Genomic DNA, 121,896 nt, shown 5'->3' on the forward strand with positions numbered 1-121,896 from the left:
ATCTCTTCCTCCTGCCCAGTCTAAAGCTTTTCTTGTTGCTAGAGCCAGTTAGAGTCTCTTTTGCCTTCCTTTGAATTTTTTATCAGTCCAATTAATCTGCACTGGCCTAAAGTAGTTAATGTCCTGTCAATAGCTGTTTTAAGCAGATTAAGGTCTGGATGAGCACACATTTCCTCCAGTTAAACAGCAGCAAAACTGAAGCTCTCTTTATTTGCACTCCACACCAGATTGAGTCATCTTGCATACCTCATCTCACCTTTGACTGCCAGGACATCCCTCTTTCCTCCTTAGTCACTAATCTGGGTGTTAGGTTTGACCCTCAGCTGATCTTTGATGACCATATAAGCATGATAAGACCATCTATGCATGCAAAACCTCTTTCTAACATCTCAAAAACATCTCTAAATTCCATCCCTCTCTAATCCTGTCAGATGCAGAGAAACTTGTCCATGACTTGATCTCCTCAAGACTGGACTACTGCAATGTGCTCTTCACAGGGATCCCTGGCAGGAGCATCCAGAAGCTCCAGTCCATTCAGAACAGCACTGCCAGGATCCTGATGAGAGTGCGAAAACACAAACACATATCACCAATTCTGTTTTCATTTGGATCATGGCCAAAACATATCTCCAGTCTGACAGTTAATGATGCAGCTGGTTTGTGTGCAGATTCATGTGCTCACATTGACAGATGGGTAGAGGAAGAGCAGCTTAAAATATATATCTATATTTAATATTTAATCAAATTATAATAATCGATCCTCTGGCACTGCAGTTTTAAGGCTAAAGTCTGCATCCGACTTTCACTAAATCGCTATGAATAAACTATCAAGCTTCACATTCCCTTAATGTTATATTCAAACATAATATAACATCATTTGTTTAACACTGCAACGACACACCTGCAGCTCTTTGTTATGAATTAAGATCAGGACTCTGTTAACTGAAGTTACGCTAGAAAAATTAGGGAAAACCGCACTTAAACCTGCACTGCAGGACATTTGTCTCCCCCCTCTGGCAGTGAGAGTAATTACACAAACACTGTCAACGCAATCCACCCCGGTCGACATCCGCAAACAAGTCATTGCTGATTGATGTCAAACGCATCACTACCGGTGCACCAGCGCGGGAAAGTCACCACAGACACCAGATTTAAAAATTCCAGTTTACTGCGAAATACAGAGAGATTTATCTTAGCTTAATCAACATTGTGTGAACTTGTTTGGAAAGGGCTTGAATGTAACGGACATTCGTTTATATGTTAAAGTCCTGCACTCCAGCTTTAACTCCTTTAGCAAGTAACTTCACTTTTGGCTGACATTATAAGTTTGAACATGAGCTGATTATTAAATGTATTTTGTAATTACTGATTTGATTTGAGTAAAACGTCACACAGAGAAGCTGGCAGCTGGTCTCGATCCGCTCATCACCACCAACCCTGTTTTCAGCCATAGCACGCTAACATTACACGCTGAGCTGAGCACCAAATTGCACCCAGCTAGCTGTGAACATTGAGTATTTATCAGCTACATATTTCCCCTATGGAGTTGGTGAAGTTAAACCAGAACTAAGGAAGGATGAGTAAGTTATAAAATATTGGACTTACATTCATCAGGTAGACACATCACAACTCCAAATGAAAGCTGTTTTTTCTTGTCTGCTGGCCGAGGCCCACTTTTCCTAAGTCAAAATGTCTTGTGTAAAAATGGCCTATAAACAATAGCATAACTTCAGCTTCATAAATCCAAAGATAGTTTCCGTCATTTTAGGTAGTTCTTATCACGCCGATGCTTGTTCGCGCTGATGCTTGTTCAAGTGCTCATTTTTCTGGTAAGTTTGTTTTTAATTAGTTATTTGACAATATAAAAAGGGGGTGTGATATCATGATTGATCAATTGTCCAAATGACGTCACACAAGCAAGACAGCAGCTCTTTTTTATTTTGGCTTCACTTTTGCATAGTGGTAGGAAGTGGAGACGCTTGTCCATATTTATATACAGTCAATATTTTGGTGTGTACACCAGAGTTATATCTGCCCCCTTAAACAAACAAACACAAGATTTTTTTTTCAATTAAGAAAAACTATATTTCACTGAATATTAAATTCTTTTGATCAGCCTAGTTTCTTTCAAATAATGGAATAGACTCCCTAACCTAATACATTTTTTAAATATAATTCTTCCTCTGACAATAATTCTGCGCCTTTACGTATTTATCGTGTATTTTGTGGCTGAGCACAGCGCATGTCATTTACGGTTGAGCAGCAAAGGAGGCATTGAGCCCGTAAGCCAATTTTTTTTTCCAGGATGGCGAGGTCATGACCCTCCCTACTCTGCCTCTGATTGGCTATTCTTCGTTGCCTTCGTTGATTAGGTTTAAGTATGAGGAGTGAGATTGGTTAGGGTTATGTTAAGAACATGAGGCTAAGCCAATCAGAGGCAGAGTAGGGCGGGTCATAACTTCACCATCCTAGGAAGAAAAAAATATTGCCGCCTGTACTGAAGTCTTTACGGCCGACAGTTGGTCTCCACTGTGGCCAGACCGGAGCACGTGACAACCGTGGACCCACACAGAGAGAGAGCGAGACCGGCCAGTCTCCATCCCAACACAGCAGCGCGGATGAAACACCGGTCACCTTCAGAGCAGCATCACGGGGAAAAAAGGCCCCGTGCTCCCGCCGCGGCTGCCTCCACCTCACCGCCAGACGGAATGGAGGACAGTACACCGTCAAATCCGCGGGAGCTGACCCAAAACCCCCTCAAGAAGATCTGGATGCCGTGCAAAAATGGCCTTCCTGAAAAACACATTTCTCAAAGAAAGGGTGCGTATGACGACGTGGCGACAAACAACGAGCTATATGGCTATTCTACCGGTAGTTTATCGAGTATCCACCAATATGTCTCACGCGGTGCGTCAAAGGTTTGTTTGTCCGCATTTCCCTTCCGTTGCTCTAATCTTTCCGTTTTGCTAGCTGACGTTACCACAAATACTAGCGCGGGTGCTACAGCGCAGATGAGATGTCTCACTGATGTGTAAGGATTTCACATGATGATCAAAGCACCCAGGAGAAAGGGCTGGTACCGGGGACGTCCACGTCATTGTTAGTATGTGCCAAGTCAAGCACCGGTTGTTGGTAAACACGAATTGTACCCCTGCAGTCATGTGAGTGAGTGATTCGCCCCTGCTGCATTTTATGTTCACTCACATTGGCCACTTTCTGTATGTGGCCAGTGTCTCCTCACTGTGGCCTGACTGAGGAAGGATTTCTGAATCAATAGACTGTTAAAATGCCAACGAAATCACGAGCTTGTGGGTAAATGGGTCTGTGTTTGGTGATGTGTTTCTCCCAAATGTGAAGTGCTTGATAACTTAATAACACAACAGGAGCATAATGTGATCTCCGCATATCGGGGGTGATTGTGAAAAGTGCTCTGTGATGCTCAGTGTCTGTGAAACTCTCACACATAATCTTACAAGCAAGTGCGGCCGTGAAAAGCATTCTGCTCTCTGACCCGGTCATCTGTGCAAACACTGCGGCTTGGTTTGGAAAGTAGCTGTAAGGTCTCACCAGATGTCTCAAGTAGTGCAGTGTTTCACAAGTTCCTCAGACACGGTCTGGTGTAACTGTGACCTCTGCTCCTCGCTGACAACATTCTCAGAGTGGCGTGATGTGACTTTGTCTTCATGGCAGATAACATTGGATTACACACCCACACACACACACTGATAAGGGCAATCTAGTGTTAATATTAAGTATGTATAAATGATGGAATACACTAGATAATGTAGGGGTTGATTTATTCTTGGACTGAGGCATTACACGTCATGCAGTGAGATCACTTTTACATCTTCCATGGGTGTTATGCGTGATCAACACATGACTGAAGCTTTCCTCTCCCTCTTTCATTGCAGTATGTATGACCAACTGTCCCACCCTGATTGTGACAGTGGGCCTTCCTGCCAGGGGGAAGACCTATATCTCCAAGAAGCTGACCCGCTATCTCAACTGGATCGGAGTGCCCACCAGAGGTACGACCTGCCAGGATTGTCAGCCTCAGCCAAAGAGGCTTTACTGAAACAATACGCAATTGTAGGAAAGGCAGTTTTAGAGGATAATAGGTTCAGTATTTGCAAGTTTCAAGCGATCTCAAGTGTCCTCGCCTCTGTTTTTCTTGTAGAGTTCAATGTCGGACAGTACAGGAGAGAGTTTGTGAAGATCTACAAGTCCTTTGAGTTCTTCCGTCCAGACAACGAGGAGGGGTTAAAGATCAGGAGGTGAGAGCGGCTGTCAGCCTTTACAGTTTGTTTCACCTCCAACCATGTGACATGTATGACCCAGTTTGTCTGTGATCTTTACAGACAATGTGCTTCAGCAGCTTTGAACGATGTGCGGCAGTACCTTACAGAAGAAGGAGGCCAAGTTGCGGTGGGTCAAATGTTAAATGTTGTAGCTGGTCAGATGTTTGGATGCTGGTCGGATACGGTACTTATGTTCTTCTTCTGTGTTTGTGTTACACAGGTTTTTGATGCAACAAACACCACCAGAGAAAGGAGGGAAACCATCATCCAGTTTGCAGAGCAGAATGGCTTTAAGGTAACGTGTGGGATCACAACTCTGGGAGGGGATACTGCATTCACTGACGGCCACACTAAGCATGATTGTTCCCTCCTTCTCTCTCCTCTCAGGTGTTCTTTGTAGAGTCTGTGTGTGAAGACCCAGATGTCATACAGGAGAACATTGTGGTGAGTAGCTGTGTTTGTCTGTTTATTTACATCGAGACAAAATTAGTTATTTCCAAGTTGTCCTCAGTCATTCGCTGTTTCTCTGTTTAGCAAGTGAAGCTGGGCAGCCCTGACTACACCAACTGTGACACTGAAGAGGCAGTGGAGGACTTCATGAAGAGAATCAAGTGTTATGAAAACTCCTACGAGACACTGGATGAAGTTCTGGACAGGTGAGGTGGAGCCGGTGTGGAGAGGGAATAATAACAAACCCTGTTATCATTTTAAACAATTCTGTTTAGTTATGAAACTCAGTCACATAGATGATGGTGACATGAAACATTAGTTTGTCTATTTTATTTTTTAATGTGAATTATGTAGGCTAGTCCCCTGTGTCAGTGTTCATTTGATTTTCAAATAAGGTCAGTAATAAATATTGTCTGACATGAAGATGTGGCAGCACGCAGACCATGTTTTTACTTAATCGGAGTACAAGAAAACAATTTTTGTTGCTGAAATGACAAATTATGTACCATCATTCTCTGTAATAGGTTCATGCAGTGCTTCATTTATATTGAATGACTTTATAAACTAAAACTTAAGTAATTACTCAGGCGTTCTCATATCTGTACGCTGGTTTCGGCTCACTCACATCACAGAATGTTGAACGGGAGGTTTGATGTCTCTGTGGTCTCCTTTTTAGGGATCTCTCCTACATTAAAATCATGGATGTGGGTCAGCGCTTCTTGGTCAACAGGGTGTTGGACCACATCCAGAGCCGGATCGTCTACTACCTCATGAACATCCACATCACGCCGCGCTCCATCTACCTGTGCCGCCATGGCGAGAGCGAGCTTAATGTCAAGGGTTGCATCGGAGGAGACTCAGGACTCACGTCTAGAGGCAAAGAGGTACAACAAACAAAAATCAAATGAAGCGATATGAGCAAACTGATCATTCTGGTGTAAATCTGGAGATTTTTTGTCCCTCCAGCCATGTGTCAGTTTTCTTCTTCTTCTCTTCTGTGCAGTTTGCGAAGAAGCTGAGCCAGTTCATCGAGACGCAGGGCATCAGTGACCTGAAGGTGTGGACCAGTCAGATGAAGAGAACCATCCAGACGGCCGAGGCTCTCAGCGTGCCGTATGAACAGTGGAAGGTCCTGAACGAGATCGACGCAGTAAGTGCTGCACTCCTCGGATTTTTACCGTTTGTTGTGCAGATTTAGTTCAGAGTTTAATCAGTGTGTGATGTCATTTTAGGGCGTGTGTGAGGAAATGATGTATGAGGAGATCCAGGATCACTATCCTCTGGAGTTTGCACTGAGGGACCAGGACAAATACCGCTACCGCTACCCGAAAGGAGAGGTCAGTATCTAAAATATAATGTAATGTTCTGTTTAATGATGGGATGTTGTTTCGTAGCCGTTTATGTGTGTTTTGTATGTTAACATAGAGGTAGCTTGCTCATGGACAGTGAGTCTTTGTTTGATATTTGGAATTCCTAAATGACACACATAACCACACACACACACACACACACACACACACAATTAAGCCGTATCCAGATGGCTACCGGCCACTTACACTCTACTAATGAGCCTCAGCCTGGACGAGCTGCCTCTCAGACAGATTTGGCTAAACACCAAATCTCAGTAAACAAAGACTTCACTTTAGTGTGTGCGTGTCTGTGTGTGTCTGTGTGTGTGCTAAATATGTGGGTTCAGGTTGTGTACTGTGGGCCTGAATGCCCACTGGTCTGTTCTCACCTTTAGTCCATTCCATTACCCCCCATTAATCTCACACAGGAAGATGGATATGGACATTAGTTAGCAGCCCAGGCGGACAGTGCTGATGTAGAGCTTTAGGGAATCTTGTTAAAGCCAGAGTTATTCTAGACAGCCTGAATGGATTTTTCCACTCACTAAAATGTTAATCTGCTTACTTGTGGTTGATTATTCAGTAGGATGTGTTTGCCACTGTCTTAATAAAGTAGAAGTGAAAAAGGTGTGCTCTTCCTTTACGGAAATCAAAAAATAGAACTTAAGTTAGAGTTAACTATGTCCGTTGCCGGCTGTGGCTATAATTGTGTTTTTTTTTTTTCTCAGGCAAGATTAATTCATCCTCCATCTGCAATGAAATCTGTTGCTGGTATTGTAATATTCTGCCTGTTCTGACTGATCTTTCTTTGTGTCTCTTCTGATTCAGTCCTATGAGGATCTGGTGCAGCGGTTGGAGCCGGTCATCATGGAGCTGGAGAGACAGGAGAACGTGCTGGTCATCTGTCACCAGGCCGTCATGCGGTGCCTGTTGGCCTACTTCCTGGACAAGACAGCAGGTCAGTCCCTGAAACTGAACCTCTTGGAGGCACAGGTCCTTAATGAGGCACATTAGGAAACATATACAGATTCTGTTAAATCTGCAGTTGTTTTTGCACGTCTCTAAATTCACTTAAGTAGAAGAAAAATAACTCAGTGAGTCAGTAATGATCAGTGATCACAGATCACGCATAGAGTATCTGATGGTGAGTTTTTCCTTTTAGTCACACAGTTGGATTTTCACTCTAATAAAGTGCTCTGTTTAAGATACTGGTTCAAATGTTCTGTACAGTGAAACACTTTGAGTGTGTAAAGCTGGGTGACATACTTTCATAGTGTGTTTCACTCCTGGCTGACAAACCTGATTTTCCTGTTGAAATAAAATAATAAAAGGTCCAGTGTGTAAGATTTAGTGGCATCTAGCGGTGAGGTTGCAGATTGCAACCCCAACCCTGAATACCCCTCCCTCCCCTGTCCCTTCCAAGCATGTAGGAGAACTTACAGTGTCCACAAAACTAGCAAAAAAAACACAAAAGTTCCTCTCTAGAAACATGGAGGTGCAACATGGCGGCCTCTGTGGAAGATATAAGATATAAAGAGCTCATTCTAAGGTAACAAAAACATGATGATTCTTATTTTCAGGTGATTATACAGTTATTAAAACATACTTATCAATATTATATTCTATTTCTGCCAAGTCCATTCCACTAGATTCCACTAAATTCTACAGACTGCACCTTTAAATTATATTTTCTTTCATACTACAGTATATAATATAACCCGAGACAGAGCTGCAACTGTCAGTGAATGGTTAAATGTGGGCTCCTGTCCTCACTGTGAAAGAAATCACACTTTGAGATTAATGTTACAGATTTCAGATAATGTACATCAAACGTTGATGTTTGTCTTCACACAGAGGAGCTGCCCTACCTGAAGTGCCCGCTGCACACTGTGCTGAAGCTAACGCCAGTGGCCTACGGTAAGACCGCTCTCTTATTAGCATATAATGTACATAATGAATCTTTTTTCTATTGAATAGCGATAAGCGTTCTGCTGCCTCCCGCCTGAACTAATAAAGCTAATTGTCTCTCTGTATGTTCAGGCTGTAAGGTGGAGTCTATCTTCCTTAACGTGGACGCTGTCAACACACACCGAGAAAGACCAGAGGTGGGTATAACAACACACTCATACACAAATGAATCCACTTTGTATGAGGTAAGATGCTTCACAAATATGTTGGTTCAGTGGCTTCAGGTGCTGAACATCATGGTTTTTTTTTAAGCAAATCATTCTGATGGCCATGTTTTCATAATCAGTGGTATAAAATAGTAATGAGCTCAGAGCAGGTTTTTGTGGTTGATTAAAGGTTATCAGAACATTACAGAAACGTTGACTAAATGCTTTTGTTGCTTTCACCCTCACACCCTTTAAATAAACATGTGTTTGGGTGGAATATGTTAACAGTTTCTTCCAGGGTTTCAGCAGCACTGAGAAAGTATCCAGCTTCTTCTAGAGAAATGTTTTTTCTGTAGCTGAGACTTTAAAAACATTGAACTGATTCATCTTACTGTACGTCCATAGTCACAGTAACTGGCAGTTATCTGAGTAGGAAAAGCATGCCTGCCGTGGTCTCCCACGTGTTTTGATCCCTCCCCCTCTTTGTGTGTTTTTTTTTTTTACTGAACAGAACGTAGAGGTGTCGCGGATGTCAGAGGAGGCTTTGCTTACAGTGCCAGCTCACCAATGAGGCAGTGCCCCCCCACCCCCACCCCCCCCTCCTTTACCCCCTCAGACGCACAATGTACCTGCCAATCTCAGCAACCTCTTATCTTTCTTCTCCACCTTCCTCTGATTGAGTCCACTCCACTGTTCTTGTCTTCTGCTCTTCCTCCTCACATATTTTAAGAAATGATGATGATGGTAATTGACTGGAATCCAGTTTATAATTTTTTGATAATTAATCCTATGACACGGATCTTGTGTCGCGCGCGTTCTCCCATTTTTGGAGAATGAATGAAAAGCCGGTGAAGGTTTTTTTCTTTTGTTTGTTTTTGTTTTGAACTGATGCTGTACTCCCAACTGTGAAGCAATGAGACTCCAGCAACTTTTCTGTTGAAGCAGGGATTACATGTAGTTTGTTTTCTCAACGATCTTGTCTGAACTGATTTAACAATGTTCATTTTGACTGGTGTCTCATCACTTTATATTTCTGTTTGTAGGAGTGAGAACACACTAATCTTAGTTTTATTGCACTACACGATAGAACAAAGTAGTGCGTTTAATCATTTTGCACATAAAAATCAATTCTATGTTTATTTACTTATGAAATGTCCTCTATTACAACTTGTATCTAGTTTAAGGATGTGTGAAACACATTTTACTATACTGTCTACTGAAGATTGTCAAAGTACAGAAATACTGTTTTATTGTTCTTATTCAACAATGTGAAGGTTCTTATGTTCATATCACTGATCAGAATTCAGAAAAAGATATTTCTGTTTACTGTTTCTAAATAAACTCCACTCAAACAGCGCTGCTGCATTTCATGTATGTGTACCACACTCCCTCTGTGCTTGACTTGCTTGGCATGAAAGCTATTTTCCTCTTTAGTATCTGAAAGTTAGGATTTTGTGTTAAATGCTTTACATTGAGGGTTAATCGTAAGATAAAAAGCGTCCTGACTGATGAGCTGGACATTTCTGACTTGGATTAAAAGAGTCCTACTATTTCCTTCCTGTCCTTGCTATCCTACAGATCATGTTCCTGCTTTTCTGCTGAGCAAACTGAATACTCAAAGATTTACCCATTCATTCATATGCAAAGACTCCACTGGGGTGCATAAGAAAGTGCTGCCATTCATCCGCCTGAACAAACACCTACTGTGTCAAAGACACATTTCTTTCTGCCAAGAGCAAGCGTGATTACAAACTGTATGCTTGTTATTTTCAGCCAGTAATCCTGGTATTTTGTTTAAAGCTTAGTCATTTTGTTGGAAATAAAATTTATATTGCAGCATTAAAAAAAACCCTTACCACAGCCCTCTGTTATTTTGTTTACATCATCAAAATAATACAATAAAATACTTGAATATGACGAAAAATGTCAAGTTGATCGCACTGCCTAAAAGGTGGATCATTTTATGTTTAATGCCGGTTGGATCTGTCAGCAATAACGTAAAGATGTCTGTCAGTCTGCACTTTTAGAAAGCAACATAAGCAAACAAGTGGCAAACACACCGCAGCACACTGACAAAGAGGAACAGAGATCTCAAGTGCTGAAACACTTGAGATCTTGACTATACACAATATGCAACAATGTATCAGGGGGGGTGACAAATGTGTTTGGAGGTGTTTGACATTTAGGAACTAAACACTCACAACAGCAATCTTTAAACATGTGTACACACATATTTCTTCATAAGGGCTCTGACACTGATGCCTTCCTCTTTCCAGAATGTGAACATCCATCGTACAACTAAGGACGCCCTGCAGACCGTCCCCGCTCACCTCTGACAGGATGCTGTTATCCAGCGAGGCTGAAGTCGGACCTCTCGTTCTCTCTCTGCCATAACGGACTCTGTGTGCTGTTTTTTTTTCTCCCGTCCAATGTGCAAAACCTGCTCACACTGGTGACTGTCTGGGTGAAGTGCCTCCTCCTCCTCCTTCTCCTCCTCCTCTATCATACACTCATTTCTCTCTATAACTGTTATGTCTGTCCTTTATAAGGGATTTGAAGGAGCTCAGTACTGTGAATGAGTTCGACCTGAACACTTGTTGCACGGTGATTTATGAATCAAAAGGGGGTTTTAAACACTTGGGTCACAGCAGATTCCTGTCTTATTTGTTACTATGTGTTGCTCTATTCAGTACAGTTTCTGTGTGTCGATATTGTGCAGCACTGAAGGTTACTGTAATATCTACTTTAAAGTATTAATCATGTGGTTTTCATCAAATGATCATGTGACTTCCTGCTACATGTGTATTGTGCAATCATTGATTTATGTGAAGGTGTCTTTAGTGATAATGTGCAATTTGAAGGTTACACACCTATACTTGGGAAATCTATACTATGAAGTTTATTATTGTAAGTAAGTGGTGATTCAATCAATAAATGAAAAGACTGGATCAATATTAATATAATTTTTTTATGGTGAAAACAAACAGTCACTTAAATTTTATACTGATGGGGTAATAATGGCTTTCTTCAGCTGTGTGGTGTACAGGAAAAATACTGTTACTTCATCTGAAACATGCATCACAATAAAATTAAGAGCACTGATTCTGCACACAAACCTTTGATGAAATTGGAAAAAAAAAAGCAACTTAAGCTCAAAGCTGTTGGTGTTGATGTGGGTCATGACTTCAAAATGTACGTCCCAACTCCACTGAGATATAATAAAGATGTGTTATTTTTATACACCAGCCTGTCATTATTTCACTCCTTTGATGCTTTTTTTTAAAAAAAAAATCCTGCTTTAGATTATGTGTTTTCCAGTTAAAAATCACCTTGCCAGGTTAAATCATTTATGAGGGCTGCAACTAGACATTATTTTCATTATCGATTAATCACAGATATTTTCTAGATGAATCATTTAGTCTATAAAATGTCAGAAAATATTGAAAAATGTGCATCATGTTTTCCCAGAGACCGAGTTGACATTCAAACTGCTTGTTTTGTCTGAGCAACTGTCCAAAATTTCACATTTGAGAGGAATTTGCAATTTTTTTTCATTTTTGGTTTTAAAATTTATTTTCAAAATTGTTCATTGACAATTAACTTTTTGCCAATCAACTAATTCTTTCAGTAATTGAAGTATGAGTGGAGGATGCTGTGATGATGATGTGTCAGGCTGATGGTGGATGGATGAAGACTGCAGAACTCCAGATTGGACGAGGTTTGATGGAGATCACATGAAGACTAGCAGGTGAACTCAGATGAAGCTGTGTTATTACATGGTAATGAGCAGGGAGTGTCCAGGAGATAATTTACTATCTTGGCATTTTTATTACTTGAAATTCAGCCAAATGACCAAAAGGTTCCTTCTCTTAATTTGCAAAGAAGCTATGAGTGCAGGTGGTCGAATCAAATAAAATCTCCTCTGCTTCTCCTCGACCAATATCACTTTAATGCTGTTGAACAAGGCAATTAACCTCCAGTACTAAAAGCTTTGTGTGGCAGGTTTTTGCATAACTATAGTGAGGATTTGCATGCACAGCAAATACCGCTGAGGAAAGCATTTAAGTTTCTGTTTAAATTGTAAATGTGAAGAAATACTGAACTACAAAAGAAGGTTCACACATTGTCTGCAACATAAAGGTATTACTTCCCCTTCCTGAAACAGCTGAAACAACACAGTGGCTGTGCATAAGGTGAAACGTGACAAAAGTGCTGACTAAAAACAACTTCCTCAGAGGCAGAACACATTCATTTATAGGTACAGCAGCCGCACGTATGCTCACCATGACTGGCCTAGAGAGATGAACAGAAGACAGATATGAACAACAAGAAGGTATAAACAACTGACTTTTATTATCTTTCATTATTTTCATACATGGGTTTTGGTGGCTGCAGTACAGACAGCTCTTGTTGCATGTGATAAATCACCACGCAGACTATTTTCCTCAAACATGGGTTTCCAGGACATAAAATTGGGAGACAAGTTTGACAGTGACAGTAAAAACAGACTCACATACACAGAATACAAAAACTCGGCCATTTTATTTGCAACGACACACTCTTGCTGCCCCTGTATTCATGGCTATCAACTTGATTAATACTTTAAGGACCCGCCTTTGTTTGGGCATTTGTTCTAAGTGGCAGAAAAATGAAACTGGTAAATATTTCATTATATACAGTCATTGATATTCATGAGTACAGGGAAATACTCGAGACGGGTGCAACAGGTGTCATCGCCAGATTGGTCGTGTTCCTCTCATCTCCACACTGATTGGCTGTTTCCTCCAATAGTTCTCCACTCTTGTGCTGATTGGCCCTTTGAGCTTTCCCTCGGCTTGTGTGGGAGAACAGGGTGACATCGTCATCAGAACTGTGGACCATAAAAAACATTAGTACACAAATTAATTAGAGCTGTGAGTGAGTCTTTTATATGTAGACAAAACTCAGATTACATGTCAGTATCCAAATTAGAGCTACGACAGCAGAAAACTAGTTTCTTACATTCTTGAGGAATTCCTCGGCAACGATACGGGCCCTGGCGTTAACAGACAGCTTCATCTCGCTGATCTCCTTGTCAATCTCCTCCATGAAGTGGATGACAAAGTCCACCAGCTTGTGTTTGTACATCTGCTCCGTGTGGAAGTTAGTGATCAAGAAGCTAATGTCATATCCCTAAATCACAGTGCAAGAGAGGAAACAGAGTAAGAGGGAGTGGTCAACAAATCTGACAAAAAAAGCCATCATGTTATTTAATTGTATGCATTGACATGTATGTTCTAATTATGGAGGAACTTTTAATGTTTCAGATTGTTTGACTGTTTGTCTCACATCAATTGCAAATCTGAACATTTTTGCCTAAAGAGCCTTTATGACATATGCTGTTTAAAAGGTTAACAGTTCCTCATTTTTTATTTATATTCATCCTGTCATACTGTTCAGTATATTGATTCCTCTTTTATTCCATTATATACAACCCAGAGCACCCTTCCCCCCACTCAGTCTCTTACCTCTACTGGTTTCCTCCTCAGAATGAAGAAGTTCTCTGCTCTCATCATCATGAAGCGCATGAACTTGTGGCAAAGGATCTTCTCGATCTCATCAGCCTACAGTCCATCATAACAGAGGTGTTTATTTTACAATGCATACTAGACCAAGTCAGAACATTTAGTAAATAACCAAGAAATAATAATTTTAAAAAAATCACACTGGTTTTGATCACCTGTTTGACAGCAATGCTGACTCTGACAGAGTTGATGGATCCCTCGATCAGAACCTTCTCCTTGTCATTACGACTGATCACCACGGGCTGAAGTAGCAGCTCCTTACTGCTCCTGTAACCGTGGCAAAATCCATCCATCACAACCAAAGACAGGCCTGCTCAGTTTTAAACTATTCCAGATATTGAGGAGCATTACTGTGCATGAAACCCTGATACCCAGGAATGAAAGAAATCCCAACAACATAGAACAAAAATACCAGTTGTTTTAAAAACTCCTTTTCCTCTGGTGGTACTGGGGGGACTAACAGGCTGCAGCACGTCCCTATTGGCCAATTTTACAGCCTTGCCCATGCTTGTGTTATTTTTTTCCCCCCTCCTAGATTTTCTTCTGCAAGTTTGCACGAGTTGAAACTTGTATGACAGCAGCAGATGATCTGTAGCTTGGAGCGCAGCAAGAACAGGTGGAAGCAAAGCAGGGGTACATACCTGACTTCCACCTCCGGCTTATTGTGACGCTCCACCACCTGAGAGGAGAAGTTCTCCAGACAGAGGGCCGCTTGCAAGGTGGCCCTCACAGCGTTCAAGTAGGGGCGCAGAGTCGCTGTCTGAGGAAAAAAGATGAACAAAATCAATGCCTGGGCGGATCACACTGCGGAGCACATTTTATTAGATGATACATTTGTTATTTAAATCAGGGAACAATGAAGCTGCAAACTGCTGAGTGACTCAACCAGCAGGGTCAGCATATGAGGTCATGTTTGATCAGGAAACGAGTCGTATTCAGGGATGAAGTGGCTACAGCTCAAACACAATTATATTCAGTTTGTCCACTTTTTATTTATAATTATCAGCCAGAAAAACAATATATTAATCAGCAGTAAACTAATGCAATTGAATGATTTTGCCTGCGTTAACGTTAGTGGATGAGATGCTTTAAGGTGACCGAGATTGAATATGAAAGTCTAGCTACATCTCTCTGTCTACACTAACGATATTCATACTTTTCCGCCGTCAAATCACAGAGCTTTAGGAGCAGCACCAGTCAGAGTAACGAGGGAAAAGGGGTCCAGGAAGAAAAGACAGCTCAGCTCAATCACTTTAGTTTCTGCAAACCGTATCGAGGATGCTTCGTTCTCTCGTTTCAGCGCCGCCAACCACAAACCCCGCCTGGCAGAAACACGAAGCTAGCCAAATGAAGTCACCTTAGCCGTAACCATAGCCAGATGATATATAAATCTAAATAAGCACAGATAAAGATACATTTGGAGCAGTAGACTTACCATTTTTGTGCTGTGAAAGACGGAAGTTCCTCAGCCACGCCTGTGACTCCTCTTCCGTAAATCCTACATCGTCTTGTAAAGACAAGGTGCGCTCGTTTTGTTTCCGGCTTTTCGTTTGAAGGAAGCAGATCGCTCCACCTAGCATTCACGCAGCCCTTAGCGATCATTACTCCGCACCAGGTTGAGTATTTTTTTGAACAAAACGAGCATACCCTTCGGTGCGTCCACTCCGCTCTGTGAGCAGGAGGCACGTCGTCCACAGGCCTCTACGTCATGAGTCATTTTGACCGTTTGAAACAAGTTTTTAACGAAATCTGTAAAACAACAACGTTATGAGCGAGTTAAACTACTGAACTGCAGGTTTAGCAGTAATATATTTATTTTAACGAACCTTGACACAACATGGTTTATTCCGACGGTACCATTCTCGCATTAGGGTAATCTGTTTACAGCTCGTCATGTTTATTTTGATAGATAGCAATACTTAAAGATTGTCTTCAAATTTATGTAATACATGTTATATTTCATTTTATTCATAAAATTGTTGCTCTGTCGAAAATAGGTCATATATTCATCTGACTCGATTCCATACACCCCCCCTCCCTTTATTGGTTTTTTCCATCATGGACACCATTCACTGACGGTAAATATCCTTTGCTCCTAAACATTCAAAGATATTTCTGTGCTTCCATTTAACATCATGGAGCTCATATATTTTTTAAAAACTTCTACACTTAAAATGTACAAGTGTTGAAGCGTGAGATTACAGCGACCGGTATTAAAATTTTACTGCAATTTTCGCAGTTTGGGCCCAGCGAGCTGGCGTTGTATGAAGCAGCCGCGCGCGCGCGCGCGCGTGCGTGCGTGTTTGATGTGAGTGTGGGTGTGCTTGTGCGTGTGTTTGATTGTGTGTGTATGCGTGTGCGTGCGTGCTTGTGTGTTTTTTGATGTATGTGTGTGTGCGTGTGTGTGTGTGTGTGTGTGTGTGTGTGTGTGTGTGTGTGTGTGTGTGTGTGTGTGTGTGTGTGTGTGTAAAAGAGAGACAGTGGTGCAGACAGGCAGAAACAAAGAGTGAGAACCACAGCTGGACACCACTAAATAGTGTCTCATGGTTTTTTTATTATTTTATTATCATTTTATAACCACACTGTCGGTCTGTTTGTATCAGTTTATTCAGATGCTGCCAGGTCTCTGCAACTGGGCATCATGAGTGAGTTGAAGGACTGCCCCCCGCTGAAATACTATGACTTCAAGCCCGTCGAGCACGTCAAGGTGTGTCCCCGCTACACTGCTGTGCTGGGCCGCTCAGAGGACGATGGGATCGGTATTGAGGAGCTGGACACCCTGCAGCTGGAGTTGGAGACACTCCTGTCCTCAGCCAGCCGACGCCTCCGAGCTCTGGAGGAGCAGAGACAGGTAAGGAGAAAGACAGGAATAATCATCCTCTCCTCCCTTGTTGAGATTGCTTTTCAGTGACTCAAAACCCTTTACTGTGTCTCAGATCCTCACAGACTGGCAGGACAAGAAAGGGGATAAGCGCTTCCTAAAGCTGGGGAAGGACCCGGACCCCGCTGCATCATCTCGCCACAAACCAAAGAAACAGAAATTGGACGGCAAAGGCGGTCATGGTCCAGGTCCAGGCCCTGGCAGACCAAAATCCAAAAACCTGCAGCCTAAAGTCCAAGAGTATGAATTTACAGACGACCCGCAAGACATTCCCCGCACTCCTAAAAATGATGCCCCCAACAGGTCAGCAGCAGCACGTCTTCATAATATATCTCATAGAGGGATGCAAAGATGTGAGATTTTGATGGTACGATTGTAGTCTGAGGAAACATTGTGGTTTCACGGTTTTACGATTATTATGCAGTAAAGTATTACTGCATAATACTACAGATGGATAAATGAGTATTTTGTAATTAGAGGTTTTATTGTATTTTTCCACAACATTTTGGTATTCGGAGCTGCTACACTGGGCTCGTTTTTGTTCTGCTCTCTTGTATTGTGCCTACATTTCTGAACACGATTATCTAGTTTTGCTTATTTTTCCATGAGCCACAGTTATTTTGAGGAACATTAACGTACCATAATGTCAGGGTTTTTTTTGGACAGAAACAGAAACAGAAACACTCAGTGTAGCCGAGCTGTTGCGGTTACAAAACCGTGATGTTTTGAATCGCATTCCTTAATCTCAATTTCTCTGTAGTTTCTTTTGATCACACTTAATTCAAGTTATTGGTGAATCTGGTTTCAGGCAAGAGTGTGGTACTAACTTTAAGATACAGGAGAACAAATTATTATCTTTCTGGGAAGGTTTATATTTGAAATGTTTTTGTTTTCAGATTCTGGGCGTCAGTCGAGCCGTATTGTGCCGATATCACAAATGAAGAGATACGATTGCTAGAGGAACTTCTGAAACCTCCAGAGGATGAAGCGGAGTATTTCAAAGTATGACATAAAAAGCTTTTGGTTATGTTATGTTATGTTATGTCATGTTGTACATCACTTGGGACAAAATTCTGGATGTTTTTAGTGAGTTAAGTAAAATGCATCATTTTAAATGTGTTTACATTGGCCAAAGAGCAGTGTATTGAGCTTTGGTGCTGTTTATGTTAACTGTAGATTCCAGCGTTGGGGAAACACTACTCTCAGCGGTGGGCTCAGGAGGATTTGCTGGAGGAGCAGAGAGAAGGAGCACGAGCCAACGACAAGAAGAAGAGCCTCATGGGAGGACCGCTGTCTGAACTGGATGCAAAAGGTGAGGGAAAGCTGCAGCTTGTGCTTTAAAACGCCAAGGAAAGTGAAGGGACTAGACAATGTCAACCCTCAGTATCACCACCATGATGTACTTTGTTTACTGCACAAGCATGATGAGCCCCTTTCAGCGCTTATCTTCATGTTCATCTAGATGTGGACTCGCTGCTGAAAAAGTCGGAGTCCCAACATGAATCTCCAGAAGACGGCTGTCCCTTCGGTCCTCTCACCCAGCGTCTGCTCCAGGCTCTTGTAGAGGTCAGTATATTGTAGACTTGGTATTGTGCGATCAAGCATCCACACTGGCTTTGAGTGAGACATGGCATCTGAAATATTCATGCTTTAATCTTTTGGGCTCTTCCAGGAGAACATTATATCCCCCATGGAGGATTCTCCTATACCAGACATTTCAGGGAAGGATGCTAATGATGGAGCTGGGACGTCTCCTCGAAGCCAAGGAAAAGCTTTCAGGTATTTGTGCAGCACCTCATGAATGAATGAGATATCTGAAGCAACAACATTACATAGCCAATAACAAAAAAACATTTTCACACACACATGCCATATTTGATGTGGGATAATAAACTTGTGTTTGACCCATTTTTTATCAAACTGCTGTCACTGGTTAATTCTGCTGCTGTAATCTCATGAACAACAAAAACATTCAGTAAACAGAACTGCGTCTCAAAGACCTGCATGTAATGTAAATGTGTATATTTACATATGTATGTCAAGGTGCATGTGAGATTATTTATGTACACACAAGCATACATGTACATTTCTATTCTCCACGTTTGGTGTTGTGATTTGATCGTAATATTGACGATTGTCATATTAAATTCCTTCCTTGACTCGCTCTGGTACAGGTTGGTTATGACATTAACATATTAAGAGGTTGTTTTCCTCGTACCACATAAATATGCACACACACACACACACACTAAGGTCATGTCTCCTGGATTATTTATTAGTTGAGGAGGAGTTTACATTTGTAATAAACACAAATCACACATGGTTGGTTTTAAGGGCTGATTCTGAAATCATCTTATACTGTTTTTAGGCAAAAAATAAACTAGTTGACAAAATAAGGGTGAACTGTTAATCTCAGAATTAAACCAATAAATTAAAGTAAAATAAATGACTTCAGTATTTCTTCTCCAGAATTATATTTCTGGCAGTGTGGTGAAGGTTTTGAAACAGATGTGAGCCTTCATGTTGGGAAAGAAAATGAACAGAAAATATAAATGATCAATTGCATGAATAATAAGTGTGGAACAAATTAAAATTGGGGGAATTTGGACTCATGACCTTTAAAATCCTGGTTATGTCCCTGTGCGTGGCCTCAGAATTGTACATTGATTGTGAGTTTGGTTCGTTTATCCTTTTTTGCACCCTGAGAAAGGAATCAGAGAGAAATAAAGATTATTAAACGGATGAAGTTGACATTTGTCTTATATGTCAATTCATATCTTTTATCCCCCCCCCCCAGTGTTCCTCACACACGTTCTCTGGAGGCGCGGATCAAAGAGGAGCTGGTTGCCCAGGGACTGCTGGACTCTGAGGAGCGGCCTGGACCAGGAGGAGACTCTGAGGACGAGGTTCTGGCAGAGCTTCAAAAGAGACAAGCGGAGCTCAAAGCCCTGAGTGCTCACAACAGAGCCCGCAAACAGGAGCTGCTCAGGTGAGGATGCAGGCTCACGATGGATACATTAACCATGAAGTAAACTGTACGTCCATTAAGATTTTATCCATGGTAAGCTTTTCACATTAACTTTTAATTTGTGTCTGCCTCAAAGGTTGGCAAAAGAGGAGATGCGCAAGCAGGAGCTGAGGCAGAGAGTCAGGGTGTCTGACAATGAGGTGATGGAAGGATTTCGGCGAATCATGGCAGCTAGGCAGAAGAAACGCACTCCGACCAAGAAGGAGAAGGACCAGGCCTGGAAAGCACTGAAGGAGAGGGAAAGCATCCTCAAGTTACTGGATGGATAGCGGAAGCAACAGAAAAAATGTGGAAGGAAGAATCTTCTTTCCACTTATTGACACAGATTGTAACCGTGGTAACAGCTGTTACACGGTCAGTTTACAGCTGTATCTCTAACATGTAAGATACAGTTTGCTGCAGGTCTGTGTGATTTGAGTAGGGACATTTCTGTAGTAGTTTTTATGTCCTGTACAGCAGAAAGCTTATGTGATCGTAACATTCAGTATGCATCTGAGACTTTTCCTCTTTTTGTTAAATTTTTTCTTTGTCAGTTGAATTTTTATGTAGCTTTCTATTTTGTTTACCATTGTAATGTTATGAAAACAATACACATCAATGTTTGAATAAATCATTATCAATTAAATGCTGTTATTGTATGTGTATGAGATACACAAAGTAAAGGCGATAAATCATTAGATGTATCTGCAATTCAAGACCACCACGAAGGAATTTAAGGAGACATCATGGTCCAAGAGTGGTGAAGTTCAGCCACTGAGTAGAAATAATACGTAGACTAACATCACACCACAGTTGTATAATTTGCCGTCATACGTATTTAGTTACATTTGAAACAATGGAGAATTTATTTTGGTCTACAACCAAGAACTCATACTCGAACATGAACAAGCATGGAGACCATTTTTAGCCATGCTAAACCGCTCCAGCAGTGGCAGTGTCGGTTGGTCCAGACTGAAATATCTCAACAACTATTGGGCAGTCATGGTCCCTAGAGGATGAATTTTAAAAACTTTGATGTTCCCCTGACTTCTCATCTAGAGCCACAGCCTCAGCTGTACTAAAACTCTACTAAACATCAGTAAGAACACGTCTCATAGAGCCTTGCATGGCTGTACTCATGTTCTCAAATGGTGGCTATGGGTACACCGAGCCAAATACCAGGGTAAGTTGAGCCAGGGGTTCACCTTACCCCATTGGTTATTCATTGGCATTACAATAATGTGCATTAATATTACAACAGTATTATCACAACAATAGGAGGGGGCAGCAAGACAGCAACCGTATAAGGCCTTGCTATATAGGGAATTTGTCATCTTTTTTGTTGGTTTATATGACGTTTGCAATACCTATTTTTTGTCATTGTTTTTTTGTTGTCTTACTTTTATGTTGAGTCACACAATAATGTGTGAATATGTACATTTACACAATATTATGCCACCTTGTTTTTTAAAGACAACATCCTGAAATATGGGTGGAAGTATATGTTCTAGCTTTGTCTCATTTTCCTTTCCACTACCGTGGACAACTTTTCTAAAGCACCACTAGATGGCAGTCAGTGTCCTTATATCTGACTGGCCAGCAGTATTTACATAGCCTGTGGTTGCCAGCATTTCCACAAGGCTGTTGAACATTGACAGCGTGCCAATGTGGTGTGTGTCTTCATTTGAGGACATCTTCATCCATATTGAGCCCAGGATAAATCAGATGAATAGATAGGATAAAGCTGCTGTGTCTCACAGTCTGCAGCTCTGTGTGAGGGTCACACAGTTCATCCTATGGAGTGACAGGGTCCAGTGCAGTCATCCAAGGGATCTGACCAGGAACAACACAACAGTCAGACACACTGCTCTTTCTCCACACCCTCACATGGTCACAGCAGCAACCACCACACTGCTGCTGACCGGATGACTGGACTATATATGAGTTCAACACATACTGACATGTCCCAATCAATGCTGAAGTTTGCCATTTGGTCATTAGTTCCAACACTGTTTCTTTAAGTATTTTTATATATTAATTAAATGTTTTTTGACCGTTTCACTCAAGATATAACTATCATGTGACTTTCAAAATCATAAGGCATTGGCATTACTGAAATGTTTATAACTGATTTGTATAGGGAAGATGCTACTAAGTTGCTACTTACTGTCTTAACAGACTTTTAGTACTAGTAATAGGTAGCACCTATCATACGTCCCTGTTGAAATTGTAGTACCTTGGTTTTATTTTGGGTATTCTGTAATGTCATGTAAATTGATGTCATGTACATTGAACAGTACAGACACTACACTATGTTGATGCTCATCGAGCTCAGACAGCAGTGGGAGGGCTACAGGTAAGACCTTAATAAAAGTTGAAGTCTCCCCTGTTAATGATCAACACCTTTTTTCTCTTTAGAAATGTATGTGTTGAGTTGAGTATGTGTGTGTGTATGTATATATATATATATATATATATATGTGTGTGTGTGTGTGTGTGTGTGTGTGTGTGTGTGTATGTATATATATATATATTGTAATGGCAAAAGCCTTTTCATAAAACTAACTGAATCCACAATAACATAAGTAGACCATCTTTTTAAAAAATTGTTGAATGATTAAACAAAAGAGTACTCATATTCAGTGTCCCTGAACACTGCTCTGTGCTTGCAGCCAGGCTGTAGGCTCTAACAATGGCCCAATCATCATGTAAAACCCCCTCAGTTAAGGCTGGTGTCCTCTACGCAAATTCATAATGCCATGAGTCCATCTGTATGAAAGCTTTTAATAACATGCAGACCTATTGAATCCTCCTCACAGGTGAATGAGAGGCTGAATGGATCTCTGTGGTGGCCCCTCGAGGCTGGGTGTATCGCACAGGGCTTTTGTTGCATTTGTTGTCATTAGACCTAAACTGAAGGGCAGGTGGGTTTTGTGTTGATACACTGCTCATACACGCTCAATGATGCTCGTCCGCTGTTTGCACATCCCGTATTGAGCTGTTTTTAAAGGCTCAGTCAGACCTTTTGACAGCCCAGGTGGTGCGTCCCTGAGGGTGTCGGTGATCTGTGAGGCTCTAACCTCAGGCCTCAGCTCCTCTCGGACACGTAAGCTCTCTCCTCTCACCATGTGAAATTCAGCTACGTGGTGAGCTTCTTCACTCCTCTCTGTCATGGCCTGTAAACCTTTACGGCTGTTTGAAGAAGAAGGCTCTCCACTGGAGGGTCTGGGTAAATAACTTGAACTTAAGTACTGTGGCCCAAGATGTGCAGCGGCCGCATGTCTGGAAGCTATTTGTATATCTCCTCAGGCATTAATGAGAAGACAAATACAATGTAAATACAGGACTATCATGTGGGAAGGCTGTGTGTTGTGTGTTAACATGTGCACACACATACACATGCGCACTCATCTATGCTACTATCACCCCAGATCTCCTGTCAGTGGGGGCCTTTCTGTCCATCAGCTCTTTGTTTTGTCAGTTTGTATGTTTCTTTCTCCGGGGCTCTCCTCCTACTCCACCTCCGTCTCTGCGTTCCTGCGCTGGAATTGAGTATGGACAGAGAGGCCACACACACATACACACACACGCACACAGAGTGTGTGTGTGAGAGAGAAAGATACATACATAGGGGTAAAGTTATTTAACATAAATCTGTTGATCCTTTGTCCTCATGCTATGTCAGCTTTCATGCTAATGACACATGCAGAACTGAAATCGTGTGTGTGTGACAGAGATACAGACAGAGGTTGAGACAGCTGCTGGGGCTGGCTGGTCCACTGAGAAGAGTCTCTGTCCAGCCAGGCCACGCCTCAGCTCTTCTTCTGCACAGAGAACTATTGTCTTGAGCACTGCTGCTTCCACTATTCTGATGTCATGGTTTGTCCTTCCCCAGAGCGCTACTGTTGCTGTTGTGGTAGAACTTGATAGACCTTTTAGCCCAAAGTCAGAAGCACAACGACTGCATGGATGTTACATTTAACAAGCAAGGTGAGACAGTCACAGGTATTGTGTACACAAAAACACTCCTGTGCTGTCACCTTTCTGACCCCGCTGTAACATCGGACTGGTTTGAATCTTATTTGCTTCTCATTTGCATGGCAGTTGATGCTGCTTTTTTTTTTGTGTGTCTCCTGAACTTGACAGCTCATATGCAAATCAAACTTTTTTGCCTCGTTCAGCCCCACCTGTCTGGGCTTTGCTCATTGCTGAGGTAAAGATAAAGATTCTTGGGTCCCCTTTCCAGCCTGTCATGCCTTCAGGATATTTTGTACAAGATAAGCGCAATCAGCCACAGATAAGCCATTCACTTACAGTATTAGAGACAACAAACCCTGTCAGACAAGGTATGTCTATAGGTTGTAGGGGCATTATAAGCCATGCTATTAGTTGGTCGGTCTGCCACTTTGGTTTAGACTAAAATATCTTAACTAGATGGATTGCCATGAAAGTTTATACAGGTATTGATGGTCCCAAGAGGATGAATCCTACTGTCTTTGATGATCCCCTGACTTTTCATCTGATGCCACAATTATGTTGACATTTTTGTTTTTTAGTGAAATAGCTCAACAACCATTGGATGGATTTCAATGAAATTTGGTTCTTATACCCAGAGTGCACAGCGGATTAGTCCTATTGATCGTGGTGATCCCCTGGCTTTTCCTCTAGCGCCACCAGCAGGTCAAAGTTTTCATTCATCCTGTGAAATATCAATCAGATGAACTGGCAGAAATGTACACAGAATGTACAGAAATGTATGGTTTCAAGATGATATTCTGATGACTTTGGTGATCCTGTCACTTTTCTTTTAGTGCCACTATAAGGTTGACATTTGTGGCTTACAGTTTTGGTAGTTCCCAATAATGAAGTCAAAATTTTAATTTGTCCAGTACTTTAATTTATGACCAAATACCTGCAAAACTAATGACTTCTCCATTAGTTTCAGTTGTACTTTGTTTTTACTGCTAATCAGCAAAAGTTAGCATGCTAACATACTAAACTAAGATGGTAAACATGGTAAACGTTATACCTGCTAAACATCATCACGTTAGCATGGTCATTGAGAGCATGTTTCTATGCTGTTGATGTCCACACTCACAAAGCAACTAGCATTGCTGTAGACTCTTAGTCTTGTTGTCTATCTTGTTGTAAGTGACTATGTTCATGGTAAATGGAGGGTGCAAGCAAAATTGATCCCAATCTGATAACATTTTGTGAGTTCATGATTAGGGACTGCAGACCTACGACACAAGTCACTATATTGTGATTAATTCACAATATAGTGACTTGCTCATGTCTCATGTTTACTCAAGGTTTTATGAGTCTTTTCTTTGTAAGGGCTCAAGTCACACCAAGTCAATGACCAACCCCCATCTGAAGCTTATACTGTAGAAGCAAAATCTCTTTCATCTCTGACTCAGTAGCAATTCTCCTGAGAGCTGGCACAGTGCCACTGCTGTTTGACTATACTTTGTTAGAATCACCAAGCAAAAAGTAAGATAAGAAAGAGGGAGCTATAGGTGGATAGAGCGCACCATGTTAGAGCACAGTTTGTCATTGGCAGTAAATTTGGACAGCAGAGGTCAAAGCTCTTGAAAAATATGCTTTGCTTTGGAGATAAGGCCAGATAGAGAAGTAGGCTATGTAGAGGGGGCATATATGAGGACTATGTATGGATAAATATGCACATATTTCCACACAGATTCAATGCAACAGTGTTTGCCATCAGCTTTAACATATAGTAAGTAAATTGGAACAGGAAGCACTAGAAGAGACCCATCTGGTGGTTGTGGGACATCAGTGGATTACCAGTCCTCTCCCCATAGGGTTGGATGGATAACATGCAACTTTCCTTCTTCCAAGCTGGAGGATGGTGGGGCAGAGAGAGGACATCGCCGGCATTGTGGATAATAGTCATTGAGGAGCGAGGGAGACACAATGAAAAACACTTCTCTCACCACCCACCACTTCTCTGTCTTCCCATCTCCCTTGCATTTCCTCTCCTCTGTTATTATCACCCAGATCAGGCTCACTTTCCACTCGCTGCGATGGAGAGGAGGGCTAGCCGCCCACATGGCTTTGGTGAGAGATTTCTAACAGCAGCAGCACAAGAGGGGGGGGAGAAAAGCCAAGACAAGAGGCCCAATAAAATCCATCTAAATATAGACAGCAGGGCCTTCTTTCCCTTCTCCTTATAAAGAGCTGCTGATGAATCCGGGTGAACGATCTCCCTCACTGTAGCGAGAGCTGATCACTCCCTCCAGGATAGGGAACATAACTGTTGGTGCATGGAAACACACACTTGTACACACAAACACACAAAGCGACTTTGTTTTATGAGAGGGAGAGAGAGGACAGGGAACTAAGTGAGTTTTTTCTATACACAAGATGGCAAATTATGTTTGGTGGAACATACTAAAATAGGAGAGGTTAGAGGAAACCTCCAAAAAGAAATGATGGGAGCAGTGAGAGCTGGGGGAGGTTCCTGGCCAAGTTCAAGACACTACAAAAGATTAAGAAGTAAAATACAGATGAACTTCTGGCTAAAAATATCTCAGAGGCTGGATTATACATATGTATTTATATCAACACAACCTCCATCCTCTGTCAAAAGATGCCCCTTTTTGGCTCTCACTCTGTCTTACTTCTTTAATCCTGTTTCACTTATAGTCTTCATGTTTTTTTCTGAAAAGAGATCTAATCTTGGCTCTGTCATGAAGGACACTTTCCTTCTGAGAGTTAAGATTGACACCATTCTCATGTTTTTGGTTAGCTTAGCTTAGCCCCTGTAAACAGGAGGAAACAGCTAGCTTGGCTCTATTCAAAGATAGTAAAATCCTTCTACCAGCATCTCTAAATCCTACTAATTATCACATTATGTCTCGTAAAAACAACAATTTGTGGGAGATTATTTACAAGTCCAGGTCAAATTGTTCAGACTGTAAATTACTTGTGAGCAACTTAGTCGGAGAAAATGTTCACGTCAGCCCCTGAGTTGTATTATTGAGTCAGAGATATTGGGAATTTCTGATAATTAAATAATATCTCACACTTGGGGAAAAAGTATCAACAAACCGTTGGAAACATGACAGCAAATCCTCCATCACTGGCAGTTAACGCTAACGTTACATCAAAATAAAATCCGATATTAATACTATTAGAATTGGCTAAACTAATTGAAAAGAGCCATACACTGTTTGAGTCTTGTTTCACTTCTAACCACTAGAAATATGTAACTCAATAAAAGTAGCTCATTTAAAGGCATACTATACAGGATTTTCTTAAAAAACAATGTCTCATACAAAAATAATCCCTCTCAATCATCACTTATGACCCACTAGGAGTGTGTGTTGGTGTATGTATCTACAAAGATTCTGCCTTCTGCCTGTATTTTCTTATATTGCTGCGTTTGAGACATTTCTGGGCGTCAACCTCTGGGCAGTGGTCATTGGGACCTTTTCAGGTATAAATACCGACCTTGTCGGGACCAGTAGTCCTCATGGGGACCAAAGCCCGGTCCTAATGAGGCAAAACGGCATCTCTGAGGTCCCAGTTAAGGTTAGGGTTGGAGTTTGGGTTAAGCTATCCACAATGAATGGAAGTCAATGCAATGTCCTCACAAAAGTAGCTGGGTTAGGGTTCAGTGTGTCTGTGTGTATGTGTGTGTGTAGAAGCTCAGTCCCGCCCTCGTGCATACAGGCACAGAGAGCAGAGCAACTGACAAATCCTGCATAGTATGCTTTAAACTATTTAAATGGTGTGACTGCAAGGATAGCAGTGAGGGGAAACATATGCAGTGGCCCAGTGCAGAATCACCCTTAAAACCACAATCTGTCATTTTTACACTTTGGTTTGTACGTATTAAGCAAAGGAGATATAATGTGTTCATAACTGAGCTTTGAAGGGTGCTGGTAGGGGGTTTCCCTTGTTTCCAGTCTCAGTACAAATATGAGAGTGGTAACAATCTACTCTAACTCTGCTGAGAGAGAAGGCATACTTCTTAAAATTAATCGAAAAGTGTCTTTTTTGACCACTTTGTTTTAATGACTCCATCCATCCCACATCCGGATTACCATTGTGTGACTGCATCTGAATTTGAGAAACACCTCTGCAAACAACATTCTTTGCACCTGAAACAGTGTTGAAGCGCTCCACTGCTCAAAAGTGAAAATGCCTTATCAGTTGCAAATGATCTTCTCTCAGGACCTTCTCCTCATGATAAATTAACAAATCAAACATCTGCGTCATCAATGTTAGTGATTTACTCCCATATCCTACGCACTGTTGCTGTCTGTCTGAAGTACGGTTATCATTAACTGCCTGTCCTGTTTTCTGTGGTGTGTGACATCAGCAGACACCACAACCCCCCTTCATTAAACAAAATAGGTAATACACAGGTCATGTACTGGTTAACACAGACCACAGATAAATATTTCTCAACAGGAGACACAGAAACAGGTCACATATGGTACACGTATTGACACAGAGACACCGATATAATGTTAGCTACGCTCTGTGTGAAGCAAACAAGAGGTCATTTTCACAGCTGTCCTTCTATGCCAGTGGTGACAGCAAAAGTTCAGAAGTCAAAAAAGGGGAAAAAAGGTTTACTAGTGTTTTAACATCCTCTTTTACACCTGTTGCTAACTGTCCCCTGTAGTGTGTGTCTCTGTGGCCACACACCAAGACGCTTGTGGGCACACACATTAAATATGGACACATACACATAAAAAGTGGTTTTATTGTGGTTTTCTGAGCCGAGATGGTGCACCAAAGGCAAGCTCAGCAAACACAAATAACATCACACACTGAACATCAGCACTTATTACGTAAGAACTCCTCTTCCACACACAACTCAACAGCACAGTCTGGCAGAGTCAATGTCAAAGTCTGCATGAGAGAGAAAATGGGTATAATTTGTGCATGACCACTCAGTTGCTATGTGTACAGCTGTAGTAGATCGATCTGTGTCTGTTTGTGTGTGTGTGGCTGGCTGTGTCAGTTTGTGGTCATGAAAGCCCCACTGAAAGAGGAAGCTCAGCTGTCAGTAGTCGTCAGGCCTACTGAGCCTCTTCTCTCTCTTTTTCTTTGCTGATCCTGTTGTAGTTAACCTCCCCCCTCCCTCTTTCTTTTTCTCCCTTCCTTCTCTTTTCTGCCCCCCAACAGCAGCTGCCTGAGTTTGAGGTTGAGGTGGAGGCACTGCTCGTAAGTGCAAGCATGTTGCCCAGAGATAAGGAAATGTGGCACAGAACCAACAACCCCCCCTCTGGGCTGAACATACAACAAACACACACGTAGCAAGCAAGTGTCAAAAATATTACGGTCAAAGGTCATAGGATTTATTCTGTGTTGCAATGTTTAGAGCTTGTTATGATATTATAAAGAGGGCTTTGACCTCACTTCACCCTTGGATTCGACGCTTCTCGCCTACTCACCTCCTCTCTGTCTTTTTGTGCTCTATCCACTGCTCTGTCTCACCCCGTGCAGGGTGTTACCCATGCTACATTAGCTGCTCACATGCAGAATGGCACAGAACAAACATCCTCTCTCTGCAGAGCTTGCTGCACATTTAGGGGGGCTTGAAATAATTTCTATGTGTGCGTGCCGACACTGCCAGACTACTGTGGCATGGTGTGAAACGGACATGAGGAGAGGATGTGTGGCTGAAAGCGTCTGTGGCGCCTCAGCTCTGCTTGCCCTTGGGTGATATGGGGGGTGGGATAGGGGTTGTTGGGGATGGGAGGCAGGGGGTGTCTGAGCTTGTGATTACAGCGCAGCTCTGATGGACCTCCCCAGGCTCCGCTTGAGTGAGACAAACTTAGATCACATTACAGAGCGGGAGACTTTGGATGATCTGAGGGAGGACGTTGAGTGAAAACAACCACTGCTGCACTAATAGGACACACATTTATGATTTCACAAACAGGCACGCACATGCATACAAACTACAACCCTCATATCCACAGTCGCCCAGTTCATTGGGATACACTTAATCACTTCACTTCACTCAGGGGTGCAACCTGTTCCAGCTGTTGCGGCGTCTGTCTTTTTGGTTCGTCTCACCAACGAATCAATCCCTCCTCACTCTGATTTACTCTGATAAACTTTACCACAAGTATCAGTCATGTATAAGCCTATCTCCTCTGCGTCATCTTATTATCAGCCCCAGTGGAAGTGCCAGAAGATGCTGGAGGTGTGAGAGTGGCATGGTGGGCCATCAGAGCAGCTGATAGGAAACAGGCCTGCTGTTGGATAAAGCACTTGTTTCTGTCGGAGTCCTAAAAACTCACTCTGAGCCACAAATATCTCAGTCTTAATCACACCCAGACTCACAGTCATGGTTGAGCACTTTCTCATAACACTTTCATTGACTTACGTTAACACCTTACACTATCCAGGTATCATCATTCTTACATATAGTATGTACACATCCTAAAATCACTCTGTGTAGAGACAAAGGGACACATTTACAGAAAAAAGAGCTTTAACACTTTAAGACTCAGTCGTCCAGTCGTACTGGTTGAACCAGCTGAATTCTTCCCTCATTTGAATCATCAGGTTTCTCAGCTTGTTAGAGGTTATTGGGCCTCTGCACTCAATTCAACTGCTTTTGAATTTTTGTTTCCTCATTTCTCTTCACCCATGTCTAGATTTGTAAATTCTTCATTAGTGACTCTATCAGCTACTGTTTTTCTGAGCTCCACTTCCCCTGCTTACAGTTAATCTCATTTGATCTACTTGTCCCTAGTAAGCTCAGGGTGTAATAGACAAACAATGTTAATACACCAAATGCAAACTAATTTGTCTGAAGCAATAGTTTTAACCTCTTCATCTAAAGTCTGTCACTGACAACAACAGACCATCTTTTTTTGTTTTACTGGCTGTCTTTATCTCTGATTCAAACCCGACTCTTTCCAGACCTGTTCAAGTTATCTGGATGGGTTATTAGTGCGGGAAAAGACTCGAGGAGGGAGCATGGGATGGGTTTTGGGGGGGCCTGGTCATTTCTTCTGAGAGCCTGGGTAAATAAATATAGCCTGTATCTGAGTCCTATCTGACACCGCAGCACTGACACTGCCCAGGCCCAGACAGACCCATGTGAGACTCTGACAGCAGGATCAAGAGACAGGACTAGTCAGGTGCAGAGTGCCTGGCTTAGGTTTATATTCCTATTTAACAAGGGACCATTCAAGTGAGTGGGCTGTTGGGCTTGACTAAACATTAATTAGTGTCACAAAAATAATGAACTCATAAAATTGCTCTTTATGAGTCATAAAGTACTAACCTCCAAATGAGATAAAACAAGAGGGGATCTCTGACTGCTCATAACTGTTCTAATGTACATCATCTTAATATTTATATACCGTAGCTTAAGATCCACTTTGTTTAGATGCGGTTACTCAAGCTGTTACATACTGCTTAGGAATCTTAGGCATATACTGTATGTTAACCCCATAAGCAAAACAAAATGATCAAATTGAGGTCCAAAGCTTTCATTAAGTAGTAAAAATAGTGAGTAAGTAATGTTGTTTAATAATACAGTACTTGTAATATATGGAGTTATATTTGCATCACAAGTATGCAATAGGACATTTTGAACAGAGAAAATATTTTTGCAAGTGCATAAATTCTATTTTATAGAGAAATTGTCATCATGAGTTGAGTGTAATATAGCTGAGTTCACTATTAGCTCATTTATAGCATAAAATGATGTGTGGCACACTCTGTTCAACAAAATTAGCCTATATCTTAGATTCAGATGAATTTAGGAGCACATTTCTTTTAAAGGAACTACATTCATGGTTACTATAATGGCAGTGTAGTTGGGATCATTAAGTTAGCAAATTAGTTAACTACTGTTTATCTTGCAAAAGCTACCTGCCAAGATAGTTACTGTTGGCACTCAATAGCTTGAGACTAACTTAGAAGCAGAAATTCATAAAGTTTAATAAAACCAGGTATGAAAACAAAACTGTATGAACCATTTACATGTGGCTGTGCTCAGCATTTATGCACAAATATAAAAGCACAGTAATGTTATATGTTCTATTTTTTTTTCTTTATTGAAATATAAAAACAATTGTAAGTTCTTCTTCCACAAAATGATCATATACAAAATATTCATCTTACAGTTTGCAGAAGAAAAGTAAAAAACAAACAAACAAACAAAAAAACAAACAAACCTGAGCTGGAGGGAGTTACCGTTTATACAAAGAATTCAACAAATAAAATTAAAAGATTTATAATTAAGAGTTACCTTCTTGTATTCTAAACTGTACATGTTTCCAAAATAATATAAAATATTCATCAATATGGTTGTCGATGAAGATACACATGTTATTCCAAGAGTCTCACAAAAGGGCATTTATAAAACAAGGTTATCCAAAAACACAATGGTACTTAATTACACCACCTAAAAGTATGAATACAATTAAGAATAACTTTCTTTTTGTCACTCATGTTTGGGTAATCATTTGGATCTGATGATGATGTGGCCAGAATACATATTTTACATAAAGCTACCTGAGGTCAACTCACTCAGAGTTGTCTTACATGACGTCCAGACCAAGAAAACCTGAGATGTTAACTTGCCCAGTGACACAGTTTGTCTTAGCCTGGTTAAAGCTGAGCAGAGGCCTGATAAGGTGGGACTGTTTTTAGGACAGTTCTGAGGAATCCCTTGACGTCATGAGTTGCACGACAGAGTGAGAAGCGTGCGGAGAGTGAGATTTGACTGAGCCTATTTTGAATGTGCATGTGAAAGAGGGACTGGGGGAGAGGGAAAAAAGTGAGAGACCGAGAGATAGGCCTTATGGTGACTCAGCATAACAAGGTCTGCTGGGCCTGTATGACCTCATTCATCAAGCTGACACTCTGCTCTGTTTCTGCTCCTCTTCTGGTGTGATTCACAAGAGAGAAAGAGAAGAGAAGGAGGAGAGAAGGAGCATGAAGAGAAACAGGACCGAGAGCAATGAAGTGGGAAAGTGTGGTAGAGATGTTAGGGGAAGAAGAAAACACAAATGACAGGCAGAGAAATTGAGCAAATAAATGTGTGAGTGAGAACACAACCAGAGAACAGGGAGGTGAGATAGTGAACGATAAACAGTGACAAAGAGAAGAGAAGAGAGGGGGACCAGAGCTGCCTCTCTGCACTAACAACCAGTAAACACAGCAACAGCAGAAACATCAATTCTGTTGAATGCAAGTATGTTTAAACATCTCTGACATGATTCAGCTATAAAAACCGCAACTTGTCCTTTTTGTTGTTGTCTTCTACGGCGTGTCCTAACACTGCATGGCTTTTATCACACTTTTTTTTAAAGCTTACTTACTGCAAAGCCAAGACATCTTCCCAAACATATCTCCTGAACACAAACACACTCTGCTATCATCAGTGAAAAACAAAAAGCTGATTTATTTTATACATCAATACACCTTCCCTCAGCCTGTTTAAGGGGGACTCCAGCAATTTTAAACATAAATGCTAGTTTACTCCTAATGAGGAGTGGAGCACAACCTGGGAAAACAGTTGTGTTGTGTCTTCTGTGTCTGTAGAGCTGCAATGATAAGTGAATATTTAGTTTTCTAGGTAAACTAAATAAATGAAGTAAACTAGAGTAAACCAAATACTAGATAATAGACTAAACTAGACATTGGAGGATCTCAGCTTTGACTCTGGGAAACAGTGATAAAAAATTTTCACCATTTTTGGACCAAACAACTAATCGATTAATTGAGAAAATAATCGGCAGATTAATCAATAATGAAAATAATTGTAAGTTACAGCCCGATGTGGCTGTGGAGGGAACTGCCTGAAAAAATAACCCTGGTGATGTCATCAGGGTTATCTTGGCTTGGGCTCAGACATGTTTGAACAAGTTTGAACAGGAAGTTGACATTATAAAATGAATTTAAAAGATGTGGGCATTTATCAGAGACGGAGGGTCTAAAAAAAGACACTGTCGGCCTTTGCTGCTTCAATTTTGACCTTTTTTTGACATCTGTCTCTGGATGACACCCAACTTAATGAATGTGCAATACTAAATTGCTGGAGTGCTTCTTTAACAAACCTGAAGGATCAGCCTATGAATCATCATGTGAACGGAGACTCGCTGAAATGATAAAAGATACAAAGGCAGGGTTTCCAAATAATTAAGTGCCGAATTTCATGAGTAAATAGGGTCTGAATGGGTTTCAATCAAAACAAAGTACCACAAACACATCTATTGAACTCAGGGCCATATCGTAAATCATTACTGGGTAGAGGAATTACACCCTAGGTAAAGGACAAAAAGATAATTGATGTGTTTTCGTTTCGAACAACCTTGCCTGTGTTTTGTTCTCCAGGCCTAAGTGGGGTTTAGAAGTGCCACATATTCTAAAGTAGCTGATGTAAGCAAGAACCTGTAGAGATGCTGCTGGGAAACAAACTGAGCTTGTTTAGCAAAGTAAAAGAAATAAAAATAAACTGTTGCCTGCAGTTCAGGGTAACAGGGCTTCAAACCTGAAAGACTCTTTACACAAAACTCTACAAAACAAGCGTGTTGGCCGAGGGAACACCCAGCAACCCTGGCAGGTGGTGGTGTTGTGGCTTGATAAAAGTTTGGGCCTCCTGCTCCCCCTCTGCTGCCCCCCTCCCCCCCCTCCTACAGGATCTAACAGCACACACAGCCTTGATAAGAAGCACACACATTTAACTGAACCCTGTAACCCCCCTAAGGGTTTCACAGTATCGTCACAGCAGGGTCTGCATTTCAGTTGTGTTGTAAATACAGTGACACCGTAATAACACACCCTATAAACACAAATAAGTTGTGGTGAGTGACAGAGTTATGGCTCCTTTTTTACTTTTATTTACAGTCAAAGAAAAAGTCTGGAGGCATTTTAAGTACAAATTCTTTATTTTCTTTTTTTTTTTTGGTACGGCTTCTTTGAAGGGACTGCAAAAGACATTTTTATTGAAAAAAATTTTTTTGTTTTTGATGCAACCAGTCATTGATCTACAAACGGGCATCTACTGTAGTTGCCGTGCACCCTGGCAAATCCACTGACATGGTGACAGGACAAAAACATCATGTGTACGACCCCCGTGGATCTGCAGGCATGCCTCTGCAGGTTAAATGACATCAGTGCCACAACTATAGTCATAGTACAAAAAAAAAAAAAAAAGCTATTTTAACTTAGTACCTCTTATAAATACCTACATATAAATATTGTAAATGTACTTGATGACTGAAAACATTTTAAAATGCTGTACATGAATGTCCTTTTTGAGAGCAACAGTTCGTGACAATCTCAGTGAGGAAAAAAAAAAAAACAAAGAAAAAAATAAAAAAACAACACTGGTGTTTGAGCTCAGTGTCAGCTACCTTCTAACATAGATACACAACACGCTTGGTCCCCACCACCCACATACTGCATGTGATTATCTACATCCATCTGAAATTATCAAGATCCAAGTAAACCAGATTAATATCGGCGGCTGAAAACAGTCAGGCCAGTTACAAAAGTGCTGTCTGCACTTGGTTTTGTGGTGGGGGGAGCACTTGAAAAATCAGGAGATTCAAAAAGTAGTTCTCTTTTTTATTTATTTATTTTTTTTCATTAAGGCCTCTTTAATTAAAAGAATAAAAAAAAGTGTAGTCCTGACATCACAGTCCAGTCTCAGAACAATGGAGCTCCCACAGTCCTGTATTCTGAAACTTTCCATTTTGTGAGGTGAAATCTCTCGCTGTCCTCTGGAGGTTTGTTCATGGGGCAGTGCTTTTCCTCACTGTGGGTAGCACAAGGATGGGACTACAGATATGCTGGGAGGATATGCAGTCTTTACCTTGCCCCCCAATCTCTGACTGTCCCCCAGTGTCTTAAAGCAGCAGTGCCCGCCATATCCAACCCAGATACTCTGGAGTCGGGAGGTTACATGTCCCAGACAGCTCTCAGAACATCAATATGTACCATGGACACACATAACTTCCACTGATTGAGCCAAAAAACATGATAACATTGATAATAATGGCATACAAACAATCATTGACGATGACATTAATACAATAATAAAGGACGATACAAATAATAATAATAATAATAATAATAATTAAAAAAATGAAGTGTCAGCTTCTGGAAGCCCTTGGAAGCGACCACATACTTTATGCTGTTTAGCTTCTCAACCTGAACCTTGACAGTCCTCCAACCCCCCTCCCACACTTGACCCTTTAACCAATGAGCAAAGGGCTCATCCTGATCGAATAGTGCAAAAGTCCCACCCCTTTTTCCTGAAAACCCCTGCTGATGACAGCAAGGTCACCCCGTAGGGCATTTTGCCATCCTCTGTCCAAAGATCTGTGACCACTACTCTCTCCTCCACCACCTGTACCACACCTCCTCTTCTCTGCTCCCTTCCCAGCTCACTGCATGCGGTCGGGCTGGATGTGCTGCTGCGGGGCGTAGTGCAGGAAGGTGGGGGCTGGGCCGGCAGCGGAGGGGAGGGTGGGGTGGACGGTGGTCGGGGCTGTGGCGGCGGTGGCTGGGCCGGTGGTGCCTGTGGGGCTGGTGGCGTAGCTGTAACCCAGGAAGCCAGCAGGGGAGGCGGCGTATGGGTATTGCTCAAAGGCGGCCTGGGCGTACTGGGAGTAGGCTGCGCTGTAGTCCAGGTAGGGGCTGGTGCTGACAGAGCTGGAAACCTGAGTGGGCAGCACCAGGCTGGGCTGCACAAAGGCTTGTGGGTAGACGTACTGCTGGGCCAACCTGCACACAGACACAAAGACCAAACAAGGGGCGTCAGACGGAGGGGCTGCAGCAACAGAGCAGAGAAATCCCAAGGCCTGGCCTCTATTGTTTACATTGCTTCCTGAGGGCGAGTGTGTTGAGAATATAAACTCTCTGTAGGTGTTCTGAATTTACAGAGTTTTCACACAGATATCCACTGTTATTAAAAGACTAAATAGACGAGAGGCAGAGGAGGTTGGGAGGTGAGGGTGACTCAACCCTCTGTGTCAGTTAGTAAAACCTACAAAACCTGTTAGGTAGGGCCTCCTGAGGTAGACGGGAAGGGAGGAGTAGGGGGGGGTGAATGATAGAGTCAGCCGTTACTGGCAGGTTTTCAAGCTCAGGCATCAGCAGAGTGTTTTAACAGCTGCTGCTGCTCCTCACTCGCTGAACACACACACACACACACACACACACACACACAAACACACACATATAGAGACAAAAAAGGGAAGTGTGCAAAGGCAGTACAGAAGTAGCAGTCTCCTAGTTCTCACTTAGTGTGTAAATCTCACACAGACTATCACAGGTGATGATGCTAGCTGGGGGAGGTAACGGTGGCGGGGGAGCTCATCAGGGCTGGATGCCAGGCCCTGCCGGGCCCCACGGGGTGGCTCTCAGATGTAGATGATTAGAGCTGTGGGGCCTGGGGACTACACTGCCTCTCCTTCTCTTTCTGTCTTTGCTTTGCCACTCCATCCATGGAGGAAAGGGGAGGAAAGGGAAGGGGAGGGGAGGGTGGTGGTGGCTTTAGAGGTCTATTTTTACTCTGGACTTGAAGTATCTCTCATGAGTTTGTTCTCTGGAGGGAGGGTGGTGGCAGAGGGTGGTGGCAGAGAAGAGAAGACCCCGCCTTGTCCATATACAGGGTGATGTAACGATGATTTTACAGTTTGGGGGAAAACATCCACTGACACACACCCCAACACAAAGACAAGATAGTCACAACACATGTCACTTTGACTTACGCTCTTCAGCTGCATCTCAGTACTGATAAAAATCTTCCTTTCATGTACTATCATACTGCATTTCATTTTCAGTCTTTTTTTCCCCCCACAGATTCAGTCCAGGAGAAGAACAGGATCAGTAATGAGAGGCTGCCATAAAGTCAACACAGCAAAAGATGGAAGCATGCATGGATAGGGATGTCATCACGCTCTCAAACACACACACACACACACACACACAGCCTCTCCAATCCCCAGCCCCCCCCCCTCTTCCACCCACCCACACACCAGTTACCACTGCAAACCCCAAAACCATGCCATAATAGGGAAAGAGTCACACCGCAATCAGCATAACCTCTTCAGTTCATATCACACACACACACACAAAAAGGGAAAAAGATAAAAAGGCACTTCAATCCATCACAGCACACCGCACTGCACTCTCAAGCCATCACTGGCACCTTGGAGAGAGGCTGGCTGAGCGAGGGGGGAGCGGGCGGGCAGGCAGACATTTTCTGTCAAACCCCCTCCTCGGGACTAGTCCTGTACTGTGGGCATCTTCTGATCCTGGTGCACTGGTCAGCTGGCAGCAGACAGCAACCGTGGCGGAGGGTTGGATAGGAGGATGGCAATGATTATTGTCAGCAATAACAAAAAAAAAAAAAAAAAAAAAAAAAAAAAGGTCCTATTGTGTCATTACGTCAATACAGGGAGTATAAGTGAGAACAGAAGTGCAATCTCTCCATTAAAAATGAAACTGTTGCATAAGCGAGATTCCCTGAAGTTCAGGAAAAATAAAATTAAATATTCACACCTATAATAAGACATTAAAACATACACAAATAGACAGAAGAGGAACCTGCATAAATGGCCTGTTTTTCCCAGCATGAGGAGAACATTTGGAACAAACAGTAGAGCAGAAACAAGTTACAGCAACTCACCCAGACATCTGGCGAGTATAGGTGAAAAAAAGCCATAGTGTCAGTGCCCTGAACACATAAAACCACACTACAGTGGCAATGTAGCCAGTAAGCATAAGCAAATGAAGGCAACCCCCACTCATGAGCGCAATCTACCCTTTGCCCTCGCAGTGCTATTGAGCTACTTACAAAGAGGCATTCACTGTCACACACAGCTTTCAAAGATGACTATACATTAACGCTGTGGGGCATATGTACTTTCACTCGCATCATGTATAATGAGCCTGCCTTCTCTGTGGCCTTGGCAGTGTTTTGCCATAGGCAGTTTGCCGTAATCTGGGCTTAAAATCAAGTGACCATGTATAGGTAGAGTGGAATGGAGAATAATGTAAATAATGCAAGCCTAAAGGGAGGTAAAAAGAGACAAAGCGCTCCTCTGGTGTGTGCAGAGAGATGGAGATGTTAGCTGTAATTTTCTATCTAAAAAGAGAAAAGAGTGATGGGGGACCAAGCCAATTCAGGGACAGTAGAGAACTCCCGGGGCCACAGACATGCCAGATGCCAACTGGATTGTGGGATGGTGGCAGGGGAATGTGGACGATGGCCAGAAGATCAGAGGTCAGCTGGTTTTGTGCTGACGGCCAGTCTGTGTGCCACTCTGCGGATGGCAGGCAGAGACACGAGAGAGACACACTCACCAGAAAAACATTGGATGCTATAATAATCATTACAAACACAGGCCCGGAGTAGCCATGATTAATGAAGGCCACATTATGAGTTAATGTGAAAAGCCTGAGCGATATCACACCGAGCTGCTAAATATTTCTAAACGATAACGCAAATGACCTTCAGCACATGACTCACTGCGACACACAGTGTGAAAACAGATGGGGTGGGGGAATCAAACAACACCTTACAACACTTGTATGAGGACTTGATATTCCTTCCCCTCTTTGTTCAGAGGGATTGTGAATATTCTTTGAAAGCAAGAGGGGGGGGGGGGGGAAGGTGTTTTGTTTGACACCTGTAGAGGTGTGTTTCCTAGGGAACACACTGCCTCATTAAGCATTAGTCCCAGAATACACCCCAATATACCCTCCCCCTCAATCTTCTCTTTAAACCCCCTCCCTTACACCCTCCCAGTCTCACAGAGGTGTCAGTTTTCAGCGTCTCCATATGATACGCTGGTAGTGGCAGCAAATTTAAGTAAAACTCAGTGGAAGAGGAAGAAAAAAAGGATGAAGAGGACATGGGAAATGACCGGGCTGTGGATGGAGAGTGGAGGAGGTGATGCATGAGAAGAGATGAATCTGCAAGCACACTGACAACTCCTCCCCTCCCCATCAAAACAATGTTCCTGGCCTCAGTGACCCCCTCTGGCCCTCACAGTCCAAAGCATCTGCTGACCACAGCTATATACACACACACACACACACAAACACACATACACACATAACAGTGGTAAGTCTAAACCAGCCACACCACCGCTACATGCAATACTCCAGTCCTGCTTAAAATCCTACTTCAGACCATGTCCTCACACCATATGTTGTTAAGGGGTTTGGGGTATGAGGGGGGAGAGGAGGGGCTGAAAGAAAAGCCACTTGTGTGCTGTGCATCTAGGGAGGCCTGCGTCTGTCACCCGCCATACAGAGGCAGGCAGACAGGTGCTCCGTGTGCCTCTCTATGTCTCTGGGGTGGTGGTCATGGGAGATTAGTGCCTGGTGCATATTAGAGGATTTTCAAATCTTGACTGATTTTAAAAACGTGGGAGACTACAGACATAACAATAGATTTAACCGATTTTTTATATTTGAATGGTAAGAACGCACACACTAGATGATTCAGTCAAGATGCAGGACCACACACTTTCAGAGCGGTGATTCCAGGGACTTGGAATCTCACAGAAACTCGCATAATCGAATGTGACTTCAGAAAAAAAAACAAACATGGAGGCGACTGCCATGATCAACTGGTGTGTGCATTGTTTTGCACCAAAAAAAAAACAAAAAAAGAGAAATAAACAGTGGATGAAGTCATGGCTGAGAAGATCGAATTGTTATACATTTTGCAGCGCGAGCTGGAGTTGGAAATAAAGTTTTATTGTACGCAGGTTGGTGACGCTTCTTGGTCATCTCTCTCTCATTGGCTATTGCGGGTTTCTGCTCAATATTCCATCGATGTTCCTTTCACACTACAGGATGTCAAGTCCTGAATATGAAACATGTTTGATATTTAGGTTTCGAAATCAGGACTCCGATTCTAGTCGGTAACATTAAGATTATGTCTGAAAACCTCTCACACTACAGGATCATTTGGACAGATAATCTGTTCAGACCGGCCTCCAATCGGGAACACCCCTGCAATTGTTGGGAGGAGCGAATCGGACCCAAACTCTGTCCAATTACCCTCTAGTGTGGGGCCAACATAAGGGGGTGTAAAAGGCTGTAATACGAGCCAGCACCTGTCAGACCTCAAAGCACCGCTGTGCTCCACGTTTCAAACTCTCGGGGGGTTTTGGTGCCATATACGATTGCTATGGTAGCAGGACATGGGAGGGACTTTCCAGTGTCCTTCTAAGGTCTTGGCACATGATGGGATCCTAAATTTATCATTCAGACTCTATGAGATCTTACTAAAGAGGAAATGGATGATAGAAAGTCATTGCCAGTTCAAGTGTGTCTTTTTGGGTTCAGTGAACTCTAAAACCACTAAATCTTCTCTGTGGACTATCTGCTGCTAGAGCTGCAACTAATAATCACTTTCATTACTGATGAATCTGTTTGTTAATTTTTCAATTAATCAATAGTTTAGTCTATAAATTGTCATAAACTATGAAGAATGTCCATTGTAATAGAGCTAAAGGTTACGTGCTGAAGTTGTTGCAATGATATAAAACAGAAAAGCAGAAAATTCTCAAATTTAAGAAGCAGGAACAAGCAAATGTTTGACATATATGCTTGAATAATGACTGAATTAACCAGAAATGTTGTTGACTGGTTTTCTGCAATCAAATAATGAACTATTCATTTCAGCCCTCGTCATAGTTTAAGACAGAAATTTTGTAGTTTGTATACTTTTATGAGTTTGTATATCTATAAGCACCAAATCTGTTCACAAAACCACTCCATAAGGACAACTTGGCTTTTCTTGAAATCTCCCAAACAGACTGGAGGTCTTGAGTGTAAAATATGAATGGCTTTGAGCTGTAGCTTGAGGGATGATATCTGAGAGCTGCAGGGGGTGAGGAGAGTCATTACAGCAGTGAAATGCTCATTAGCTGCTCAGTAGACCATGGCTCCTAGACGCTATCCAGGCTGTTTCTACAACACAGCCACTTCTAGGAAACCTTCTCGGTGACAGAGCCCACTCAGGGCAGGTACACGAGTCAAGAGGCTCCTGACAGAAGTTAACAAGTGAGTCAAACATTCACCTCTGGAATGCTCCTCTATTATCACAGATATGTGAACAATCTCCCTGGCTAGCAAATCTCAAATATGCTAATAGACAACTTTCTGGAGTTGCACACAGACACAAACTGACATGTACTTTCCAGAGGCCCTGTTTGTCAAAGAAATAGTAGCCCAGTGGCGTTCGCACAGAGCATAATACAAGAGAACACAACAAGCGCCCACTCCCGCTCACTTACCCATACTGCCTCTGGATGAGTGCTGGGTGAATGGGCTGCACTCCGATGGATATGCCTGGAAGATAGGAGGCCGGCTGTCAGACACACACATTTGCATTTACAGAGGAGGACCAGAGAACAATACACAGAGGGCATGAAGAGACAGAGAAAGAGCCTGTTTCAAACTTACCACCAACAAAATGGGACAACATTTTCAAATGTGCAGTAAGCAACAGCAGAAACGTGAATGTATTTGGAGAAACTGAAAGTTATTTGTTATGTAAGTAGGAAATCTGCTGCATATGGACAGTATGGATTGTTGTATTGAACGCAGAGACCGTTTGACTGTTAAACTGTCTGAAATGTTGCGTGATGGGTATGTATATCTTATGTTCTAATCAGCACTGGTTGATTAATACAGGAGCATAGTCATTTCTGTGGTTTTATGGAGGAATAAACCGAGCCTTGAAGTACTTCACCTGTCTGTATGCTACGTGGCTTGGCACCCAGGTAGGCCAGGTTGACATTGGCCTTCCTGCCATCTATGATGGGGTTGGGATCCTTGCAGGCTCTCTCAGCTGCTCCTCGGTCTGTCATTGTTACCTGGTGAAAGAATCACACACACACACACACACACACACAAAAAAATCATTATCTCTCATGTTACAAACCAACCATTGCATGGTGGCCGCGGCTGGTGACACATCAACTACCTAAGTCAAGGACAAAACTAGTTGAAACACATAAAACAGGCCTTGGTCTGTTGGTCTTATCATAAAAATGCCCCTACAGGCCGTTCACAGTCAAGATTCTGTTTCTCTGAAGGAGAAAGGAAAGTACGAAACAAAGCACAATGATTAGGCTTTGAAAACTGCCCACAGCAGCAGCAGCCAGCCACTTGACTGCCACTCAGCCATGGGCAGACCTGCTGAAATATGGATCTGGGAAGAGTAACAAGGAGCTTATCTAATTAGGGACAAAATATTAAGGAGATTGGTATTAGTCCCCCCCTCCTCTGTCCCTCCTGGCATTAGACTAGCCCTTCTGTTTTGATTGCTACTTTCTGCCAACTCAGAAGGTTCAGTCACCTCGCTGTGTGGACCGAGCGGCAAATGTAGGCCACAGGCTTGCATTGTTTAAGAGGACGTTTTTAAAAAAAAAAAAAAAAAAAAAAAGCAGTATGCCTCTTCATAGTGGAAGGATCTGGAACAAAGCCCACTCCAGGGTTTGTGTTGTGAACACACAGGAAGGACTGAGGCTGTGTTTACACTGTGAAGAGCCTTGCTGTGGGGGGTTCAACTAATCCACCTCTGAAGTGTGTTTAGAAAAAAGGTGGGCTCAGCTTTTGGGGCGCCTCCCGCCCCTCCTGCCAGCAACCTTCCCGACTGGAACGCTCAGAAACAGAATTAGCAGGTTGCCTCATGCCACACACACAAAAAAAAAAAGTTTGCAGAGTATAAAGCGCTGATCACTTCACTGCGGGCGTGTGTGTGGCAGCACCCACATCACCCTGAGCCTGTTCGACCTGAAACACCAGCCTCAAACCTCACCGTTTGATAGCAACTAGCCAGAGTTAGAGGGCCGAGGTATAAACACTAAGCAATTGTCTTTCAATTCTGCCTTTAGAAGTAAACATGCACACTTAACAGTTTTCCATTCCTTCTTTGGCCTGACAGTACATTAGTGCTGATGTGTCTTTCCGAGGTTTTCGTAAATATTTGCATTTCTTGCACTGCTTCTGTTCTTTGTGTCAAAGGAAGAATGGCTGTCTTTATCTGCTTGGAACGGGATAAGACACCTATTAGTGAAGACTCAATCAGACATCAAGAGGTTCCTGGGATGTTTTTCATTAGTCTGACCATAAGCAACTGTGGTCAAGGATTCATTTATGATTAATGCACTGGTAAATGGAGCTTTTTCCGCCACACACCATCTGAGAAACTCAGAAGGCAGGCAACAGAATAAGTCGTTTATGTTTTACGAAGTTCAAAGAACTTTCTACGGCTTGGACTGTCCGCGTGCTCTAAAAGATAAGATCAAAGGGAATTTTATCATAAATTTGTAGAATAGGAGAGAGCCAATTTGTTGATATTGGAATTTCTTCTCTTGGCAGCCCAGATTTAGTGTAAATCAAGTGATACGGCCGGCTGCTCAGGTCCTTGTCAATGAAGGGTAGGGTGTGCAAGGTCAACCTCCCCACTTCTCCAAAATAACCATATAAAGCAAGCAAGAAGTGCAGACTGTCTCTCTCTCTCTCTCTCTCTCTCTCTCTCTCCCTCACACACACACACATAAGCCATAAGCCAGGCTGTTGAGGGGTGAGTGAGGGGGGACTTCATTGGGGGTTTAGGTGGGGGGACATCAGACATATGTTGAAATATAATCTCCTTAGTTACCCATCAACTTGTGTGATCCCTCATCCTCATTAAGCTAAAATAACAGCCAGTCAGGCAAAAAAACTGAGATGCTGTGGGCTTAAGCTTCACTGGAGGATTGACTTTGACATGGATCTGAATGATTACACACAGCAGATGTTACCAGTATTTATATTTACTCATATACATAAAGAGGGAAAAAGAGGGACATGAGCACATAAAAAAGGTGATTGTCATGCAGACACAAAAGCACTTCAAGCATGTTTTAATGACAAATGCTTGTAAAATATCTGCATCGCGGGAATAAAGCAAATAAGGAACTTAATAATGGTGTGATACTGTTCAGAGTTGTGAATGAGAGCAGCGCGGATGTGACGGTGCATGACTTTTATCTGGTGCTACTTACAAAGCCGTATCCTCTGGATTTACCGGTCTGTCTGTCCGTTATCACCACAGCCTCGTCAATGTCTCCAAAGGCCTCGAAGTATTTTCTCAGTGAGGCATCGTTCGTGTGGTAGGGCAGCCCGCCGACAAAGATCTTGGTAAAAGTGGTGTCTTTCTGAAGCGATGTGGGATGCATGACGTCCAGAGCTCCGTTCATGAACTGATGCAGAAGCATTGGTCAGCCGGACAGAAGACCAGAGGCACGCTGAAGCAATTCACTAAGCGCTTAATGATGTTCCTGCATCGGTGAAACAAACTCTCTATCACGCTACACGATGTTGCTGTAGTTTGTCCTCTCGTGTTACGACCGTCGCTCAAACTTGTAGCAACCTGATGACATCTATGATTCACGGTGCGTCAACTCCTCCGGTGGTTGCTGCTTTGCCCCTGTGAGAAAATGTGCCGGGACGTTTTATATGCCGTAGACGTAACCCCGCCCCCACACAACTCTTGACCAATCGGTGAAGACTCTGAGTGCCAACTTCGGGTATCGGCCCCTCCTATTGGTCCGCCCACCACTGCGCTCTGCTGCACCTGCTTTTGTCTTTTACAACACAAAGAGAAACATACTGTACGGCAGAAAGCGCGGCCGTCACGGTCTGTCGCGAGATTTGCAAGGAAGTAGTAACTTTAATTTTAACCCACGTTTCAAGTGATTATTTTAACCCAAACCACGATGTTTTCCTAATTGTAACCGAGTGTTTTTTATGCCTAAACCTAACCAGACCTTAACCACAGCGCTGTCACAACATAAAACAGAGAGACAAGGATGTTTTGAAGCGGCTCGCAAGAGTTTTGCAAATCTAGAGTCATCTTGACACGAACCCCCACCACATGGTGCATTGTGCTGCTGTAATGAGGAAGTAACCGGTTTAAAACACCTTTCCAACTTTTGAAAAGTAGCAGTTTAAGTTGTTATTTTGTAACCATGACATGGCACAAACAGCCTGAGGAGAAAGCAAAGATACACAGTGTGCTTTTATTTAAGCCTTAAAGATCCCTCCAGACATGTTTTAAGATGTATGTAAAATACTCTACTTTGAAAAATAATTAGTGTCTGATATGGTTTCTCCACAAAAAAGTTCGAGTATCTTGTCAAAATCCTTAAAATTATATCTAATCCTTCTCCCACATTAAAAATGAAAGAATCTATAAATATGCAAAAAATTCTCATTTCAGAACTTAACTGCTGGACACAAGATGTCTCCTACTTCACTGTAAAGTCCATTCTCAGTGTATGAGTACTCCAAACTATTTATGATGTGGCAAATCCTGCTTTTAGTCTCACCCTTTAAAATCAGATTTTCAATGAGCGCAGAGAGATTTTCCACTTTCAGCAGATGAATGTGAAACTGCTTTCTAGTGTCAAACACTGCACATACTTCATTCTGCACAATGAAACTCAAACATCCAACTGTAGGAACAAGAGGAAAAACATTTTTGAATGGAGGGGAACTTTAAATTTTTACCTAAACAAAAGAACAATGGTAACATCACCGGCCTGATGAATGAGACTGTAACCTTCATTTTAACCAGTTTGCATCACTTCATATACCTATATGGATTCAGGATTATACTTTACAGTCCAGTCAGTCGATTAGTGATTTTACAGTAATCTTCTAGTAGTATTTTCTGAATCTTCCTATAATCAACATATTATAGGAAGACAACATATCAACATATATTATTATATTCTGTAGCATTGTGTTAGGTTACAACACACCGTAAGGGTTGCTGTGGTTATTCCTGGTTTTTGGAAAGGTAATGTCAAAGTCATAAGGCAAGTTCACATGACTGTGTCCCTTTGTGAGTGACTGTAGACTGACTAAAGTACAATATGACAAATTTCATTGGGCTTGCCGACCCAGGCTACCTTCAATTACCCTATCATAAAAGCAAATGATTGGCACATTTTGCAAGAATAAGGGCAAATGTGAAATGTGTGGGGAGTGCTTGTTTTCCAGTTATGGTTTCTACATGTTTGACTACTCACAAACACTGATAACCTCTGTGCAGCAAAGGGCAGATCCAATTGGGTTGAAAGTAACAGGTCACTTTGACAGTTAAAGTTTTGAAAAAACTTGACTGTCCAAAGAAACATTACTCTCACATGTGGTGTTGACCTGGAGCACTTTCTGCTCAATTAGTTTAAAGAAACTGGGTTCAGTTTGTTTGTTTTTCCACAGTGCTTCAGCTGTACTGCTTAAATGATTGAAGAATGGAAACTTATAACATTTCAGGAGCAGTGGGGTGAGGGGAAACAAACACATTTGGACTTAACAGCGGCACCAGTGGCACCCCGTGGAAGTTGAGAGGAGTCGGTGAACTGTGGCAGCAGTATCTTCCCGCCCTCGGTGCCTTGGAGCTCCACTGCTAAGTACCAAGTGTCATGCTAACAGTGAGGTGATACTCTAATGACCTCAATAAAATGGCTTTTAATTCACACCTTCTGCTCTATGAACTGGTTCACTTTTCACACATGGCCTTTGTAGCTGCCCGTGCTGCCTCATTCATATCCTCTTGATAAATCCCCCCTATTTCCAGCTGTGTATCCCTGTCAAAAGGACTTAACCTGGATGAAGAATCCCACTGTCCTGCTTTGATCTTGTTTGTTCTGCTTAGCTCCCGGTCCTCTCTACAGGCACAGTAACTGCTGGAGTTAACACACTGAAAGACGAAATGCTCCACCTGCTGGTTAACTTGGATTGAAACAAGCAGACAGAAGTGGTCATTGTGATACAGATGTTGCTCAAAGTTTATCTTTTTGATTTCGTGATCATTTCCATGTCAGGGACCCACATGATGAAGAGTTTTACAGCTGAAATATGAGATAGTGGTCACGTTTATGGTTTAGCATGCACAATACAGTTCTGAGAATCCCAAAACAATACAATACAGTCAACGCAACAGGTTATTTTTTTTTTTAAACCTACTTACTCCCTCAAGTGGGAATAAACGTTCAAATCTATGAGTATGCAATTAATTATTTATTTTACAAATTTCATGAATGGGACCATGGAGTAACAGCAAATCAAAAGAGAATGAAGAGTCTTTGGAAAGCTGTAAAAAATAAGGAGCTGGATACACTTAAAAAAAAAATCCAAACATCAATATGAATGACAAATAAAGCCCTCCCCTTCTATGATGACCTCTAAGACCAATTGTCACACAGCTGTCATCAACGCCAGGTTGGGTGGGCCCGTCTGATTGGTCCATGCACAGAATGCAGCACCGTGGCATTGGTCCAGGTGTTTGCCGAAAGGAAGGAGTCTGTCTTGAGCGTATACACACACTAAAGCAGCAGGTCTTCCGCATTTCCCCACAAGAGATGCGACTTGGCACGACGAATCTAAAGACAGGAGGGAGCAGTCAGTCACAAAGAACATCTTTCTGAGGTTTTGTTTTTGTTTATTTCAGAAACTGTGTCCCTTTTTGCACAGACTAAACAGTACAATATCACTCTACAGCAGACAAAAATCAATTCATTGTAAACTATTACTAGTCTATGTTCAATAATTTCAGAATCCTGTCTCTGATATCTCCATAATTTAATAAATAACATTCGTTAGACATCTCTTTGAGTACACTGCTAAGCCTCACTACTTTTACAAGGTCAATGCTGCAAAAAGCCAGCAAGCTTCATCCCGAATAATCCTGATTGTACAGGTGCAGAGGCAGCTTGTATACACTATTACAGCAGAAACCACACAAGCCTATAAAGTGACTCCACTCAGTTCTGTACAGCACCATTCCCACTAACAATGGCTACATGTAGAAGTACAGCGCAGTACTGAGATCTGAACCATGTCAGTTGTCACTTCCCACATCCATGCATGTCAGGGACGCTCTGAAAGGCCCTGATGCGAGTCACAAGGGCATTGAGGAAGGGAGGCAGCCCCATCCGGCGACCGTGGTCTCCAGGTTTACAGACAGTGGCTGCCCTTCTCTCACCATTTCTTGTTCCGAGGCTTCAGCTCCTCTGCAGCATTCCTCAGGAAGATGTAGTTCTTTTTCTGGGGGTTGTAGTACTCATGGCCCTGAGGGATTCAGAGTGCCAGTTAATGACTACATTGGAGCACAATCATCAATAAAGGCCACAGAGGAAAGGGAAGCGTTGTAAAGTGGAGTTGTAAAATACAAACATCTGGTCACAACTTTTGTGAAGGCTTTACATCTCCTACCTTTGACCAGTCATAACTGGAAGCATATGCGAAGATGTTGCCATTGTGGTTGAAGCAGCAAGCCGTAATGGGCTGGTCAAGCTGCTCCGAGGTCTTCAACTTGGTTCGGGCGTCTTTGTCCCAGAAGCTAAAGCGTCCGTCTGAGCCAACAGTAGCCAGAGTGCCATGGACAGGATGGAAGGAGATGGCGTTTACCTGATGTGAGGAAAGAGAAATGAGTAGGTGAGACATGTGGAAACATTATGACTGAGCTGGTCAGTTTATCAAAGTTACTATATTGTGATGATTAAGTTTCAGAAATGATACATAAGGGTTATTCAAGGTCACAACACCACCATGTCAATCAAATTATTTTTAAAAAAGGGTGAATATTACAAATCCAAAAGAAAAACACGCTGTTTCTGTTGTTGTGTCACATGTCGATGGTGCAACTGAACAACACACCTGTTAAATGATTGGCTGTCATGTCAATCGCTCTATTATCAAGGGATATGATAGGCTGTTTATGAGCCAGGGAGGGAGCACGTTTGGAGATTGTTCTTGCAATCAAACTTTGCATATTCATTATGTGCTTTCACGCAGTTTGTATTTAATGCATTTAAGTGAAACTATCAAATATTCTATCGAGCAATTTTGTTATTGCTATTGATGAAGTGTCTATCGCTGGTACACATCACTATCGTTTTACTGCACAGGCTTTCACAGTAGAATGTTTACCATGTTCACCATCTTACTTTGGTGTGTTAGCATACTAACATTTGTTAATTACTACAAAACCCTATTCACATTAATATTGATGTCAGATATTAAGCACTGTCCTGGATATCGATATGTGCTCATGGAAACGTTTCCTATAACTGAAAGTATAATTACTGAAAGCAGTCTCTCTAATCATTGAAGTACATTGTTAAAGAAAAAAAACTTTTTATTGTAATGACAGTAATGATCGTTATCTGACCATCATTATGCACAGACATGAATTTCAGTCTTGTTATTTTGTTTTGGGACACAATAGTTGCAGATATTTCTAACCAGCTTGTGAGTGTCCACCAGGTCTGTGAGCCTCACATCTCACGTCCGGTTCTTTCCCTGCTCCGCTATCTTTACGCGCCAGGTCTATTTTTGCCAGACTGGCTTACATGGGACAGAAAGAAAAGATCTTGCAACAACACAAATGTTTACAGGCTACCCCATACACCTGTAGGTGGGGGCGCTGCACCCCTACTGTCCTTGGGGTCATTTATAGGTTGTGTGGAGTACTACTGCATGAGTGAAAAAAGTTGTATAAAGCCTTTTGTGGCGTTATACAGTCTGATGAATTGCTTCAAGTTACGTCACTTTCGTCAACATTATCTCAGAACAACTTACAGCATAGATGTCCTGTGGAGTGGTTGTGTTGGTTCCATTGGACCTGTGGCACTTGAACGTAAAGTTGTCTTTGGCTCTGATAGAGATCAGGGAAACACATTCATGTCAGGTGTTTTACAGCAAGAGCGAAGCTCTTAATTATGTAAACACAGTAACAACAACAGTAACAATAATAATAACAACAATAATAGCAGTTACTGATAAGCACAACATCAAAAACTCATTCACTTGTAAGAAATGGATTGTTTTTGGCACTCACGGGTTTGGAGGGTTGATATAGTGGATGGCCACTCGTCCCTCAATGCTTCCCAGTGCAAAGCCCGTTGGCTTGTTCTGCTTGTCCTTGAATATGGCAACACAGCGGTGCTACAGGATGAGGGTGGAAAAGTACATTGGATCAAAAGACAGTTATACATGAATAATAATAAAATAATATACTTACTACTATACAACTTATATCAAAGAAAATGAATATGGCTGTAGATAAAAAACACCAGGTTAAGTGGCACGATGTATACAGAGTGGGAAAAGAAGACAAAGAGAAAATAGTTAATGGAGAAGGAAAATTCCATGTAATCACCTGATGTTTAAGAGGAGAGTCTATTCTGCGAAATTCAGAGGGCTGGTTCTCCAGCTGGTACACTATCAGGCCTCTCTCAGCTGTGGCAACCACTGCCATGGGGTAAACCTATATAACAGGGTCACAAATGTGTCAAAATACAAAAATACAAAACCACTCAATCCATCATCCAATCAGCAAGAATTAAAATACATCATAATCCTCAAAAGCCACTTACAACGTCTGCACAGTAACATCTCTCTGGCATCTGCAGAGACATCATGGGATTGGGAGAGCGGGTGTCCCAGAACTGGAGTGAAAACCAGAAAGGATGTCATGTTTCTCAGTGCTACATTAAACACCACAAAGTTCAATATACCACTCCTTCATTACATCAATGGACTGCTGAATGCTGTTTTGGAACCAAGTATAATTTCCTATATTGACTTTAATCGACACAATAAATCTATGTTGTAGTCTGTTTGGGAAATGAAAAGCTCAAATTACAGTTACACTGTGCCAGCCCAAAACTTAAGTCTTGTAGCTAAACACCTTTCTCACATGCTCATGAGATCCTAAATATCAAAACTTAAAGGTCTGAGTTATAGTATACTGGCAAAGCTTGTTATGGAAAAGCTGCAATGATTAACTGTTTCAAGTGTTTTCCACTGCACTTTTTATAATCTCCACATATGAAAAAAGCTCTTTTACATCTCACTTATTTTCTAAATGTACTGTATGTATTTTCAAGAACTAACAGATGTGGTGAAGTGGCTGTTGTACCTTCAGTGTTTTGTCCCAGCTGCCAGTCATGATACAGCTGTAGTTAGGGGCTTTAATCCAGTGGATCGCTTTGATTGGGCCGTCATGCTGTGAAGAGAAATTATGTGCTGTGAGATGATTCTGCTTCACTATAATGACCACATAGATGATCTAAAGGTTCTCATCCAACCTGTGCAATCTGCATTGCTTGATTGCTGTTAAGATCCCACATCTTGGCTGTCTTGTCACAGGAAGCAGTGAACACTTTACTCCCATCCTGGTTAAAGAGAACAGCACATCATAAATTATTCTATGGCCTTGCAGACAGTGTCTACAGCAGGGCTAAAATGACTCTGTATGATGAGACTTACATCACTCCAGCATGCATCCAGCACTGGACCTGTGTGCATCTGTTGGGCTTTGGGGACAGTCTGTCCGTTGTCCTGCACCTCCCAGCATCGGACCTGAGCTCAGATAATACAGAGTTAAAGTGAATTAACTTGTTCACATAATACAAACAGTATCTAGTACCAAACATTATCTAGCTTTTACCTTTTTATCTCATTGTTGGCTGCTGTAACATTTTAATTTCCCTTTGGGATTAATAAAGTATCTATCTATCTATCTATCTATCCTCCTGACTCTCAACTGTAATCTTGTAACCTTGGGTTCACTAAATCAACCTAATTAAAACAATAACAAATAACCCTCACATCGTTAGCCCAGGATCCTCCGATGAGGAAGTTCCCTGGCATGGTGGGAGGACTGAAAGCCAGACAGCTAATGCTGTCATCAGGTGGTGAAGTCACTTCAACATCCTGTCCGACAAATCGGGAACATAAACAAAAGGACATCATTAAGCAGTGAGGGGAACAGGTGAAGGCTTTTCAGTGAGCCAAGCTAACAATTTAAGAAATGATTCTGTCACATCTCCGGATAGTTCACCTTCATGGGATTATGGCTGTCTGTCGTTGTGCTTCCAAAGACACCAGTCCCTCCTGTTCCAAACCCGGAGTTTGTGCCAAATAAACTCATGGTGCATTCCCGTTATTCCTAATCTGTATTGGACAGACAGAAAAGAGAGAGGCAACATATCAGTCACATAACAGCAGGATACTTTCATGTAGCTGTCGTCATCTGAAAAGTGCAGCATTACTATCAAAAAAGCCAAAACGTGTCGACAGGTAAACAGACACAGCAGCTGATGCTAAAAACTGACTAAAAAGGCCAATTACTTTTACTACCAGGCTTTATCACAGCAGACAGTTATTAATAAACGCACAATAATACTATGACATTATTGAGGTTACATATTAGCTGAAGACATGTCGACTCACACTGACGGAAACCAGCTTCACAGCTAATGTTAGGGCTAACTACTGTTATTGGCTTCTTAATGCTAGCAAGCTTGTAAACAACTGTGTATGTATGTAGTTTAAACCTGTGTGAAACGGGTGTGGGTGGATGTAACAGCATTATTATTGTAGCCACTGTGTGGGTCACAAATTAAACGCTAGCTAAAATTAGCATCCGCTGTGTTCGCTTAGCTGTTAGATTGTAAAGTATCCTGGGCAGCAATATTTTTGAAACGCCCCATTTACACATTGCGTAATCTGAAAACCTGTCTCGAAACTACATTATTATACATACCTCTCAACTATGGCTACGAGCTGGAGACGCTAAAAATACCAAAAAATAATCCTGCGCAGCAAAAATGTGGCGCTTATTTCGCCGTGTGTCGCAGTTTGGTGACGTTTTGGCACGAGTAAATGGATGTAATACCAGGATTTACCGCCGGGAGGCAGTGTGTGACAAAAAGAAACTGGAGATAAAGTAGCGGTGGGAGGTTTATCCCAGGAGAAGGAGAAGGGCCAGGTAAACAAAACAAACAGTGCTCCTGCTCATCACTTATGGAGGGAAAGTGAAAACAGAATAAAAAGCAGGCTGAGCAACAATTTGGCCAATTTTATACGGAATTGTTGTGCTGCAGAGACAGTTTGTAGTTTCACAGTAGCTCTACATATAATTTTATTTTTATGTCTGTGTCATACCAAACATTTGGTTCATACCACTTGGGATTACAAGACACCACTATTGTACAAAACATACCTTTTCCAGTATTGCATATACAAAGCATGTGGAAAAGGGAAAAGAAAAGAAACACTAACAAAATAAAAACAAAACAAAAATCCAAAGTGAGCTGTTCACAAGAACTGTTACATATGATATTGCTGATTGATATTGATGATATTGCTAAAGAGCTTTTTTCCTCTTCTCCCAGGCTTTCTCCAGCAAACTGGCTAATTTAAATGTTTGATATGTGAACAGCCAACTCAGTCTTTGTACATCCTCCATATTTACAAAATCAATATCTATTTTTATCTTATTAAACAAAGCATTGTGCAGTTCACAATAAAATGGACAGTAGAAAACAAAATGGAACTCATTTTCTATATCATCACATTGGACAAATCTGCTTTTCTTCTTCTGGATTTACATGCCGTCTAGTTTCAACAGTCAGAGATAAAATACCAAAAATCAGCTGGGCACATAGAGATCTTTGCTTTTTAGACAAATTATATACAACATAATTCTCCAACAACATATAAATTATATTGTCCACATATTGACCATAAATTATATTATATACATTGTACCAGTCAAAAGTTTGGATACACCTTCCCATTCAATTGAATGAGAAAGTGTGTCCAAACTTTTGATTGATACACTCACCAGCCACTTCATTAGATACACCAGTGCAATCTAATGCAACCCAGTACAACAGATCTGCCATAAATTCTACATTTATGAAGTTTATACATTTTCAATTTTTGTTGTCATTGTCAGAAAGGTGATAATTCTACTTCATGTTTATTATTGAGGTGGTAGTGGGTGGTGGTGGTTTACTAGAATGTATTATATTGAATGATGTTCCTAATACTTTGTCCACTGCATTAACATACATGAGGGGGGAAAAATATTAGGAACACTTTTCAATATAATGCACTCCGGTACAAAACCACCACCACCCACTACCACCTCAATAATAAACATGAAGTAGAATCATTACCTCTCTGACAATGTCAACAAAAACTGAAAAAGTATAAACTTTGTAAAAGTATAATTTATGGCAGAGCTGTTGTGTTGGATTGCATTACATTAGTGTACCTAATTAAGTAGCCAGTTGGTGTACACAGTATATAAAAAAACAAACAAACAAACAAAAAACCTAAACAAAACAAAACAGTTAGGCCTTAAGTTACCTGACGTGGGAACTATTTTCATCACATGGGCTATTATTCAGCTGCTGTGTGCATTTAAACAGTAGGCGATGTGACACACAGTGCGGTTGCAGCTCCAGTGGGAGACGTAATGAGAACCGTATTGCACTGAGTCAGTGTGCAAAGTTGTCTGACTGTGCAGCAGCTAAACAGTTTGTGCTGCTGCAACAGAGTGTAAAAGCTCCTTCAGGTTAAAAGGATGTATGATGAAGAGGCCGGGGTGGAGAGACAGTCACATAGAGGACCTGTTGGCATGCATCCACCCCGAAAAAGTGTTCTTGAGCAAAACAAATATTTACAACCTTAATGGTTATTATTACAGAGGTAGGACAGTTTATAGATGTTTGTAGTGGATAGAGAGGACTCTTGGGTTTATATTGGGTTGCAGGGATGAGTCATGTAAAGTGACCTCTGCTGGGAAGAAACCTTCTTAAGGGACTAGTCTCTGCTGCCAAGGTAACTTTGAATTACATTTTTGGTAGTGTGATTTTTAGTTTGAATTAATCAATATAATGATTATCCCAGTAGTCCATTTTCACAAAGAAGTTGAAAAACAGAAGTTGAGAAGCAGTTGAGCACATTAGTAAAAGGTCATTTTAGTTTGGTGGCTATGACACATTAACCTCTTCCTTTGAGTATTATGTTCCGATCCAGTCAGCGCTGTCCTAAAACCTAAGTAACACATGTATAATCTGTACTTAAAAGTTGGATTCTTGCTTTGTCATGCATCACCCACCCCCACACCCATTAACCCTCTATTAAAGTAGTCACAGTGAGTGCTTTGCACATTGTTGTAGTAATTCATTGGGGCTATTGGCATGTCCCTTCATGTGCCTGCAACTGCTGCTGCTGATCACCCTCAAACCCCTCAACAATTAGGGTGGGCCTGAGTTTATTGTTTGAGTTCAAAGATGTCTGTGTTGGAGACAGGATTATGGGATTTCCCCCCTTTACCTTTGGACTGATCATTTAGGAGGGGTTGGAGTATTCCATGTGCACTATGTTGAAGCAGCTGAAACCTCAACAGTATTTCACACTGTCTGGATAGAGGAGAAGTTTGAAAATGAATATTAGACACATGACATTTGATGTTGGAGGAGAAATACTGGCTGCCAGGCTATACACTGCGTGCAGAGAAAAAGAGGAGACTGTCTTTAGAATAGAAGGTGTGCTAATCATATATTAATAATAAGATCACTTTCAGTGGCTTAACAATCATGACCAAACAAAGAATCAATTGATTGGACACTTGGATTTGAAAGGTCCACACCCCACCCATCTTATTACCAAGATAGAGAGGTGCACTCCATAATAGGACACTGATCTTTTGTCGCCCTACTTTATTTGACTCATCCCCGCAAACTCTCCCACTCTTTCCAGTCTTGGTTTATCCCGTTCTGAACCCCTCCTGCCCCTCCCCTGACACAGCGCCTCAATAAAACCCATTCCAAAGTTGCCATCAAGAGAAGCGCACGGCTGTATCACACCAGAGGACAGTGCGCAGCGGCAGATGAGTTAATAGAGGGTAGTGTATTTAACCCCCCCACGCACAGGAGGACTGTTTATGAAGGAACCGCATCCCCAGTCTAACTTTGGAATAGTTAGAGCCGCGCGTAAAATTTGGGTAAAATGGTGACAAGCGCCTTGGCGACATTAACGACCCTTCTGGCATGGAGGTGCTGCGTGTTGGCCACTCAGGTCGCCTTCTCCAACTTCTCCATGGACAACGAGGTGCGCTCCAGCTTCATCCAGCGGCGGCTGCGGAGCCAGGAGCGCAGGGAGATGCAGCGGGAAATCCTCTCCATCCTGGGGCTGCCGCATCGTCCGCGGCCGCACGTCCACACCAAACACAACGCTGCCCCGATGTTCATGCTGGACCTGTACAATACAATCTCTACAGACGCAGAGCCGCCCGGATATTCTTACTACAAGCCCCTTTTACCAACCCAGGCCTCCCCCATGGTGACACCACAGGACAGCCGCTTCCTGGATGACGCAGATATGGTGATGAGCTTTGTCAATCTTGGTAAGTTTCCTATCTAACTTTTAAAAACCGTTATTCTATAATGAAAAACGAAATTAAAAAAATATGGGTTAAAAGGTTCAGTCCTAAGATAAACCCTTTATATAATGTGTCTGTGATATTGACAGTATTTCTTTATCATGGCATCACTGACAGCCTCTAACTTTTTAGTTTAGTAGTTTAGTATGATACCTATAATGTATTCATAAAAATGTTAAATGATTGCTTTTCTTCTTCTTTTTGTTATTAGGATTCTTTGCAAGTACCTAACCAATACAATGATGACTTCATCTATTCATCTTGGTCAGAGATAATCTGATTCAATTAAGAATAAGTTTTCAGTGTTTTCCATTTTGTTGTCCAGTCTTCCACAACAGAGAGCAATATGTATGTGTGTGTGTGTATGTGTGTGTGTATGTGTGTGTGCGCCTTTGTGAAAGCCAGGGTGTCTCTGACTTTGTGGCTTTTGGGTCACTTTCTTCACTTGAAATCAAGCATTATGCATTCCGAGCTGTAAATGTTATGACAACATGCCTGTATCCGATTTCCCCAGAATCCCTTCAAAGCTCTGGGGGAGAGGCTTTAGCATGGCTTTGTTTCGCATGACTAGGAATTGAACGGGCATTTCTAAACCCCCGGGGAGTGAGGGAGAAGTTGACTGAGATCAAGATACAAACTGCATCTAAACACATGTTATTGCTGCAGTAATCTCTATTAGTGCAGGTGTGTGTGTGAGTGCGTGTGTGTGTGTGCAGAGCATTCCTGCATCTATATGTGCCTGTTTGTGTGTTTGTTTGAAGGGCGTAAATCACGGGGGGTCACAGGTGGGAGTCAGGGCTTACTCGGACATTATTGAATTTATAAAAGGCAAATCCTGCCTTTGTTTCCCTTGGAGATCCTACGGCAGCTCTGATATCACTATGGTGAAACAGTAGACGGCACGGTGCCTGTGGCTCTTATCCGGATGTGGGGTTCCATCCAAAAGCAACCCTTATCTTCTTTACGCCCCTCTCCCGCCTCAGGGCTTGGAGGAGGGTTATAGGTCAATTGTGAAGAGATGAAGTTTGTTCATCTGAGATACGTTGCCAAGAAACCTTTTACCTTCCAGTCTGATTTTTTGTATGCCATTGAGATTGAATTTAAGGCTGCAAATGAGGAGCCATTCAGAGTTTTTTTTTTCAATCAGCTCATAAATGTGTAGTTAATACAAAACATTTGGAGAAACATTTGGTTAAAAAAACCCGAAAGTGCATAACATAACATTTTATGTCCTCAGTCATGAACTTTTAACTGACAGTCTTTAGCTAATGAGATCTGGAAACGTGGTTTCTGAAAACCCCATAGCAGATTTATGTGGTTCCACATCTGAAGATTTTGATTATAAAGAGGAAGGAGGAAAAAAGACACAATGAGTGTGTATTATTTCTCTCTGGAGCCCAGAGTGGCCTCCTGTGCTGATGATTGTCAGAGTTTTTAGCCCGGGCTCCCACATTATGCTGGAGTGACTCTATCTTGGTGGTCCCTGGATGATCGCTTCAAGACCCAACTGGATTATGGTATTTCCCTTCCAAAGACCACAGCTTCCAGTGTGAGGGAGAGCTGCTGTAGAGCTCCCAGTGCTCCCAGGTATATCCTGCAGGTGGACCACACTTAGAAAAATGTCCAATTATTTTAGATAAATCTGCCACATTTACTCAATATACTTTAAGTGAAAACAGTTCTGTTAGAGGTACGGCTTTCTGAAAAGTATCTTTCATTAGTTTGACATTATTTGAGAGCTTTTTGATAATGTAAAGTCTCTACATACGCATACTATACTATGTCACATGCTCATATATCTAACATGACTGCATATGTTTACTTCTGTTGGAATGCCAAACCACACGCCGTACCCCAGAATCACCAGCAGGAAGCATTCGTCTCATTGTCATGCAACATTACACAAGGCAGCTGCTATTGGACCGCGCATTTTTTCTTTTGTGCATTTGTTAATAAACAAATAGATTCCATGTAGTGCCGAGGCCTACACTTTTATCGGCCACTTAGCTTTTTCTGCAGCTCTCTGCTCTCTAACCCTTACGTTAGACCTGCTTGTTTACTGCTGCTGAAAGTCTTCGCCTGGAGACGTGTACACATGCGTTCAGTATGGGCTTCTCTGCATTGACCAAACACACACCTGCGTAGCATGGGAAAAGGCTTAATGACCAAAAATGTCACTGGCTTTCATTAAGAAAGAAAGAGTGCACAATGCTCTCCCAACAGCTGAAGGAAGACTGTGTTGCTGAGGAACAGAGGGAGTATTGTGTTTTCGAGAACTTGTCCTGCTAAGCTGATCTGTAGGTAGCATAAGGAGATCATACTAAGAATTTCTTTTGCCCCACCAGAAAATCTCATTAACCTTCTTATTATTTATACATCCATGTGCAAAATAAATGCTTTCTCTTCCCTCAGTGGCTCCAGCAGTAATTACAGGGTGACAACCCCTGATAAAATACTTTTACCTAATTTCTGTCTTACAAACTTTATTGACGAACTCTGTGTGAGGCTTATAACTCACTCTGTCACCAACAAGCAGACACAGAGCTGCATTCTGTGGCAGATTTATGCATAGATGCAATATTTGTTTAGCCGAGGTATTTTTGGTTGTTCTAATAATCTGCAAGAAAACAGCTTAGGGTTTGAAAAATGTTGTCAAACCTGTCAAAACACGCAGACATTCATTGGTGTGAATGGGCAGAAAATATTCACTTGAGAAATAGACTTAAAATATAGACTTTAACTTGTAAACAGTTGAAAACTCACAAACGAATAGACAGAGCTTGAGCGATGCATAGATTGACATTAATAAAACTTGAAGCAATGATTATTGTTCACAAAAATCATATTCCATAAATTTTTGTGACTTTTGTTTTTGTGCAGACATAGTGAACCACCCACACTGATGTGTAAAAAAAAAAAAAAAAAACTCCACTTACTATAAAATTGCAATAGGTTAATGATAGCTCCGTGGCTGTGTGGCCCTGCAGTGTCAGGAGCAATGTGAAGTGTTGAAATGCCTCCCAGAGGGAAGTTTGCATATCTGAGGTCTGATCTCTGCAGCTAATGGTCCCTAACGTAAACACACCGAGTCCTTACAAGCAATTATTGCTTTCATAAAAACACCCCTCGTTCCCTTCCAGCATTTAATTGCGGTCAAACAAATGACTCGCAGGGTTCAGAATGCACTGCTCTTAACGATGAGCGGGCTGTGTGTGTTTTTGCGTCGTTAGAAATGTTTTTAGAAGACTGAATCGGTTTAGTGCCATGAAATAAATGTTGTGTTTCCAGTCTGGGCGTCGTGCGTGTGTGGTTGTCTGTGTGCTGAAACAATAGTGGACCATCAGTAGGAACACAGGGTGATGTCATGATGATGTCATGGTGTATGTCAGTGGGCAGGATGTGTTTAAGGTGGCTAATCGCTGCTCTGCTCTGCACACCTTCACCAGAGACCTCCACCGCTCTTTCCAAGGACAAACACATTGACTAATGCTGTAAAAACACGACACTGGAAAGCTTCAGGAAGCTTCGGGGTCTTTCTGACCACTGTTCTGCTGGAAAGTCTGAGTGTTGGAGAGCTTCAGCTGGCGTATGACTGGGTGGAAACCCCACAGTGCCACCAGCTACTGCTGATTTACTTCATCCTCTGCAATCAGAATGAAATCACTGGATAGTGGTTCATGGCAAAATGATCAGGGATGTGTGGGTGGTACAGACTCTGGTACTTAAGACACACATGAATGTGTGAGGCTCTCTGCACTTTATGTGAGTGTGTTTATAAAAGCACACTGACTGCTGCGGTTTTCCGGGCAGTGCCTTACCAGGCCTTTTCTTGTGGTCAGCACATGTGTGTAATTTAAACAGGGAGCCAAACTGAGCCCTGAGTGTGTTTTTCTCCCCCATATTGGCATGTATGGTGAACTTGACTTAAGTGATGTTTAGATCAATCACTTGACTGATGGAAGCAGGATTTTTCCTATTTCTGACACAGTGCTTCCGAGATGTGGGCAGAGGGACGCACATCAGAGGATTGTTTGATTCAGCGACAGTTGCGACAGATATTGCAACCGCTGACTGGTTTACCATCTCACAGCGGTTTGCTTTTTCCTCACAATGTAGAAACTTTCCCTCTGAGGGTCAGAAGTATTATTTTACTGTGAATATGTCAGCTGGGCAGAAAACAATCAACCTTTAATCATGGTGGTATCATAACTGAGTGGATTATAAATGGAGCATTTCAGGGAGGCACATCAAAGCCTCAATCAAATGTTGATTGACAACTTGTAACCTCTTTCACTCTACTAGTAAAAAATCACCACTTCTTCCAGTTTGATGTACACTTATCCCCATATTGCTGTCTCTCTTTTCCTGCCAGTTGATCAGGATCAGGATCTTCTGTACCAGCAGCACCAAAGGGAATTCAGATTTGATCTTTCCCGTATTCCAGAGGGAGAAGCTGTCACAGCAGCAGAGTTCAGGATTTACAAGGACTTCATCCAGGAACGCTATGAGAACGAAACGTTCAGAGTCAGTGTCTACCAGGTCCTGCAGGAACCTCCAAACGGGTAAGGGTGTTTTCTTTTCAGCTCTTGTCAATGTCAAAGTTTACAGGAATTTTATAGTTTGGTTTTTGCCTCTGATTTACTTCATCTTGTACCACACATTTCAGCTTGATCTTCTAAGTGGTGTTTAGAATTAAGTGGCCAGTTCAGCAAATTATTAAAAACATATTTTCTGACTTATTATGACTTATTTTAGTGGTATCTAGACATGGAAATAGTTTTTGTTTTAGTCAATTACATTTTGAGATATCCACATCTGTTACCACCCCAAGACAGAGTTTAAAAGAATTTAATTGGTGGTACTCACAGCAATGTGGTGCAACGCAACAGCCATGTGACTTTCCAGAAACAGTGTATGAATTACTCAGGATAATCCCCTGACTATACTCTCAGCAGTTTTTGTAAAGAAAACTGCTCGCAGTAGCAATTTCTCAACATCTTTTGGATGGATTGCTATGAAATTTTGTACTGACATTCTGGTCCACAGAGGATGAATCCTGCTGACTTTGGTGATCCCTTGACAAGCATGAGGTTTTTTTTTTTTTACTGTTGACATTTTTACTTTTTAGTGAATGTCTCAACAACTTGGCTTGCCATCACTCTTGGTACAGACATTCACATGCACCTCACGAAGGTCCCTTAACTTTCCAGCTAGCATCATCATCAGGTCAAATTTGAAATTTGTCCAATACTTCAGGGGTTTATGATAATTTTTCTGCAAAAGTAATGACACTCCCATCAACCTCAGCTTTAATTTGTGCTAATTAGCAAATGTTAGCGTGCACGTTAAATCCATGTGAAACAAAGAGAGTAAACATGGTGAACATTATACCTACTGAACGTCAGCATGTTAGCATTGTCATTGTTAGCATGTTAACATAAGCATTTAGCAGACAGCTTCACCTAAAGTACAGCTTCACAGAGCCACTAACATGGCTGCAGACTGTTAAATTGTTTAATAATGTGAGCACCGCCAACTAATTCATCTCCATCTTAATGGGGTGGTGCCTGAAATCTTAAAAACCTGAGTGCACATGAAAAACACAATATGCATTGATACCTCTGGTGTAAAGGGATTTGTTTTTTGCAGTTTGAGTGAACTAACCCTTTAAAGCCTTTCCTAAACAACCTACTGTACCAAGCCTTCATACTGACTGCATGTTTCATTGCTACATATGATTATCCTCTTATGTTAGTGACACAGTACAAGTAGTGTGGTTGAGTTTAAACAAACACCTCATGCTACTGTGTGTTTTTCTGTGAAAACTGGTTGTTAGCTTCATGCATACAGATCTGTCTGCTTTGGCTGCGTCGCTCCACATTTCCCAACCGGTTATTTCTGCTGATGTTAGTGTCAGCTCCGAACCTGTTTACACAGACATTAGTGTCAATTACAGAAACAGAGAGGTTCCCTCCAGAGCGAGTTCACTCTCACACAGTCAGAACAGGACTCCCCAAGAGACCAGCATTCATAATATGCAGCTCCCACCACATATAACACCTTCAACCCACAAGATGTCAGTTCACTCCTTTTCCCTCACACAGGTGGTTATGCTTTCATGTTTCTGTCTGTCTGATCGTCTGTACATGGTTCTGTTTTGTCTGTCAGTCTCCCAGCTTCTGTCTTGTTACTCTCACAATGTTTTCTTGTTTCAACCGCATTTGAAATTCGGTAACAGCATGACAAATTTTCTGACTGAAGGATAATTACACTCTGTACAAACCCCTCCTGACAAATCAAAGTTCCACCACCTGCATTATAAAGTCTCTCTACTCCATTTACCTGCTTGCCGCAGCCTGCCGGGGGGGACATGGGTGAATGGAGGGGCAGTAGGTTTAAAGTCCTTCATCGGTGACAGCAGGGCTGACGACGGTGTTAAGGGCAACACCATTGTCATTCACAGACACAAATAAAGGCCACTCCACACAGACGAGCAGGCAGCAGGACAAAGACAGACGTCTGCCTGAGGGTCTGAAACTCAATCTGTAAACATACCTATTGTCTGTGAAATCTACCCTTAAGACAACACATAGTGTAGGATTTTTCTTCTGCGATGTTAAGAAAGTGCTCCTTTGATAATTTTTCAGGGTGTTCAAGGTGTTACCTGTTGATGGGGATTTATACTGGATGTTCAGATTGCTACATATTTTCTGAGGCTGAAATGACAAAATTCAACCTTGAATTTAAATAATTGTTTGTATTATTTTGCAATACATATTTCCTTTCTGCTGAATTAGGTTTTGTGTTACAAAGCCTAGGAAAAAGAGAAAGAAAATACAAAAGACAATGAAAAATGAAGTATTTCTTAATTCTTTTTCTGTTTTGCAAATTAGATTAAGCCTGATTGAGTGTACTGTATTTAGTGTGCAGTCAGAAATAATTCTGTTGGCACATTTCTGTTGTGGTGGCTCAGTACTCCAACACTTTGGTTGACTCACAGCTTTGATTTTACTTTATCTGACAAACAGTGTAGAAATTGTGGCCCTTTTTATACACAGTCTCACAATTTTAGGGGACTGAACATAATTGGACAAGTTATCTGGTTCATATTTGGTTCCCTTACAGTCAATGACAGTCTGAAGTCTATTAACTATGGACATCAGCAGACAATTAGTATTTTCCCTGGTGATGCTCTAGCAGGCCTGTTGTACTGCAGCCATAATTACTTCTTGCTTATTGTCAGGGCTTTTTGCCTTTAGCGTGGTCTTCAGCGAATGAAACACATTCTCAGTTGGACTGAGGTCAGCTGTCTGACTTGGCTCATCTTTTTCTTCCCCCTTAGGGGCTCCGTACATCTACAGCATTCCACTGTTTGGTCATAAAATTTCTTGGTTGCCTTTATGCAATATTTCTGTTGCATTGTCCTAAATTGGGTGAATATGTACAAAAAAATCCTACACTGTTCACTCAGTATGGATGTACAGACAAAAACAAACTACAAACTTTAGTTTTGCATTTTTTTAGCCTATTAAATACTAATTATGTATAATTGACATGACAGCCAAACATACCATTCGCTTTTATGTTGTTTTCCCACCGTCCAGGCTGCCATTGGTTTCTATTAATTTCCATTAGAAATTAGATCAATTTGCAGAAACTTGAGCAAGTTTCTACAAGAAATACATAACTCATCACAGTGGACATTTCATCACTGTTGTGTTTCTGTTATTGTTGTGTGGCAACGCAATTGCAAGCAGAGACGCTTGGAAGTTTTCTTTCTTCATCTTCTTTGATGCTGCATCCAAGAAAACTTCCAAGAACCTGTGATTTCAGTCAGTGTAAAAACAGGCATCTTATTAAAGGAGTACACCGCTGAAAACCTGTGTTTTGATGGGGTAGGCTGATCTGCCTTGACTTAATTATATAATTACATATCATTCTCCCCTCAGTGAAGTGGAGCTGCTGCTCCTGGACCAGCGTGAAGTGTGGGCTGCAGAGGAGGGCTGGCTGGTCTTTGACCTTACCGCCACTAGTAACCTCTGGGTGGTCAACCCTGAGCAGAACCTTGGCCTGCACCTGGTCCTGGAGGACAGACATGGTCAGTCACTGCCATACATTAACTAGCAACAACAGTCTAAAGACTACAGCCTTTGTGTAGAGTAGTGATTTAATGTTACAAAGAACATCATCACATATTGAGTAAATCTGTGTAGTGGGTGCTTACAGAGTTCAAGTCATGATTGTGGTTGTTGTGGTCATTTTAAGATGAACAATTTATTGTTAAGTAGAAACTCAGATGTGTGTTATTGCCATATTCAGTGGTTGGTTGAGACTCATAAGTCTTGTTCCCCCTCCTGATCCCTGTCTCCCCCTGTAGGCCAGAGGAGGAGCCCCCAGCTGGCGGGACTGTTGACGGGCAGTGGACCCCAGGACAAGCAGCCCTTCATGGTTGCCTTCTTCAAAGCCAATGAGGTTCGCTTCCGCAGCATCCGCTCTGCCCACGGCCATAAGGGACGCCAGTCTAACCGCTCCAGATCCCAGAAGACTGTACATGATGCACTAAAGGCAGTGGAGGCTGCAACAGGTGTCTGACCCCTTCAAATCACCATAGACACTAGTCAAGGCCAATAATGACTTTGACTCATTGGCATTTAATACTCACCAACTTAACATTTGCATGTTTTCAATTTCAGATAATCTGGGCATCTCCAAAGAGGGATGTAAAAAGCATGAGCTGTATGTCAGTTTCAGAGATTTGGGATGGCAGGTATAATACAGAACCTTATTTAATTTCACTTCATCTAAGTTCAAAAAGTGACATTTAACTGAACCTTCGTCTGTGGTTTTATCTTTATCAGGACTGGATCATAGCACCAGAAGGCTATGCTGCGTACTACTGTGAGGGGGAGTGCGCCTTCCCTCTCAACTCCTACATGAATGCCACCAATCACGCTATTGTGCAAACTCTGGTAAGTCCCGAACAGTCCCTGATGACAGTCCCTTTTACTGCAGACTCCACTCTCTGTGACAGCTGATTTATGCTTCTTCTAACTGCAGGTGCACTTTATCAACCCAGAGACGGTGCCCAAGCCCTGCTGTGCCCCCACACAGCTCCATGGCATCTCAGTGCTCTACTTTGATGACAGCTCCAACGTAATCCTCAAGAAGTACCGCAACATGGTGGTCAGAGCCTGTGGCTGTCACTGACCGCTCGCCCCCCTCCCCTCCCATGAGTTCTGCAAATCCAGAGGGACACTTAAGAAAGGAGGACGCGAAGGGACCAGATACAAGAGATGACTGACTGCCTGTCACAGAATGAGCTTTAATCTGGGGATTGTATTTATGACCAGCAGCTGAACCGCCCACGCAGTATTAACCACTACCGCAAACCAATTAGAACTGGTCACAGAGGAAGGTTGAACAAAGGATTTTCTTATGTTTTCCTTTCAGTGTGACTTGGAAAGTTTGCACTAAAATGACCCAGAGCAGTTTCTTCAGAAACAAAACATTTAAGAAAGTAAAAAGTTACTCATATTTATCCCTGTTGGCAGAGATTATATAACACAAACTGTATCTGCATTTGAATTCTGTTGTGACCATCAGGTATGACGATATAAAATGTTGCCTGGGTGAAAATGTGCATTTGATAACAGACCTCACAGCTCATACAACTTTGGATCTCCATCTTCCTGTTAAACCACTGAATCTTGTCTTTCGGAACAGCTGGATAAACTTGAGTCCTGATAAAGAAAAAAATCTGTGTTCTGTAACAAACTTAAGTGGTGTTGAACAGGTGTTCAGCAGGCCAGTTGGACCGGATCAGGAGTAAGACATCTGGCAGCGTGTCTGTGTGCTGCTGATGTAGAGGAGCTCTGTAAAGAATGACAGCCGAGACTGTTAATAATGGTGTGTGGGATTGAAAGGCCCGGCTTCTCCTGGTGCAGACATACAGTATATCATCGGGCTTGAGAAAGGCATACAGTCTGCAAGATGTCAGTAATTCATCTTCATGAGACAGACATCAGGTTTTGCACCATCACCCCCACTGCAGCTGCCTTCTGGCATCAGACCAGAGCTGCAGGAGGGCAAAGAGAGGCTGTAATTTTATTTTGTCAGATTAAAGTAGTCGAATAAATTGAAACTATCAAAGAAGACGTAGGTGTGATGTTTTTACCTCATTCGACCTCAGTAATGTTCCTTACAGTGGCATTCACAACACCCTCTGCTAGTCATTTTAATAAATTTTGAGATTGAAAGTTCACTCTTGACCTCACCACAAGGATAATTTAATAGCTGTTCTGGAGCTTTCAATCATGTAACACGATCTTCCTCAACAGAGGAGAAAAATGGGAATTTGAACACGAACAATTGCAAAATGTTAAACTTTATGTATTTCTCCACTTCCTGAAGAAGATTGAGTGATATACTCAAAAGCTCTAGAACAGCTACTAAATGGTCTTTATAGTATTCTGTCAACTAGTAAATTAATCTTTTTTTAGTGATGAATAGTTTATGAAGATTTTTGTAAAACTTTTAAAAAACTTGCAGGAAATTTTACACAACATTTTTATTTCACAGAAAGCAAACTGTTTCACAAGTTAAAGACCTGATGTGTTTGTACAGCCACCTGTGTGCTCTGACTATGATATCAGATCGAGTCCCTGTGGTCCACATTTAAATTTTCTCACATTCAGCTGATTGTCAAAATGTGAACCATGTATCACACTGTACACCATTCACAAATTGTGCCCTTAGAGTACTTAGAATAACACAAGCATCTCCACTTTTAATATTGGGACAAACATTTTAAAAGGGGCATCAGTACAAAAAGCAAAGCTGCTATATGCTGTAACAACCAAGCAAATGAGGCATTCACACTGACATTCACCGAGAAGCTGAAAGCTTCCAGCATAGCATATTACAACACTGCCCAAACACAGATTTTTACCTTAAATAGAAAATAGAGGTAGAAGATTTAGAGCACTAAATCTTGCTGATACAATCAGAAAGAGAGTTGATTGTCAATGTGAATATTCACTTAAACTGAGGAATAATGAATTGCATTAATTTGGAATGAAATCTATCATGTGGGTTCATGAAGAACTCTTACATAATATTAGGCAGAAGAGAGATAAACTTTAAATGATATCATCAGCAGTGAAAGACCTGAGGGAGAAGCTTTCTGTGCTCTTCAAGGAATGTGGGCTGATTTTGTCAGAACTGCTTGCAATCATTTGAACGCTCACTTTAAACTCAACCAATATTCTTTGAGCCTACAAGATCTTTCTCAAGTTCATTGTCACTGGAGCAGCTCTAGGGTTTCTCTCTATGGCAACAAAGATTTACACCTAGGTTCCCCCAGTTTCTCACAAAACTGTACTGAAGAGCTTTTCAACATGTGAATTCTGTCATGACTTGCTCTTTGCTCAAGCTTACTGAAAATGTAATGTTTAACTCAGATTCAACTCACATAGTCAGTATATGATCCCTGACTTACCTTGATAAATACAGTGCTAATATAAGTTTACCTCTAGGGGATCCTGAGATCTTTCCTCTTTAGCTCTTTTTCCTCAGATACAAATTCAAAACACAATCAAGCACTGAAAAAGGATTTAGGAGGTAGAGAGACAATAAATATAGGCTGAATATAGCAGAGCTTAAAAGAGACTGACTTGCTCCCCTCTTCACTATATGCAATTGGTGCCTGGACCTCGTAGCTCAGGGGCTGAATAGTGTCTCCTCCGGACTGCCTCTGCCTCCTTCTTCTGCCCCCTGGCTGGACTCTCTGGCCCTGGGGGAACCTGGGGGCTTGATGCCTTTAAAGACCCACACTCTCCCTCTGATTTCCTGGGTGAGGTTTCAGCCTCCGGGGTGGCTGACGGTGAAGGCTGGGGGGCTGAGACAGGGGTGAGAGCCAGGCAGACGTCCCCCACACTGAGCTGGCGGCACTGCAGGCCACAGAGACGGGCAGTTCTCTGAGGGCTGCAGGAGGACCAGCCCTGTCCACGCACAAAGAATGGATACTCCACATAGACGTCCACCAACTCCTGGAGGAGAAGAAGACACAGCAACAGTGCGATTAGAGAGAAATGCAGCTTGTACATTTACCCACTAGGGGGTATTGTTGTTCCAGTTTGAAGAGATTACTTGTGCTGATTTATGGTGAGAAAAGTCTTTAATGATTTCATACCCTTTTTGAAACCACCCACACACCTAAGATATAGAGAGACCTTTAGTTTAAATGCAGTCTGGTACATATCAGCTTATTGTTTAAAGGATAATGATGCTGTCATTCTACTTATATTCTGTTATTGTCAACAAATCAGATGAGAGGAGACCAAAACTAAAAATGTGTTAGTCCATACTACTTCCGACTGAAGATGTAAATCTTTAGACATGCGTCACAAATACATAGTTTCAGTTTTTTACAAGGCTAGGTTATCTGGTGAAATAGCCGGGTACTATATTTTTTGGTGAATGCAGCTCAAACAGGACACTGCATTTGTTGGGGACAATTTTCTATTTTCAGGATCAATACACATTTGGTGCTACTATGTATGCGGATCAATTAATTGTTGGTTTTGATTAGGACTGCAACTAACAATTATTCTCATCATTGATTAATCTGTGATTATTTTCTTCATAAATTGATCAATCGTTTTGTCAGTGAAATACAAAAAAAATTGTGACAAAGTGGCATTCACAATTTCTTGGTGACATCTTCAATTTGCACCTTTTGTTTTGTCTGACTGTAAGCTGTAACCAAAGAACATTTGGCACTCTTGCTTGAAAAATGAGTTTAAGAAATGTATTACATTTCTTTCGATCAACTAATCAATTAATCAACTAATCGTTGCAGTCTTAGTTTTGGTCTTTTAATGGGCTTTGTTAACAACAAGAACCACCACCAGCCCTATCATTTCACATGTTATAGTCCAAGCTTGACTACAGGCCTTTTCTCATTAAAAATTTGATGATGTTAGAATTTGTACTATATATCTTAACCCCATTCATCTAAAAGTGATGGAACATCAAGTTCAAAGACTGTATACAGTCATTTCCAGTTGCAGCATTTGATAGATACACTACTTAATGAGAATAAAGACAGCTGCTGGTGGAGGGTCAGCTGTGAATGGTGTAAAACAGTGAAAGTGATTTTCCTTTTCTTTCCCTCTCTTGTGCTTCACCTGGGACTGCTGGTCATGCAACAGGATGAGGAGGCGTGAGATGGAAGAGGGGGAGGCAGAGGGGGAGATGCTCTGCACTGTGCAACAGCTCAGGCGCAAGTCTGGACAGGCCAGTGAACCAAGCAGGAAATCCTCCGTCTGCAGGTGTTCCACCCTTCTCAGTCGCCCGTCCCTGAGCTCGATCAGAGAGCCGGCCACAAAGTGAGGGAGCAGCCAGGGAAAACGGTTCGGAGAGGAAGAGGAGGAAGAGGAGGACGAGGAGGCATTGGTTCGCTCGGAGGAGGGGAGGGCAGGAGATCTTGATGCATCCTCTGTTGTGGACGTGCATGTGTTGTTTAAGTTATCAGGAGAAACTCTTATGAAGGAATGTAATGACGGTCCAGAAACAGGATGTTTGAGAACCTTTGTTGATTTGTGCAACAAATCATGTTGCAGTGTAAGGTCCCCATGTGGAGAGTGAGGTAGGTATGTACTCAACGATGGAGGACTTGGTTTTTCAACTCTTGGAAAATACTCGTCTCTTCTGTCTTTTCTTCTCATATAAGGTCCTTTATTCCTCCCGTTGCTCTGCCTCTCTGTGATAAAACTCTTGTCCCTTAATGTCTTGAGCTGCTCCCAGCTGTATTCTCCACCCACCCAATGGAAACCCTCAGTGACCGGGGAGACTGGGTTGAATCTGGAGGGGTGGTGTGAATGGCTCGGGTGGAGGCTGATTTCTCTGTGGTGGCTGGGCAAGTGACCGTGGTGCTGATAGTGGTGAGAAAAGTCCCATCCAGGATGCAGGGGGTTGAACTCCCTCCACTCTGCCCAGCCATGATGCTCCCTGAACGCTGAGAGGACGTGAGGTTTGGACCTGGTGGATGCATGTGTCTGCATCCATGGTTGATAGAGTGCAGGAACCCGTCTTGGTACGGGCTGGAACGGGCTGGTGTGTTTTATCTTAAACTCACTGTGGCTCTTGTAAGGGTAGGGCACCTTGAATGTTGCAGCATCACACTGCTGCTGCTGCTGCTGTGGTGTGCTCTGTCTTTGGTCCCTCTTTTTGAGTGGGAGGCTGTCCCTGTCTGGGACAAGAGTCGGGTTTGGTGTGAAGTTCATTGGCTCACACTCACTGTCACTCACACTGGCGCTGCATGCTGTCCTGCAGAAGTTGAGGAGGTGTAGTGATCATGTGACACAGATTCCATTAATCTCTTGGCAAGCATTTCAGATACATGGGTCCAATGTTGTCACGATCTGAAAAGTAGAAGAAACACATATTGGTGTGCTTTCTATCCTCACAAACAAGGCAGCGAGATGGAGAAAATTATGTTTTTTATTCAGACTCTCTGTCTGTCACTGTCTCTCTTTTTAAAATATGCTTAAAGGACCAGTGTGTAAGATTGAGTGGCATCTAGTGGTGAGGTTGCAGCTTGCAACCAAATGAATACCCCTTCCTCCTCCCCTTCCAAGCATGTAGGAGAACCTATGGTGGCCGTGAAACTCGCGAAAAACCCAAAAGGCCCTCTCTTGAGCCGGTGTTTGGTTTTTCCATTCTGGGCTACTTCTGGGCGGTGCAACATGGCGGCCTCCATGGAAGACAACCCACTCCCTATGTAGATAAAAAGGGCTCATTCTAAGGTAACGAAAACACAACGATTCGTATTTTCATTCGATTACACACTAATTAAAACACACTTATGAATATTTTATTACATTCCGTTCCATTCCGCTAGATGCCACTAAATTTTACACACTGGTCCTTTAAAGGGAAACTCCACCGATTTAGGAATACTACTGCATATGTGAAAAAAGTTGTGTAAAGCCTTTTGCCTTTTGGCTCCAGAGAAGCCTAATAAATTAATAGAAGTTGGTCGGGTCTGAAGACTTGAAAATGAAGAAAATCTGGGGTTGTGTAGTTAGAAAGAAGTGAGGTTACCAGACTTCTGTGGCCTACTCAAGGCCGCAGGTGGCGAAATTGCCTGAAATGCTACAGATTTGCCTCTGTGTGTACATGTAAACTGACTTTGGTTTATATTCATATTGCCTTAAAGAGTTTTAGCATTTTGAAACATAGATGTACTGTGTGATAAATCTATGATATAGTACTACAGATTCTGTGATACATTACCACAGAATTTATCTCTGGTTCTGCTGCATTCGATTTTGCATCTTTTTAAAAAAACTGTCCATTGAGAGTGTCATATGTGCAAAATGCTAACTTGGTGGAGTACTATTCTAATAAATGACAAAACTTTTCCCCCTGAAACTGCCACCTAGTGAGATCATTGTCTGTAAAAATCCCTTCAACATCTCAACAGTAACTTTTCCATTAGCTCCAAATTAAAGCTTTCCAATGACCAATTGCTGGGGTATTGATAGGCATTAGTTTGATGGACATCTACCAACTCCTTTGTAAAAAAAAAGACTTTTGTAGCCTGCTCAAGGCCACAGGTGGAGAAATTGCCTGAAATGCTACAGACTTTCTCCTGCATGCACATGGAAGCTGACTTTAGTTTATGTTCATATTGCTTTAAAGAAAAAGCATTTTAAAACATAGGTGTCTCCTACAACTGGCACACAATCTTGCAGGAGTGCTCAGCAGCCCTTGAAATTGAACATTGCCTTGAAAGGTTATAGCATATGAAACCTGTGACCTAGGTTTGATGTCTTTAGCATGTTTATTTTCAAGATATTTCATAAAAAACAGCTCTGACACGTGTTTTTCCATTGCTTACTATGGGACCAAAATTGCTACAAACATTGGATCACTACCAAAAGTCAGAGTACACTTGTTCTCTGGAGATGTAATCCAGTCTTGTAACTTGGTTGTTGAAACCTGCTTCAGCTCCACCTCTTTGCCCATTTTGGATTGGCCAGGAGTTAGGCGGAGTCAGGCACTGCCAAGATGGTGAATGCTGGAGCCACTTTGAGCTTTAAAACCGCTCTTCAGAAAGCTATAATGTCACAGTGGCTGCGTCCATATTTGCGTCTATAGTTTTGACAAGGAAGAGGAAAAAAAGACAATATCTCTGGTTCTGCTGCATTCACCTTTTTTTTTTTTTTTTTTTTTTAAAAAAAAACAAAACAAACAACAACTGTCTTTTGTGAGTGTTATACAAGTGAAATGTACTCTTCCATCTGAATCTGCCATCTGGTGAGATCACTGCCTGTAAATATCCCCTCGACATTTCAACAATAACTTCACCATCAGCTCCAAATTAAAGCTTTACAACCACCAATTGCTGGGTATTGATGGGGATTAGGTTGATGGACATTTACCAACTCCTTTGTAAAAAAAAAGTTACTATGGTAACAATGTACTGCACAGTGTGGCTGGTGAAAGAATGAACATAGTGAGAACAAAGCAAAGTAAAAGAATGGGAAGGGTGTAAAGTTAGAGGTTTGATTTTATTGCTAAACTTACCTCCTTTGGGTTAATATTATGTTACTATGTCAATCAAGCTTCCATAGTAATATTTTCCACTAGAAACAAAGCAAAGTGCGTGTATTCAGTTTCATGTGCACAGATACAAAACACTAGATGCAACTTTACATCATAACTCATTGGATAGCCATCCACCATCTTACATGGGTATTGTTTAAAATCATAACCTATGGGCAGCAAACTATGGTTGTCGGCTGTACAGAACCTAAATGCCTTACTACAAGAACCAAAGACACCAGGGAGGTTGGCATCACTTTCCACACGTCAGTATAGAGTAGATGAGACATTTATTTTTTATATAAAGGTCAACTAAAACTACAAAAAGTTAATAAACTAGGTATTTTTTACTATTAACTACCAAGTAACGTTAAAGGTTCAGTGTGTAAGATTTAGTGGCATCTAGCAGTGAGGTTGCAGATTGCAACCAACTGAATACCCCTCCCCTTCCAACTGTGTAGGAGAACCTATGGTGGCCACGAAACTCGTGAAAGGCCCTCTCTAGAGCCAGTGTTTGGTTTGTCCGTTCTGGGCTACTGTACAAACATGGCAGTGCAACATGGCGGGCTCTGTGGAAAAGGACCTGATCCCTATGTAGATATAAAGGGCGTTTTCATGTGATTATACACAAATTAAAACATACATATGAATATTATATTCCATTTCTGCCAAGTCCTGTCCACTAGATGCCACTAAATTCTACACACTGCACCTTTAATGGACCAGCTGAGTTCTGAATTATTGCTGATTGCTAGCTCTCAACAGCATTGATCTATTAGTTAAACAGATAAATTATATCCAGCAAACATTGCTTTAATGTTAGCTACGCTAAGAGCTTAGAGCTCAAAGGTAATGTTTAGTAACATTATAAGAAAGTTATTATTATTACCCTAACATTTGACTGCCAAGCAGCTGTCATTCAAATGTAAAGTACACATACGACATGTTAATGACAAAGTGAAGCACTCATCTTCACTCCTAAATACCATTTCATAATATCTCAAGACAAATCCAGCAAGCCAGCTACGCTACATCTACACAAAAAATGAAGCACAGGCATATCAGCACAACATCAACGTTAGCCACATCCTTGACAGGAACACTAACCAACCACACAATCAGTCAACATATTGTTGTTCAAGGCCAAGGGGTCACGCTAAATGTTACATGTTCACCACATCCAACTAACCCTAAATTAGCCACCTTGAATCTAGCAGTCATCACTTGTTGTCAGCTTACCTCATGAGTAGACAACATGCCTCTCTCCCTCCATTGCTCTGTGCCCAAAATTTAAGAACCACTGAGAGAGAGAGAGAGAGAGAGAGAGAGAGAGAGAGAGAGAGAGAGAGAGAGAGAGAGTGAGAGAGAGAGAGAGAGAGAGAGAGAGAGAGAGAGAGAGAGAGAGAGAGAGAGGCATTCCCTGAGAGCAAAAGTATTGTTTTTTTTTTATTTATTCCTGAATTTAACTATGAATTTGAAACAATTAAGTATTTAGCCATGTACTTTAGGATATCAGCAATGTTAATGAGTATTTGCCAGTGAGTTAGTGTGTGTGTGTGTGAGAGAGAGAGAGAGAGTTATTACAGTAAGTGTGTTTCTATCTTGTATTTCTGACTGTAATTGTCTGCCAATATAGGCCATGATACTGAATCTATTTAGGATTTCTACGAAAGATATTGCTCAATGTAGTACATTAGTAGTGTAGACAGTTCTTAAGTTCGGGCAAAATTGAAAAATTAAAATTATTGTATGCAATATAAACGCACAATTATGAGATTATCTTCATGATTGAAAGCATGATTTGTTCTTTTGGAGTTATAATAATCAAAATTTTACCAGAATCTTTTCTTTTGTAGTTCATTCTAGACAGGCATGGTTGTCTTACACTCATTACTTTGAATAAAAAACGATATTGGTGTATTGGTAGAAAAATAAAAGGATTATAACATAAGCCTCTTTCACTATAGGATTCAATTACAGCAAGTTTAAAACTGGACCCAGGTAAGATGGCTGCCATATGGTTCCATCCCAGAATGACAAGTAATTACGACACATCACGTCTAGTGTTTTATATCTATGGTTATGTCGCTAAACAGGGGCAGGGTGTTAAACACACAGCCCCTGCCTGCATCTTTCTAATGTGACTGAAGTGATCTCCAGCTCCTCAAGCTATTCATCTTCCTTGCGTGCATGAACAGTAGTGAGTCAGTTTGCTGAGGGGCTAAATGAAAAGAAAAAGACTCTGCAGACACATTATTTAGACGAAGTGATGCGGGGAGGTGAAGAGCAGCGCAAGACTTTTACAGCCCATCAATGCAAAGCTCAGCTGAATAGTATTATGTCTTCATCATAGCTGAGCACTGCCACTGAATGGACCTCTTTCACTCTTCCTGACTTGCATGTATGTGATATGAGCTTTTCCTCTATCATGTGTGTGTGTGTGTGTGTGTATGTGGGATCAGACAACACCCTCACACTGACATTCCCGTGCGAGCACTCATTATACCATGAGGCATAAATAGATAAGTATTTGTCAGCTAAATGCCTCCAGTGTAAATGTAAATTCATTCAAATGACTCTGAGGTGTGGGCGACTTACTCAGCGCCCGGCACACAGGTATGGTCAGATCATGACCCAAACAGGCCCGCGCTGGAAGCTTATTCAGGCTCAATCGCCTTATGAGGCGATCAGTTCACTAGGGGTCACTAATCTATGGAAATGAAATGTATACACAACTGTGTTTAGTGTGTTTGGTGCCATCCTGATAATGATAATCTGCACCGAGGACAGGGTTATTTGCATATCAGTAGTGACAATATTGCTCTGAGTCAGCTTGATGTTTCTATCTATGGAGCTGTAGCGCAATACAACCAAATTTAACCTCTGGCGCTGAATCTCACAGACCACAAAGAGTTCCTCAAACATGCATGCAGAGTTAGACTAATACACATATCATAACTGGATCTTTTGGTGGTGTAAAAGAGGAATATTGTATGAATTTCTCTGCCACATATATTTTAAACAGGTTTCATGCCGAAGACTTACTTACATGTTCCTCCATCCATCCGTCTCCTTGTGCATCCAGGCGTCCTCATACTGCAAGTCCACCCATGTTCACAAAATGAAGACGGACCCTCCTCACACACCTGTCTGGCCTGTGTTGTCCTCACAGGCTGCAGGTGAAAAGGGAAAAGGAGAGCTGAATGAGCAGAAACATCCAGACAAGCTCAACAGACTGTCTATCAGACACACTCTCCACCTTTTCTCTTCTCTTCTCTTCTCCTCTCTCTCTCTCTCTCTCTCTCTCTCTCTCTCTCTCTTCTCCTCCTACTCGCTTTTACATTTTACACTCCCACTCCACTCAGTCAGTCAGTCCTGTTAACCTTTCTCAGACAGATTTGATGTCTCTCCCTCCCTCTCTTTCTTTCTTTCTCTCTCTCTATCTCTCACATCTGAACTTGTTCACCCTGTGTTTGCTGCCGAGTAGCACTCTCAGCCTCTCTTTCATTTGTAATCACCCTCCTCTTCCTCTCTCCATATTCCACACACTCTCTCCCTCTCTCTCCGTAGCTCTCTGTTGTTGGGTGTATAATTAGAAATGAGACTGCTGTGCAACTCCTCAGCTGATGGTAGGCGTATGACTGCCTGATGGCTTTGGCGTTGTGCCCGGTGTAGTGAGGGCGGAAAACCGTTGCTTTAGACTAGCCTGGACACACACACACACACACACACACACACACACACACAAACACACACGCACATGCAGAAAACAGAAATGTTGCTATTGCATCTGCAATTTGGTTGCAAATAGCCCATAGCAGATCAGATAGCCTTCACATATCACTTGTTGTTGTTAATTCTTCATGCTGTTTCTCACTTCCTGCTTTCTCTAACGCGGGTCCTCACCTCAGGGGACACATGTGGACTGTCAGCGTTTCATCCTGACTGAGCGAGACGCCAAAGAGAATGAATGCTTTGAAATGGCTAGTAATTGCTTTTGACCAAAGTGTTAAAGGTCAATTTTAAGTACTAAAGCAGAAAAAAGAAGGCCTTTCATGATTGTGCAGACAACATAAATGATGTCCCCTCACCCTCACCCACACCCTGCCTGCCTGCTTTCTATATATTCTCCTTCACTTTCCTCTGCTTTCTTGCTTCTCTCTTTCATCTCACTTTAAAACACAAGAAAGAGAACTTGGCTTTTGCTTCATGGACAGTGAAGCAGCCTCGGTCCCAGCTATTGATTTTGCAGGGCCTCAGCAGGTGAACCCCCTAGTCATGAGAAAGCCCACGCATAATTTAGACTGAGGTGAAGAGGATTTCTCACTTTGAGTCACATCATGCTTCCACTGCCCACTCTCTCTCTCTGTATCTGTCTTTCTGTTTTATCTCTTGTCCTCTGATGTACACTCACACACACACACACACACACACATGCTGGAGAAAGTTCACGGCATGGTAAGACGGGTGCATCGAAGGCTTTGCCACAACTAGCTCATGAAAACCACCAAAACCACTGACATTTACAAAGAGTATGTTTTTATTGATTGAAATCGCCAGTCACTCCCACCACTTCCCAACTGCTACATTAAAGCCTGTATTTGCAGTTGCACTTGCAGCTTGGCAAAGATGCCAAATGTTCTAGTAGAGAAAGTTTCCATGCTTACTGTGTGCACTTGTGGGCATAAGCATATAAAAGTTTTGTTGTTCTTTTGTTGTCTAGTGTAAAGAACAAATGAACATTTCCTGTTCAAGAGTTCTTGTGGATGATCAATAGGTTAGATCTTGAATACATTTTGTTCTGATTGTCACTAACAGATTCTTGCAGTGACTCACTCTCTAATCTTTTCCTGCATTCAACTGAAGCCTTTAAAAGCCTTTCTCAAATGCCAATACAGTGTTTTGGAAAAAAAGGCAATGATGTAATGCTGCTTTGTGAAGCCTCTGCATGCAAATGTTGTGTAATAAACAAGTCTGGTTTAGAGGAAGTGAAACTGACATCTGTTGTCCACTAGAGGGTATCTAGGACACACAGATGTTAAGATATTATACTGCAGCCTGATGGTTAATTCCTGACTCTGAGCTCCAGTAAGTGATTCAATATGTCTCACCATTTGAAAATTATTTTGAGGAAATGTTATTATATTGTTTCTTTTAAATTTTCTCTAAATCCTCAAAGATCTAACATGAAGGACTAATGTAAAGTTAAAAATCAATTTGAACACTGAAGAAACGTGAAAAAAGTCTTCACTGACAAAAGTAACAGCAGTATAAACTAAGTAGATGTTTTTCCAGATGTTTTTTTGCTGAATATTTATCTATAAGATGTCTAACAATCCTACTTAAAAAAAAAGTTTATACATTAAAAAAAAAAGTTTAAAGTTTAAAAAAGAACAGAACACACATTTGTATGTGTGTGTGAATATATATATATATATATATATATGTGTACACTCAAAAGACAAAAGAATAAACAGATAACAACAACCAAAACAACAATTTTGGTCATCTTTTTTTTTTCTATACAGCTAGTTACACATTTTATCTGAATTAAATAAATCATTTCTTAAGTCTCTCCTTTCAGTTTATGCTTCTGGAAAGAACAAGTTGTTGTTTGTGAAGGGGAAACCTGAAAAGGCTTTTAAATTGCTCTGTTGCATCAGTGTTAAAGAACAGACACAACAATCACAATACAATACATCAACAATGTTGTTGATGATGTTGATGTTTGTGTGCTGTTCTGTATGAGGAATGTGTCATAACTGATAATGTCAGGGACTTTAGTGCAGTAGATGAGATTCTTCAGTGTTTTACCTTTTTATTTTGAATATTTCAGAATTCTGAGTATCTATTGAAATTGAAGTTTTATCTTGAGTAATTTATTGTCGTTTTTTATCACTGTATTTATGAGATGTATGATGTGTAGTACTGTTGAATTATTTGTTACTGTACAGCAGCATTACTTTTTTGTCCAAGGCAAATTTCCCTCTGTGACAATAAAGTCTTGCCTTACCAATAACAAGATGGATATTCTGTGGCAGTAAATGTAGCATTTTCATTTTTCAGGGACATCACTTGACCCTGAAGGTGAAACAGAGGGTTTAAATCTGCAACAAAAAAAAGAAAAAAGGAAACAAGAGACAGAAAGGGAGGAGGAAGGGGTGTAAGAAGACAAAAATAACAAAGGCATGTGCCTGTCTCTCCTTGGTATTTTCCACTCTGTTACATAAAATCCCTCCTTCCCTCTTCTCAATCCTTTCCTCGCTCTCCCTCTCTCTCTCTCTCAGCTCCTCCTTCCTCCCCGTCATTGGTCAGCTGGTCGGCTCCACAAAGCCACAAACTTGTTCTCGCCTCATCCAAGTGGTTCAGAGTCCACGCAGGGAAAGAGGGAAGGAGGGAAGGAGAGCAGTGTGGCAGTCAGCATCAATCACTTCAGGGCACTTTGAGTGAACAGAAGAGGCAGGAGATGATCGGCAGCCTCTCTGCTGAACTCTCACAGGGCTGACTGGCCATCAGAACACTGATTATCTCTGATTGATTATCTCTGTTTCCTCCGACTCTCCAGCAACATGAGCTCATCATCGGCCAACCTTCACAACAAACGCCTACCATGTGAGTAATTTAAAAAACTTCTGTTTTGCACAGTCTCAATGGATGTGGATGTTTTGAGATGTAACCATAAAGATGTACCGGTTTGCTCCATTAACACAGTTTTTATTTTTGGATATGGAGCAGGATGTTAGAGAGAAGGAAATTCCTCTCCATATTTGGTACACACACACGCACACACAGAGATTGAACATTTAAGGCAGAAAAACTCAAGCTACAATGACAGCTTGTGTGTGTGTATTGTGCAGTGTGTGTGCCTGTTTGTCTTCCCACATTATATTAAACATGTCAAACTGATGTCAGTTAAGTGAGGAAAAGGCACAAATGAATACTTTTTGTAACAATGTCTTTCAATTTTCATTAATTGTGATTGACACTGAATTTATTCACAGCTCCTTAAGCTGTATGTGTGTGTGTGTGTGTGTGTGTGTGTGTGTGTGACAGATAGATACAATGTGGAAGCAGGTGTGACAGATCAGCCAGTGTGTTAAATAGCGGCAGCTGTGTTGATGTTGTGATGAAGTGACTGGCCAAAGTGCTGTGCCAGCCAAAATCAGACAGGAATGTTGAATCATCACGCTGAGTAATCTTCACTAATACCAAGTGAATAGGTCACACTCTCTTTGCACGAGAACAGGGATGCATTCCCACACACACACACACACACACACACACACACACGTACACACACACTGAGGCAAGCTTGGATTGGGGCCACTGCAGAGCTCCATGACAAAGATCTCTTATTTCTAATAGGATTGTGCCTGCAGATCTCATCAGACCAGACTGACTGCAGCGGGGTCTGCAGCTTGTTGCACAGACGCACCAAAGCTGACAGGACGTAGGCCCACAGACCTGAAATTGAATTAGTCCCAGTGAGATCAGTGTGTGACTTCATGAGGCTAAAAAGGATCAGGCAGCTACTCCAAAGAAGACATGTCCCATCTGTTGCTCTGCCCCTGGCCTCTGTGCCTCTGTAGTCCGCTCTGTCACATCTTGATTATTGTGGGAATGTGCCAGAAAGCGGCACGTCGGTGTGCTGCGGAGTGAAGGACTGACCAGCTGTTGAAAGCATGTTACAGACTTGGGTGCAGAAGGAATTGTTTCTATTCTCCATGTATTCATAGCCCAGTCCCTTTGGACATGACCCAGATAAGGCTGAGGACGTGGATGCTGTTTAATGAGCAAATTACAGGGCCAAAAATCCATATCATGTACTGTCTGTATCTGTAATTGATCACACTCTGAGGGATACATAAAGTGCATGCTGCTCTACAGTGGCTGCTCGCCGGAGCTTATTGTCTGAACAAGAGGAGCTTCAAACGGGACCAAAGTGTTCTCCTTCTATCTCTTATGAATAAAGGGTTTGACAGTCAAAGTTGTGCCAGCATTTGGATTTTTATACTTCTCATTCTCCTGGTTTGCTTCTCTTGAGCTTGTAACTACCACTGAAGACAGTGAGGTCAAGTTCTTGGCATTTTTGGGGGAATTTGTTTTTTTTTTTTTATCTTGCATTCTAGTATTAAGATATATTTTATCAATATTTTATGGTTAATTCCAGTATTTTTAGACTCAATATACTTAAATCTGATTGCTTTTAGGCCAAATTTAAAGTTAATTGCTCCTAACAAAAGTTACTGCAGCTTCTTTGTTGACTAAAAATTGCTACTAATTGGTTAGGGTGAGCAAAACTACCACAACAACAACAACAACAAAAAACCCTCCCAAAAAACAAAACATCTAACTGAATAATGAAATGAAAATAATATGGCAATTCAGCCCAACTATCATTCTAATTAAACAGTCAACTGAATAAATAAAATCTTAAGAAATCTAATTAATATTTTTGGTGACCAACTCACTGTCTGTATGTTTTAGGACCAAATGTATTTCAGTCAGGTTGAACCAGGCGTTATTTCTCTCCCAGTTTCTCAAGTTTAGATCATACTTTCACAGTTTACAGACATGTTACATAAATACTGGCACTATCAGGATTATATGCAATTACAACAGAAACGTTTCCTTTGGGTTTAGTGTCAGAGGAGGAATTATTGATAGCTGTCGTTTCACAACCAACCCACAGACATTTGCTGTGATTAAAATCCCAGTCACTGTTGTTGGAAGCGAAGAAGTGTTAATACAGTGTTATGCTCTTTCAGAAACAGCAGGTATACTAACAGGATCATCGCTCACCAATGTGAGAAGAGCTCACATGGCGCAAATATGCAGGTTATTGTATTACAAACAATACCCCATGGCATGTCAACACTTTAAGTTAATTGTATGTGTGTATTTGTGTGTGTGTTTATCCTTAACAACCTTGAATGGATGGCTGAATAAGGTTCCCATCAATTCATCCCACCTCTTAGCTGGGCTGCCCCGGGGACACAGACCAGCTCCTTTCATTAGTTCTCGAACGAAACCATCTACTCACTGTGCAGCTGAATCCTCTGTGTATAGAGTTAAGGTCTTACATCAAAGTGTTCAGGGCTCTACACAGACAGACAGCAGCAATGTATCATGTGAATGAATAGTCCCAAATGTGTATCTGTAAATGTGTCTTACAGCCCCTTGTGGGGGTCCTGACCCCCAAATTGGTTTCCAACCTGAGGGTCAGGACCACCACAAGGGGCTGTAAGATATCAACCACTGCATACTGATGCATACAGGTTCACAAGGCATACTTAGGTAGTCATGTTATCATACTAACATGTCATTTCCAGGTATTTGGTCACAAACCAAAATATTGAACAAATAACCTTTTTGACCCGATGATGGTGCTGGATGAAAAATTAAGTTTAGTGGATGACCGACAAATCGACAGACAGACAGAAACAAAAAACACAATGAACAGGAAAATAAAATTGGTCACAGTAGACTAAAATATGATAGCAGTTGAGAAAATGAATCAAATAAAGCATTACATTCAGATAATGAACTCAAAACACTGTTAAACATATACTTGTCGAATTCAAGAAGGTTAAAAAAAGATTGTAAAAATATGTATTATGGTTTAAATGGTCAATAAATTATGATGACATGAAGTATACAATCAAATCTTACAATCCGGCAACTCAGCGCTACAGTAACTTAATGTCAGAAATGTGTTGAGTTTAACTAAAACCTTTCAACAGTTCTTGCGACTTAGTTTCCTGCACAGTGATGTGATCATTATTGGCTTGTTGAATTGCTTGAATAATGGTTTAATCTTATTCTACAGTTCATTAGTTACCAAATCATGTTGGATAAGGGGATTTATAAATGTGGCTAAACCATGGATATGTCTCTACTTGGTCAGCTGGTGAAGCCTATTGTGTTGATCAAAACTCATGACAGTCTGCTTGTGGGCTTATGGAGGGCAGTGGGACAGGACACTGACCTACAAACAGTCCTATTGTCAGTCTGGGTGTAATCCAGGGAAACAGAGGGTTAACACTGATGTCATTGTTGTCCTGACAAACTGGGCTGATGGTGCTGAACGCCGCTTTGTCCTGGCAAAAACAGCCAGATCTCCTATGCAAATGAAAAAAAAAAAACACACACATGCATGGACTCAAATTTACAGATAAACCAGATGGACTCACAAACACAAATCAGCAGCTGCCATTAATAATTTACTCTTGTTGCAACTAGAGCTAGCTAAATTTCAGCTTTTGGAGAGAAAAAGCGGAGTGAGAGAAACTGTGACAAAGTGGGTGAGAATACACCATTTGTCCCTACTTTCACCATCAATGCCACATAGCTCACAAATTTAACCATGCTTGGTAATTGTTTGTTTAGCCACATGTTTATGATCAATCTGTAACTTGCAGACACATACTATCCCGGGTTTGTTTGTGGTTTGCATTATGTTTGGTTACAGTTCACATACCAGCAACATTTTTGGTTAAAGTAAAACACCGACAAGTATTGTTAAGTTTAGTTATTGTTTATTGGGTTAAGTCTGCATTTCATAGTTCAATTTTATTCTTTCTGTGTTACTTACCATACTCACCATGTGCTCCACAGACAAAAGGAGGAGGCACCCAACAATGGCCTGTATTTATACACTGGGTGACATCATTGGTGATGTCACTGGGTTGGATAATGTGGCGGGGGTGGTAGTTAATTATGTTAAGTGAGTTATTTACTGTGATTTTGATCAGTGTATGTATGGTTGGAAGTGTGTTGTGTGGTGAGCTATGATGAAGTGTTTCACCATGGAGACTGGTAAGAGTGAATAACTTTATCTCTAACCTGTTTTAGCAGAGACATGGGATGCACCTGCAGCAATGGTACAGCCCAGATTGACTCTGATGGACTGCTGATGGAAGGGTCTATTTAAGCAGTTGCTTTTTGGCTGTCGGGGGGTTAGTACATCAGTGTGTAGCTGTGTGCACATGATGATGAGTTAATATAAGTTCAGTTGATATGAGTTGAGTTTTGATCAGTTAGGCCAAGTTAACTATTTAGTTGTTTTTTTGTTTTGTACATAATTTTTTTGTTTTTTGTTGTTTTTGTTATATGTGTAGCATGGTGCCACTTTTTTGTAAATAAATCACCTTGTGATACATGAAGACGGTTTCCTGTGTCTGCCTCCTACCAAGTGACCAGCCACTCCGGTCAGGCTACACCACATTTGGTGGCAGTGGTGGGATCCAGGCCAGTAGGAGGCAGCGAAGAAAATGTCAACCAGACAAAAGAAACCTCAAGCAACTGAGTGTCTTCCAGAAGTGTCTCAAGATGTCTGTGACCAGCAGGGGGCAGCAGGTGGTCAAGCCCAGGAGAAAGAAAGTATGGCTGAACTGACAAGTCTTCTACGATGTCTGATGCAACAGCAGGCTGACAGCGATGTCAGGATAGATCAGGAGCGCAAGCGACAGGAGGAGAGGTGGAAGCGAATCCAGCACCAGTTTGCCCAGCTCCAACATGAGGTGCAACAGGACCGCCAGGATCGTCAGCAGCTGATGGGAGATTCAGCAACCCCATCCGCCCCCTCTGTAGAGCTTACAGCCGAGCCTCCTCACATCCCAGCGATCCAAGGCAGGCCTGAGGTTGATCTAACACAGTTGGCTAATGGAGGACAGCATTCCAGTCTGGTGAGGCTTCCTGGCTGGAAAAGCCCCAAAATGCAGCCATACAGTGAAGGTGAGGACATTGAACATTACTTAATCACCTTTGAAAGAATTGCTCATGCCTGTCAGTGGCCTCAGGAAGAGTGGGCTCTTCACCTGGCTCCACTGCTAACCGGTCGAGCCCGTTCTGCTTATGTGGCTATGGACATTGATGACACCATGGATTATGCAAAAGTAAAGTGTGCTGTTTTGAAGAAGTTTGAAATCAGTGCAGAGACCTATCGAGTGAGGTTCCGTTCCAGTGTGCCGGCAGAAGAGGAGACACCTAGAGAGCTGCAGGTCCGCCTTAAGGACTTGTATGACAAGTGGATGGCTCCCAAAGAAAAGACAAAGGAACAAATTGGAGATACCATTATCATGGAGCAGTTCCTCAAAGTCCTGAATCCTGAGCTTCGCACCTGGATTAAAGAACGGAACCCAAAGACCTCCAAAGAAGCAGCAGAATTGGCTGAAGCTTTCCTGGCTGCCCGCCGTCCATCAAAAGAGTACCTCCCAGCCAAGTCCCGCCCACCCACACCTTTGGGTAAGCCTATTGGTGGGAGTGACCTTAGAGCCAGAAACACAAGACATAGTTCCTTCCCCTCAAATTCAGCTAAATTTGAGCCTAGAAACAAAGCCCTCTTAGTGTGTCACTCTTGTGGTCAGACAGGTCATTTTAAGGCAGAGTGTCCTAAGGGCCATGTTAGTAAAAACTACATGTGTTTTGCTCCCAAGTTACTGGTCAGTGAGCCGGGGAGGGAGGAGGTCTCAGAAGGTCAATGTGAGGAGCTTACAATAGGTGTGTTAATTGAAGACAGACCCTGCGTAGCTCTTCTAGATTCAGGAAGTAATCGCACCCTAGTCAGACAGGATAGTCTCCCTAGGGATGTTGTTTATTGTGGAGGGACAGTGGATGTTTTCTGTGTTCATGGTGACAAAGTAGGTTACCCCATAGCTAAGGTAGCTATCCAGGTTGAAGGCCAACTCTACTTGCTGTCAGTAGGGGTATTTGAGCAACTGCCCTATCAGGTTGTGTTAGGCTGTGATCTTCCCATCCTTGCTGAATTGATAGCTAAGCAGTCTCGTGAGGCTAGGGCTAGTTGCACCAGTGAAAGTTTGCTAGCGGTCACCAGGTCCAAAAGTAAGCAGGAACAGGCTAGTTCAACAGTGGCATGGGAGGAGTTACCGTTTGCAAAGGAGGAAGTACCTGGGGTTGAGCACACCAAACAGCTTAAGGAGAGGAAAAGCAGGAGCCAGAGGAGACAGGACAGAGTGAGGGGGACAAAGGTAGCTGAGCATGTGTCTGAGCCTTTACAGTCTGACCTTTTTGCCATTTCTAGTGACATTGCTAAGCTGCAGAGACAAGACCCCACCCTTACAACTTTGTTTTCTAGATGTGTGCCCGAGTCAACCCAGGTGACAGGGAGAGAAAGGGAAGCATTTGTGGTCAAGGGAGACATGTTGTATCGTCGTAGTCAGATTGGTGATCAGCTAGTCATTCCCCAGAGTTTGAGGCCCACAGTCCTTAACCTGAGCCATTCAATCCCTTGGGCAGGACACTTAGGACAGGCAAAAACATTCTCTAGGATGGTTCCTCGTTTCTATTGGCCCCAGCAGTATGCTGACACAGTAAAATATTGTCAGTCTTGTCCACAGTGTCAGTTAACAGCTCCAGGCAGGAAAGGAGATAGGGCTCCCCTGATAAGTATGCCCATCATTGATACACCCTTTTCCCGTATTGCCATGGACATTGTAGGCCCACTAGAAAGGAGTAGTGCAGGCCACAAGTACATATTGGTAGTCTGCGATTATGCTACAAGATATCCTGAAGCCTTTCCTTTGAAGAAGATTAAGGCCCGCCAGATTGTCAACTGCCTCATTCAGCTGTTCTCCAGAGTTGGAATCCCAAAGGAGATCATCACTGACCAAGGCACCAATTTCACTTCAAGCCTGTTGAAGGAGGTGTACAGGCTGCTGGGGATTCAGGGTGTGAAGACCAGTCCCTACCATCCCCAGACAGATGGCCTCGTTGAGCGCTTTAATAAGACTCTTAAGTCCATGCTGAGGAAATTTGTGAATGATTCAGGGTCAGACTGGAACCAGTGGCTTCCGTTCTTGTTGTTTGCATATAGAGAAGTCCCACAATCATCAACTGGGTTTTCACCTTTTCAGCTGCTGTATGGACATTCAGTGAGGGGTCCAATGGATGTCCTGAAGGAGGCCTGGGAGGGCCCCATGCCACAACAGCAGTGCAGTGAGCTCTCATACGTCCTGAAGATGAGAGACAAACTGGACCAATTTCAAGAACTGGCCAATGGTAATCTGGGCCAAGCACAGGAGCGACAGAAGCAGAGGTATGACACGGCTTCTAGATGGAGAGTTTTCCAGGAGGGCCAGAAAGTTCTCCTACTGCTGCCAACGGCTGACAGTGGCCTCCTTGCCAAGTGGCAGGGGCCATACAAGGTCACAAAAAAGACAGGCCCAGTCACATATGAGCTCTTTTTGCCAGACCGCCGGAAAAGGCATCAAGTCTTCCACGTAAACCTTCTGAAAGAGTGGGTAGAACAACCAGAGCAGCCTACATTGATGACATTGTTATCTTCAGTCGGACCTGGGAGGAGCATGTGCAACATCTTGGTGATGTCTTCCAACGCATTCAGAGTGCTGGTCTGGTAATCAATGCCAAGAAGTGTCACATTGCTAAGTCTGAAGTCCAGTACCTGGGTTATGTGATTGGAGGTGGAGGCATTCGGCCTCAGGTAGGAAAGGTAGAGGCGATTGCAGCTGCAACACTACCTAACACCAAGAGGAGGCTACGGTCATTCTTGGGGTTAGTAGGCTGGTATCGCCGACTCATCCCCAACTTTTCATCAAGATCTGCTTTACTATCTGAGATGACTCGCAAATCAAGCCCAGTAAAGGTTAAGTGGACTCAGGAAAGTGAGAATGCTTTCAAAGACTTGAAAAACTGTTTGTGTCAAGAACCGGTTCTGCAATGTCCAGATTTCACTCTTCCTTTTACTGTTCAGACAGATGCTTCTGGAGTAGGGCTTGGAGCTGTGTTACTGCAAGGAGGTGATGGAAACCAGTTGCCTGTGCAGTACATCAGCCGAAAACTCTTCGCAAGGGAAATGAGGTACTCAACGATTGAAAAGGAAGCTCTGGCTATTAAGTGGGCTTTAGACACTTTGAAATATTACCTCATTGGTAAAGAGTTTGTTCTGGAGACTGATCATCGTGCTTTGCAGTGGATCCATAAAATGAAAGACACTAATGCTAGAATCACCAGATGGTATTTATCTCTCCAGCCTTATCGTTTTCAGGTCCAGTACAGACCAGGAAATAAGAATGTCATCGCTGACTTCCTGTCCCGTGACTCTGAGGAGTAACGGTCTTAAGGGGGGGGGTATGTGACAAAGTGGGTGAGAATACACCATTTGTCCCTACTTTCACCATCAATGCCACATAGCTCACAAATTTAACCATGCTTGGTAATTGTTTGTTTAGCCACATGTTTATGATCAATCTGTAACTTGCAGACACATACTATCCCGGGTTTGTTTGTGGTTTGCATTATGTTTGGTTACAGTTCACATACCAGCAACATTTTTGGTTAAAGTAAAACACCGACAAGTATTGTTAAGTTTAGTTATTGTTTATTGGGTTAAGTCTGCATTTCATAGTTCAATTTTATTCTTTCTGTGTTACTTACCATACTCACCATGTGCTCCACAGACAAAAGGAGGAGGCACCCAACAATGGCCTGTATTTATACACTGGGTGACATCATTGGTGATGTCACTGGGTTGGATAATGTGGCGGGGGTGGTAGTTAATTATGTTAAGTGAGTTATTTACTGTGATTTTGATCAGTGTATGTATGGTTGGAAGTGTGTTGTGTGGTGAGCTATGATGAAGTGTTTCACCATGGAGACTGGTAAGAGTGAATAACTTTATCTCTAACCTGTTTTAGCAGAGACATGGGATGCACCTGCAGCAATGGTACAGCCCAGATTGACTCTGATGGACTGCTGATGGAAGGGTCTATTTAAGCAGTTGCTTTTTGGCTGTCGGGGGGTTAGTACATCAGTGTGTAGCTGTGTGCACATGATGATGAGTTAATATAAGTTCAGTTGATATGAGTTGAGTTTTGATCAGTTAGGCCAAGTTAACTATTTAGTTGTTTTTTTGTTTTGTACATAATTTTTTTGTTTTTTGTTGTTTTTGTTATATGTGTAGCATGGTGCCACTTTTTTGTAAATAAATCACCTTGTGATACATGAAGACGGTTTCCTGTGTCTGCCTCCTACCAAGTGACCAGCCACTCCGGTCAGGCTACACCACAGAAACCAAAAATAAAAGTGTGACAGAGAGATATTATTGTCCATTTTACCAGTGTGGCCACCTGTCTGTTCCACTTGAGTTCAAGGTATTTCCTGTTTTGTGATAACTGGGAAAATAAATATGGGTCCTGCTGCAGTTATGCAATGCTGTTACATGCCTAGAAAATGCAGTAGAAAAACATAAAAGTAGGAGGAATAACTTAAGAGCATGTGTGCTGAATGTGCTTAAATATCATCTTTTTAATGTTGGTGATAATTTAGCGCTGCATTTTATGGTTACAACCTCGCTCCTGCAGGTTAGAGTGGGATAAATCTACCTGTAGCCATCCAGTCGCTTTGCCATTCCTCATGAGATACCATTAATTACTGTAACAGCCTTTGCAAAGAGACTGATCCACTAATGACCAGCTGTAGACTGTTAACTGCCTGCTGCTGCCGGGGTCAATGTTGCGCTGGAAGGTACGGAAGAGACACACAGTGAAAATAACAAGACATCCTCTTTAACTAATGAGCCCAGGCAGAATTCCTTCCTTGCCTCCATCCTCTCCATCTCTCCCAACCCACACCCTTGTGTTGACTCACTTTTGGATAACCTCAATCCGATCATACTTTAGATTTTTTAAGAAACCCTCCTCCTCGTTCTCTCTCTTTCTGCTAGTCCTTCCTGACCTTTCCTCCTTCTTCGTGCTGCCTTTCTGTATTTACAGCCGCTCACTCCATCTTTCTGCACCCTCACTCTCACTCTCTCTTGTCGCAGTTGGGATCTCAGCCATGTGAAATAAAATCTCTTTCCTCCAAGTGGCTGGGTGGAAAGGCCAGCCAGTGTATTCAGTGCCTCAGCCCAAACAAGTGTTACTTGGAGAGTTTCAGGTCTGTCCCAGCGATCAGGGATCATGCCTCATCTATTTGATATACAACCAATGTGTTTTGGCGAGGAAGAGAGGGACACAGAGGGTCTTGGGAAAAGCAGTAAGTCTGGAGTTTTTTTTGCTTTAACCACTACAGTGTTATTTAGAACTAATGGTGGGATGGCTGAGGCAACACATGGAAATATGGACCACCACCAGAGCCATTTAAACAGGGATGACCTCATCCATTTGTATAAGGAAACTACTTCTCAGAGCCGCAACTTTCTTGAATAGAATCAAACTGAGAGTCTGGCGAGCCGCTCCATAATATGCTCAGACAACCAAAAACAACTGGATCATGTGGAGAGACACTTTTCTGTGCTCCATTCAGCCCTGACCTTCCCATTCCCACTGTCAGAGGGGAGTCTGCCTGTGACCTCACTTTTACATTCAGCACTGAGATGGGCTAATGGCAGCCTGTGGGTGACACTGAGCCCTTCCATTCCGTCATTTAGCCCCCAGATCAATGTGTTGCCTCGGCTGGTTGTGCAGTTGGTGCTTCTGAGTCCTGTCCTTGAAAATGTGTCAGTGGGGGGAGGCACATGACGTTCAGAACATGCAGATACTGAAAAGATATACAGAGAGTCACCTGATTTGAAAAATGTTAGAAAAATATATAGTCAAATTAAGTAAAGTAGAGCATTGAATTATCTCTTTATCATCATGTGGCAATGATGCATCATACTGTTTGGCAGCTGGCCCTGGGTCGTATGAGAAGTCTCATCATGACACAGTTTTCACGGAAATGTAACAAAAGTAAAAAGAAAAGTGGTAAAGGACTGCAGAATAAGAGGAATTTAACAAGGATGCAGCTCTACTGGCCAAATGAAAGGCTGAGTTTAAGAGTATTCACCCTCCGCTACATCCAAACTGATTTCCTGTAACTGGCATCATGTCTAAGGAGTGCAGGCCAGTCCCGTTCCCTTACATCTCTGTCTTTGTCAAGCTCTGAATGGGCTCTTTCTCTCTCTGCCCCCTGAGCGGAGGATCTGGGTTTGTCTTTATGTGGGGAGGCAGAGAGGCATGCAGACACGTCCGGGCTGCTCTGTCCGTCTCCATCTCTGTCTTTCTGTCTGTTCCAGTCATTCTGCATGTCCAGCTGGTCCTCAGCCCTGATCTATGACCTTTTCTTCCTCAACTCCCAAAGCCCCCAGAGGAAGGAAGGAGGGCGAGACAGAAAGAAAGACAGAAGGAGAGACAGGCAGAGAGAGAAAGACAGAAAGAGAGACAGAAAAGACAGGAAGAGAAACAGAACGAAAGACAGTAAGGACAGAGAGACAGACGAAGACAGAGAGAGAAAAAATACAAAGAGAGAGAGGCAGAAAAAAGACAGTAAGACTGAAAGAGAGACTGAAAAAAAGACTAAAAACAAAAGAAAAACAGAAAGTGAGACAAGCCTGTAGGTTGTTTATCCCCTCTCACCCTCTCTCCCTCCTCCCTCTTGAAGCCACAGGCCCTTCAGACGTCTTGTGGTATGAAACTAAAGACTCAGGGTTGTGGCAGGGCTGCAGCAGACTGTGATCTCATCAGCAGTGGACACTGTGCCCATGCTTTTCTTGCGACAGAGGATTTTCCCGTGTGAGTGGTTGCGCTAATCAGAGGTCACCAGGGTCGTCCGCGGCAAGGGGAGCCGCATCGATCAAGGTGATTCAATGGAAAAAAGAACTGGTTAGGGAAGCAAAATCAATGTGAGGATATGCATCTGTAGCTAACCTTTAGCTACTCCATGGGCCTCAGCCTTTAAGTAGAAACAATCAATGCTGTGATCAATCAGTGTTTCACTGAGTAGGAAAAAAACAACTTTGGGATGAGCATTTTGCTTAAACCTGTAGCTTGTAATGAAAAGCATCATTTTCTCAGAGAATGTTGGAGCACAAACATGCTGTCTAACCCCCGTCTGCTCTGCTTTAAAAAGAAAAGGAATGATATTCATTCATCCAAAAACAAATCTTGTCTTCTCTCTGACATGATGTCCTCGGCCGGTCATATGAAACAAGGGGCTCTTTTTCATTTGAGCAAACATGTCAAACAGGCAGCTCCAAATTGTTACTGACATCTTGCTTTGTCAGCGTGGCTCCCTTTGCTCCCTTAAGACTCTGTAGACAATAGCATTTCTGATTGTGTAACAGTGCAAGGAGAGGAGAGTATCACACACATTTACACACACAATTGACAACCTCACACACACATAGACAAAGACAGAAACACTGCATAGACAACTACCATAAAGATGACTACACGACAATTTGTAGTCACTTGCCTGCCATTTCAGTACAGTACCATCATTCCTTTTTAAGATTGCAACTAGGAAATAGCAGTTGTATCTGGTGACTCATTAATTGTATATTCTAATAACTAGCAGACACACCTGTTTTCTGTCTGTTTCATACAGAGCGATGGTTGAAATGACTTAAGCTTCCAAGAAGAGAAGAGGAGTAATAAATCACTATAGTTAAAGGGGAACCCCATGAAGAGTACGACTTAGCCTGTGAAAACAGTTGTAAGCGACAATGTCCTTTGTGGCTTTAGAGGGAGAGATATGAGAGGGATAAAACTTGACTATTTAAAACAATTACATTCCTCATGAAATTCTTTTAACATACTTGAATGACTGATCTGTAGGATCTGGTGCTTATGGAGCTTTTGACCATTTTCTTTTAACATTTAATCTTGTGTCAAAGGGACAATGGATCACATTTTTTATGAATATCTTCTGCTGTAAAAACTAAAAGGAAGGAAATCAAGTGAAAAATATCAGGGATGCCAGTATGATCCAACAAATGAGAGTTTGCAGAGGGAGAGTGAGATGAGCAGTTAGTTAGAGATGAGAAGGATCACATCCTGTCTGACTGGCCAGCAAAAAGCCCTATGACAAAGTTTTATATATGCTTATCTTTATCTAGCTGATTAGAAGATGAATCATTCAGACCCTGCAGCACACACATGATGTCGTACAGTGGAGTTTTTGCATGTTTGAGACAGTTAAATAATGTTACAGTGTCTTAATGGTTCAATTCATTTCCTGATGCCCCAAAAAGCACATGATCCAATTAATGGCTCATTTTCAAATATGAATAATCAATTAAAGTATGTAAGAAAACCTCAATTTGAAAAAAAAAACAAAGCACAATGATGCCAATTCATCTCGTATTTCAGCTCCATAACTTGAACCAAACACATTACAGTGTGATCACTGTGTGAAGGCAGATATTGTCAACTCATCACTTTTTGCGGCCAATTTGCTTGTAGATTCTTGTGTTTTCAGTCTGTGGGGACTCCCGCCTATGTTTCCGGGCTCTGTCTACGCCCACATACTGTACGCCCATAGCTGGTGTCAGCCGGTCCAGCCCTGGGGATTGAGTTGTCCTCTTCCTCTCTTCCCTCCAAAGCTGTCTGATCCCAGAGCTGGCGAGGCCGCTGTGCCCAGGAGGCAGGCTGTCAAACAGGGCAGAGCAGAGCTGCCGTGACAGGCGTGTGTCCTGCCGTTACCGCAGACATGTGCCTAGGCTCGACTCATGGGGGGGGGGGGGGGCTGCTTTCAAATTTATTTAAAGTGTTAGCAATTTTATCCTGACTGCAGCAGTTATCAGGTAAATAGTTCATTATGAGGACATACCAGAGAGGTTGTGTAAAAAAAGACAGTCTCTTTGTGTTGCAACAGAGAATCCCTGGAATTCTTCTCTTTCCTGGTATTGTAAAGATCCTGAGCTGAGTGTCTTTCTATTCTCCATCATTCACTGGTGTATTTATAGAGCTGCTGTGAGTGCTGCTCTCAACACAGACTAGATAATCTTCACATTATTCCCAGTTTAGACAAGGCTTGAAAGAGTCATCCAATTAGCTCAATTCCCGGCCTGTAGGTTGTAATGGCTCCTAAAAAATCAGACATTGTTCTAATGACTGTGCAACACATGGATTCATAGTAAAGAAGGAAATGGAGCAGAAATGCACTTTGTAATGAAAGACTATCATTTGTCGGTGCAGAGTAGGCTGAAATATGCAACATGTACTTTTCCCTGTAAACTGAATTTAAAGCAGTAGTTTGAGTTTTGGAAAATATTAAATTATTATAAATTGACTTCTTTGTGGAGTCAGACAAGAAGATACCACTCTCTTATCTGTACGTTAAAAATGAGGCAACAGCCAGGAGTTTAGCTTAGCTTAGCACAAAGAATGGAAACAGGGTGAAACAGCTAGTTTGTTGGTGTCCGGAGACGACAAAATCTGCCTAAATACATCTCTAAAGCTCACTAACACAATTAACAACTTGTTGTTTTTATGCTTCAGTCTTTGTACAAATGAAACAAACAAGATATATAACATGTGGTGAGCTTTTTTGTTAATTTTGGACGGAGCCAGGCTAGCTGTTTTTCCTGTTTCCAGTCCGTATGCTAAGGTAAGCTAACTGTCTCCTGGCTGTAGCTTCATATTTGGTGTACAGACATGACAGTGGCGCCATCATGTAACTCTCAGCAAGAAAACTAATTTGTCTGTTTCCAAAAATGTCCTTAAACTCAGTTGCTTCCTTTGTATTTCTATCTATCTATCTATGGGTTTTGTCTTTACATTCATAGACAATGTAGGAATCATTGTCTCTTTGCCCTCATTTGTGTGTTTCTTTCTCAGTAGTGGCCATATTTACAGTATTTACTGAGCCCAGCATTTTTCCTCTCCTCATGCCTCTTCCAGTCACACTGCTGCAGTTCACCCCTTCACTCACACGTTGGATGTGCACTCAGCTTTATTACAGTGATGCTGATGGGGGGGAAAATGGGATTGCATGGTATCTTAAACCAGATTAATTTAGCAAGAGATTCGACGGCTCGCCTTTGCAAAGCAATCTGTGGATCAGCACAGATTTAGTAAATGTATAGGCTAGAACAGTTTGTTTAATCAGTGTCCTGGATAAACAAACAGTTTGTTTTATCAGACAAAGCAGTGTGTTGGTGGAATTAATCATTATCCACAGGAATGAAAATTCAGAGGAAAATGGAAACAGATTGTTTACAGTTAAGATAACAACAGGATATTTTACTACTTGTGATATATGTGATTGACTTTTTATCCTTGCTGTGTTACATTTCAAAAGTCAATCTAAGAGTCCAGAAAAAAGGGAATTCCACCTCCTTACACATCTCACTTAAAGCTCAATGCCTCCCCCTTCTGGCTACCAAAATTTGACTGTAATATAGATCTCAGATCGTGTGTCACATTATACAGCACCAGGTAATCTCATTGACCAGCACCCCAACAGTGCCAGAGTGGAGGAACTTCTCTGTGTTTTGACTAGGATGCAGCCTTTTATGCTGTCTGGCCTTGAGGCTCCAGGTATCAGGTATAAAACATCATGAGCTGGTATCTAAACTTCTGTCCTGCTGTTGTGATTTCCAGCGGAGACCGAGCGTGGCCAGAGGCTCCCAGATGTGGACGCAGCACAGCAGCTCAAACTGAGAGAGAGACAGCGTTTCTTCGAGGAGGTCTTCCAGCATGACGTGGACGTCTACCTGTCCTCGGCGCACCTTTGTATCAGAGACTACAAGAGACGTGAGTTGGACCTGTAGTATTTTTATAAACCAATACACAAAGATGCACAAATGCACATACATAGAGTGTAGAGATGCATTTAATTTCTAGCTTCACCTTTCCTCGCAGCTCCCATTGGAAGCATCTCGTCCATGGAGGTGAACGTGGACTTGCTGGATCAGATGGAGCTGATTGACATCTCTGACCAGGAGGCTTTGGATGTCTTCTTCAGCTCTGGGGGGGAAGAGGGGGTCCTGACCTCACCTTTGCCAGGTATTGAAACTAGGAAGAAGAACAGAAATAACAAAAGATAAAGTAGCACATTGCATCCCTAACAATGTTTTTTATGACTCACAGTCCAAGGAAACAACAACAATGACGAAGTCATCAGTAACGGACTCTTTCAACATGTACTTGAGGGTCTTGACGCCAAGTCCCGCATGTCTTCCACATCTTCTAACTCCTCCTCTGACAGCCAGATCACCAATGCCAATGGAGGAGACACCCCTGTAGTCGGGTCAGACGATGAAGAAACACACACCAGCACAATCAAGCGGAGAGCCGCACCCCCAGAGACAGAGAAGGTGAAAACTCAGACTCCATCATCATCTTCGTAGGACGCACTCTCCCCACAATGATCTTCACCTTCATCACAGTATTTAACACCTTGGCCAGAGACGAAAAGTCGACTTTGCAATGTGAGCTTTTGAAAGTGGCCACTCCACACACTGGCTCTAATCACTGTTACTGTTCCTTGATTTAGGAGTTGTAAGTGGGGTTCTGTGTGTGTTTTGGAGGTGGGGACAATGAACTGTAAATATGAAGATTTCCTTTTAATTCTCACCAGTTTCCTTTCCTGTTTTGGCATGTTTCAGAGGACAACATCTGTTCCCCTGTTTCTGACCTCACCGGACTTGTAGTTGATGTATGATGTTGATGATGTTTCTAAATTTTGTACAGTATTAACACAACCCAGGACAGTAAAACAATGACGGGAATTAAACATAATCATTGAGTCGTGTATGACTTTGGGTAAATTTGGTTCTGATCATTAAATGTACTGTTTTTTGAGGCAACACATTGTCCTGCAAATGCAAATTCTGTTTTCTGGCTCTAATTTCAAATTAATCTCTAACAAGATTTCTTTGTTTTACCAATAAAAGAAAAGAAACTAAATTCTTGAAACTAAGAAACTAAGTTCCTGGTCATTTCAAGTTGTGTTAACATGTGTAGATAAGTGCTCTTCCGGACAGCATTTAAATATGATGCCTGAGGGAGAGCAACGAGCTGAACCTGCAGGGCAGCCTCATAAAATGATCTCTAACTATGTCAAGTTTGCACACTGCTGGAACCACAACATGTATGTTGAAAAGAAGAGAGGGAAGACTTTTTTCAGATACCACACATCATGTACAGTACAAGGAAGATTTCAGAAAGATTTCGAAAAGTCAGATACCTGCATGAATCATTCAAGTATTAAGAAAGTTTTGATTAAACAGTGACGTGTCAAAGCTTATTATCACACGCTCACGCACGCCGTAAACTGTGATTATTATATTCATGTATGTGGGTGTGTAAAGCAGAAAAGGCAGGGTCTTGTCTTCCTTTTCTCAAATGTCAGTTAAGCCATTCCAACACTCGAAGCTGGACGTACCGAACTCGCATCATGCTCGGCTTCTTACTCCTGGTATGTAGCAACATCAATTTACATTCTTTCTGAAATGACTGTAATTGGAAATGTATACAATTATGGTATTTAAATTTTATAGATATAAGTTTCTGCTACAATACAGTTTTACTTAAACAGTAATATTTCTTCTTTCTTTATTTGTTGAATGAAAATGTGACACAATATTACTTTAGGTAATAAGTTAAGAAGGTTTATTATATCACCTATAAAATCATTCTTAAGCCTGTTTTTTTTTAAAGTTAATGTTATTTTCTAGCAATCTGCTGGTCTATAGGTTCAAGGACAGTTGATCTTTTAGTTTTGGTCAATGTCTCCCTGTGAGAGAGTTTAGATCAGTCAGTAATGGTATAACATCGACTCATTTAAAGCATTTATACAACAGGTGAAAAAAATCATTAGGTACAAGGTACAAATTTATGACGTAATACTGTGCTGTGGAATTTCCCGCTCCATTTCACAAGAGCTGGTTAACCATGTATGCGGAACTATGCTCGCCAACTATCAAGTTTATTCCCAAGTGTAGAGATGGCACACATTATAACCCCCCCTCCCTCTCCACCTTCCCCCACCCATCACCTCGAACAAACACTCCTACTTTGCATGCTATGACTTTCTTGTGAAGATCATGTTCCTCAGGTTTTGGTTGGTCCACTTTCAGATTTATTATTTGTCAAGTGTGACATGTTCAGAGCTGCTGAGCCGTCACAGAAGATCATGGATCATTGACTCCTTTACAATTGAGGAGGGGCAAACAGGGCCATTTCCGTATGTGCTGGGCAAGGTGAGAAAACCACTGAGTAAAGAAAAACTGGTCACACTGTGAAATCACTTCCTCTAAGAAGTCTTTGCACACATTTTCAGAAATGCAACTACCAAACATTACCATTTGTAAGCAAATCTCTTAAGACAATCAATTCTTTAACTAGTTGTCTTTACCTGTCTGTGATAAGCTTTAATTTGACACCAGCATTTTTTTTCTTCAATTGCTATCTCTTCATTCAAAACGTAGCTCATTAATTCTTACATATAGCAAATGCAGGATTCCAAAAGCCAACTGTAAAGTGTTTGCTGTTGTGTTGTAGGTTAGTATTGCGCGTGACTATCGAGTATACTTTGATCTCTATGGGCAAGGAGTGGATGAAGAGCCAATAGGAGTCCTCTCCATTCATAAAGAGTCTGGCAACGTGTCTGTCCACAGGGCTGTGGACTATGAGGAGAAGACAATGCTAAAGGTTAGACTCCACATGTATTACATACCAACATCTAGTTACATCAACTCATTTCTTATCCTTACTGGTGTAAACTTTACTTAACCTGATCTCTGTGACTTACTCTGAATCATATCATTCAATCTGTAGCTAAAATTTGAGGCCAGAAAGACAGATTTATCAATTGACACTAAATTAGGCCTTGAGATTTCCATACTGGACATCAACGACAACCCACCACGCTTTCAGAGGGATCTGTATGAAGTCAGTGTCAAGGAAGAGAACATACAAGGTAAAGAAACAATAAACCATATGCCTCTACATTTTTTACTCCTTTTTTTGGGAGCAGTCTAAAGGGTTTTGTCATTTACCAACAGGATCCAACCTCTTGACTGTGCTAGCCCATGACAGTGACCAGAGTGGGACACCAAACTCAACTTTCCATTATGAAATCAAATCTGTGTCTCCAAACCCTCCAAACACTGAATTCTTCATTGATGAGTCTGGAATGATCTCATACAAAGGATGTTTGGACCATGAGGCAAGTCTCCCTTTATTTAAAATGTCAGGATCATATGACACATGCAGTACATACCTAGATTGAGTAATAGTACCAATCCCTGTTCTGTGGGGTCTGATAGGAGAATGTAATATATGACATGTGGTATCTGTGAAAGTATGTACAGCATACTTCTGTATCCTATGTGAACTAAAATGAGTTGCAGGGTGAGTGAGTTTATCTATATGTGTCTCAGTGACACCGCATGTGTTGTTATATCACATTTTATGGATTTATATCTAAAAAAGGATACATGTTAGAACAAAATGATGAAGCTACTTTGCAAGGAAATGGGTGCAGGATACATTTATCAATATGGAAGAAAAACTATTAATCAAAATTAATTTGCTTGTATTAAGGTGGCTGAAATGTTTACTGTATTGGTGGAGGCAAAGGACCATGGTGAAGTGGTCAGCCTTTCCAGTTCAACCACTGTTGTGGTTCATGTCCAGGATGGCAACAACCACCTCCCATCCATCATCGGACAAACAGTAAGCAGTTGTCTCGGTTAAAACATGCTCAACAACATCACAACACACACTTGCCTTTAATGTTACAATGGTGTATAGTGTCATCACATATTGCTGTTACCATCTGAAAATAAGACACAAAATCAAGTTTTAGCCATCTTTCTGACTGTCACTCATTCATCTGTTGATATTCTACAGTGACTCTTCTATGGCTTGATGTCATTGTCTATTATATTATAATTGTCCATTGAGATTTTGCAAGCAAGCAGAAAACCAACTATACAAAACATGAAAAAAACAAAACAAAACAGAGTAATGGGTAAGTCAAAATAAAGAAACAAATGAAATAAAAAAGAAAAGGTTAATAGATAATGAACAGAGAAAGAATTCACAATATGTTTTAGAGCTGCATAATGACTTCACATAAATGTTCTTTTTTTCAGTGTCATTTTATAGGCCAAACAAATATGGATGCAAATGCATGTGGGTTTCTTTTTTTTTTCTTTTTTACTTTTTTATATCTGCTTATCTATTCTCCTGTGAAGGTTTTATTCTCGTTTAGCCAGTGCGCAGTTATACAACCAAAAGAATAGTCTGCAAATATGAGTCTACATTCTCCAGGGATCATTCAAAATATTGCAACCTTGGGATTAATTTGCAAGAACTCACCATAGAAAAAATGTTATTACAAAGAATAAATACTTGTTTTAACTGACATTTTAAAAATCAGTGTTGCCAGTGTTTATACTTTTCATATTATAATTTTACGCTTTAAATAAGCCATATCAGCTCTAGTGTGTAACAGTAACAGTATAATTGATATTTGTCCAAACAAACACTTCTTAACACAGGGTGTGAACACTTTCACTAAGAGCTGTGGGAAGTACAAGTTAACTAGATTTCTTTTGCACCCTGGATTAATACTTTAGGGCCCCAGCAAAGTGAAGGAACATGAGACTGGGTCCTCTCCTCTGCGGCTGCATGTGACCGACAGAGACACCCGGAACAGCTCGGCATGGAGAGTCAAATACACCATCCAAGGTGACGAGGGAGAGCACTTCAAGATAGAAACAGACCCAGACACCAATGATGGAATCCTGACCGTAGTAAAAGTAAGTGCTGTTTGGCTGCATTCTTCACATTACAGTGACGCCCACTTCTAGTCCTACTACAAGCTTGTTTGTCATAATATGTCTGCTCCTGTTGACGTTAGTATTTTTTTAAAGTTGATGCTTACATTGAATCACAAAATGTGTTATGAATAATAAATATGAAAAATCAACAATTGAATTGAACTTCATATGGCTTAATTTCAGGCGTTGGACTTTGAGGAAGGAGCACAGAGAGAGCTGTCCATCTCAGTGGAAAATGAGGCGCCATATTTCTCCTGTGAAGTGAAGGAGAAGACGACCTCAGGCCTCTGGAAAGTTGACACCATCAATGGTGATGATGCCGGTGCAGTTCAGCCTCCTTCTGTAAAAGTCATCATCGAAGTTGAGGATGTGAACGACCCCCCAGTGTTCGATGTGACTGTCAAAGAGGCCATTCTGGAGGAGAACTCTCCCACTGGCACCTGGGTAGAGAAAGTAACCGCTGTAGATCCTGACACCAGTCATGCAAGAGACTTTGTGTGAGTCAGATGTTTGTGTTAACGTGTTCAGCTCTTATCTATGATCACCTATAATAATGCACATTGTATTTTGTGCACAGGTACTCAGTAGGACATGATCCTGATGGCTGGGTGACAGTGGATCCCCACACTGGCAACATCACTACAGTCAAGTCACCAGACAGAGAGTCTCCTCATGTCGTTAACAGTGTCTACACCGTCTTATTGCACGCAGTGGACAATGGTAAAACTCAAAGCGTTGCTGGTTGGCATGGACACACACACTAAATATTTCTTACTTAGACGACCTGAGAAAGGTTTGATTCACATCTAAAACACTTTTGTGACACCATTTTTAAAAAATTTTGAACAGGTAAGCCACCTCTGACAAGCACAGCTACACTGAACATCCATGTGACTGACCAGAATGACAACGTGCCACAGCTGACATTAGACTATGTGGATGTGTGCTTGTCTGATGATCCCACCACCATCAACATCACAGCCTTCGACCTGGATGAAAATCCCTTTGCAGGGCCTTTCACATTTAAACTGCTGGGAGATGTCAAAGGAAAATGGACACTGAATCCTTCATATGGTACAGAAGACTATGCTATGTAGTTAAATATCACAGTGAACATTTCAAAAAACAACCATTACATTATTATTGTTCTTTCTCTTAGGTTATACAGCTGGCTTGGTGAAGGAGCCTGGTGTGTATGCTGGCAAACACACAGTTGATCTAGAGATCTCTGGCATGCAGGGAGAGTTTGGCGTTTACAACCTCAGTGTGACCGTGTGTGATTGCTCTGTGACACCCAACTGCCAAAACCGCAACGCTGAAATAACAGCTGCCTCCAGTTCAATAGGCATAGTGTTTGCCTCGCTACTTTTACTCCTGTGTAAGAAACTGAAACTTCTTTATCCCAGCAAAAAATATATAGAACAACTGAAGATTTCAATCATCAGTCTCACCAATAGACTTTTGTGTAACTTCACACCTTTACTCAGCATTAGAACAAGAAAGAACAAGGATATGGTAAAGGAGTACACCAACAAGAAGTTACATTTCAAAAACGACTAACTTATTTTGTCATCTCTTTCTCACTGACAGTTCTTCTACTGATAGCACTTGTGATCACCCGCAAAAAGGAGTTCACTGCTTTGCCGTATGATGATTCCTATGCAGAAACCCTCTTCCCGTCAAACATTGAGAAACCAGGAATAGACTGCAAGGTCACTGCTCAGAAACATTTGAAAACAAACCAGTTATACATTTTCAGATTTCCCTTCATGCAAATATCTGCTACAATTTCTTTTTTCAAGGTTCCTGATGGTGTCCTGGCAGTGTCCACTGCCACGAAGCAACAGGATTCATATAAAGGGCAAAGCCTGCATGATGGAGTGCAACAAATGAACAAAATTTTAACCAAGGTGGGTACCGATGAATATAGATGTAAACATCTTTCACCAGGGCTGAGCAAGGATTAAACTACAAAACCTGAAATAGATTTTTCTCACATTTTCCAGTTTTGATAACATTGCTTGTAAAAATAGACTTATTATATTCAACAATAGGTGAGCATACAACACTTTAAATCAGCTGATTATCACAGTTGCTCCTGTCAGTCTGTTCAACAGGATGCGGAGCAAAACGTCAACTACAAAGACGAAACAGATTACAGAAAGGAAAACGTTTCCCATCTGTTCAACAGTAACAACAGGAAACAGGTAATATCCCCAACAGTTGTCCAGGTCAGTTGAAGTGAATTCAAATATTCATGTTCCTCTTTGCTCCCCTTTTTTTCTCTATCAGTCTTTCCTCCAATCTAAGACAAACTGGAATTCTCTAATAGCCAGTGGAAGTAACCTCAACCACCAGGTAGAGTAACAATTGTTGGCTTGAACAGACTTTACTTACTTTAATTACTTTGAGGCAAAAGCAGAAGAAACTTAATTGGGTTTTTATGTGTACAGGTTCAGGGCTGGGGCACGATGAATCCCCTCTACAAAATGAACCCTAGTGGTGTATCGGATACGGCTCTCTTAGTGCTACTTCATTGGGTTGGTATTGCACACACAGTATCTGCTGTAGTTTAAGGGTAGTGCAGTGACTTGTTGAGTCTACTCTGCTAAATTAGGTTATAAAAGTGCATGTATGAGCATGCAGCAGTAAACTGTATTCAGTTTGACACTTTCCTTGTCTGCAGAGGCTTTCCTCACTTGAGCAGAAAGAGGAGGATCTGGGGGACTATCAGCCTCACCTCTATGCATATGAGGAGGACTCAGACAACCTCTCAGAACTGGAGAACATCACCATTCCTGACGACGATTCATTCATGAAATTGCTGACAGACCTGGGCCCCAAGTTCAACCAACTGGCTTCCATTTGCAAGCCACCACATTTACAAAACTGATCTCACTTTGATCTGTAAACTATTTGATGTTTGAAACTGTACAGGTTATGTTTTAATTAAGTTTTAAGGTTAATGTTAAAGTTTTATATATTTTTTTGCATGCAGAATGTTGATACTGTTTCCCTCTTCAATATGAATTTAGTACGAAAGAAAAGAATTTCCATTAATCACATTATTTAATAGCAACTGTTAAACACATGTTTCTCCACAGTTCATTTTACAAGTAGGGGGGAAAAAAAAACAAAAACAAAAGTACAGCTTTCTGTCCTTTCAACTTTGAGAAAACTATCCTCTAGAGCAATCTGGAGTTACATTTGAACAATAAAGCAGACATAAGACTATAATACATACAGACATTTAGCAAAAAAATTAAATTACATGCCTGCTGGTCTGTTCAAAGACAAATTCCACATTGCATGTTTCCAAACTAACTGCTAATGAATACATTTGCTTCTAGCGTACAGCTGCTGGATTAAAAGAAATTTTTCTCCCATTCCATATAATAGAAGAGGTCCAAAGTACAATATTCCCATAAATGCACATTTGGGATAATGAGGAAAAAAAAAAAAAAAAAAAAGAAAAGACATCTTTGCTTCAACTGCTTCAAAAGTGGAAAAAAGGAGGTACTTTTTAAATAAGTAGAAAACTACAATATCAATTATTTACAGAAAATGTTAGCGCAAAAAAAAAAACAAAAAAAAACCTTCACACCCTCCCACTACCAACTTTTGGGAGGGGTCGCTGCTCAGTGGTGCTCTGCCCTCTGCGTGCTCGGCCCCTGAACCCTCTGCCTCTCAGGAGGCGGCCAGGCACTCCAAATGTTTCCATGTTCAACTTTTTCTCCTCCGCCCATGTGGTCCTCCTGAGGATGTACAGAGACAGCAACTGAGCATCACAAAACCCCCTGACGCAACACAAAGACAGACAGTGAAGGCTGAATAATCACCTGGGCTTAAGGTCTGATGAGATGTTGTCAAAGAAGCCTTTAGCTTTGTCGTAGTACTTATCCCCAGGACTTTCCTCCTCCTGCATACTCTGGCTGTCCAGGTCCTCCCCAGAATTTACCTTCTCAACTGCAGCAGGTTAAAAATGTCATAAACACACAAAAATGATTAATATTTTGTTGTACACTGAAATGGAAATGACTGATATCCTTTGAAATAAACATGCATACCTACAACCTCTTTCGTAAGATCATCTTTAAACTGTGCATTTGCAGTCTCAAAATCAAAATCTGACTCGAACTGCAAGGTTGTAGCCTTCGAGTTTTTCACAAGAAGCTGGCCTCTGCTTCGGGTCCTGGACCTGCGACTGCCTGCACGCAAAAAGCACCCAAAACAAAACATTTAGACACACTACAAAACCCCACAGAAAAACTGGTTTACTGACCAGATAAAGCTGGTTTATCTAATCATGGATATTTAGTTTTGCAACTAACAATCTTATTGACAGATGAGACATTTGTTCACTGGACAGTTTGTTCTGCATTTCTGCCCTCAGACATTTCTTGGCAGCAGAAATTTCAAAACTAATATAGCTTCTCTGTCAGTAAGAAATAGCTTGAAAGTCTGATTTTTATTTTGGATACCTTGTTTCTGCCTTTGTTTCTGGTTATCCATGCTTTGGCCTTGAGTCTTGGCTGCACTTGGCTGGGATGGTGTCCGACCTAAAAAAAAAAAAGTAAATTAAATGTTAAGATGTTTCTCATTTCAGCTGGATTAAATAAAAATGGAATGCAAAGCAATAAATAAAAGATGAGTGCCTTGGATGTAAGAGACACATAAGTAAGCTTACCGGTGGAAATATTCTCCTTCTGAGCCCGGGAACCATCCCGGCTGGAGCGTTGGGTTGGACGAACAGTCTGTTTGCCCTGTGGCTGGGTTGAGGATTTCCCCCTTTTCTGGGCAGCACTGGCCAATGGCACGGTTTGGACAGCCTGCTCAACTGTGGGAGCTCTTCTGGCTGGGATTCCTTGAAAACCTGGTACTGCGTGAACAGAAAAATACACGGTGGTGCAGATAAGAAACGGCCACAGACATTGCTCCAGCAGAAAGCCTAAATATACCATCACTGAGACATCGGAGGGGTAAAAGAGGTCACTATACTTAGGCCCAGTGCTGCATTGTACTGCTGGTTGAGTAGAGAACTAGCAGCCAGCTGGTTGTAGGTGGGCATCATGTCCCTGTATGGACTCCAGCGTGGGTGATACGCAGCAGAAGAGCTTCCAACAGATGACTAAAACCACAACATTTAAGACAAATGCACTTGATTTATCAGTTGTGATTATGACTTAATACCAAATACTACAGCAAAGTGGAAATGCAGCCACACACCTGTACAATAGCAGGGTCACGGGGCAGTCCATGGTATGGTTTTGGTGGTTCGGACACCGTGATATCCTTTATGTCACTTCCTCTGAAGATGATGTATTCATAGATTTCATCTTTGGGTGGCACTGGTTTATCAGTGTGCCGGTCCTCTGTGCCATAGGATTTAACTATTGAAAAATAAAGATAATTGGGAAAAAAAGTTAAGTTTTGTTTAATCTCCAGCATACTTACTTCAGAACTTAATATAATTAAAGATAATTGTCAAAGAGAACAAAAACCCACAGGTGTAGCCTAGGCCTGGGCCACACTGCAAATAATCAACCTACCTTTGGCTAAAGCAACCGTGGACCTATCTGTGTCGACAGAGGACAATATTCCTTCATAACGAATCTGTGCCTTGGATATCAAACTTATTTTACTGCCAATGTAAGGAGTTCCTGCTCTAGCAGTCATGTTTGCAGCAAAAAAAAAAAAAGTTTTCAATTTGATTAGCAGCAGTTAAATCGCAGAGCATTAACCCACGGCACACATCAGACATTAACTAATCGACAATGTGCGCAATTAGCTGGCACCTGTGCGATTTATAAGATTGGCACGCGCCTCTGCTGGGTCACCTGCGTATAAAAAGGGTTAGTTTCTTTATCCAACCGGCGCACACCGTGGAAAAAAGTCCGGTGATTCATATTGCTGCTTATTTCACTCTATTTGATCATTTGAGCATAATGACAATTTGATTATGATGTACCTGCCCCACTTTACCTTCCCACACCTCAAATTGTATTATACCCTAAATTAATAGAATATGGAAAAGATGGAATGGCAAATTATAATGTATATAAGATAATAAGGCCATAATCCAATATTAAAAATAGACTGAAAAAAATACACCGAAACGACAAATGGATATAGTGAAATGGCGATCTGAAAATAATAAGCATTTACATTTTACTCACACTTTCATTTTTAAACTGGGACTATCATTTTATTAGTCTACCCTGGGTGTTAATATAACAAAGTTTTTATTATGTATTAATAGTTTGTGGGTACAATTCTCACAGTTGTGACTGATATTGATAAAAAAAATATTAATGAAACTCTGCTTGAAATCCAAAAATGTCATACCCACACTAAGATTACATACACACGGACTACATAGCGTTCAGATTTCATATGAAAACTACATACCACTTTACAGTAGTTAAATCTTAAATTTTTCGAAATGCCTTTCGGCTTATGCACCTCGTAAGAGCCATTAAAAGCTATATAAACTCCAAATTTGCAACTTCTGAATAAGTTACATTTGGATATTTCAACACATAAATGAAAGAGAACACTCTATTTATGTTTGTGCATTTATCTAAAAAGGGAGTATGACGGGCTGACAGCAGTGTTTCCTCTGTAAAAGGAGGGTGTGGCGCCCTCAAACGCCTCTTTACAACAGCAAGCCACTTCACTTGCTGGCCAAAACGGTGGAGCCATCTTGCACAGCGTATCGGCAGTGACTAAACTCTGAAATTCGGACTGTTCGCTTGTTGTAAACCACATTTTTACTTTACTAAAACCCGCACGGAACAATTCTGTAACGGACCAGTTATCGTGACAGCGTAAACAAGCCAGCAACGATGTAACATTTGACGAAAACATTTCGACTGCGCTGTGATGTTGTTCCGTCTCTCGCATCCGTTGGAATGACGGTTGAAGCCATTGGTACCGCCTTTTAGAATGCGGAGCAGCCAATCACAGCTCGCCGACACGCTTCCACGAAGACGTTTTAGTTGTTGTGCGCATGCGCAGGTCAACTGGTAAATACCTCACTTCTCACAAGCTCGCAGGAGAGTGTGAAGATGGCGGTTGGCTCCGGCCCGCTGGATGAGCTTTTATTACACACAGAGGTGAATAAAGCGGTAGTTTATCATCCTGTACGGTCTGTAGAGTCACAACTGTCGTTCTTTGTCACAATAATCACTGGTAGGCACGAGGCACCCAGTAATTACATGGCTATAGTTCCGGGACAAGCGAGCTAATGTCCAGCTGGGACTTGGTCAAGACGGTTGCTGAGCAGGTACGCTGTAACTAATGTTGTTTTGCTCTTTAGTCTCTCTGAGTATACATGAAAAGCAAGCACCGGAGCAGAGAAAACCAGTAGTTGTGTCAGAGTCTTGCCCCATCACATCCAAGATTGTTTCTGCTCCTTCTAAACAAGTTGCAGTGCAGGGGGTCTCATCATAACCAGGTCCCCATGGTTCAACTACGGACGCGTCGACGGCCAGTACGGACGACCCTGGCAGAGCACTTGTTGTCAGTGGCGGTGTAACTTATCTCCCTAATCACCAGGAGAAAGTTGGCTCGTTCTCGGTGCGGAGTTTCAATGGGAGGCAAACTATGAACTCGCACAGTTCAGGAAGCGCTGCTGCCCCTCTGGTGGGGACGACAGTGACAAGTGGCACTGCGACATCTGTCACAGCTGTCAGCAGTGGACTCGTGTTGTCTAAAGGGCTGGCCAGCGCGATAATGCCCCCCTCAGTGTCAAACAGTGTAATTCAGACGCCTCTCATGAGCTCACAGAGTGTTGTCGCTTCAGCTGCGACTGTGAGCCAGGCAGCAGGACCCACTGTGACGCTCGTCAGGCCGCCTATGCAAACAGCGGGGTCGGGTGCAACTTTAAATGGGAACAATAATGCGAGCCCCGCAGTGGTTTCCAGTACAACAGGTATCGGCACGCAGTCTCCGCTTGTTAACAGCAGCCAGCCGTCCAACTCGGTGTCTGTGAGCGCAGGGTCGCACATAATCAAGGCAGAGCCACCCACAACAATAATACAGTCAGCACCGCAGCAGGCTGTCACTCCCGGTGCCGTCAGCGCTCCCCGGACTCCGGCTGCCGGTCCAGGCGGGATCCGACCCCCGATGCCTCAGATGTTGGCCCCAAGGCTTCCTCAGACCTCCCCGGGACAGCCTAGTGTACATAACATCCAGCTCCCCCCGGGTGAGTGAACTCACAATATTTTACTTTATGTGCATAGACAATTATTTCTACACTGGACAAGCCATACCAAATAAAAAGTAATTAATATATCGATAGATTGATTAACATCAGTAGAGAATACATAGACAGTGTGTGTTCCCTTAGACTTATCTATGAATAGTACACCCACTTTAAATAACACTGATGTAGGGCTGCAACTAACGATTATTGTCATTATCGATTAATCGATTGGTTGTTTAGTCTATAAGATGTCAGAAAATGGTGAAAAATGTCAGTCACTGTTTCCCTGAGCCCAAGGTGACATCTTCAAATGTCTTATTTTGTCTACAACAGTCCACAACCCAAATATATTTAGTTTACTGTCATAGAAGAAGCTGACATCAGAGAATTTGGACATTTTCTTTCTTAAAAAATGACTCAAAACAATTAATCAATTATCAAAATAGCTGGTGATTAATTTAAAAGTTGGCAACTAATCCATTAATCGTCTAATCGCTGCAGCTTTACACTGATCTATCATGATTTACAGTGACTGTTTTACACAGTAAATCACTAATACTAATGTACAACATAAATTGATCATGTTTACTCTGCATAGTGGCTCAGCTGTGCACTGTTTAATTTATATAGAAGACCATCGATTTTGACTCTAGCGATTTCATGTGATAATATAATTATAATCAAGCTGTCTCATATATTTTCTGACTTGCCTCAGGGATGGTGCTTGTACGCAGTGAGAGTGGACAGCTGTTGATGATTCCTCAACAGGCCCTGGCCCAGATGCAGGCCCAGGCTCAGACTCAGGGAGGCATGGCACCTCGGACTACTACGCCAACAAACATGCCTCCTGTCCAGGTGAGATCACACAGTTTGACTAGGAAGGCCTTTTTATTGGAAACCATTATTTTTCACTTTAGTGTAAAGGTCAGTATTACAGCCCATGTTCAGGTTGCCTGCCTCCTGCAACACAGACAAGCACCTGTTGAGTAGAATATAAGATGTGATTTAGCTCATTTATATATACATATGTGGCTAGTAGTGTGTTTGTATATTATTGTGTTGTTAAGTAGTCTTTATTAATGCAAACATATTCATCAGAATGAGAATCATCGTTAATGGCCAAGTATGTTTACACATATAAGGAACTGACTCCAGTTAAGTGGCTCTCAATGTACTTACAAAGAGTAACAACAAAACATAATAACACAACAATCTTCAGAAATCTACACAAGAAATGACTACATACAGGTGAAACTGTTTCTGTGAACTATAAACAGGATATAAATAGTGCAGATAAGTGAAGAGTGCACCGAGTGCTGAGATAAATATTAGATGGTAAAAGATATAGTAGGTGGTTATGTAGAGTATATGCAGCCTGTTCAGGTATACAGTAGTGAGTGGAATGTATTGCACATTTGTTTTTTATAGATATATACTGTATATAATCTAAAGGTGCAGTAGTTAGTATACAGTATCACAGTGAGTTAACTGTTCACAAGCGTGACGGGGGGTGGGGGGACTGTTCCTGTGTCTGGTGGTTTTGGTCTGTAGCACCTGCCAGAGGAGAGAAGTTGGAACAGGTCATGTCCAGGGTGTGAGTAGAGCTTGGCAATATATCAATATTTTATTGATATTGTGATATGAGACTAGATATTGTCTTAGATTTTGGATATCATAATATTATGATATGCCGTAAGTGTTGTCTTTGGTTTTAAGGGCTGACTTACTGTAAAGTGATGTAATTTTCTGAACTTACCAGACTGTTTCCTTTACTGTTTCCTTTACCCACTTAGTCATTATATCTGCATTACTGATGATTATTTATCAAAAGTCTCATTGTGTAAATATTTTGTGAAAGCCCCAGTAGTCATCCCTGCAATATTGTTGCAATATCAATATTAAGGTATTTGGTCAAAAATATTGTGATATTTGATTTTGTCCATATCACCCAGCCCTAGGTGTGAGGGGTCTGCAGGGAGTTTGCAGTGATTGCGGGCAGGTCGGCACGATAATCTTTTCTGCAGACCCGACTGTCCGTTGTAGTCTGTTCGTGTCCTGTTTAGTGGCCGATCTAAACCAGACAGTAATGGAAGTGCAGAGAACAGACTCTGACTGCAGTGTAGAACTGGATCAGCAACTCCTGAGGCAGGTTTTACTTCCTGAGCTGGCGCAGGAAGTCCATCCTCTGATGGGCCTTTTTGATGACTGTGTTGATGTTGGACCCCCACTTCAGGTTAGGTTTAGGGTCAGGGTTAAGGGTTAGATTGTAGATCCCAGAAAACTGAAGGAGTCCACAGCCAACACAGTGTTGTTGAGTATGGTGGGGGGCTCCTCCTAAAGTCCACTGTCATCTCCACAGTTTTGAGCGTGTTCAGCTCTAGGTTGCTGTGACTGCACCGCAGGGCCAGCTGTTCGACCTCCTGTCTGTATGCAGACTCCTCTCTGTCTCGGATGAGGCCAATGACATCTGCAAATTTCAGACAGGTCTCCTGAGGTGTAGTTGTTTGTGTAGAAGGAGAAGAGCAGTGGGGAGAGCACACATCCCTGAGGTGTGCCAGTGATGACTGTCTGGGTGCTGAAAGTGATTCACCTGCTGCTTCCTGTCAGGAAGTTTGTGATCCACTGACAGGTGGAGGCAGGCACAGTGAGCTGGGTGAGTTTGGTGAGGAGGACTTCTGGGATGATGTTGTTGAAAGCCGAGCTGAAGTCCACGAACAAGATCCTTGCATACGTCCCGGGAGAGTCGAGGTGTTGCAAGATGTAGTGCAGTTCCGTGTTGACTGCATCATCCACTGACCTGTTTGCCGGGTAGGCAAACTGCAGGGGGTCCTGTAGGGGGCCTGTGATGTCCTTCAGGTGGGTCAACACCAGTTGTTCAAAGGACTTCATGACCACAGACATCAAGGCAACGGTGCTGTAGTCGTTCAGTCCAGTGATGGAGGGTTTCTTGGGGACCGGGATGATAGTGGAGCTTTTGAAGCAGGAGGGGACTTCACACAGCTCCAGTGATCTGTTGAAGATCCGTGTGAAGATAGGGACCAGCTGGTCAGCGCAGACTTTCAGACAGGAGCATGACACACCGTCTGTGCCTGGTGCCTTCCTGATCTTCTGTCTCTGAAAGAGCTGACACACATCCTCTTCACAGGCCGTCAGTGCTGGTGGGGAGTCGGGGGAGGGGAGGGGTGATAGCAAGGGGATGCAGTTGGTTGTGTGATGTCTGAGTTGGAGCGGTTGAGGGGTGTGAAAGTGAGCCGATCAAACCTGCAGTAAAACACATTAAAGTCGTCGGCCAGCTGATGGTTCTCTACAGGAGATTAAGGAGATATAGCCCTTTATTTCTGAATTTAGAAGAATGGAATAGGTAGATTTCTGGTTTGACGAAACTACGTTTCTCTCTGTCAGGCTCCTGGAAACACCATCATCAGCAGACAAGTGGCTCCCACCACCATCGTCCGACAGGGCTGTCCAACTCCAACGTCACTGTCTGCGACTACCACTCTTCACAGACCTCCTATCCTTCAGGTAACCTCATCTGTTTGTGTCAAATCATTTCTGATAGTGTTTATTTGGCTTGTTGAACATTGTTTTGTGTCCATTACTTGTATGAGCTGCAGACTTTTACACTTGCACATATTATTAGGCACTTAAACCACAGAATGTAAACATACCTGATTAGATTGATTGATTAGAAATGTAAAGCAGGGTTAGCATATACCCTAATATTACAAGTTCATGTGTCAAAGTGACACTAGAATGATTTTATGAGTTTTACATTTTCTAGAGGATATGTTAATTTGGTGCTCAGTGTGAATAAATGTGTTAATTCTACTTATTTATACTCTGTTAAAGTATGAACCTACATGTGCACTTTCTTAGATATCATTTTGGGGTGAACTGTGAAGATTTTTTTTTTTTTTTTTCACTTCAGATAATTATAGAAATAAAACTAATACAATTAAGTTACTTGTTTTTAAGGGTTGCTACAAGAAATTAATAAAATTATTAGTTTTGACTGTTGGACATTTAGACTAATTGCATAGCTATAACTTTGTTGGCTCAGTCCTCTGTCTGAAAAAAAGCAAGTAGACATCAGATAGGAGTGGTTGGGTATGACAGAAATATGGTTCATGCAGATCTCTTCCTCTAACAACCTGTTTAAGTTTCATGAGTTTCACCATGCTCTGATGAGGGCTTCATACAAAATGTGTCTGCAGATTTGCCAGTTGTAAATAAAACGATCATAAAATGATTAAGGCATATGACCAGAGCGCTGCATTTTCCCCTAATATCTTTGGGGAAAACAAACACACTGAAGTTGGTTTTTGAGGAAGAACTTCTAACCGAAATTCAGTGCAGCAGGAGCACACCTGTTTCCTCTTATGAACTTTAAGTTTCTTTGATGTATTTGAGCAACTTTGAAACAGCTCTATAACACGCTCCGTGCTCTCCCATAACATTAAAAGCAGCCTTTGAAACATTTCAGCAACCTAAATAACATGTTATGATGATGATTTCTCTCTTCCTAGAGCTCAGTTGGGGCTGCAGTACCAGGAGTGACCCCGAGGACAGTCAGCCAAACAGCTGGGACCACGGTTACATCAGTAACAGTGAGCAAAGTGAGTAACGCCAAACTCAAGGGATCAGATCAGAGCCGGGTGTCTGCAAGTACTCTAACTTAACTGAAGAGTTCATGACATGAGATTTGATGTATAGCATATGCTTTCATCTACAAATTAAACTTTAATTTCCTAATTTTAATGTGATCTGTGTTTCTGGCAGGAGACAATGGAGAATGTAAAGAAATGTAAGAACTTCCTGTCTACATTGATCAAGCTGGCATCCACTGGGAAGCAATCAACAGAGACTGCAGCCAGTGTGAGAGAGCTGGTCAAGGACCTGCTGGTGAGTGACCCTTAAGAACAGGAGAAACACTATTTATGGTGGTAACCTGTCAATCAACATATTATTGAGGACTTTTTTCTAAAGGAAGTTATGAGATATAATGTTTTATTTAAAAGAAAAAAAATCCCTCTCGGTAATTAAAAGTGTAAAATCTTGAGTGAAGTGAAGCATCATCCGCACCTGCCAATATTACAACTCTCACTCCAGCTTTAATGTCCATATATTGTACCAGGAGGGCAAACTGGAGGCAGAGGAGTTCACCAGCAGATTGTACAAAGAACTCAACTCCTCACCCCAACCTTACCTTGTGCCTTTCCTCAAGGTAAGACGGCTTATATTCTACTGTTATTTTCATTGATATACCTTCCAGCAAAGATCTGTAGAATGTGTGGTACATTTTCTTGGACTTCAGAAAACAGGGAGTCATCTTTGATTGCATTTTGTAATGTTTGTCTGCAGAGAAGCCTCCCAGCCTTGAGGCAACTGACTCCAGACTCAGCAGCCTTCATTCAGCAGAGTCAGATCCCCCAACCGGCCTCAAGTCCAGTCTCCTCCACCTCACCCACCCCCACTACGGTGGTCCTGGGCAGCCCAGCCCCTCGCCTCACTGCTCCAATCAGCAGGCCTCAGCTCCAGCCAGGCGTCAGCAAACCAGGACAGACCCCCTCACTGGTAACTCAAAATTAAATATCAACTTAGATGTTCAGTTTTGCTCAACTCAACTCCAGTGATGCTCTGCGTAATTATAACACAATCTGCATTTGAAATGTTACCCTTTCAGGTTCTCCAGCCTCAGCAGCAGAGGGCAATATTGAGACCTCAGGTAACCTTACCGACGACCCCCATGGTGACTCTCAGGAATCAGGCCCCTGGCCGCATCGTGCTGGGACAGCCGCAGGTCCAGATTAAAGAGCTGCATCCAGGTGAGGATGTCAGTTTAACGGTACCTCTGGCTTTGCATGTGCATGTGTATCTTTCACTGGTTGGCCAGTAGTATTTACTGTGATTTGATGTAGTCCATGAACGTGTCGCTTTCCTTGTCTGCCAGTTCCTGTGAGACCAGAAGTGCCACTTGTTTCTAAACAAGTCTCTGCTGCAACCTTGACTCCAGCTCAAAAGAACAAGCTGAAAGAGGCGGGTGGCACTTTTAAGTAAGAACAAAATAATTCAAATCAGTTTTACCAAATATATTTAGTTTGTAATCACAAAGGTTTTAGTATTAGCATTACTTGTAGGTAAAAAATTAACTTTTGGGAAACTTTGGAAAATAAAAATGAAGGTACATTTGAATATTATTTTTGTTAGCATATCTTTTATAGCTTAAGAAAAAATATGAAGCAATATGTAGCTGTCATAGAGATTTCTCCACATTTCAATTTTGTCCGTTCTTCCGTGAGACATATCTGGATTCAATCTAGTGTTTGCTTTAATGCATATACGTTTACAGAGATGATGACGACATCAACGACGTGGCCTCCATGGCCGGAGTGAACCTATCAGAGGAAAGTGCTAATATCCTAGCAACCAATTCAGGACTGGTGGGAGCAGTGACACATTCCTGTAAGGACGAGGCTTTTCTTTCCTGCGCTTTGCTGCAGAGGAGAATGCTGGAGATAGGTGAGACACTGACGTCATTGTTGACTGTACAGCATGCATCTATAAGCTCTAAGCCCTAAGGTCTCTCTGTGTTTCTGCTCCAGGCAGGAAGGTTGGGGTGACAGACCTGGGTGCAGATGTGGTAAACTATGTCTCCCATGCTACTCAGCAGCGACTCCAGAACCTGCTGGAAAAGGTTTCCCAAGTAGCCCAGCAGAAAAATGTCAATTTCAAGGTTTGTTTACAGCCTCGTTATGGATAGAGTTGCATTAGTACAACCTTTCCCCCCCATTGTTTGTTAAGATTTAGCATTTACCAGATTCTTGTAGATGTTGGATGTCGGTACTAAGACATTAAAGAGATCATGTTATGCCCCTCTCCCAGTTTTTCATATATTTCATATATCATATATATTTTATATTACATATTTATTTCATATATTTTCATATTTTGCATGTTTTTATGGTAAAAATCACCTATTTACAGCTGTACAAGCCATGGATGCAGCCCCTCTGTCTCAGTCAGCCTGAAACGGGCTGTTTCCTGTCTGCTTAGTGGCCCTCTCTTCTGATTGGCTGACTGTTTTCTGAGCAATGCATGCCCATGCCAACCACAGATAACGGATTGTAGCACACTGTAGCTAAGGAAAACCAGAGCTCTGGGTAAATCTCACTGGTAAATTGCAATGGTCATTGAGGATAATGTTATCACTGTATATCGAACATGGTTTTTACCTTGCAAATGACATATATCTTGAAATGTTTTGAGTCCTTATATCTGCAATAATCTCTCATACTGTCTTATTTTCTTTTTAATCTTTTGGTTCTTTCATTGTAATACTGCTGTCTGTTAACAGGAGGATGAAAATTATGAACAGAGCAGCGACGTTCGTGCTCAGCTGAAGTTCTTTGAGCAGCTGGACCAGTTAGAGAAACAGCGGAAGGAGGAACAGGAGAGAGAGATCCTCCTAAAGGCAGCTAAGGTACAGCAAGGCACAGACATCATAGGATATTGTTGAAATTCTGTTGAATAAAATTCTAATTTTATTACAAATAACTGCTTTGATTACCTGGCCAAAAGATTTTTGGTAGATTGAAACAACAGTTAATACAACCATCAAGACATGCACTTATTTACCTTGATTATAGTACATACAGTATATTACATTCAGCAGACATATCATTAAAGTTCTAGGTTGAAAACAAACTTTAAGTAGTTCAAGTTATTTTATGGTCAGAATGAAACATCTGTTACTTTTTAGTAAGTGTATTAATAAAAGCAGGTGTGTAATAAATGATGATTTCTTTGGCCTACATTTAGTGTTTTGGTGTCTTAAAGCTTTTCTACACTCCAGAGGTACTTTAATATTCTAGAAAGTTTGACAAAAGGTCGCCTGCGATTGATTTGGACTCACCCTCAGGTTGCCTGTTATGAATATAACTCAAAGGGCTTCTAACAAATGTACTGTGTGATAAATCAAATGGCAGCAGGGACAAATTTATAAAATCAAATAAAACTGCAATAACGATGTGACATTAAGAATTACATGATACATGGATTTAATGGGCATAACAAAATAAGTTAAAGTAATGAAATAGGTTTTTATTCAGTCTAAAAACCTTTCAGCTGTAAATGTAAATATTGATGGATATGTAATATTCAGCAGACTTCTGGCTTAGAATCTGCTTCACAAATTCTGAATGTTTTCCATGTGATTGTAGATATTCATCAATTCAAATTCCACAGTATCTCTAGTTCTACACAACCTGGTCTTTGGTCTTTCTTCTGCAGACATCATTTAGTAATGTGTCTCGCTTTTGGCCTTGCAGTCTCGAGCTCGACAAGAGGACCCAGAGCAGCTGCGTCTGAAACAGAAGGCAAAAGAGGTAGGACGAGAGGAGGAGGACAACCCACAAGTCTCCGTTTCTGTATGTTTATGCACTCTATGGTTCATCTCCACCTTGGTATGTGTGTGTGTGTTGTCGTCCAGATGCAGCAGCAGGAGCTGGCTCAGATGAGACAGAGGGAGGCCAACCTGACGGCTCTGGCAGCCATCGGCCCCAGGAAGAAGAGGAAACTTCTGGACTCTCCTTCCTCCTCTGGTACAGCGGAGGTAACATTCACCACAGTACTTAAACTGTGCAGTTTTCTTTATTCTGGGCCGGTTGTCATATACTGTATCACCATGCACCATTCTTAATCTGATACTCTTCTTTCCTATGTGAAGAACATCTCTTTAAATTACTTAGTGAGTGTGAGGAACAGTTGCCACTATGGCTAAACAGAGACAGTAAAGGGGAGCTCCTTATGCATGACACTTCAACAGAAGACATCAACATAATGTCGGGAGCTGCGGTTGTAAATGTCATTGTCACTTTGTCAGTATAAAATATCGTTTATAGAAATAGCTAATGTTAGAGCTAACAGTTAGTCTGTTTTTCTCCTGGGTGATTGTAGAATCCAGACAAAGTTGATTTAGTGAGGAACTGCGGCTGACAACCCACACTGCCCTGACAGAAACCTGCTGTCAGTCATCTGTGCTCTTCAGAAACCTGGAGAAAATAATATAATGAAGCTTCTTATTAGTTCTGGCAGATCAGTGAACTCATGCACGCTGTCAGCTGATTATTACATTCACACATCAAATTTAAACAAGTTACAAGTCACATTCAATCAGTACAATGAGGCGGTATTTATAATGTGACACTTTCACTTACGATGCTACAGCTGCTGGTTATGCTTGGTTCTACCTGCTACACATCACTGTTACTGCTTGTGTTGATTCATTTTCTCCTTTGACCACCAGACCTCCTTCTGCTCTAGATTTTTGTTTCCCTTAGTGACAGTGGACGTTGCCTTGTTGTATAAACTGCATATATACAGTAAATATTGAATGCATGGGCTGGGTTCTGCTCTGTTAAGTGTTTGGGAGGTTCTTTCACTCCCCGCTGTATTTGTTGTTTGGATATACTGGGGAGGGCCAACAAGAGCAGAGCTATTTTTGTGAAATAAGTGTCTAACCATTTGCTGTAATAAATGGCCCTGTGTCCTTTAAGCGTCTCTGGTGGGAATAGGCAGATAAAAAAAAACTAATGTCCAGGTAACAATATGTCCTTTATTTACTTGCTTTGTGAAAGCTTGCAATAATTTAATGAGTGTCTATTTGTACACTCGCCCTCACCCCCCAGTGATAATGCTGCTTCTTTATAATGTTCTTTATAAATACAGAAAACAGTCGCACAGTTGTGTTGTACTCTTTTAAGTTCAATGCAAATTGCTGTGGCAGCGATTAGGTAGTGTGAAAGTGGTTACCAAATTAAACAAATACATCTTGTGAATTACACATTACCAAACGGTGCTGTACTTCAACAGGATTTTAAGTAGTTTCTTTTAGCAGCAACAGAGGCTATGACTGCAAGGCTTCCTAAATAATCTACATAGCATTACTAGCTAAAAAAGATCCTTTACAAGGTTCATGGTGATTAACTATATGTATCAAGAAAGAGGCTAGAAACATGATTACATAAAGAATTCGCTCTAAAACACTGGCTACTTTCTTAACTCACCCTCATATAAAATTTTCATTTTCCCAATTACTCATATTTCTCATGCATTGTGTCTGGGGCGATGGTGCCCAATACACTTTGACATGTTACAATGTCTATAAAAGCACTAACATTTATAGACAGACAAATCTACTTGCACCATTCAAACCTAGAGGCAATTTAGAGTTTCCAATTCACCTGAACTAGTGTTATTTCAACCATTTATCCATCACTTTTAGATATTTCTACATTTTATCCATTACTTTTAGCTAACAATTGCATCCACTTCATTACTTCTACTCTCTTTTTCAACCATTTATACATTATTTTAGCTACTTTAACAATTTTAACCATTTGGCTGCTACTTGTTTACCTAGCTATTTGAATCCAATCAATCCATTAGTTTTACGTAACTATTTTAACCACAGCTATTATCCAATACCTTTAGTTATCTATTTCAACCATTTATTCATTATTTTCAGCTGACTGTTAAGACGTGCTGGCTTGCTAACTAGTTTCAATGCACTCTCACTTGCAACAAAGGTTCAGTTACAGCTGAATCAAAAGGTGTATATTTATTAAAAGAAAAAACAGGTTTCTGTTTTTTCAAACTGGATAAGCTACTTTACAGTCTTTCCATGAGCTCTGCCAAATTATACTTTGGGTCTACTTCCTGACACCCTCACAAATTTCAAATATCACATACCCACTCCCTACTCTCACCCTTTATTTCTGTCTGCTATCTGTCTCTCTTGGTGCAGGGATCAGGAACAGGTCCCTCTCTGTCTGGTGGTGCTGGTTCGTCAGGCTCCAGACCCACACGGCAGCGCATCACACGTGTCAATCTCAGGGACCTGCTCTTCTGTTTGGAGAACGAGAGATTCACCAGTCGCTCCCATTTCCTCTACAAGGGCTTTCTCAAATAGGCTTGATGTCAGAGAGGAGAGGAGGAGGAGGAGGAGGGGGGGGGGGGTGAAGTCTGTGGAGAGACCAACCACTCCCACTACAGAGCATAAGAGACTCTTACAAGTGAAGAGGAGGAGAGCAGTGACTTGGCACATGTTAAGGTTGTTCAGATATACCTGATAACCTAAAATACAAAAGTAGCCATATTGGATGGCCTCTCTACCTCCCTCCTCAAATAAGGCCTATTTTCTTGCAGAGCAGTCATGGACTTACTGTACAACTCCTTTTTGCAAAAATGGATTATATGTTTTATGAGGAAGGGTTTTTGTATGAACAAATGACTTATTGTACAATTATGCACTGTAACAGTAGTTTATTTTCTGATTATTTTTATGTGCAGTAGGCTTTAAAGCAATGAAAATCGACATTTGTTTTAATAGACCACCAACTAATTTTATTAAATGATGATTTCTTTTTCGTTTTTGTCAACTGAATTAGTTTGAACTCCAAACTGTGTAACCTACTGAGTTGCCTTCCTGACTATGAATAAGCCATATAGCCACCCCGAAGCAATTAACTCTGCTGTAACTCACAAAGCAGTAACTCGCTCTGTATCTGTCATCTCTGTTACCTTACTTGATTTTTTTTTTTCAGCATATTTATTTACTAAACGCAAGCTTAAATTAATGTTTAGTTATTTATTTAATTTCATGTGACACCTCAGTTGTTTCATGTAGCTTAAATTCAAAACAAAATGTGTGTTTACCTGCATAGGACATGTTGAAAATCTGTTTTTAAAAACTTTTGTTAGGTGTATAGATTTCAGTGTGTGAAGAGAGTTTTTTTTGTTGTTTTTAAAAAATCAGTTTGAATTGTTATTTGAAATTAGTTTGACTTGTGTTGATTTATAAAACTTAAACAGGTTTTCAGAAGGCTTTTAACCTGTATTGCTATACCAAACATACATCTACCTGAAACTGATTTCTATTTTTGTAGCTGCCCACCAACACACATTTTTACTCCTTCAGTGGTGACTGACAGTGTCCTCCAATCATTTCTCTACCTGCTTATATTTTGGTGTGCTACTGGACAGACTTAGACTTAGATTTTTTGGTATCTATGACTTAAGAAAATAGTTTCCTCATGTATATTTGTAAATGTTACAGCTAAAGTTTTACACACAGTTTTGTATAGACTTGAGAATTTACCCATCCATCAAAAGGAAAAATGCATTTTCTCTATTGAAAGGTTTGAATAAACAATGATTTTACAGTAACTGGTTTTGGTTTGATGTATGCAGTAGATTTCAGTGGGTCACCAGCGTTGTTTTGAATGTGATTGTAATGCACTAGGGGGCAGCATTGCATCATTAGAAGACCTGGATATGTACTGCATGTGGCACTGAGGATACTGAGTGTGGCTTTGTACATGAATGAGCTGAATGCCTTTAATTCCTTCTTACTCTACCTGTACACTGATAATTCCAGTTAATCCTCTAACATCTGTAAAGCCACATGCAGCACACGGTGTGTGTGTCCCCTGGGTCCATACAAGCATCTACTGAGCACAACTCCCATGTGCAGAACACACGGCTCTCAACCCAAAATGGAAACACACACACTCACACACAGTCTGCTACCA

The 121,896-nt window shown here is 41.7% G+C and overlaps 12 protein-coding genes across 24 annotated transcripts in view; 7 read left to right on the forward strand and 5 right to left on the reverse strand.

Moving 5' to 3' along the window:
• The window catches only part of pfkfb4a (6-phosphofructo-2-kinase/fructose-2,6-biphosphatase 4a), a 15,320-nt gene extending 3,871 nt beyond the window's left edge, over nt 1-11,449 (forward strand). Inside the window, exons 1-14 of one of the 5 annotated variants that reach the window (XM_067588114.1) lie at nt 267-565; nt 3,912-4,028; nt 4,178-4,274; nt 4,359-4,425; nt 4,519-4,593; nt 4,686-4,742; nt 4,833-4,954; nt 5,425-5,632; nt 5,752-5,898; nt 5,981-6,085; nt 6,926-7,055; nt 7,952-8,014; nt 8,138-8,202; nt 10,488-11,449. In XM_067588114.1, coding sequence (XP_067444215.1) covers nt 3,917-4,028; nt 4,178-4,274; nt 4,359-4,425; nt 4,519-4,593; nt 4,686-4,742; nt 4,833-4,954; nt 5,425-5,632; nt 5,752-5,898; nt 5,981-6,085; nt 6,926-7,055; nt 7,952-8,014; nt 8,138-8,202; nt 10,488-10,547 — 1,308 coding nt within the window. In that variant the 5' untranslated portion in view covers nt 267-565; nt 3,912-3,916 and the 3' untranslated portion in view covers nt 10,548-11,449. Of the gene's footprint in view, nt 1-266; nt 566-2,426; nt 2,821-3,911; nt 4,029-4,177; nt 4,275-4,358; nt 4,426-4,518; nt 4,594-4,685; nt 4,743-4,832; nt 4,955-5,424; nt 5,633-5,751; nt 5,899-5,980; nt 6,086-6,925; nt 7,056-7,951; nt 8,015-8,137; nt 8,203-8,722; nt 9,568-10,487 lie in introns of those variants that run through there. The other 4 variants (XM_067588113.1, XM_067588112.1, XM_067588111.1 and 1 more) reach the window with 4 other exon arrangements.
• A 1,096-nt stretch (nt 11,450-12,545) lies between these two features.
• Nucleotides 12,546-15,363, reverse strand: LOC137181964 (actin-related protein 2/3 complex subunit 4). The gene is made up of 6 exons (XM_067588122.1): nt 15,211-15,363; nt 14,417-14,535; nt 13,931-14,042; nt 13,719-13,814; nt 13,213-13,383; nt 12,546-13,081 (listed from the first exon to the last, which is right to left on the reverse strand). The coding sequence occupies exons 1-6, from the start codon at nt 15,211-15,213 to the stop codon at nt 13,076-13,078; spliced, it is 507 nt and encodes a 168-aa protein (XP_067444223.1). The 5' UTR covers nt 15,214-15,363; the 3' UTR covers nt 12,546-13,075.
• Nucleotides 15,364-15,369: 6 nt separating this feature from the next.
• tada3l (transcriptional adaptor 3 (NGG1 homolog, yeast)-like) lies at nt 15,370-20,309 on the forward strand. 5 transcript variants are annotated; one of them, XM_067588117.1, is made up of 10 exons: nt 15,476-15,647; nt 15,773-15,853; nt 16,379-16,626; nt 16,712-16,959; nt 17,553-17,658; nt 17,833-17,968; nt 18,119-18,222; nt 18,329-18,435; nt 19,454-19,645; nt 19,761-20,309. In XM_067588117.1, the coding sequence occupies exons 3-10, from the start codon at nt 16,417-16,419 to the stop codon at nt 19,951-19,953; spliced, it is 1,296 nt and encodes a 431-aa protein (XP_067444218.1). In that variant the 5' UTR covers nt 15,476-15,647; nt 15,773-15,853; nt 16,379-16,416; the 3' UTR covers nt 19,954-20,309. The 5 variants fall into 5 exon arrangements, with proteins under 5 accessions (XP_067444221.1, XP_067444218.1, XP_067444219.1 ...); XM_067588120.1 differs by lacking the exons at nt 15,476-15,647; nt 15,773-15,853 and adding an exon at nt 15,370-15,390; XM_067588118.1 differs by lacking the exon at nt 15,476-15,647 and having other exon boundaries at nt 15,736-15,853.
• Nucleotides 20,310-34,540: 14,231 nt separating this feature from the next.
• On the reverse strand, nt 34,541-45,144 carry LOC137181965 (RNA-binding protein 38-like). Its single transcript, XM_067588123.1, has 4 exons — nt 44,704-45,144; nt 42,402-42,525; nt 41,944-41,998; nt 34,541-36,406 (listed from the first exon to the last, which is right to left on the reverse strand). Exons 1-4 carry the CDS (start codon nt 44,914-44,916, stop codon nt 36,067-36,069), a joined length of 732 nt encoding a protein of 243 aa, XP_067444224.1. The 5' UTR covers nt 44,917-45,144; the 3' UTR covers nt 34,541-36,066.
• Nucleotides 45,145-47,469: 2,325 nt separating this feature from the next.
• Nucleotides 47,470-53,388, reverse strand: rae1 (ribonucleic acid export 1). 2 transcript variants are annotated; one of them, XM_067588127.1, is made up of 13 exons: nt 53,262-53,387; nt 52,557-52,669; nt 52,325-52,429; nt 51,983-52,075; nt 51,802-51,888; nt 51,633-51,719; nt 51,088-51,159; nt 50,871-50,978; nt 50,550-50,656; nt 50,291-50,366; nt 48,923-49,117; nt 48,693-48,778; nt 47,470-48,090 (listed from the first exon to the last, which is right to left on the reverse strand). In XM_067588127.1, coding segments are annotated over exons 2-13 (1,107 nt in total). In that variant the 5' UTR covers nt 52,647-52,669; nt 53,262-53,387; the 3' UTR covers nt 47,470-48,089. The 2 variants fall into 2 exon arrangements, with proteins under 2 accessions (XP_067444228.1, XP_067444227.1); XM_067588126.1 differs by lacking the exon at nt 47,470-48,090 and having other exon boundaries at nt 48,689-48,778; nt 53,262-53,388.
• A 1,313-nt stretch (nt 53,389-54,701) lies between these two features.
• LOC137181966 (bone morphogenetic protein 7-like) lies at nt 54,702-67,062 on the forward strand. The gene is made up of 7 exons (XM_067588124.1): nt 54,702-56,918; nt 61,327-61,516; nt 64,904-65,052; nt 65,332-65,538; nt 65,648-65,721; nt 65,813-65,923; nt 66,012-67,062. Exons 1-7 carry the CDS (start codon nt 56,522-56,524, stop codon nt 66,159-66,161), a joined length of 1,278 nt encoding a protein of 425 aa, XP_067444225.1. The 5' UTR covers nt 54,702-56,521; the 3' UTR covers nt 66,162-67,062.
• Nucleotides 67,063-67,521: 459 nt separating this feature from the next.
• Nucleotides 67,522-77,116, reverse strand: LOC137181968 (ataxin-1-like). 2 transcript variants are annotated; one of them, XM_067588128.1, is made up of 3 exons: nt 76,615-77,116; nt 70,142-71,377; nt 67,522-69,001 (listed from the first exon to the last, which is right to left on the reverse strand). In XM_067588128.1, exons 2-3 carry the CDS (start codon nt 71,237-71,239, stop codon nt 68,642-68,644), a joined length of 1,458 nt encoding a protein of 485 aa, XP_067444229.1. In that variant the 5' UTR covers nt 71,240-71,377; nt 76,615-77,116; the 3' UTR covers nt 67,522-68,641. The 2 variants fall into 2 exon arrangements, with proteins under 2 accessions (XP_067444229.1, XP_067444230.1); XM_067588129.1 differs by lacking the exon at nt 76,615-77,116 and adding an exon at nt 74,805-74,972.
• Nucleotides 77,117-79,896: 2,780 nt separating this feature from the next.
• Nucleotides 79,897-97,233, forward strand: LOC137181972 (dysbindin-like). The gene is made up of 4 exons (XM_067588136.1): nt 79,897-80,177; nt 95,909-96,061; nt 96,170-96,313; nt 96,398-97,233. The coding sequence occupies exons 1-4, from the start codon at nt 80,135-80,137 to the stop codon at nt 96,655-96,657; spliced, it is 600 nt and encodes a 199-aa protein (XP_067444237.1). The 5' UTR covers nt 79,897-80,134; the 3' UTR covers nt 96,658-97,233.
• Nucleotides 84,839-88,656, forward strand: LOC137180775 (uncharacterized). The gene is made up of 3 exons (XM_067586024.1): nt 84,839-87,805; nt 87,928-88,026; nt 88,297-88,656. Exons 1-3 carry the CDS (start codon nt 84,839-84,841, stop codon nt 88,654-88,656), a joined length of 3,426 nt encoding a protein of 1,141 aa, XP_067442125.1.
• Nucleotides 97,234-97,372: 139 nt separating the features above from the next.
• Nucleotides 97,373-104,667, forward strand: cdh27 (cadherin 27). 2 transcript variants are annotated; one of them, XM_067588130.1, is made up of 17 exons: nt 97,373-97,727; nt 98,389-98,511; nt 98,813-98,962; nt 99,089-99,230; nt 99,316-99,479; nt 99,857-99,988; nt 100,897-101,079; nt 101,284-101,597; nt 101,678-101,820; nt 101,950-102,174; nt 102,260-102,478; nt 102,691-102,812; nt 102,903-103,010; nt 103,206-103,307; nt 103,393-103,458; nt 103,554-103,640; nt 103,787-104,667. In XM_067588130.1, exons 1-17 carry the CDS (start codon nt 97,605-97,607, stop codon nt 103,991-103,993), a joined length of 2,610 nt encoding a protein of 869 aa, XP_067444231.1. In that variant the 5' UTR covers nt 97,373-97,604; the 3' UTR covers nt 103,994-104,667. The 2 variants fall into 2 exon arrangements, with proteins under 2 accessions (XP_067444231.1, XP_067444232.1); XM_067588131.1 differs by having other exon boundaries at nt 103,218-103,307.
• LOC137181971 (protein LSM14 homolog B-like) lies at nt 104,151-107,145 on the reverse strand. Its single transcript, XM_067588135.1, has 8 exons — nt 106,650-107,145; nt 106,327-106,490; nt 106,099-106,228; nt 105,788-105,979; nt 105,582-105,659; nt 105,168-105,308; nt 104,940-105,066; nt 104,151-104,855 (listed from the first exon to the last, which is right to left on the reverse strand). Exons 1-8 carry the CDS (start codon nt 106,774-106,776, stop codon nt 104,699-104,701), a joined length of 1,116 nt encoding a protein of 371 aa, XP_067444236.1. The 5' UTR covers nt 106,777-107,145; the 3' UTR covers nt 104,151-104,698.
• A 654-nt stretch (nt 107,146-107,799) lies between these two features.
• Nucleotides 107,800-121,531, forward strand: taf4a (TAF4A RNA polymerase II, TATA box binding protein (TBP)-associated factor). 2 transcript variants are annotated; one of them, XM_067588133.1, is made up of 16 exons: nt 107,800-108,385; nt 108,527-109,306; nt 110,022-110,161; nt 112,709-112,828; nt 113,833-113,922; nt 114,086-114,208; nt 114,441-114,530; nt 114,668-114,880; nt 114,990-115,131; nt 115,257-115,359; nt 115,656-115,825; nt 115,909-116,039; nt 116,661-116,786; nt 117,634-117,690; nt 117,795-117,917; nt 120,111-121,531. In XM_067588133.1, the coding sequence occupies exons 2-16, from the start codon at nt 108,706-108,708 to the stop codon at nt 120,273-120,275; spliced, it is 2,394 nt and encodes a 797-aa protein (XP_067444234.1). In that variant the 5' UTR covers nt 107,800-108,385; nt 108,527-108,705; the 3' UTR covers nt 120,276-121,531. The 2 variants fall into 2 exon arrangements, with proteins under 2 accessions (XP_067444234.1, XP_067444233.1); XM_067588132.1 differs by having other exon boundaries at nt 107,800-109,306.
• The last annotated feature ends 365 nt before the right edge of the window (nt 121,532-121,896 follow it).

The sequence above is a fragment of the Thunnus thynnus genome, chromosome 4 (genome assembly GCF_963924715.1).
Source record: "Thunnus thynnus chromosome 4, fThuThy2.1, whole genome shotgun sequence".
NCBI lineage: Eukaryota > Metazoa > Chordata > Actinopteri > Scombriformes > Scombridae > Thunnus > Thunnus thynnus.

Coding starts and splice junctions, on each gene's coding strand:
- LOC137181966 (XM_067588124.1), top strand. CDS start 56,522: ATGGTGACAAGCGCCTTGGCGACATTAACGACCCTTCTGGCATGGAGG. Junction 65,053..65,331: donor GGTCCTGGAGGACAGACATG/GTCAGTCACTGC, acceptor CTCCCCCTGTAG/GCCAGAGGAGGAGCCCCCAG. Junction 65,924..66,011: donor ACGCTATTGTGCAAACTCTG/GTAAGTCCCGAA, acceptor TTCTAACTGCAG/GTGCACTTTATCAACCCAGA.
- LOC137181972 (XM_067588136.1), top strand. CDS start 80,135: ATGAGCTCATCATCGGCCAACCTTCACAACAAACGCCTACCAT. Junction 80,178..95,908: donor TCACAACAAACGCCTACCAT/GTGAGTAATTTA, acceptor TGTGATTTCCAG/CGGAGACCGAGCGTGGCCAG. Junction 96,314..96,397: donor CCTGACCTCACCTTTGCCAG/GTATTGAAACTA, acceptor TATGACTCACAG/TCCAAGGAAACAACAACAAT.
- LOC137181965 (XM_067588123.1), bottom strand. CDS start 44,916: ATGCTTCTGCATCAGTTCATGAACGGAGCTCTGGACGTCATGCATCCC. Junction 42,526..44,703: donor AATCCAGAGGATACGGCTTT/GTAAGTAGCACC, acceptor TTCTTTCACCAG/GTAACAATGACAGACCGAGG. Junction 41,999..42,401: donor GCCACGTAGCATACAGACAG/GTGAAGTACTTC, acceptor CCTATCTTCCAG/GCATATCCATCGGAGTGCAG.
- LOC137181971 (XM_067588135.1), bottom strand. CDS start 106,776: ATGACTGCTAGAGCAGGAACTCCTTACATTGGCAGTAAAATAAGTTTG. Junction 106,229..106,326: donor GTGACCCTGCTATTGTACAG/GTGTGTGGCTGC, acceptor TTGTGGTTTTAG/TCATCTGTTGGAAGCTCTTC. Junction 105,660..105,787: donor GAAGGAGAATATTTCCACCG/GTAAGCTTACTT, acceptor TTTTTTTTTTAG/GTCGGACACCATCCCAGCCA.
- rae1 (XM_067588126.1), bottom strand. CDS start 52,646: ATGAGTTTATTTGGCACAAACTCCGGGTTTGGAACAGGAGGGACTGGT. Junction 50,657..50,870: donor ACTCTCCTCTTAAACATCAG/GTGATTACATGG, acceptor CTCATCCTGTAG/CACCGCTGTGTTGCCATATT. Junction 48,779..48,922: donor CCAGTTATGACTGGTCAAAG/GTAGGAGATGTA, acceptor TGAATCCCTCAG/GGCCATGAGTACTACAACCC.
- LOC137181968 (XM_067588128.1), bottom strand. CDS start 71,239: ATGAACTTCACACCAAACCCGACTCTTGTCCCAGACAGGGACAGCCTC. Junction 69,002..70,141: donor TGCATGACCAGCAGTCCCAG/GTGAAGCACAAG, acceptor CTTCTCCTCCAG/GAGTTGGTGGACGTCTATGT.
- tada3l (XM_067588120.1), top strand. CDS start 16,417: ATGAGTGAGTTGAAGGACTGCCCCCCGCTGAAATACTATGACTTCAAG. Junction 17,659..17,832: donor ATGAAGCGGAGTATTTCAAA/GTATGACATAAA, acceptor TGTTAACTGTAG/ATTCCAGCGTTGGGGAAACA. Junction 18,436..19,453: donor AGCCAAGGAAAAGCTTTCAG/GTATTTGTGCAG, acceptor CCCCCCCCCCAG/TGTTCCTCACACACGTTCTC.
- cdh27 (XM_067588130.1), top strand. CDS start 97,605: ATGTGGGTGTGTAAAGCAGAAAAGGCAGGGTCTTGTCTTCCTTTTCTC. Junction 101,080..101,283: donor GAATCCTGACCGTAGTAAAA/GTAAGTGCTGTT, acceptor GCTTAATTTCAG/GCGTTGGACTTTGAGGAAGG. Junction 101,821..101,949: donor ATTGCACGCAGTGGACAATG/GTAAAACTCAAA, acceptor AATTTTGAACAG/GTAAGCCACCTCTGACAAGC.
- taf4a (XM_067588132.1), top strand. CDS start 108,706: ATGAACTCGCACAGTTCAGGAAGCGCTGCTGCCCCTCTGGTGGGGACG. Junction 113,923..114,085: donor CATCAGTAACAGTGAGCAAA/GTGAGTAACGCC, acceptor TGTTTCTGGCAG/GAGACAATGGAGAATGTAAA. Junction 115,826..115,908: donor GAGGAGAATGCTGGAGATAG/GTGAGACACTGA, acceptor TTTCTGCTCCAG/GCAGGAAGGTTGGGGTGACA.
- LOC137181964 (XM_067588122.1), bottom strand. Junction 13,815..13,930: donor TCAGCATTGCTGTCAAACAG/GTGATCAAAACC, acceptor GATGGACTGTAG/GCTGATGAGATCGAGAAGAT. Junction 13,384..13,718: donor TGAGGAGGAAACCAGTAGAG/GTAAGAGACTGA, acceptor ACTGTGATTTAG/GGATATGACATTAGCTTCTT.
- LOC137180775 (XM_067586024.1), top strand. CDS start 84,839: ATGTCAACCAGACAAAAGAAACCTCAAGCAACTGAGTGTCTTCCAGAA. Junction 87,806..87,927: donor AAAGGCATCAAGTCTTCCAC/GTAAACCTTCTG, acceptor CAACGCATTCAG/AGTGCTGGTCTGGTAATCAA. Junction 88,027..88,296: donor GTGGAGGCATTCGGCCTCAG/GTAGGAAAGGTA, acceptor TTTACTGTTCAG/ACAGATGCTTCTGGAGTAGG.